The following is a 110,501-nucleotide window of genomic DNA, read 5'->3' as shown; positions in this document are numbered from 1 at the left end:
TAATTAATTAAAATGAAATGTAATTAAAAATACAGTGTCTTAATCACACTAGCCACATTTCAAGGGCTCAGTAGGCACATGTGACCAGCGGCTACCATATTGGACAATGAAGATACACACATTCCCATCATTGCAAAAAGTTCCATTGGACAGCACTGCTTAAGAGCAGTGGGTTAAACACAGCCCAGAAACCTCCCCTTAAATATACCTTCCATCTTCTTTTAAGGATTGTTTTTTTATAGAGTTATGTGTTGTTTCCTTTTAATTCTCTAGGTGCTGTTTTATTCATGGGGCAGATAAACAAACCCTGAAGAGTATACAAAAGAAACCATGCAAAGCAAAGACTTACTTTGCTATGAAGAAAAGACTCCTTTCCTACATCTTTCATAGTTCTGTTAAATATTTTTGTACATTACTTTCTTTTTCAAAACTAGTTCTTAGGAACAGAGACTCAATGATGCAGCATTTCTGTTCTGGGAGGCGTTAAGGGAAAAAAGGGCAAGATGGCTGGAACACTGTACTGAGAAATGAATAGAAGGCTTCAAAATGTCTAAAAGATTCTTTAAACTACTGAGTGGTTACCTAGGTCAACAACCCTCTTGAGTATTTACTGTCCGAACAGTTCAGGATCTTTGTTTTGTTTTGTTTATATGTGTGGCTTTTCAGAAAAAAAATTAATCAGTGTGATGGGAGGGGAAAAAAGGACATTTTATGGTAGCTCTTACTTTTATATGAAAAAAATATTATTGGCCTTTTAAATTTTTTTTTTGTCTCATCCAAAGTCTTGATAGTAAGAATTACTTTGGGGATAGAAATAGCAAAATCTCTAGGCTCTTTGTGTGTTTTTGTTGTTGTTGTTGTTTTATATAATGCATGTATTCACTAAAATAAAGTTTAAAAAACTAATGTCTTGCTAGACAAGGTTTGCTGTTGTGCAGTGTGCCTGTCACTACTGTTCTGTACTCTTTGGATTTGCATTTTTGTATTTTGTACAAAGTAAAAATAAAGTGTTATGAGTAGTAGAAAAAAAAAAGCCATTTCTCTGCTATTTGAAAATACAACAAAAGAAATAGCCTTTTAAAAATACCTCAGCCTCTTCTAGTAAACCTTTGCACTTAGGCAAACAGCAAGAAACCCCTGGCCTTCCCTTCCCTTCCCTCCAAACCTAGCAATCAGACACTCTTCCCTGCCCCAGCACTTGCCAGTTTACAGATCGCTCAGGGAAGCCACTGTCACAGTAAATCCATCTCTGATGTCAGCTGTGGTTCCTCAGGTGAGGGCTGAGGCTTCTCAGCAAAGGTAGGGATTTTGTAGCAAGAGCAGAAAGAAGTTACCTAGTGAACAGTGACCGTTTCATTTTTGATGATAGGCCGGAGCTTTTGTTTTTCGAAATGACAAGCTTTTGGTCTTTTGTGTTTTTGGAGAACTCGTCACAATTCTAATGTTACCATTTTTTATTTGCCTGTTTTGTTTGTTTGTTTGTTTGTTTACTAATTTCCTAAAGATTTGGGTAGTCTTATCTAAATCAGAATGCTTTTAAAAATATTTCTTATCAAAACTTTGAACTTTTTTTTTTTTAACCTTCGAGCTCTGTTCGTCTCTCTTTATACATTTAAGCCTCACGTTCAACTCTCCACCAGTTTGCCATTTGTAATTTTTATTTGTCAAGTGGACTGAGTTTTGCTGTTTGCAACTATTTAAGTGTGGATACCTTGGTTAACCAAGAGAGAATGGAGAAAGGGGGCAATTGTTTTCCTGATTTAAGAGTAAATGCCAAAAAATTATTTTGAAGGGTTACCTGAGGCCAGTTACATTCTAGCAAACATGTTAGTATAGTTATTAATGCCTCTAAAGTAGTTTTACTGGTTTTCCAGTTTTCTGATCCCATTCAGTTATATTATTTTGAATAGTTTAAAAAAGGAGTAGTGTTAGCAGTAACTCGAGAATTATACACTTCATTCATTCATTTGTTTATATACCTATGGGTTACCAAGTACCAGGCGGTACAAAGATAAATATGTCCTTTCCCTAAGTGACTTGATTTTGGAAGGGAAAGAGGGGATCCTAGCCCAGCAAAGTATCTAACTATTGCAAGTGTATTTACAAGGTGTGGAAGTAGGATCAAGTGGTCATTAGTCCAGGAGAGAGGATATAAAAGTGGCTGCGGGGTCAAGACTAGATCCCTGGGCTCTTGACTCCAGCACTGCTCATTCCAGAAAGGACCGGAAGAGTTTGCCTTTCAGTATAGTGGCCCTGTTACATGATACAGGTAGTCTGCTCCCCAGTAAAATAAATTAGTCAAATTTTACTGGGCACATTAAATTTTGAAGTATCTGGACCCATTTCTGAATGCCTCTTCAATAGATTATAGCATTTCAAATTTATGCTATACAAAACTTGGAAACATCTCATGGAAAATTCATAATATCAGGGTTCTCAAACTATATATATCCTATTTTTCATTTGATCCTCCCAACCTACTACTCATCTTTAGCCTTTCCTCATGACCTAAAACACGTAGAATGCCAGGTGTTTCTCCAGCAAAGATGGGTTTATTCGGGATCAGCAGAGAATTACAATTTGGGGTCTGCAACTTTGGGGAGCCTCGTACAGTCCACGCCCATGGCAAGAGAAGGAAATGCTTTTATAGAGGAGAAAAGAAAGTTGAGCGGCTGTGATAAACAAAGGGTTCATGGCTTCCCATTGGCTGAGTCCTTGCGGGGAAAGGAGTCTGTCTTTTCCCTGTTGGACTCAACTGTCTTCACAGGGCGTGAGAGCTCCCCCTTCTGGTCTCCAGACTCTAGTGCAGTTTCTGTTTATTAACTTTTTACACTTACCAGTCAACATCCAGATTCTGACCCTGGCTGACTCTTAGACCCTGTTTATAATCTCTGGACTTGGGGGAAAATTTCCTCTCAAATTATTATTTTTCTAAAATTTAACTTTTATCTTTTGATATACTTAGTGGGTCTGTCGGCCTTGTCTCCAAAATGATAAAGTTTATGAAAACTGCTTTACCTGAAGGAAACGAATAAATTTAAAATATGGAGACTGCCACAAAAATGACATACCTGGGGGGGGGGGTGCTTCCCTGGTGGCGCAGTGGTTGAGAATCTGCCTGCCAATGCAGGGGACACGGGTTCGAGCCCTGGTCTGGGAAGATCCCACATGCCGCGGAGCAACTGGGCCCGTGAGCCACAACTACTGAGCCTGCGCGTCTGGAGCCTGTGCTCCGCAACAAGAGGCCGCGATAGTGAGAGGCCCGCGCACCGCGATGAAGAGTGGCCCCCGCTTGCCACAACTAGAGAAAGCCCTCGCACAGAAACGAAGACCCAACACAGCCAAAATAAATAAATAAATAAATAAAATGAGGAATCAATTAAAAAAAAAAATGACATACCTGGGGTAAAAGATCATGTTTGCTGTGCTGCTGCGATTTATAGTAAGAAATATATATTTGGTCTTCATCCCCATTTCTGGCACAGAACTCCCAAAACCTTTGGAATTTCTTAAGCGAGGAACACAAAAAAGGGGTCTTTTGTTATGTTAATGAGGTAGCTTTTCCTGCTCCCAAGGATGGGGGTTGGTCACCAGGAGACCCAACCACGTGATTGGAGGGGGTTGGAACTTTTAGTCCCACCCCCCTGACGTCCTGGGACAGGGGGAGGGACTAGGGGTTCACACTGATGGCCAATGATCTAATCAGTCGTATTTATGAAATGAAGCCTCCGAGAAAATCCAAAACGACGGTTTGCAGAGCTTCTGGGTTGGTGAACTGAACACATGGAGATACAGGGAAAGCGGCATGCTCATTGAGAGCTCCTCGCCCTTGACCTTCCCCCAGACCCTGCCCTATTTGTCTCTTCCATTTGGCTGTTCCTGAGTTATATCCTTTTGTAAAACCAGTAATCTAGTAAATAAGATGTTCCTCTGCATTCTATGAGCTGCTCTAGCCAATTCATCGAACCCAAGGAGGGGGTCATGGAAACCTCTGATCTATAGCCAGTGGGTCAAAAGCACAGGTAACAACATGGGCTTGCAATTGGCATCCGAGGTGGGAGGCAGTCCTACCGGCCTGAGCCCTTAACCTATGGAATCTGATGATACTCTCTGGGTAGATAGTGTCGGAATTGAGTTGAATTGTAGGACACCCAGCTGGTGTAGGGAAAACCTACACACACTGGAATTGGGTGTCGGAATCTTTATTTGCTATGTAGATATTTGAGCAAACAATCTGCACATGGATTAGATGTCATACTGAGTTCAGAAAGGAGACAGGCTGCAATTTCCCTGAAGTAACAAAACGGTAGACTTCTGGAAAAGCTGGGTACAACAACCAGTAAACTCACTCCTCTGACACTTAGTGAGATGGGGACTTTCCACTCTTTTTTTTAGATTCATTTATATTTATTTACTTATTTTGGCTGCACCAGGTCTTAGTTGTGGCACACAGGCTTCTTAAGTTGCAGCATGCGAACTTTTAGTTGCGGCATGCATTCGGGATCTAGTTTCCCGACCAGGGATCGAACCCGGGCCCCCTGCATCGGGAGTGCAGAGTCTTACCCACTGGACCACCAGGGAAGTCCTGGGACTTTCAATTCTGCTTGAGACACAATGAAAAAAAAGAGTAGGCACTGACCCAAATAAGTTGAAAGCGCTATGTCTTGTTGGCCTTCGAGTCTTTGTTTTAAAAAGGAAATGATGACAGGTGACCTGAAAAAAAATACCAATCATAAGAGAACTTTACAGAAAGACACAAGGGAGTGGTTTTTGTACCCGCAGCTCTTTGTTTTCCTGAAAATAAAAAACTGAAGGACACATGCGCTCCACATTAAGGGACCTAAGAAACTGAAGGAGGAAGGGCAGGGATTTGCTCAGAGCCGGCAGAGTAAATGTGATCGGCGGTGACTGCCCGGGGAGAGGTGAGGTTTGGGTGAGCTGGTGGACGACCTCTATGTCCTTGACCTCCCGTGAATGCTGAAAGACACTGTGTCCTACCAAGAGTCCACTTCGGGCGGCCAAAGAGTGGACACCACCACTGGCTCCAAAGCCCTGTTTCTTTCAAGATTCCCCAAACTGCCCCTTTGACCCTCTTCCAAACCTTGAAGAAAAAAGGATGCAGATGTTGTGATTTAAAAGAGAAATTAGCTAAATGAGAAACCACTGCTCTACACGATATCAGGTATGTTGTTTGCAGATTAAATTGTTGTATATGAGGTAGTAAAATGGAAATGAGTTTTTTAATCCCTTAATGTTATACCTCCTTCATCTGCAGTTTATAATGCCAGCTACCAAAGGTAAAGAGAAGCGTGGCAGACTTTTGTGCTTGTCCTTTCTAGACAAAAAACAATCCCAGGACCAAAACCTGAGTCCTAGTGGCAGGTTGTTTGGAGCCTAACTAATGGTCACCATTGCCAAGTTCATCTGTGGATGGTCAGCTGATTTTTGACTGTATGTGTCTTGTTAACTGTAATGTCTGCTGGTATCTCCTGGCCCTTGCAGACATGTTTTCTTGCTGTGGAGGCGCTGATATCAATAATTTCTGTAGAGGAAGTGTTATCAGAAAGTCAGGTAAACCCTTCCTCCTCTGACTAGAAATGTCCTTCTCTAGCTGACAATGACCTCATTCCTCATCTCTCCTGCAAAACTCATTAAAAGAAACTCACTTGTTCATTGTGCAATTTTAATGTACAACAGATATGGTAAAACGGTGTTCTGTGAATAATCAAATTAATGGGGTTCTTCCTCAGTTGAAGGGGGAATAAGCTAATGTATTTAATTTTCTCAATCGTTTTTCTCTCGGAAAATTTTCTTAAAACCCTTAGTCTTCTGTTATTGGTGAGCACTAACAGGCAGCCGGATAATTGAACAGGAGCAAATGAGCGTCGAGTGGAAAGCACAGACACTACTGATGCCGAGACAGCTTTCTTTTTTCAGGAGCGTGTGTGCTTGTGATTATGATTTTTTTTTTTAATTTTTATTTATTTATTTATGGCTGTGTTGGGTCTTCGTTTCTGTGCGAGGGCTTTCTCCAGTTGCGGCAAGCGGGGGCCACTCTTCATCATGGTGCGCAGGCCTCTCACCATCACGGCCTCTCTCGTTGCGGAGCACAGGCTCCAGACGCGCAGGCTTAGCAACTGTGGCTCATGGGCCCAGCTGCTCCGCGGCATGCGGGATCCTCCCAGACCAGGGCTCGAACCCGTGTTCCCTGCTTTGGCAGGCAGACTCTCAACCACTGCGCCACCAGGGAAGCCCTATGATTTTTGACTGCATGAATTTTCTCCTGGAAAAATTGTTCTCTGTTTGCAAGATGCGACTCAATCTAGCCATCAGTCTTGGTATCCTACAGAGAGAACTGTGGCTTTCAAGTGCTCTGATAGTCAACCAAAGTTGCGAACCACAGCTCTAGGGCCTAGCAGCAAGGGTGGAGGGCCTTACCAACTGAGAGAAGACTCAGGGGTCTGCTGAGGGGAAGAGAAAAAGTGGGCTTAAGGATGCAGACGTGGGCAGCATGGGGCCACCCTCAGCTGGGGAAAGTTGTGAGCTGGACCACCCCCCCATGAGAAGGTCCACATCTGGTTTTATGAAGTGTCAAGAGGGACAGAGAGATTCCCTTGCCTCTGCAGTGCATTTTCTGCCATCATAAAAAGAGAAGAGGAAAAACAAGTCTTTTCAAAGTTTTATCCATGGCAGCCCTGCAATTCTCCCTCTTTCCAGTAAAGATAAAAGAGCTCAAACATCCATATCTTGGCATCAGAAATGAATTGTTCATACATGAAACTCTTAACCTTACGTCCTTAGGGGAGAGGTGAACTAGCTTCTGAAGATATAGTCATAAAATATTGTAGCTGTAAGGGGCCTAGGAAAGTCATGTTTCACTGTAATCAAATGTAATCAATCTTTCCTGTATAGGGAGAAAACGGTGTTCCCCATAATAGCACTTTATATATTACTTCACTGCAAATGGGGTTAGAGCACCACCTTGTGGCCAAAATCTAACACATGCCGAACACAAAAAGCCGCATTTGTTCCATTCTTACTTGGGATAATAGTCTACTAGTTTCTAGTAATACTTTCTCATGACCATATCAAACACTTTTGAGACTAATATGCCCTATTTTACATATGCATATAATAAAAACATAATATGAACTAAAAAGAATAAGCCTTGTGTAATTGAGTCTGTAAATATGAATCTCAACATTTTTGGCTAAGGAATCTTTTTGGAGCAATTGTATTTTGGGCTTAGGAAACTGCAGGGTGGGAAAGAGCGTCAGAATTTCAAAGCAAATGACTTTAAATGTCTTTCTCCGGTGCCAAGGTAAAGTATCAGTGCTTTTATATCCCACCAACTTCCTATGGTCATAACGACTGTCTTCTCAACGCGGATTAGACTTTAGTCAAACAGGAGTTCTCCGAATGGTCACTGAATGCTCTTGGGTACAAACCCCTTTTGGCAACACCCTCAGACCCACATGTTCCTCTTGCCCACACATCAAACTTATGCAGTATTTATTCTCATACAGCAAATTAAGTAGTTGTCCAGGTTGGTTCCAAGTTTCAAGCTATTTCACACAGAAGTGCAAAAGCATATTATTTGTTTTCTGCATTCTAGTCCATCATGTTTTAATGGGTGCTTTTTTTTAAATTTTATAGCTACTTTATTTATTTATTTATTTATTTTTGGCTGTGTTGGGTCTTCGGTTCGTGCGAGGGCTTTCTCTAGTTACGGCAAGTGGGGGCCGCTCTTCATCGCGATGCGCGGGCCTTTCACTATCGCAGCCCCTCCCGTTGCGGGGCACAGGCTCCAGACGCGCAGGCTCAGTAGTTGTGGCTCACGGGCCCAGCTGCTCCGTGGCATGTGGGATCTTCCCAGACCAGGGCTCGAACCTGTGTCCCCTGCATTAGCAGGCAGATTCTCAACCACTGCGCCACCAGGGAAGCCCTTAATGGGTGCTTTTAAAAGGTATAACTTAATTTGGGTTCTAAGAAGACTTTAGAATTGTGTTGAAATCATTCTTCTTCAAGGGATTTGGATCTCTTGCAAAGCAGTTTTCATGAACTAGAGCTAGATTTGTTCCACATGTTAATCTAAAAGCATTCAAGTTTAGAAGCTTGAAAACCTGAGGATAGCTCCCCTCCAACCTTGTAGATTAAGGTCCTACAAGCTGCCCTGAACAGGAGAAAGATCAGCACAAGTTTATGGGGGAAAAGAAAGGATTACTGAGTTTGCAACTGAGTTCTCCAAAGACTTTTCAAAAAAATATTCAACAAATAAAATTAGAACACTGCTCTAGCTAGAATCTGACATTTTGCACACGCTGGATGAGTAAGTGGTCGGAGGACACGTACCATCTTTTGCGTCCCAGAAACTTTCTATAATCTCTTTCCTCCTATGGTGTCAATGAGATGCTTATCAAGTCAGGTTTGCTTGTCATGGATGATATGCATAAGAGTAGCATTTTACTACTGGATTTGGTCCTCTATCCCTGTGTTGAATTATTAGGAGTTGGAGTTACTCTCAAAAGAAAGGTGAAATAGTTTACATTTAGCCTACTAATTCTGCCAACTAGGTCATTCTCAAACTTCCCTCCAAAAGCAGTCTCTGTGTTAGCTGTCATAGCTGTGAGCCCTCTTACATATAACATTAAGTCCACTTTCCTAACCAGTCTCAGGAAAGGAGTTTCAAAGATCCTTCATCTTCCCTTATAAAAAAGATTTCATGGCAAAAGTGCTGTCAGTTTAAACATTTTACCACTTTTCTATTCTCAACTCCCAAGTCCCACTTTTCTTGTTAACCTCTGGGAGTGACTACTGGCAGACTGAAACTAAAAATTATTACTGTTGCCAAAAAGTTGAAAAGAAATAAATCAAAGGGAATTTGCAGAAGGATTACTGAATTGAACACAAAGGATTAAAGAACCAGAAGGACACACTCTTTTAAGATTTGTCCTCTACTGAATTAAACGTGTTATAATAAAATACTTAGAAGAGTGCCTGGTACATGGTAGTTATGATGATGATTATGGAATACTAACTGATAAATACATACTTTATTTTTCCATTAGCTTCAACATTTTAAGCTGCTTTTGATTTCTGTTTTATTTTAAAAGCATAAAACGTATGTTCCCTGCCATTCATTTGTTTTATAGATATTGAATAACTATGAAATTAATTAGTATACAGAATTTTAAACCTAGACAGAATAGAGTTCATGTAAATGCCTAATTATTATAAACAGCCCCTTACATTCCTAAAGGTTAAGTTATAACATTACTTTTTAGCTAAAGCCATACTAGAGAGGCAAAGTTCACTAACCTGGGTATAGCAAATTAAGCTACAATGAAACACTTAAAGAGTAACTTTTTTATTGGCATTACAGCAAACTTCACATAAAACGTATATTCAAATTATGATACCTCAAAGCTAGAAGGGAATAAAATACACCTAACTGTACAAGTTAAATATTTACAATAATAAAATCAAGAACTTTAGTTAAAATTTATCAGAAAAATAACAAAAAAGACTTTTGACAAAACAAAAATGATTAAAAAGAAAAAAAAAGTGACCTGATAAATATCAATACTTGTTTAATTTTAGGAACTCAGTATGAGGAATAAGATATATTTCTTTAGAATTTAAAAAATGTCCAGCTTTGAACGTCTTTTGACGCTTGTCTCGCTGTTTTGCTTACAAATTTCAGGCTGCCACATCTCTGGCTGGCTAGCTGGCAGTGATGGTCTTTTCTGCTCTCACATGTTCTTTAGGCTTGGAATAGTCCCAGGGCCGGCGATTCTCGGTGAATCCGTAGAGTTTCCTAAGTGCCACTCGAGCAGCTTCTTCTTCTGCAACCATCACTGTCTCCCCAGGTCCTTCCGCAATCAACTTTTTATCACTAGGAAAAAACCCAACAGTAGCCTAAAATTACATGGTGCATCATAAAACAAAGTGCACAAATCAGTTTTGCCTGATCTAATTTTGGCAACAATATTCACCAGAAGTAACAGAAATATTGCGCTTTTTTTTTTCTACCAGCAGTGTATGAACTGCTGATAAAGGATGTGTTTAAAGCTTGCCAATCTGATAAGCAAGAGTATCTCATTTTGCTTTGCACTTCAATTAAAACTAAAGAACTTCTTAAAACATTATCAATTTTCTCCTTTGTGATGTCTTCCATTGCTTTCATACCTATAAAGTCCTACATCACATAAAGATCAGAAAAATATTTACCTAAATTTTAGTTAGTTACCTTAGATATTCACAGTTTACACTTAACACTTCAATCCACCTGAAATCAATTTGAGGCAGGTCAACTGTTACTAAGAAACCAAAAATGTTCTCAGCATGGGCTGAATTACACATTTTTGGTGGACAACGTTTAGTTTCTTTTCTTTCCCAGTTCTAGGCTCAATTGAAGCTGTTACAAGTGTGGATTGGGGTTAAATCTGTAATACTTATGAGTCAAAATTTTTTTACAGAAATATTTAGATTAGCAGATACTCCATGAAATTCTACAGTGAATAGTTGGTTAACAAAAGCTACTATTAGCATACCACAGATTATTTACCTTCCCCTAAGGATGACCAGCAGGAAAGGAAGTAGCGACTAGATAACCATGGGAATGAGATTTTTAAAAAATCTTTTAATGCAATTAGAGGTTATACTAAGAAATTGTGAAAAGTCAGTTTTTAAGGCTTCCGATCAATATTATGAAGTTAAGATTAAAATTCTACTAACCAGTATAAGCCAACAAAATACACAGGCAAAGCTGTGGTGCTTCCAGACTGCCTAGTAAGTCTAGATTCGGGAGCTGAAATATTCCTTTTCTTCAATTCTTCTACCAGTAGCCCCATGGGATTTATTATCTTCCAAATTTCAAAGAGTTCTTTTCCGGTCATTTGAGTAATTAAGAAGTCCTGCATATAAAAAATACAGTTGATACATTTAAATTATTATAAAGAAAATAAGGGCCATAATTCAAAGTACATTTTTTATAGAAATTTAAAAATTTAACAGGATTAAGAGGTAAGAACTACTATGTATAAAATAAATAAACCACAAGGATATATTGTACAGCACAGGGAATACAGTCAATATTTTATAATAAGTTTAAGTGGAGTATAATCTATAAAAATGTTGAATCGCTATATTGCACACCTGAAATTAATACCGTAAATCAAAATCAACAAGTAAACGCACATCTGATCGTGAAGATCCCCTACCCAGAGGTTCTCCAGCTGTGTCTCCACATTAGCCTTTACCAGACCATCAAATAGAGACTCCTCAGCATGGCTAAAAATAGCGCTGTTCAAATTCTGGGTGCTGACGTATCAGCTGGAGACCTAGTTAAAACAGATTCCTAGGCCCTACTCCCAGGGATTCTCATTAGCAGTCTGAGGTGGTGCCCGAGAGTCTGCATTTCTAGCACGTTCTCAGTGATGGTAATACTGATGCACAGTTTCAAAAGATCTTCCCCACACTGGCTCTAAAAGGTCCAGACCCACCTCCCATCATTTCCCCAGATACAAAATGATCTGACCACACAAAATCACTTGTAGTTCCTAGAGCAGAAGCTCATCCTCAAGGTTTCTTCCTGGAATGACCTTCTTGGGGCAGGTGTCACTTCTGTAAAACTTCCCTAGCCCTGCTAGAGTTAGTTGTTGCCTCCTGAGCTCCCCCTACTCCTTACAATAACTGGGAGCACCGCCCACATTCCACTCTATCTGCCTAATGAGCTGTGAGCAGGACCCTGAAGGCAAGGATCGAATGCTGCTAAGCTCGGGCTTCAGCGCTCAGCACGGTGCCCGGCACACAGCAGACAATAAATATTAGGTGGACAAGTGAATGAAATAAGACAATTCAAACCTGTCAGTTCTACTATGGAAGGCAGCTACACTCACCACTGTACCACCAATGCAGTCAGTTCTACTATGGGAGATATCAAAGTTCTTGACTTAGAAATGGATATCTGAATTATCTGACTCTACTAGGATCTACAATTGGAACTGTCAACAGAGGCACTAAAATATGGTAAACAAGTATTTCCGAAATGGTCTCATGACTACCCTGTGAAAATTTCAAAAAGGTGACCAAAAATTAGGCAGTTCTAGCCTCTTCATAAGCTATAGTGATAGGGAGAGAATGGAAATCAAGGGAAGATTTTGTGAGAATTTCTTTAGAAAAAGCTATTTAATTGCAGGGGGAGGAAGGGGCAGGAGAGGCTTCCCTTTTCACCTTAAGCCTAGAGGGCTTCAAAGGGTCCACTGGCTTCTGAATCTGAGGCAAGCGATGTTCAGTCAACTGGCAGCCAACACACACTCGTACTTAACAGGCTGGCAGAAGCTGCCTGCAGTAATGGGGTGGAAGTCTGCACCTGATATCAGAGGTATACAAATCCTTAAGTCCTGATGTGGAACTCACAGAAGGGATGTCATTTTGAAAGGAATCCCACCCAGGAAACTAGAAGCTGACAGCCAACCCCCATGTAAAGGAACCTGGTTACAAGGTTCCAGCAGGGAACAAAATGCTCACTAGAGTCTGTTTTAAACACTGATCAGGCTCAGAAAGCACTACACCAGTTTACAGACATCAAGTAAATATCTTCCGCTTTCCTTTTTTCCCTCAGCTCCCACTCCAGAGGGGTCACTTAACATACCTGCTTCCCAAAGGCAAACAGGTAGTCTACCTATTATAAGCCCTGGTTGGGGAAGGAGGAAGACAGGTCTCATCTATGAACAAAGTCTGAATGTTGGTTAATACAGGTATCCTTCTTGATCAAAATGAGCAAACTCAGTGTCAAAACTAAATAAATAGATTCCAACAGTAAGGGATGCTGGTTTAAAACACCTGACGTTCAAAGGTCTGAATCAAGACTGTTTTTGTGACTTGAAGTGATTGCCTGGACTATCCACTATGTAAGAAAGACCAAAAACTCATGTTTTCATCCAAAAGCAAAGGATGAAGCTTCTCCCAGTTAACAATTCTAAAAGGACAGTGGAGTTAAGTCATACCAATTATTTATTAAGTATTTTAATTAGCCAAGCTACTGGCTAACACAAGGAGTTAGGTATACATCATAGGGACTCAGAAATCCAAGCTTTTATCACTTTAGAAGAACAGAACAGCAGCTATTACTTAAGCATGGAGCTCCCTAACCATACTAGGCCCTCCAATAGTGTCCTTTGGACTCATTCATTCACTAAACATCTACTGAGCGTCTACCATGTAGGCACTACCCTTGTACCTGAGGATGTAAAGTTAAAGACGTGGCTTGCGGTGCTTATGAACTCACAACCCAGAATTTAGTATTCACCTCTGATGCTGTCTTCAGTAAGAGACAACTGGAATAGTTAAGACACCACCATAGAAAAGCTTTAGGTCTTTCTCAGTTTGGGCAGGGAGAAAAACTCACACGTAACCTGCCGAGGTCATAGAGCAAGGACATTAAGTACAAAAAGAAATTTTTCTTTCTGTCTACCTCAAGCATGTCCCAGCGTGTGCAATTAACAATCACCTACCCTGATGAAAAGTGCAGTCCTCTCAGGTCCGCTGCTCTCTAACAGGACTCCAATCACTGCAAAGAAAGTCTGCCTTAACACAGCTGGGGGGACTGGGAATTCTGCACTCAACGTTAACTCCTCCACTGCCAAGTTTCTAGCCACATGACACACAACTTCCTCACTGGTGAGAAAGTCGACTAGACTTTTAACGCCTTCAGTGGGCAAGTCTGAGAATGCGTCCTCAAAAAACTGTGTGAGGCAAGTTTGTGAAAAAGATGTCCCTTGTTCAGATAGTTCTTGATTATCTTTAAGGTTCAGAAGAACAGCTTCTTTCTCTATTCCAAGTTTTTGGCGTTTGGCCTCCTCACTTTTAATATAGCAGCTATTAACAAATGCAGTTTTGAGAAGATCTAAGGAAAAGGTTTCCTGTAACCGATGGCCAAATGCTTGCATTTCAGCATGGTAATCCCAGTTGGGCTTCTCTGAACTGAAAATGTAAAACAGAAGATAGATGGTAAAGAGAACAACAAGATGTTACTATGATGCAAACATTTTTCATTGTGATGCAATTTTATTAATTATATAAAGGAGATTTTAAAATACTGAGTTTCATTTAAATTCCAGACTCTGATTTTCTGAAAATTAAAACTTATGTCACATGATTACTCGTGGTTCTTTGCCAGATTAATTCTCCCTTTGAGTCAAATGCCACATCAAAGTGGTTCTTCAACATCAGAGACTAAGCCATTATCCTAACTTTCAGGTTCTTTACTTCTGCTCTAAATGGGACTACGCTTCATACTTAGATATGAAATACAAATTATAATTTCATAGGGTCAACCCATAAACAGTAAGTATATTATATTTATCTTGTATTTTATTATTTTAAGTTTTGAAAACAACCATTTAAATTAGCAATTAAATAATCTAGTATCAATATTACAAATAGGTTAAAAGTTCATAATCATTCTCAAGAATGATTAATAGGTCTTTTTTAATATAAAGACAATAAATCGAAAATAAAACTCTTTTAAGTAAAAAAGTGCAGCAAAGTATAAAGATATGGGTTGTAAGTCATGCGATGTATATAATCTATACAATCCATAAAGTTTCTTCCAACTATAAAAGCCTAAAGTGACATCACAATAATCAAATGTGAATTAAGAAGAAACATTATTTTATTTTACTTTTTAGAAAGAACTTAATATTCTGTGTTGAAAGTATATAGGACTATGAACACGTATACACCTCCTAGTAGGTGTATAAACCGGATCAACCTTTTTTTTTGGAGGGCAACATTAAAGTACCTATCAAATTTTCATAATAAATTTCCAAAAGAGTAATAACTTCAAAGCTGTTACATCGGTGTAACTAACAGATGTACACTGTTTCATGGGTTGTAATAGCAACAGTATGGAACTCAAACACCCATAAATGGAGTCGTAAAAGAGTGAGGTGCATCTACCTGTATAGCCACAACTACATGTCAAAGACACATTATTAAAGAGAAAAAGGTGCAAAACCTCATGCATAGTAGGGTCTTTTTTGAAGCCATAAAGATCTGCGTCTATTCCTACCAGATTTTCTACTACTGGAACAAGATTAATTTCGGCAGAAACCTAAAGCCAAACCGTTTCCCTTTTTCTCTGGACAGTGGACTTGTGATTGTATAATTTTTTCTTGCCCTAAATCGCAATACTGTGGAGTGCTTTCTTCCCTCTTGTCCGTACCCAAAGAATTCGCAGACATCATCACAAAGCAGGGGCTACAACACCCAAGCCCAAATAAAGATTACCCTCCAGCCGGCCTCATTTCGCACAACTTTCGGATTCTAAATGGGAGTTCCGAAAGCGTCGGGGGCAGCCACGCGCCCAACCCCTTAGCAGAAACCCATCATTCCCTTTGCCTCAGCCACGCGTCCACGTCCCGCGCGGGTCCCTATCGCACAACTAGGGTCAAGGCGGGAGCGCACCAGCAGTGAGCAATCCTTCCCGCCGCCGGGCCGAAGCTGCGGGGAGGGGAGGCCAGGGTCCCCAACCGCCACCCCTACCCCTTCCCGAGGTGGCTCCTACCGGCGCACGGGCGGCGGCGGGCACCGAAGCAGGCGCCACCGCTCTAACTCCTTCTGGAAGCGGAAGGCGGCGCGGAATGCCTTCTTCACTCCCCGAATCGGCGGGGCGAGAGCGGGTACGCCCGGTGCCAGGAGGCAGCGGGGCCTCCGCAACAGCAGCCTCACCAACCCGGATGCCATCGCGCAGAAGAAACCAAGGGTCGGCGGAAGGAAGAAAGTCGGCCCAGCGTCGCGGTAACCCAGTTCCCCCGGAACTGGGGTAGGAGAGCGAGGCCGGGGCGGAGCCAGCGCGCGGCGGGTGGCGCGACTGGCATGTTTTAGTGCGCATGCGCAAACGTTGGTGTTTTTGCGCGCCTGGGAATTTCTCTTGAGGGAACAGGGCCTGCTGGGCGTTTGGGTGCAGGAATTTCTGGAAAAGTTTCCTCATCCTGTCAGTTGCTCTCGTTCCTTCCGTTCTAGTTGAAGTAAAACAAAAAAGTTGTTCCACGTTTAGTTTAAAGAAAACACTTAAATTCTCAAAAAAAGAAAACACTTCTTATCAACATGTCTTAGAGCACCAGACCATCAATCCAGCCGCTATTTATGAAAAAATATTTACCTGGCATGTCTCCAGAAGCCTTCGTTTTAGGAGCCCTATACTAAAACATATTGATTTAACCAAAATAAACATTTTTATTTAAAAACTAAGTGTGAACTTTTTTACAGCAAAAAAAAAAAAAAAGGGGGGGAAAGAATGGAAAAAAATACATCAAAATGGGAACAGTGGACTTATGTCTTTTTTTAATCTTTCACTCTTTAGCAATATCATTATATTGCTTTCTTACCAAACTGTAAATATATATTTTAAATTTAATATTAAATCACAAAGGAAGTCTTGTCTGAATTCTCAAATTTTGAGTTGGGTGCGGAACACCTAGGTGTTGAAAGCGGCACCTCTTTCTGTGGTCTCCTTGTTAATGGCGTTAAAATCCCTCCTCACCCAGATTGGGTTCCTATGTCTTCAGTTGTTCCTTTTTCCACAAACACCCTCTTTTGTCTAGTTGCCAAGCCTTTTTTCAGTTTAGACTGAAAGCAGATACCAGATGGCTTAGCCTACCTCTCTCCCAGGTTGTTGTAATCAGCCTTCATTGTAATCAATCTTATACCTTCCTCTCTTCCCTCGCACATCTCACCTACATTCATCTCCCTGAAACACAGACCCAAACATGTTACTACTTAGCTCAAGAATCTCTGATGTTAGGATCTGGCAAAGGTTCTCCCTTGACCAAAGTTCAGTCAGGCTGCTGTAAGCCCTCTCCTCAACAAGGCTTTGATCTTAGGTTCCAGTGTCCCCCCCTTGACAGGCCTGCATCACCCAGTTTCAGCAAGAATCCTGTTAAGTCAGTTTAGAGAGGCTCCCCCATCCTCGTTATCTCATCATCCTTGATATCTAATCAAATTTATAAGCCTCTCTATCCTGCAGTGATGTCTGATCACCCTGGCCTGCCTTCTGCAAGAGTTCTGTCAACTTGGTTTAGCCAGACTCCTCCTTTACCCCTGATGTTTCCTCTTAGTACTTTTCCACCCACTGACCACCCACCCTGCTCCTTGGCTTCAAATCCCCACTTGTCCATGCTATATTGGGAATTGATCCCAGTTGTATGCTGGGGTCCCTTTTCTCTTATTACAATAGTTCCTAAATAAAATCTGTTATTAACTACTGTCTAGCTGTTATTTGTCTTTGACAGGTCATACAACAGTTTAGGTCTCTTAGCTTAACTTTTCAAGAGGAAGAATCTGAACTGTTCATTCCAGCTTGTAAAAAGGTTCCCTATGGGGAGGGAGAGAAGAAAAGAGGGATTTGGTACATATCACAAAACAAGCTGATGAATTTCTGGATGAAGCAAGTTCTCTAAAAAAAGGTGAGAGGGGATTGTGATTGGTTTTTGTATTACACTGCAATATGAAGTATTGAAAATTCATGGAACATTAGTCAAATAAATGGAATGGAAGAAAGCACAGGGAACTGTATTTTTGCAATATCTTGAGAGAAATAATCTAATAAATGATCTAATAATCTAGTTGGAGCACAATAATGTTAAATGAAGTGTCTCTGTATTGAAAGTTTCTCATTGAGGAGTATTAAAGAAAAGGGGGGGATTGAAACCAAGCAGGACAAAAAAGCCCTTCCATGTCCCCAGTTTCTTGTTTGTAGAAAAAGGCTTTAGTCACTAGGTCTTCCCTGATTTCCAAAGAGCAGACTCAGTTACTAATTAGGGGAGTGAAGGAACACAGAAACAAAGGAAAAGCAGTCAAGCAAGGAAAGTAATGATAGCTTAAACAATCGTTTAGCCATAAAACAGAGTCCTTGTTCCTCCTCAAGGAAGAGACATAGCAGTCTGATGCATATCTTTGAGGTATTCTGCAGAAACTAAGATCCCCCCCATCCAGGTGGAGGATGGTGACTACAGGCTGACCAAAAGCACGTAGACTCCAGACCAGTTGGAACCAGAGGTTGATGTTTAAGATTCTGAAACATAACCTGTTACCTCACCACCAACCAACCAGAAGAAAGTCCACAAACTGCAACCCACACCCCAAATGTTGCCTTTAAAAACCCTTCCCTGAAAGCCATCAGGGAGTTGGGTCTTTTGAGCACGAGCTGCCCGTTCTTCTTGCTTTGTGCCCTGCAAATAAACGCTGTACTTTCCTTCACCACAACCTGGTGTCAGTAGGCTGGCTTTGCTGCACTGCGGCCTAATGGACCCAAGTTTGGTTCAGTGACGTTTATGTTTTCCACAGGAACCAGCTGTGAGCACCCAGCCAGCTCTTAGCAACACCCAAGTCTGGCTGACAGTACCAGGCCAGCTCCTAGAGGTCCAGGGCTGCTTTTCTCTTTCTCATAGCTTTGTGACCTTAAGCAAGTGATTTAACTTCTCCATGGTTCAGTTTTCTCATCTCCAAAATGAGATTAAAAGAGCACTTATCTCTCTACCTCTTATGGTTGTTATCAGTATTGAGATAACCCATGTAAAGATTTTGGGATAGTGCTTGGTATATAGTCACCCCTCAATGAGTGCCTTTCAAAGATTCTAAATTGCACTCATTTTTTCACACTTTATCATGTCTGAAATGGAGCTGTGGTCCAAACAAAGGCTTCTTAGAATGGATACAATGTAGTATTATTATTTTCCCAAGGCTCTGGTTTGGGGGACAATTCCTCTTCGCCGCCATCTGCTCAATCCACTCCTGGGTGAATGACTTTACTTTTCAACCTTTGTGAGTTTCACCACTGCTCTGGCAAATCCCTAAGAGCCTCTCTCTCCGCCAAGTAATTTTAGTTGCGTGTCTTCCCCAGCCAATACGATCGTTGGCGGCAGCACTCGGGAGCTTACGGCGGCGCGGCACCCTCACCGCCAAGGAGCCGAAGCGAAACCTGCAGGTCCCCGCCCGGCCATCAGCTGATGGGCCGCCCGCCGCGAAGACCGCCACCGCCGCCGCCGCCGCCGCCGCCGCCGCCGCCGCTGCTGTGCGAACATGGCGGCCGAGATCCACTCCAGGCCGCAGAGCAGCCGCCCGGTGCTGCTGAGCAAGATCGAGGGGCACCAGGACGCCGTCACGGCCGCGCTGCTCATTCCCAAGGAGGACGGCGTGATCACAGCCAGCGAGGACAGGTAGGGCCGGAGGGTCGAGCGCGGGGCCGAGGCGCGACGGGGGCCGCCCGGACTCCCGCCGGCGACCGGGTAGGGACCGTGGGGTCGGCGGCCTCGTCCCTTTTCTCGTGGGGACGTCCACGGCCCCCGGGTCCCGCGGCCTGTCGCCCCCGCCGCCCTTTCTGGCCTCTGGGCCCCACCCCCGTCCAGGGTTCCCGCTTTTGGGTTCTCTAGTCTCGACCCCCGCCGCGCCCCTCCCGCCCGGGACGCCGTACCTGCTTCGCACCTTCAGTCCGGGACACCTGTCCCACCCCCGTCCACTGCGCTCTGCCAGCCCGAGACCCGCATCCCCGCCACGTCCCTCCAGTCTGGGACTCTCGCCGCTCCCACCTCGCACTCTCCTCTGTGGGATTTCGCCCAGAGCTGGATGCGTCCCCTCCTCGGTCAGTTCCGAGCCGCTTTCTCTGGGAGCCGGGACTGGCGGCCGGTTACCGCGGGACCCGGTGCCAGTGATTCCCTTCTTGCAACAAACCTCCCGGGCCTTCAACGGTCTTCCTTCTGCTTTACGCTGGAGTTTACACTTCTGTTTGTGTCGCGCACACCAGGTCCCTAGATCAGTTATTTTATCACAGCAGCTCGGACCACCTGAATTGTTATTTACATAATAGTTTCTTTTTTTTTTTTTTTCTAAAAGTGACTCACTTAAGAAAAAACTTAAAATAAGAACAGTGAAAGATACTTTTATTTTTAAGATAATTTGATATTTCCACTATTAATGGAAAACCGGTTATCACTTGCCATAAAAAATTAAACTAATAGCTAAAACATGTTCATCTGTGTCACCTAAAGTCAGCTCTATCTTGTAACACGACGTCTTGCCCACCGTATTTTGGGAAACACTGATCTGATACGATTTTCTCATTCTATCCAAGAGGAAACTGAGGCCCATGGAGAGGCACAGAAATACTGGTGACGCCACAAATGCACCCCAGGATTCCCCAGTCCAGCTCTCTGGTCTTCCTGGGGCTGTGTGATTGGATCGGAGAGAAGTTGTTTGTTTTAAAACTTTGGTATTTTTTTAAACCCTAAAAGTTTAAAAGGTTAGTGGCTTTTCTGTGGGAATTTGGAGGAAATGACTGATGTTATTGAGAGAAACTGCGTTTCCTTGCTACAATGAGTGGTCTTAAATGGTGATATTGCAAAAGTGGAAAGGCTTTCTGGAAAAAGGAAGGTACTGCTGTTCTCTTAAAGCTGGAGGCCTTTTGTAATCTATCTTTTGAAATAAGTACCTTTGAGGGCCTGTCGCAAATGGAAAGAGGAAACCTGAAGCCCTCAGTGCCTATTTGACCTTTGTATTTTGCTTTTGAGTGAGTTTATTGTGAGCAGGCAATTCACACGTAGCTGACCTTGGTGGGACCTGGGTGTGGGTGTGTCACCAGGATGGGAATGGGAGAGAGAGGGATGCATGAGCCACAGGGAGAAGAGGGGAATGTAAAAAAAGGCAAAGGACAGAATAATGATATTTGCATGATATGAACATAGATGCAGATAACGCTTTATACAAGTTAGCTGTCTTTATTCGGTAAAATATTTTATTCATGACTCGTGTGTTGGGTCAGTCGCTGAATATTTGAGATTATTGGCCAGGAGCAGTGCTGATAAATGTTTTATGGAAAGTGATTACTTAGCTGCTCTGGGACTGAAGTGTTCTGGGGGAGCCTTAGATCAGCTCATTTTGTCACTGGGGCACAGCAGGGTCCTGGCAGATGACTGGACCAGGCGAGGGTTGGGGCCTCGGGTTTCTAATTTGTGTTTCAGGCCCATGGACCGTCCTGGAAGGTAGGACACTCTTTTCAGCAGGTGCTACACTTTATGAGATTTACGAAAGCACACGGCTATGGGGTTTTTGTTGTTGGATGTGGTGGTTTGTTTTTACATTGTCATAAATATGTGTCATATTCTTCAATCATTTATTTATTCACTCATTTCTATATTTAGCAATACTGTACTTACTGAGTGCCAGGCCCTAGAGATAGAACAAGGATCAAAAGTCATAGCACCCGCCCTTATATAACTTAGGAATCATTGATTTTATGGCCTCTGACCTGATAGAACCAGCTTGTTGAGGAAATAGAACACTGACCGCCCTAATTCATCAAACAAGCATTTATTGGACACTTACTGTATGCCGGGCCCATGCTAGACCAGTGGGTAGAAAAAACTGACGCTGAAATTGTTTTTTCCAAAGGGCTGGATGTTGTGGTGAAGAGATGGCCATGTGCTCTCAGCTTCCTGGGTGCTGGGGAGACACAGAGGAAGGAGTATCCTTGGGTGAGGGCTGGGTTTCAAGGAAAGCCTCCCAGAGGAGAAATCACTGGAGAGAGGAATGGTCTGTGTGACCCTGGTCCAGGCAGAGGGAAAGGACAGGAGAATTTGGACTTCAGTTTGCAAGCAGTGGGGGACCATCAAAGAGTTCAAAGCAAGCAAATGACATGATCAGAATTTGTACTTGAGAAATAACAATAGTTAACCTTTTAAAAGTCCCTTTCCTCTCTCAGTACAGAAGAGTGGACCAATGTACGTGACTGCATCCGATAATCACATCTCCCTGTGAGGTGGGTTCAGTCACCTAGTCTTATCAGCAGTTCCAAAATTCAAAGCATTTAAAAAGTCAAATGTGCTTTTGTTTGTTTTTTTGTGTGAGTTAGGCCTGAAAACTCATTGGTGCTAAAACTTGACCTATATAGTTGAGACTATTTGTAATCTTTATTTGTCCCATGTGGTGTGAATATTCATTTGTTTCACTGCAGAAATAGCAATGCATTTAATTGCAGGCGCTGCCCCAGGCCCCGCTGGGAGTTTTATGGAACATTTGGTGTAGGCATCTTATTGTAACGGGCATTTGACCATTTAGAAAACTGGGGCACAAAGGACACTGAGTAAGTACCCAAGGTCATGTAGCTGGTAAATGATAGGACTGCGATTTGAACCCAGGTCTGACTCTGAGGCCCCAGTTCTTTCTGCCGTGGCCCTAGTTCTACACATTTGGAAAACCTGAGTCCAGGCAGTGTCAGTGATTGTCTACTCTGGCAGCAAGTGTAAAATGCTAGGATTCTGCCTTCCACACCCTCCCCCCTCCCCCCTCCCCACCCCTCCCCCTCCCCTCCCCCTCCCCCTCCCCCTCCCCCCTCCCCTCCTCCCTCCCCCCTCTCCCCTCCCCCCGGGACATTTGGCAATATCTGGAGACATTTTGGTTGTCATAACTGGGGGAGGGTACTCCTGGCATCTAGTGAGTAGAGGATGCTCAACATCCTTTAATGCACAGGACAGACCCTCATGAAAAAGGATTAGGCAGCCCCAAATGTCAATAATGCCCAGGTTGAGAAACCCTGGTCTAGGCTTAATGTACTTGTTTATCTGGTCTCTCTAGACAGTGGTTCTCAAACTTGAGTGTGTATCAGAGTCGTATGGAGATAAATCTTGTTAAAACACAGAGATTCTGGTTCAGTAAGTCTGGGGCAGGGCCTGAGAGTTTGCATTTCTGCCAAGTTCCACATGCTGATGCTGCTGGTCTAGGAACCAAACTTTGAGGACCACTGCTCTACGCAAACGGAGAATTACCCGTCATGGTGCTTGCCTGTGGAAGCCCACTGGGAGAGAATACTGTTTATACGTTGTCCTCTTTTTTGTCAGCTTCTGGGATGTATTTGCCTGGAGTCATTTAGATATACCCACCTATTTCCCAGTAAAACCAAACTATATATGATAGAGCTAAATACAGAGACTCCCCCCCCGCCCAGGGAGTAATAAACCAATGTGGAGTATTCAGCTTAATTCCATCGGACCTGGTGTCACTGGTAATGGTTTGGGCAGTGAGCTTAGGGGTCTAATCAGAAACCTTCAGGGGTTACAGTGCCATGAAGGGTTAACAGAGAAGGGCGCTACTCTCACATGCATCCATTTCTATTTTGTTGAAGTAATAAGTACCCTAAGCTCTTTTGCTTAAACTTCATTCTTCATGAAACCTTAATTAGTATTTTTAAAGTTTAGTTTTCAGTTGCTTGCACTTTGGAACTAGAATATTTGAGCATGCAAAGTAGGGTGATACATTTGTAAAGTGAAAAAAAATATTCTTGAGTCAATGGAGTATGACTGTCTTTCTAGTCAGGAGACTGTGAAAATAAAAGTAATAACCTCAGTATTACGTTTCAGAATTTGAACCGCAGCAGTCATTTTCCTGGTAAAGGGAAACAGAAAATGAGACTCTGCTTTCAGGACAGAACTGAAATGTGGTGAGGCAGCAGGAATTGATTCCCTCGACACGTTTGCTTTTTGAACTTCTTTGCTGTGAACTGCACCAAAAAATTAGTCAGTTGGTTGAAAAGGATAGATAGCATTTTTTAAAGATAAAAACTTTATTAAAAGCCTTATCAATAAGTTAAGGCTGTGGGCCCGCTGTCTTCATTTTTTGAAAAATAGAGTTTGGAGAAAAGCGTGCTAATACTATTGCTTCAGGGGTCTGTAGGCCAAGATTGATTTCTGCAAGAAACTCAATTTTGTCTGGCCCAAGTCAAACAAAGAGATATCTCATATGTTTTAAGATATTTTAGGATGTTGCTCTTAGGCTGGTAAATAATAGAGATTATAGAAAATCAACTTTTAAAATATTTTTGGTGGCATCTTCCTTTTTTTTTTGTTACACCAGCTATTTAATTTTTTGTTTCCTTTTAGACATTTCTAAACATATTAAGATGGTTTGAAGGAAAAAATGTATATTTAGTAGCTGTTCACATGGAAACAATCTTAAATAAACAACTTGATTTTTAAGTGTTATGCTTAGGAGGAAACCTGGCGTAGCTGGAAGTTTTTAGTTTATACAGAAAACCAGAATGTTAACCACTGTATTTTTGTTGTCATGCAGTGCCTAAAAATAGACTCTTTCGTTTGTGTTATAAAATAAAGTGAAGAAGTGAGAAACGGGAAGCCTGGGTGGGAGAGCATTTATTCCTCTGTTGTTAGAGTAGTTTTTCATTGTTATGATCATTTTCTGTTTATAGCATAGTTTAGAACAGATTCTGGATCCAGAATGCCAGAGTTTGAATCCCAGCCATGTGACCCTGGGCAGGTTACTTATTCTCTCTGTATCATAGTTTTCTCATCTGCAAAATGGAGATAATAAAGGCACCTACCTCACAGGGTTTTGTGGGAATTAGATGAATTCATATGCAAAGCACTTTGAACTGTGCCTGGCACAGATAAAGTGCTTTTTGTGTGTTGGCTATTACTGTTTTCATTCCCATTTATTTTCCATTTAATTGCTTTAACCTCATCAGAAGCTAAAGATGTCTCTGCTTACTGTGTCTGTGGGTATGTATGTGTGTGTGTGTAAATAAAATGAAATTTCTTCTGTCTGAATAGGATAATACCGTTTTGGGGGTCACTTACAGACCTAAGTTCTTATAACTGTCTTCGAGTTATGCCTTTTCGTCATTTCCATATTTGGTCACTTACAAGTCACGTCAGTCATAAGTTTTCCCTTATAAAAATCTTTGCCCTGCTGTGTTAGGGGGCGCCAAGGCCACTGCCAATTTCCTTGATTCACTAGGACTGTCATTATACAGTCATGCTCACGGCCATGATTTATTACAGTGGGACAACCCAAAATAAAATCCATGAAGGGAAAGGCGTGGGGTGAAGTCTAGAGGAAACCAGGCATGAGCTTCCAAGAGTCCTGGCCCTGTGGAGGCACTCATGAGGTGCTCCGTTCCTCCAGCAGTGAGTTACATCACATGTGTGAAATACCATCTACTGGAGACCGATGATAGGTGGCTGGAGACTCACTACCCAAGGCTTTCACTAGGAGTTGGTCATGAAGACAGCCTCTGCCTCACACGTGCTGAAATTCCAGACTCCCAGAATGAAAGCATGTGGTCAGCGGTCTCTCAAATGTTAGTTTGAGTGAACCAATGAACAAATAAGCCTGGTGGGAATGAAGAAGCATGGACCAGAATTGAAAAACAGGCTTCTTCCTTACGGCCTCCAACGGTGCTTCTTTTAGGTTAGTTTAACCTTGCGTTTCAAGACTTCTAGGCTGTGAACAGAGTTTGAAACTTTTAATTTTTAATTCAAGAATCAGTGTTGCTTGGACCCTACATTGATTGACTCCATCCTATCCTCCTGCCCCTGCTCCTCAAAGGTTGTGATAGCTTTTACCCTCCTGGGTGGCACAGAGGTCACAAAAAAATAACTTTTATGCTAACAGTGAAAAGATAACAGCAGGAGTGGTTCCTCAAGTAAAAAAGAAAACAGGGCTTCCCTGGTGGCGCAGTGGTTGAGAATCTGCCTGCCAATGCAGGGGACACGGGTTCGAGCCCTGGTCTGGGAAGATCCCACATGCCACGGAGCGACTAGGCCCGTGAGCCACAATTACTGAGCCTGCGCATCTGGAGTCTGTGCTCCGCAACAAGAGAGGCTGCAATAATAAGAGGCCCGCGCACCGCAATGAAGAGTGGCCCCCACTTGCCGCAGCTAGAGAAAGCCCTCTCACAGAAACGAAGATCCAACACAGCCATAAATAAATAAATAAATAAATAAAAATTAAAAAAAAAAAAAAAAAAAAGAAAACATCTGCAGGTAGAAAACCCAGCCATCAGGCTTCTAGAGCAGCATTATTCATTTAGGGGTTGGTGCAAGTACCACACAAGTGCAAGTGGCCTTCCCTCCGGGATAAAAATCTGCCCGTGACATGATCTGCAGTTTGAGAGTCACCATTCTCATGGACCCTTGAAGCTGCCCCGGATTCCTTCCCTAGACTGTAGAAGGAGGTGGAAATTTTAATTTTTTTAAACCAGTCTGATTCTCCTCTGTAGAAAGAGGCTGGTTTCTCTGCCTTTCAGTTTAGATAATCAATTCAATAAAAATCTAGTGTTTCCCCCCTTTGTTATCAAAGGAGAAAGGCTGCTTTCTGCCGCAGTAATGAAGAGGGCAGAGTTCAGGGGACTTGGCTGGAAGGAAACTGCTGTTTATTTGATAAAAGCAGATTGCACCATATCCTTTCCTCTCCCTCTTAGGCTAACATTTTAATGTTATAGAAACCAGCCAGACTACCAGAATTACACATTTTTGTAGGTAGCCCTGGAGGTACTGTCAGACTAGGAAAAAATATCCTTTGTAGTAGGTAACACAAATGTTTAGTGATTTACCAAGATATAAAATAACATCAGCAATCCTAAGAGTGACTGGAAAATCAGATTTCCCCAAACTTACTATTTGTTCAGAGTTTAAAAGAAATCAGGCCTGGGGCTTAATTAATTTGTAGCATATGCTACACCCTGTATTCTTTTAAATCATTTTGTTGAATAACCCCTGTATATCAGTTTACAATTTAAAGATGGTTAAATTGCTTTAATTTAGCTATTTTGGGATGATTAGGGTGTTTTTTTCTTCTTTTTTTAAATTTTATTTATTTATGGCTGTGTTGGGTGTTCGTTTCTTTGCGAGGGCTTTCTCTAGTTGTGGCAAGCGGGGGCCACTCTTCATCGCGGTGCGTGGGCCTCTCTCTGTCGCGGCCTCTCTTGTTGCGGAGCACAGGCTCCAGATGCGCAGGCTCAGTAGTTGTGGCTCACGGGCCCAGTTGCTACGCGGCATGTGGGATCTTCCCAGACCAGGCCCCGAACCCGTGTCCCCTGCATTGGCAGGCAGATTCCCAACCACTGCGCCACCAGGGAAGCCCCATTAGGCTGTTTTTTTGAGAACTTTTTTTTTTTAATTTTTAAAAAATATTTATTTATTTATTTATTTAGACTGTGCCAGGTCTTAGTTGCAGCACATGGGATCTTTAGTTGTGGCATGCATGTGGGACCTAGTTCCCCGAACAGGGATTGAACCTGGGCCCCCTGCACTGGGAGTGTTGAGTCTTACCCACTGGACCACCAGGGAAGTCCCCTGAGAACTTTTTTAAAAGAGCTGGTTTTAATCATCAAAAAATCTACAAACAATAAATGCTGGAGAGGGTGTGGAGAAAAGGGAACCCTCTTGCACTGTTGGTGAGAATGTAAATTGATACAGCCACTATGGAGAACAGTATGGAGGTTCCTTAAAAAACTAAAAATAGAACTACCATACGACCCAGCAATCCCACTACGGGGCATATACCCTGAGAAAACCATAATTCAAAAAGAGTCATGTACCACAATGTTCATTGCAGCACTATTTACAATAGCCAGGACATGGAAGCAACCTAAGTGTCCATCAACAGATGAATGGATACAGAAGATGTGGCACATATATACAATGGAATATTACTCAGCCATAAAAAGAAACGAAATTGAGTTATTTGTAGTGAGGTGGATGGACCTAGAGTCTGTCATACAGAATGAAGTATGTCAGAAAGAGAAAAACAAATACTTTATGGTAACACATATATATGGAATCTAAAAAAAAAATGGTTCTGAAGAACCTAGGAGCAGGACAGGAATAAAGACACAGACATAGAGAATGGACTTGAGGACACGGGGAGGGGGAAGGGTAAGCTGGGATGAAGTGAGAGAGCGGCATGGACATATACACAGTACCAATGTAAAATAGATAGCTAGTGGGAAGCAGCCACATAGCACAGGGAGATCAGCTCGGTGCTTTGTGACCACCTATAGGGGTGGGATAAGGAGGGTGGGAGGGAGACGCAAGAGGGAAGAGATATGGGGATATATGTATATGTATAGCTGATTCACTATGTTATAAAGCAGAAACTAACACACCATTGTAAAGCAATTATACTCCAATAAAGATGTTAGAATAAAAAAAGTCATACTCACCAAAAAAAAAAAAAAAAAAAAAGAGCTGGTTGTAGAAATGCTGATGTGTCCGGCAAGGTGGAACTTGGCCTTGTGATTTTACAGAAACACTTGTGTGCTATTTGAATCTGTTTATCAAAGTGTGGGCATGATTTTCAAGGTAATCATACCAGAAAATAATATGTATTGAACCAAATGTATGTTCTCATGGAGTTACAGGTTTGAAAATGGTATTAATCATGACTTACACGAGGTGCCTCCTGTTTTGAGAGCCAGTGCTTTTTAGAAGAAAAATCATGCTTTGAATCTGTCTTTGCTCTAGTATGCTGTAGCTTAAGCAGATGAGGCTTTATAGACTTGGTGATTTCCTAAAGTATATCTTTAACTTGCTATCAGTCAGCTCTTTGAAAGAGTCAAACAAAGAGACTGGAAGAAATAAAAGGAGCCTCTCTGCTCCTCATCAAGAATGTCTTTGAGCAGATCACAGATTAATCTCCCTGGAATAAGTACTTCTTTCTTAATCAAACCTTTGGTTTTTAGTCTGCTTTTTATGTATCTACTGTAGTAAGGTAAAAGAACATACAGAATTATTATCCTTGACAGACAGGATGAAAATATTGAATAATATTTAATTAAGAGTAATGACTTCATTTATGCTTTTACAGTAATGTCTTCAGTTTCTTGGGAATCGAATTAGCATCTGAGCAAAGTGGGGATCCTAGAGCTCAGTTAAAAGTTAAAGTGGACTTGCATGTTTACTAAGTACTTTGAAATTCTTGACACTTGGTCAATGCCAAACGCTGTTTTTGTTTCCAGTTTTAAGGTCAAATTCCTAACTATTCTTTTTTTTTTTTTAAATTTTATTTATTTATTTATTTATTTATTCATTTATTTTTGGCTGTGTTGGGTCTTCGTTGCTGTGCACGGGCTTTCTCCAGCTGCGGCAAGCGGGGGCCCCTCTTCATCGCGGTGCGCGGGCCTCTCACTATCGCAGCCTCTCTTGTTGTGGCTCGCGGGCTCCAGACACACAGGCTCAGCAGTTGTGGCTCACGGGCCCAGTTGCTCTGTGGCATGTGGGATCCTCCCAGACCAGGGCTCGAACCCGTGTCCCCTGCAATGGCAGGCAGACTCTCAACCACTGCGCCACCAGGGAAGTCCCATAACTATTCTTTTTTTTTTTAATTATTAATTAATTTATTTATTTATGGCTATGTTGGGTCTTCGTTTCTGTGTGAGGGCTTTCTCTAGTTGCAGCAAGTGGGGGCCACTCTTCATCGCGGTGCGCGGGCCTCTCATTATCGTGGCCTCTCTTGTTGCGGAGCACAGGCTCCAGACGCGCAGGCTCAGCAATTGTGGCTCACGGGCCTAGTTGCTCCACGGCATGTGGGATCTTCCCAGACCAGGGCTCGAACCCGTGTCCCCTGCATTGGCAGGCAGACTCTCAACCACTGCGCCACCAGGGAAGCCCCCATAACTATTCTTAAAGATATACTGCTTGGAATAGATAACATTGTATTAGTTAGCTATTGCTATGTCGCAAACCAACCGAAAATTCAGTGGCTTAAAACAACAAGTGTTATCATTGATCATAGCCTATGGGTCACCTAGACAGTCCATCTGGTCACAGCCAGGCTCACTTATACACGTGTTGGCCCTGCTCTTCTTAGCCCGTCTCTTTCACGTGGCTTGCTAGCCGCAGCCCTGTGGAGGACGGCTTCACCTGGCACAGTGGGGCTCTCTTCTGTGCCATCTCTCATCCTCCAGCGGGCTAGGCCCTCTTGTTCATGTAACCATGGTAGGCTTCCAAGAGAGGGCCTCTTTACTCAGAGCTGGCACTGCATTGCTACAACCACGTTCTTCTGGCCAAAGCAAGTCACCAGGCAGCCCATTTTCAAGATCAGAGAAGTAGCTTCCACCTCTTGATGGGAAGAGCTACAGTGTCACGTTGTAAAGGGCATGGATGCAGGGAGGGGTAAAGAATTGGGCCCATTTTTGCAACTTGCTACCTCAAGCACTTACATATTGTATCGTATACTGCAGTTGATCTTGAGGTAGTGAGAGATTTTGTTAGAATCACTGTACATATTGAGCACAGAAGTCAGGATTTTTTTGAGCTAAGTGAGAATTTTGGAGTTAGACCTGGACTTTTCCACATTCTGCATTTATTTGGAGAAAAAAGGAATTTAATGCTTCATGTTTCCTTATTGTTTAGGAGTTACTGCTTTGGAGGATAAAATGTAGAGTGTTCTGAATGCCCTTTAAAAAATTGTTCTATATATTAATTAATTACCATATAAAGCTTCTTTGCTTTGAATTACTTACCTTAGTATTGTTTTGAAATGTGAATTTTCATCACCTTCTGGCAGAATAAGTAGACAGAGTTAGAAAATCTGATCCAGGGCTGCTGCTGGTTTCTTTGATGTTAGGACTTTCTCCCTCCTGACTTCTGCCTCCCTAAGTATAAAATGGAGGTCTTGGATGTCATCTTTGCCTTGAGGGTGTGGCATCACGTTCTCAACAGACCACAGCTTTTCTAGACTCCCAGTGCATACGCAGAAGGCAGGAGGCAGCGTCTGTGCCACTGGCGTTCTTCTCTGGGAACTTTGAGAAGTTAAGTGGGGACACGTTTGTGAAAGAGGCGCGGTTTATCGCCTTGTATCTTTCAGGCCATCGAGTCCTGTGCCTTTTGGTGTCTTCTCTTTCCTGCCTTTCCGCACGGGACTTCTTTGCCCCAGCTCTGCCCACTGTGCCCCTGCTCACTGCTCCCGGGGCGTAACTGATGCTCTCGAGGCCCCGTCCACCCAGCACCTCTAGCCCTTGTGTCCAGGCCCTCTTCACTCCTCTGCGCTGACCTCCATGGGTGCAGCAGATCCCCTGACAGACTCCATGGGGGCACAGGGCCTCTTAGACTCTGCTGCACTGAAAAAAGGAAAGTGGTCGAGCCCTATTTGAAACTGCCTCTGATTCTAGTGCCTGCAGCTGCTCCAGACCTTCAGTCTGACCCCCGTTTTTCTCCTCAGCCTCACTTGTTCTCAGTGGTAAGGATTTAACGGGCACGCTCCCAGGGAGGGGGCGGTTTTTACATTTAGAATTTGAGATAGGTACCCTTGAAAATCAGACAAGAGGGGCTTCCCTGGTGGCGCAGTGGTTAAGAATCTGCCTACCAATGCAGGGGACATGGGTTCGAGCCCTGGTCCAGGAGGATCCCACACAGCCCTGGTCTGGGAAGATCCCACATGCCGTGGAGCAACTAAGCCCGTGCGCCACAACTACTGAGCCTGCACTCTAGAGCCCGCGAGCCACAACTACTGATCCCACATGCCACAACTACTGAAGCCCGCACGCCTAGATCCAGCCAGTGCTCCGCAATGAGAAGCCACTGCAGCGAGAAGCCCATGCACCGCAATGAAGAGTAGCCCCCACTCACCGCATTTAGAGAAAGCCCGCACGCAGCAACGAAGACCCAACACAGCCAAAAATAATAAATAAATAAAATAAATTAAAAAAAAAAATCAGACAAGATAAGTCCTTATGTGCCTCGAGGCTTATGAGGAGGTGTTTAACTGTTGGTGGCCCTGCTGTTTTCCGCTTCTCAGCTGCTCCACATCTTTTCTCTGGGGACCACCCCCCCCCCGCCCCCCAGGAACCAGAGTCCTTGTCTGCCCCGCAGGCATGTTCCCTTCTCTCCGTCTTTCTGCCCTTCATCAGCCTCCTTGTCCTCCCTGCCCAGCCCGACTCAGCGCAGTTATGGAATTTAGTTCTATCATCTTATATTAAGCTTAAAAAAAAAAAAAACCTTAATATATTATAAACATTTTTTTCATGGTTTTATGGTCTTCATAACTAATTTTAATGACTATATAGGCAGTTGAATGAATGTGTCATTAATCCATTTCATTATTTAACATTTTCCCCTAACTTTACTCCTTTGAATAATGCTCATATGAACTTTTTAAAATATGTAGTTCTTTTTTTCATCTATTAAAAAATTTCTTCAGGGTCAATTGCCAAGCCTGGAATTCCTAAATCAGTTTATTGTGGTCGTTACCATCATCATCATTGTTATTAGTTACCATTATTATTAGGCAGGAAACGTGTTTCTCACTCTATGGAGCAAAATTCTTGCCAAAGAATTAGCTCTGATGTACAATGCCGACAGAAAATCATGAGAGCCCTAGAAATGGCATGTTATTACTGTTTTCAGTTGTTCCTTGGCTTAGCCCTGCCCCGCAATACATTTTAAACACATTTCAGTCTGAAATATTTAAAGTAAAGAAATACAATCCAACTTTGGCATTTCATTTATTTAGAAAATAAATGGGTGATGATCCACCGTGCTGAACAACGAGACAAATAAGATGATAGTTTGATGTGCATACAGTGGGGCTATAGTCTTACAGAGAGACTTCCTCTCGTGTCTCCATGGAAAACACTGCAGCCCTACATGAGTTCACGCTTCTCAAACGAGGAGGGCAGAGGAGACTGATGGTGCAGCCCTCCACAGCAGGAGCGTGGGGAAGATTGAAAAGCACTTGTAGTAGTGTAGGCTCTGAAAGAAATGACACATTTCCTTTCTAAGTACCTTTTGGAAAAATATCAGACTATTGTTTTTAAAACAACTTAAAAATAGATCTTGGCAAAGATGAACATGTTTCTAAGGTTCTGGTTTTAAGGAAAGACTTTTTTTCCAGATTGACGCAGTCGTGGAACATCAAACAAGATCCCTCTACTAGAAAAATGGGTAGAATAAGCAGCAAGCAAAACATAAAATGAGTTTAGGTGAGTGGGTGTAGGTTGTCAAAACAGTGAAGGAAAAGTTAAGGTGTTTTACTTCAGTCAGAGAGGGACTTAGACCTTCATCTAGGCAGAAAAATATTGTGGTTTTTGGAAAAATAAAGCCATCTGATCCTGACACTTTGGTGATTATATCGTTCATTAATATCATCCTAGAGTTTTTCATAGTTTGCTCCTGTAAAATGTTACTAAACTGTTTTATTGTGACTAGTAGATTTTGTTTCCAGTTTTCTGAATAGTAAATTTTTTTAGTCTGTGAAATTTATTGATTTTTTTTTAAATAAACAGCCCAACTTAAGCCTGTTTTTATAAACATTTTTTTAAACCAATGAGGCATATTCTGACTACAATACAAAACAAATTTCTATATTACTTAGTAGAAATTATACACCTTTGTTTAATATCATAGTTTCTTGAGAGTGCTGGAGTATTAGGAGTTAAATTTAATATCGTTTTGATTTTTATCTCAGAAGTGGGAGAGTTTAATGCATCCCCCAAGGAAGGGAAACAGTTGGGCTTGAAAAGAGAAGGAAGGGAATTCCAGATAGAAAGTGTGAGTACAGAGGTAGAGCCAACTATCAAGGTCAGCTGCCTGATTCGGAACCTGATTCCCAAAAAAGGATGGTCTTCTCTCAGCCTGGATGTGATAAATAATTTCCAAATGAAACACCCCAAGAGATCATTTAAGTCTTGCCAATTTCCTAGTGTGTCAGCTGGGTGCAGACCAAATGGTAGTAACTGATGTTTGTCCTCCAAAGGAAATAATACTGTGTTTCAAAGATGCTGGGGTCTAGGTAGGTCCCATTTTGACCTTGGACTAAGCTGCATGAAGTTAAAATTTGACTTTTCCAGGTTAGATGATTGGATGGAAGAGACAACCTTTAAGGTTTCCTGCTCACAGTGACTTCCGTGCTGTCTGAAATCACTCTTCTTTCAAGAGGACTCAGGGAAAAGCATGAGCCACTGAGGGCTCCATTGAGCTACCAATGCATTCATGACCCACAACTTTTGGGGTTGATTTGGGGGCTTTTAGACTACATCAGCATTCTGGTCTTTAGACCCTTAAAAAACCAGACAGATAGGTTTAATCCCTTTGAGTGAATGAAGGCGCTGTACGGTGCTCTCATCTTCAAGTGCCTTGGCCTTTGCTGACCTGTCTTTGCAAGTGGAGTAGGATCCTTGAACAGATTTAATGCTTAGAGGTGAGTTGGCCTTTAACTTCTTATAACTCCTGTTTCATCCCCTGTGCTGAACATAAGTAATGAAATGTATCCATAAACATTCTGTACTAAGTAACATAAAATGTAGTCAACAGAATGTAATATTGTGTTAGTAGTTCAGGTCTAAGGATCATCATTACAAGCTTCTATTGATTAATTTAGGTGAGGGAGGTCATGCTGAAATGGTACCCATCCTGCGGGTGCTGCCCAGATGGACTACTGCCTAGAGAGAAAAGTCCTTGGTGGAGTGGTGAGGGAGGAGGGATTAGGACATAACCTGAGCTCAGCGTATTTGTGGCATCTGAGGTTGACAGCTTGCTGGGATGTAGGGTCTGGGTCTGGGAATCATAAGGATGTCAGTTGAACCCCTGATTTGAGACAACAGCTGGTGGGCTCTGAACACAGGGGCAGTGGGATGCATGGTTCCTTGGGAGATGTAGCCAGTAGTCGACATGCCCGAGGTGGGCCAGAGGGATGAGCCCACCACATGACCTGAGAGGAGGCTGCACTGAGGCGTGAGTGGTGAGGGCTGGACGGCGGTGGGCATGCTGAGAACAGAGACAAGGGCTAGTGTCCCAGGTAGGCATTACTGCTTCCTTCTTAACAAAACAAGCAAAAACCTGCAATACCATTATCACACCTAAAGAAATAAGCAGTATATTTTTTTAAATAAATTTATTTATTTATTTATTTATGGCTGCATTGGGTCTTCGTTGTTGGGTCTTAGTTGCTGTGCGCGGGCTTTCTCTAGTTGCGGTGAGAGGGGGCTACTCTTTGTTGCAGTGCACGGGCTTCTCATCGCGGTGGCTCCTCTTGTTGCAGAGCTTGGGCTCTAGGCGCGCGGGCTTCAGTAGTTGTAGCACATGGGCTCAGTAGTTGTGGCTTGCGGGCTCTAGAACACAGGCTCAGTAGCTGTGGCGCACGGGCTTAGTTGCTCTGCGGCATGTGGGATCTTCCTGGACCAGGGCTCAAACCCATGTCCCCTGCGTTGGCAGGCAGATTCTCAGCCACTGTGCCACCAGGGAAGTCCCTAAACAGTTTTTTTTAATATCAATTATCTAGTCACTGTATGTATTTTCAATTGTTTCATAATAATATATGTATATTTAACAGTTTGATTGAATCAGGATTTAACCAAGTCTCCACGTTGAGAGTGTTTGACGTTCCTGTTAAGACCTCTTTAGTCACAGGCTGGTGCTCCATCTCTGTTTCTTCCCCCTTGCAAATTACATGTTGAAGAAACTGGGTCATTTGTCTATAGAGTTTCCTGCAGTCTTGATTTTTGCTGAATGCACCCCAGTGGTGATGTATACTGTGTTCCTCTGCATTTCCCATAGATTGGTAGTTGGATCTAGAGGTTTGACCAGATGTACTGTAAAATAAAGTTGGTATACTGCATTTACCAATTTTGTATAGGGCTTTTACTTAACATTATATCATGAACATTTTCCCATGCCATTAAGTTTCTTTTTTTAATTTATTTTTTTATTGATTTTTGGCTGCGTTGGGTCTTCGTTGCTGTGTGCGGGCCTTCTCTAGTTGTGGCGAGCAGGGGCTACTCTTTGTTGCGGTGCGCGGGCTTCTCATTGCGGTGGCTTCTCTTGTTGCGGAGCATGGGCTCTAGGCATGCAGTCTTCAGTACTTGTGGCGCATGGGCTCAGTAGTTGTGACGCACGGGCTTAGTTGCTCCGCAGCATGTGTGATCTTCCCGGACCAGGGCTCGAACCTGTGTCACCTGCATTAGTAGGCAGAGTCTTAACCAGTGCGCCACCAGGGAAGTCCCCATTAAGTATTTTTCATAACGTCATTTAAATGGTTTCAAACTAGAAAGATTTGTTCCATGAAAAAGTCTTAACCTCTGAGGTTTGTGGAAGAACAAAACTAAATAATCATGAACAGTAACCAAGAACCCACAAATAATAACAGTGGTTTAAAAATGTTACCTCAAAGAGTGTCAAATTTTGATTTAAGTTGTCGAACTACAAACAGTAAAAAGTATAGGTCTGTTCACAGATGCTTTAGTCTGATCTTTCTCTCTCTTTCCCTTTTAATTTTGGATGTGAACTTGAACTTTCTAAAACTTCCTATCACAATATAGGTACTCCTGAAGGAGTCTGCCTGATTGCCTTGCCTTGTGAACTTTGTCACGTAGGGCTTTGTTTAATGGTGCTTGAACGAAGAGAGGGTGTCCGAGAGTCTTCATGATGTCCCACGCAGACACAGTGTATGAGTACCTGTTTGATTGCAAATAGCAAAAATCACTCAGACTCGCTTAAGCCGCTGAGGGTGTTTATGGTGAGGATGCTGGGACATTTGCCTCACGGAACCCAAGTCTAGGGAAGTAGCGGCCTCAGGAGCAGCTGGCATGGGGAACTTTCCACCTGGCCTGTCTCCAGCTTGCTCCTGCCTCTCCTCTTCGGTCGGCTTCATTCTTTCCCTTTTATTAACGTACAAAATTCTCCAGTCCAAATTGCCAAATGTGTGACCAGAAACAGTCGTGTCAACTACTGGAGACATACTGATCTATGTCTGTCTCTCCTGGTTTCTGATTTCCCAGGGAAGGAACTGACGGATCCCATTTCTGGTCTGGCCAGTTGTGATCAGAGGGGGGATGTAGAGAAAAATTCTGAGTGATTCAACTTGGCCGAAGGTTCCATCGTGACCAGTTAGCAGTGGCTGGAAGATGGGTCGTGTTGTACAAATGGCTGTTCCTACACTAAGGCCTGTACGGCCAGTTCACATTTAAGATAGCATGATTCCCGCTGTGCTGCTAGGTCATCTTATTTATTTGGATGAATGGAAGTCAACATCTGGTCTTTATTTTCTTTTATTTAGCTCTAATCATTTACAGTAATCTGTAAGATCTTAAGTGCAGCTGGGCAGGTTCTGAAAAATGCATACACCTGCGTCACCTACTCCCCAGAGCCTTACCGTGGCCCTAGAAGTTTCCCTCATATCCCTTCACTGCATTCTGTCCTCACGCCCAGAAGCAACCACTATTCTGATTTTTATCCTCATAGACCTGTCTTACTTGTCTTGAACTTCAAGCAGAATGGAAACATAGTGTCAACATTTAGCCTTACTGTATTTTAGTTCAAGGTTGCAACCATTAATTCAGTGCTGGCTGTGGGCCAGAATCTGCGTTGCTGTTAGAAATACAAGAGTGTGACAGAGCTGACAATAAGGGACACTGAGACAGTTAGGAGTCATTGCGAAGGCAGAGCACGGCTGTGCCGGAAAAGGCAGTGAGTGTCCTACTCTGAAGAGGAAGAGGCCCAGAGCTTCCTGGAGGTTCCATGAGTGCTGGAGAAATATTCCATATTGTTCTTCTGAGGTGATAAGCCAAAATATTAAACCTTGGCTGTTTTGGTCGTGTGTCATTTTCCTGCCTGTGTCCAGGATTTCCTCATCTCTCTGTGTGCGTTCTGGTGAAAGGAGAGGCTCAGAGACGGGTGTGGAAGGATTTCCTCCCGGGGCCGAGACGACTGGGAATGATCTGTGAACGAGCAGTGGTGTGGGCTCTGCTTTGTACGCACGTCTCTCCCAGTTCTCCAGAAACATTTTCTTTCCATTTACGTCCACGACTCTCATTTGGCTGAGACAGCCAAGCGACCAAGTTTGCAGTTTGTTGCCAAGAAAAGTAGTTAATAGTTCTCAGCTTTCTTTGTATATCATTATATAATGAACATTTTCCATATTATTAAAGTTATTTAGAATCCTGACTCCTAGTTACTGCAAAACTTACCATGTATGGACATACTGTAGGTAACTATGTAATATGTGTGTGTGTATATACACATATATACTAGTATAAAGTATACCATAATACTCTGTGTGTGTATTTGTCTAATTTGTCCAGTTGATTAATGTTATAAGGTCAATGGGAAACAGTATTGAAAATAAAATAAAAAGTTTGCCTGGAGTGGAAAAGAAGGTAAAATTACTAAAAACTACTCGTTTTTTTCTTTTCTTTTCTCCACAGAACTATCCGAGTATGGCTGAAAAGAGACAGCGGTCAGTACTGGCCCAGCATTTACCACACAATGGCCTGTGAGTAGCTGTCTTTGAGGATTTAAATTTCAAAATTCCTGATTAAAAAAATGCCGATAGATTTCAAAATGAGCTTCTTAGTTGCCTAATACCTCTGATAGGCTGTGTTAAACCACGGGAAATCTCCCTTTCTCTTGCGAATGAAGCTGGGTCTACCGGCTTAACTGAAGCGGACTTGAACAGAACTGGAAAAAATAAAAGGAAGAGGAAAGCCTCCCACCTCCTCCATTTTCCTTTGTCTTCATTTTGCCAACTTCTATTAGTAGTAACTTTCTTCTTAGTAATAGCTGATATTGACACTAAAACAGAGCTCTGAACACTCCTCTGCCTTCTTAACTGGCCTTTTGCCCAACTTTTTCATAAACTCTGGGTACTGTTGAGAGATCTGGTACAAGGCACAATGCATTCTAAATGGAGATTTTTCTCAGTAGTCAAATATGTTCTGAAAATAAACCCTGATGATAAAGCTTTTGCATTGAGATTTTAGAACAGCCCTGAGATGTAGTGATATAAAATTACATTTAAATCCAGCCCTTCCTGCAGATCTAAGCAGCTTTGCATCCTTCTCTCCCACTTCTCCATCCTTTCTTGAAAAAAGTGCCTGGATACCACCCGGGTCCAAGCTGGGGTTGAGTCCTGCCACCCGCAGTGGCCACACGGAAGGCATCCGTAGCTGCTTATTTCCTGGTGGTTTTGGTCCTTAATGAGGGGTTTTCCTCAGTTAAGGTTTCAATAATCAGAGGATCCCCTAGGAAAAGACAAAAGGCTCTGGAGCAGGCTTGATGGTTTGCTAGTGACGACTGTTACGAAGTTCTCCAAAGAAGAGTGTTTGCTAGTTCCAGACGCTGTGGACACGGTTCATAGCTCCGTAAGAGTTATTCCGGGGGCTGTGGAGTTTCTTACAAACACAGAGCTGCCAGTTATTCAGCAAATTCCTTATATCAGCTTGAATTATCCTTCCAAGCACCTCCTTTCTTGGCTAGCACTTTCTCATCTGCATATTTATCGCAGGGTACGTGCAGGGTTTAGATCCTATAAGCAATTCCACAAATAATTAATAGTTTATCAGGATTTTCATTTGTTCTGCCTTCTACTGACAGCTTGGGCAGGCTGGTTATCTTCTCTATCTTGATAACCATTCAATGAAAATGAAGTGGACTCTTTGGAATACTGGTATAAAGCTAACTATTTTAAAAGGAACCATAAAACTTTACCATATGCAGTGTGTCAAGACTACCTGAAACCCTAATCATGATTTACTGTGCCAGGCAGTAGTACCTCCCATCCTGTGTCCGTGTGTGTCTGTGGATTTGTCACCTTGGTTACTCAGTGTGAAGTAGGAAGCGGCTGATGTCTTGTGAATGTGCTTATGGAGCCCGTTTGATAAATTTACTTTGGGATTTTGAGGGAGCAGGGCAGAGGTAGGTGGGATACCCTGGGCCTCTGAGCCTATCCTTTACACAACTGAAAAATAAGAGGCTTCTCTTAGACAGATAAGTCCTTACTTCCAGTGACCCAGTGGTAGATCTGATAGCCGGGAACAGCAACAGCCTGGGGACCTGCTACCTGTGCTGGGGGATGTTTTGCCATCTTTGTGGCCAGTCCTGCTAATGCTCTTGCTGTTATCCCTCCCTCCTCTCCATTACCCCGCACTTCATAATCTGGCCACAGCTCAGTCTCTTGAGACCTCAACCTTGGAGTTCATGCTCTTAAGAACAGAGAGAGACTGAGATAGATGTTTGTCCAGTGTTTAGTTCAGTGACTCCTTGACTTGTATTTCCCCCAGATATTTAGTTCACTTTGTAATTGATTTCTCTCCCAGGGCACCAGAACCTAGCAGTAGCAGTGCACACTCTTCCTTGGCTTTTGGGTCTTGGGCACATGGCTTTGCTTTCTCTGTTGCCATCCCTTGCTATCTTGGCCTAACTGTACCCTCCAGAAGTAGCGTCCAGCGCTGTGCCTGGAAAGATGAGTAAAAACACATCTCTGCTGTGGGTGATTGACACCTTCATGTTTGTATCTACACGTATGCAGCCTGTTGCTTCCAGATGCCTCTTTATCACCTCCATCTGGAACGGTGTCTACTGATGAAATTGCAAGAACACTGCCAGAAGAAAACAGAAAGAATGAATTTTGAGAAATAACTGCTTGTCTGTTTTATTTTAAAATTAAATTTGAAGTATGAGAAGAAAAGTGCCATGTTGGTTTTAAAAACTGTCTGCAGATTACCCAGTTGAGGACATTTTAGTGGCCATCCACCGATTTGTTTCCTGTGACCTGACAGAGGTGATCAGTAAGCAAACCTTAGAATGTTGCTGTACGTGGACCAATTATGATTCAGAACATTACCTCACATAACAAAAATAACTTTCAGAATCTGCTTTAGCTGAAGAAAAATGTAACTCTTAGTTTCTGTATCTACTATGTGCCTCATGCATTTTTGTTTTTTGGTACTATTTTATGAAATCATCACAACAGCTATATAAGGTAGATGATATTTTCACCATTTAGTAGACAAGGAAACTGAGGCCAGAGGTTGGAATTCCAGTTCATGCCCATCTGACTCCAAAACTGTGCTGCTCACTGCAATATGGGGTGGGTCCACAAACTTTTTCTGCAAAGGACCAGACATAAATATTAGGCTTTATGGGCCAAACAATCTCTGTGACAACTTCTCAACTCTGCCATCGTAATGTGAAAGCAGCCATAAGGAATACATAAATGAAAGAGCCTGACTATATTCCAGAAAACCCTTTGTTTACAAAACTAAAGTTTTAAGCATATGATTTTGGACTGCAATGGTGCCTTTTTAAAAGGTCACTGATTTGAAAGATGATTTGTGTTTTGCTTGTTTATAAAACTATGTGAACGTTCACATTAAAAAAAAAAATTATAGTTTATCTCAGTAGAAGCTTCCCTTCTAGGAAAAAAAGCCAGGACATTTTTAGATACAAAGCAAACTAGCCAGGCTTTTTTAAAAAATATGTGAGAATTCTCTAGTCTTATAAAATTACTCAGCACATTGTAATTTTTACACAAAAGATTTTAACATGTTTATGTACAGTTAGTTATAGCATTGGGCATAAAAAGAATTGAAAAGAAGCTTAAAACTAAAGCATTAAGATTTAGTACCAACTGAAAAGCAAGCAAAAATAATGACAGTGAATCTTTAAAATCATCAAAAAGATTTGATTTCTCAAAGATAATTTTATGCGTGGTTATTAAAAAGCACTTTGTATGAAGACATATATCTTTGTGGTTATAATTCTTAAACATGATCGTTCTTTGTAGTTTCAAACGTCAATATGGTGGATAAGGGTGTACAAACTTGTAGTCAGTTCTAATTGTTTTGTGTGTAGACAGTTTTGGTCTCTGCATTTCAACGAGATAGTTTTTTGAATGCAACTGAAGTAGTCTGATCATACAGCTAACTATGTTTCTGCCTTTGAGTACAATTCAGTATTGTAGTTTATTTTCTTCCTTTGGTGGAGAATATCAGCCATTGTAGTTAGAGAACTTTAAGCTGTTTTCAAATGGTAACTTCATTTATAAGATTTTTCTCTTTTTACTTTTTTTAAGAAGTTTTATTTCAAAATAAACTCGTTTGTTTGTTTATTTCCTAGCATACATTTCTTTCCACAGTCAATTAAAATTCTTAAGGCTGAAGTGAACCCAAACATTTCTTTTTCCAAATGTTCCATTTTCTAAATCACTTTAATTCTGATTTTTAGCAGAGGAGACGATTTAGAGTTTCTCCTTTGTGAAACTCATTCTCTGGCCCATGCTTTCTGGAAGAAGACTATGTATAAGCTGGAAGAGGGGTGCATACATGGGAAGAGTCGGGGCTGTCCTAGTCACATGACATGCTATGGACAAAGAAACATGTCTGCCCCTCACAACTCGTTACCACAAACTGGAGTTGTATGAGTCATCGCAAAATGGAACATTTTTGTCATCATTGGGAAAAAAAAACAAGTAATCCCAAAGTGGCTTTCCGAGCTTGCTCACATGCCACGGAAAGGGAATTGTGGTGCTGGGAACCCTTCTTTCCACAGATGCCAGGTGCTGTTTTACCTGTGATGGGGAAGCGGGAGGGGCAGGATGACCTGTGGAATTTGGGTAACAGATCACCTGCTCTAAGCACTGGACCCCAGACCTTTCCAGAAACAGGTAGGAGTTTCAATCAGATGAAACTTCATGGAGCTCGCTTCACCCAAAGTTATAAAAGTAACTTGGAAGATTGTTAATGTTAAAATTTTACACTAAAACAACAGAATTTTAGTAATTTTTTTTTTATAAAGTGTTTTTGCCCTCTTTCTTTTAACCTAAGTTTTATAGCTCTTTTTAATAATGTACCTTGAACAATGACTTAACATGCTTAGCTTTGCGCGTAACGTGGTCTTTGTCTTTCTGGCAGCTCCTTGCTCTGCTATGGCTTACCATCATGATAGCAGACGGATATTTGTGGGCCAGGATAACGGAGCCGTGATGGTAGGTAGCTTCCAGAATGTATTCATTATATTGACCTCCCGTGTTCACTCCTGTTGGACAGTGTAAATAAAGCTAACAATGAATGCCTGCTTGTTTGGCATTAGAAAATGTTTCATTCAGTACAGATGTTAGGCCTAAAAATGGATTAATTTTAGTTAGTGCTTAATTATAAACTACAGATCTTCCTCAACTTATGATGGGGTTATGTCCTGATAAACCCATCATAAGTTGAAAATATCGTAAGTTGAAAATACATTTGTGACTTCCCTTGTGGAGCCGTGGTTAGGAATCCTCCTGCCAATTCAGGGGACACGGGTTCGATCCCTGGTCCGGGAAGATCCCACATGCCGCAGAGGAGCTAAGCCCGTGTGCCACAACTACTGAGCCTGTGCTCTAGAACCCGCAAGCCACAACTACTGAGCCCGCGAGCCACAACTACTGAAGCCCACGCGCCTAGAGCCCGTGCTTCGCAACAAGAGAACCCACAGTAATGAGAAGCCCGTGCACCGCAACAAAGAGTAGCCCCCGCTCGCCAGAACTAGAGAAAGCCCGCGTGCAGCAATGAAGACCTAATGCAGCCAAAACTTTAAAAAAAAAAAAATTAATTAATTAATTTAAAAAAGAAAATATATTTAATACACTTAATCTACTGAATATCATAGCTTAGCCTAGCCTACCTTAAACGTGCTCAGGACACTTACATTAGCCTACAGTTGGGCAAAATCACCTAACACAAAGCCTATTTCATAATAAAGCATTGAATATCTCATGCAATTATTGAATACCGTACTGAAAGTGAAAAACAGAATGATTGTGTGAGTCCAGAATGATGGTAAGTGTGTTGGTTGTTAACCTTCACAGTCGCATGGCTGAGCGGGGCTGCGGTTGCCCCTGCCCAGCGTCATGAGAGAGGATCGTACGGTATATCAGTCACCTGGGAAAAGATCAACATTAATCGAAGCGTGGTTCCTACTGAAGGCGTATTGCTTTAGCACCATCGTAAAATTGAAAAATCATAAGTTGAACCATCGTAAGTCAGGGACCATCTGTAGTTCCACGGAGCTCTGAATGCTGTCATGATTGATGGTTTGGTGCTCAGTCTAGCCCACAAAGCACAGCTTTCGTGCAGGGAATGTGAATCCTGTAGCTGCCCTGATCCCTGAACCCATGAAGGAGGAGGCTGGGGCAAGGACAGTGTGGGAGAGAGCGCGTGTGTGTGTGCGCGTGTGTGTGTGTGTGTGTGTAAGATGAGGAGGAAGGAAAACGAGACTAGGGACTAGTCATTCAGCCAACAGCTCATATAACCCTTTGAGGCTATACGTCTCGGACCGGATATTTAAATTTTCAGCTTATTATAAATTGGTATTTTTGTGGGTCTAACTGTGTGTGTGTGTGCATATATTTAACTGAGATGTAATTCATATACCATAAAATTCACCAGTTTAAAGTGTGCAATTCATTGGTCTTATAGTATAGTTACAAGATCATGCAACCATTAATACTCTAATTCTACAACATTTTTATCAGCTCCTCCACCCCCCCAAAAAAAGAAATCCCGCACCCATTAGCAGTCACACTACAATCCCCTTTCCTTCAGCTCCTGGCAGTCACTAATCTACTTTCTGAATTCAGAGATTTGCTTATTCTAAACATTTTATGTAAACAGAATCATATAAGATGTATATCCTTTTATGTCTGGCTTCTTTCACTTAGCATAGTATTTTCAAGGTTCATCTATGTTGTAGCTTGAATTAATACTTAATTCCTTTTTGTGGTGGAATAATATTCCGTTACATAGATATACCACACTTTGTTTATCCATTCATTAGTTGATGGATAGTTGGGTTGTTTCTACTTTTTGGCTATTATGAATAATATTGCTGTGAATAGTCGCATAACAGTTTGTGTGTGAACCTAAGTTTTCAATTTTACTGGGTATATACACCTAGGAATGGAATTGCTGGGTCATATGGTAACTCTGTACTTAACTTTTTACAGAACTGCCAAACTGTTTTCCAAAGTTGCTATACCATTTTACATTCCCAACAGCAATATATAAAGGTTCTAAGTTTTTACATATTTACCAACACTTGTTATTTTCTGGGTTTGTTTTTGTTTTATTATGGACATCCTAGTCGGTGTGAAGCGGTATCTCATTATGGTTTTGATTTGCATTTCCCTAATAACTAGTGATCTTGAGCATCTTCTCATGTGCTTGTTAGTGATTTGTGTATCTTCTTTGGAGAAATATCTATTCAAGTCCTTTGCCTTTTTTTTTTTTTTTTTTAATTGTTGAGTTGTAAAAGACTTGGACCTTCAGCTTGGAAGATTTTCACCAGTGAAACCGTCTGGTCCTGGGCTTTTCGTCCTGGGAAGTTTTTTGAGTGCTAATTTAATCTGTTTACTTGTTATGGGTTTTCTATTTCTTCTTCAGCCAGTGTTTGTTGTTTATGTCTTTTTAGGAGTTTGTCCATTTTATCTAGCTTATCTAATTTGTTGGCATGTAATTGTTCATAGCAGCCTTTTACAGTCCTTTTTCTTTCTGTAAGGTTTATAGTAACGCTCCCCCTTTCATTCCTGAATTTAGTAGTTTGAGTCGTCTCTCTTTTTTTCTTCACCACTCTGGCTAAATGTGTGTCAATTTTGTTGATTTTTTCAAAGAACCAGTTTTGATTTCATTGATTTTCTATTGTTTTTTTCTATTCTCTGATAATGTATTTCAACTCTATTATTTTTCCTTCGGTTTGCTTTGAGTTTAGTTTGCTGGATTGATATTTTGGGTATTACATTCTTTTTTTTTTTTTTTTATTGATTGATTGATTGATTGATTGATTGCTGTGTTGGGTCTTCGTTTCTGTGCGAGGGCTCTCTCCAGCCGTGGCAAGTGGGGGCCACTCTTCATCGCGGTGCGCGGGCCTCTCACTATCGCGGCCTCTCCCGTTGCGGAGCACAGGCTCCAGACGCGCAGGCTCAGTAACTGTGGCTCACGGGCCCAGTCGCTCCGCGGCATGTGGGATCCTCCCAGACCAGGGAGCGAACCCGTGTCCCCTGCATTGGCAGGCAGACTCTCAACCACTGCGCCACCAGGGAAGCCCTGGGTATTACATTCTTGATTGAGGAAATTTGCTGGTTTTGTCTGCTTGGATGTCATAATAATATTAAGTTGCTGTAAAGGTTTCTGAACACACATTCCCTGTTTCTCTGCTTCTTTCATCAGGACCAGTGGTCCACAGACCGCACTTTGAGTATCACTGCTTTACAGAACTGCACACAGAGCAGTGAGAGCACAGACCGGTGCCTGCACCTGGCCGGAGAGCGGCAAGGCCAGCCTGTTGCTGTGCTGAGTCATAGAGGATGGCTAGGAGTTAACCAGGAAAGAGGGAGGAGGAGGACTTCCAGATGCAAAGGACAGTATGAGCAAAGACAGAGGGGTTTTTTAAGTCAGAGTGTGCGCAGGGAACAAGAATGAAGCAGCTTGGCAGCATGAAGCACGTAAGACTGAAGAGATGGCTGGAGCGGGTCATAGAGAGCCTTGAGTTCAGCACTAGGTGTCATGCATGCAGAGTGCTAATTAGGAAGAAGGTGGACGTGGTCCCTGCTCTCAGGAGTCTTATGGCCTCGTGGGAGGGACAGGTAATACACAAGTAAACATCAAGTTGCAGGTTGTGGTAGATGCTGTGAAGAAGTGAACAGGCTCAGTGAAAGAGGGAATCCAGAGAGATGTGCGGCCCCGCTCCTAGCAGACAGGATCGTCAGGAAGGAAGACCGCTCCAGGGATGTGACATTCAGCTGAGGCCTGAAGGGCAGGTAGGAGACAGCCAGGCAGAGCCAGAGTAAGTTTTCCAGACGTGAAGGTCCAAGTAAAGACTCGAGGCAGGAAGATCTCTGTGTCTGAGGACTTGAAGGGGGTCATCTTGGCTGGATGGTGCTGAGCGACGGGGCAGGACGAGGGGCGAGGGGACAAGTGGGCTGAGGCCAGGTCATGCAGGGCCTTGGAGGTCTGGGTGAAGTTTTAAGTTTTGTAAATCTGGGGGAAGCCCTTACAGGGTTTTCAGCAGAAGAATGGCGTGATTTAATTTACATTTTTAAAAGATCACTCTGGCTGCTCAGTGGAGAGTGGATTGAGGGACCACAAGAGTGGAGGCGGGACCGTCAGGTGTTGTCGCCTTGTGGGTGAGAGGGCAGTGGCAGTGATGATGGCCAGAAGCAGGTGACTGACATACATCTGTGGCAGGTTGGGTGTGGGGAGGGGAGGAAGAGGAGCAACTCAGGTGACAGCCAGGTTTCTGGCTTGAGTCACTGGTAGACAGAGGTATCATTTATTGAGAAGGGAAAGGCTTAGGGGTATGTGGGGAGAGGGGGCATTTAGAGGGAAAGAAGACAGTGAGGAACCAGCTGTACAGTTGAGGTACCAGTGACACACCCAATGGCGATGCGGAGTTGGCATTGGATTTGCAGGCCTGGAGCCCAGTGGGAGCCCGGGTTGCGGAGTCATCTGCACATAGGGCATCTCTCAAGCCATAAGAATAGCTGTGATCACCTGGGGAGAGAATGAGAAGAGACAGGCCCCGGGCCTGAGTCCTGAATGACTCTGATTTAGGAGTGGGGCTGACGAGGAAGCCAGCCAGGAAGGAAGGGGAAATGGCGATCCTGAGTGTGCCTTAAGGAGCCTGGACTACATCGTGTAAGCCGAGCATCCCAAGCCTGCATAGTCAGTCATGTTTATCATTCAGGGAACTTACTGAAACTCACGTTGCCTGGCTCCATGCCAGACCCACAGCTTCAGAAGCACTAGGGAGGGGCCTGGGCATCTATACTTTAGCAAGGCCTTTCGGTGACCCCTAGGATCGAGTGCATTAGGGAATCACTGCATGATGGGGAGCCATTGGAAAGCATCCGGTGGGGGAGGATGGAATGGTCAGGTGTCTGTTTGTTTGCTCAGTGTGCCGATATGTGGAAGATGTTTGATTAGATGTAGGTGTTTAATAGCAGTGCTGATAAGGTAGCGTCCGGTTTCTAGCCAAGATGATGGTGAACGGTTAGCTGCTCCCTGAGACAGGAGACATGCTGATATTGAGGGGAAAGGTGACAGGTTCAGTTTTGACAGTTGGGTTTATGTGCCCAAGGGGTTGGTCTGGGCTGGGGTTGGGAGTCCTCCCACTTTAGGTCTCAGTGGAGACCACACCTGTGGCTGGCGTCAGTTAGGGATAGCGGGTAGGATGGGAAAAGCAGAGGGCCAAGGTCATGTTCCCTGGGGAATATCAACATTTAAGAGAAAGTCAGGGGGTTGGGAACCCACAGGGGAGACAGAGACGGAATGGGCCATGTGGGAGGAGAGCCTAAGATCAGGGCAGTGACACGACCTTGGGGATGGCAGTTAGACAGCAGCTGGTGGTTGCAGGGAGAGCCCTTCCCATGCAGCGGGGGTGGTGCCCTGCGGTGCGGTGGATTCAACAGTGACCGGGGTGAGGAGCTAGAGACCCTGAACGTGGTGAGTGTGGGTTCATCTGTAGAGAAGGCTTTGGCTGAGGAGGGGATGAAGAAAGTTTTAGTATCGTTAAGAGAATTTTGTTGTTTTTTGTTTGCTTGTTTTGCTTTTTAAAGTAAAGGAGAGGAAGCCTTGAGTGTGTTTAAGGGCCAAGAAAGAAAGCCAGGAGAAAGGACAGGCTCTCTGTTTAAGCAGTTCACGCAACAGTGGGCAGCTGGTGAGGGCTGAGGAGCTGCAGGCTTGGGGGTCAGCGCCCACCTGCTTGGGGCTGCTGTGTATACGTTGTGTAGTAATAAATGCCGGTGGTCTTGTTTTACTCCTTCTGAAGATTTTATAGGAATATCGTGGCGATGTGTGCACACATATGTAACGAGAAGCCACGAGTGCAAGCCTCAAATACCTTCTCCAGTGGTGGTAGTGGTCATGCATTTATTTCTCTAGGAACCATTCTTGTGGCTCGTGGTTCAAGGGTACTCTCTGCGGTTATAGGATGGCATATAAAAATTCTTATAGCTCCTCAGTTGAAAGGGGCAATGTAAATCCAATTTATTATTAGTTAGTATTAATCTATTGATTTCCCCCGAATAGAAATTAGTATATATAAAATGCTGGTACATTTTTGTACTTTGCAAAAAACCAAGATGGAGGACAAGGAATCAGTATTCCTTTGTGGGTTGTTTTTTTTTTTTTTTCATCCTGACCAATCAGCAATTCATAATGTCCACGTTATCGAGACTCTTAAGAACTTATCAATTTAGCACTGATCAATAGAATTTTTAATTAGTGCTTTTTCTTTAGAGTTTTATCTTCTCAGTTTTATGCTGAGGCTCATTTTCTCATTAAGAAATATGTACTTTTAATTTTTTCCTAGTTATAAAGTATTACGTAGTCTATATAAATTTTGGAAGATACAGGAGTATTAAAAAAAAAAAAAAACACCCACAGTGTCTAAATTTCCTTTTTAGTGTGTGTTTATATGTTAAATATACGTAATTTTCCTCTTCTATTGCCTCAGATACCCAATGCCTTATTTTCACTGGTGCTGAGAATTCTGTTAGTAATGGGTCTTTGTAGTTTTACTTTGTATGTATCATCTTGAGGAAATTCTAGTGAAGCCAAGAGAGCAAAATTAACAAGATGCCTCCTTTGCAATTAGAGGGAGAGGAAATACAGAGCACTCATTTGTAGAGGAAGAATTGGACAAAAATGCTGTACTGGTCAGCAGCACTTTCTTTACTTGTCTGCTTCCAAAAGAAATGGTAACCCGAGGACAGGACCAAGAAGCAATTCCCTATTGTTCTTATGTAGCGAATCTTGAGTCCCGAGGCTGGTGATGGCCATTTTTGGATTTTACTTCCTTTTGAAAGTTAAGGTCCTGTTGTTTTTAAAACCATAACTGTTTTCTTATTGCATGTGTTTACTTTTAGGAATTTCATGTTTCTGAAGATTTTAATAAAATGAACTTTATCAAGACCTACCCAGGTAATTATAATACACACACACACAACTAGAATACCATGTCTTAGGATCAAAATTAGGTTTTCACATTAACTTTTTAAAAGTTTTGTTACCCCAGTTATGTGGGAGGCTATTAGCTCTTCAGAGTTATGTACCATCCTTTTCCTGCTTATTAACATTTGAAATTTTGTATACTATTCCATTGGGTGCACGTGTCAGATTTAATTTAACCATTCCTCTGTTTTTGAAAATGTATACTGCTTCCATTTTTTGACAACACATACTAACATATATGATGGTGTGTATATGTGTGTATACATATCTGTGTGTGTATTTCATATATATGTATATACACATAAGTGTGTGTGTGTGTCCTTGATGGTTACTCTGACTCTAATTCTGTAACTCTGATTACTTCTATTTAAGACAGATTACTAAAAGTAGAATAACTGGGTCAAACTTTAAAACTTTTTTTAATACTCTGGATTTATTTTGCAAAACTCTTTCCAGCAATAGTGTAAATTTTTAATGAGTGGTGATTGAGAGTGCCTGTTCATTAAGTCTTCATTGATCTTTATAAATGTTTATTGCCAGTTTGATAGTCAAAAATAGTTCTCAGTTTTAAAATTATTTAAGCTTTATTTAATGTTGGCCATTTGTCATGTTTTATGAATATCTGTCCATGATTTTGCCCATATTTCCTGGGAGTTGTAGTGTTTTCTGATTTTGCTAATTAATTTATAAGAGAGCCCCTCCGTTTTTCTGAAGCAGCCTACACAGCTGAGAGCAAGGTCAGAGGTGTCTCTTTCTAGCCTCTGACTTCATTCATCAAACTGGGCATTTATTAAACACCAGCTGCATGCAAGATCCTGTTCCAGATAAAGTAGACAGGTCACTGCCCTGGTGTGGCTTGCAGTTGACCTGGAAATACAAATATTCTAGAAGTTAGGTAATTGAACACCTTCTCATTCTCAGCTATTGCTTTGGAATGCAGAACTTTACAAATGCTTCATCTTAAAAATAATAAAAGGTTAATTTCAGAAAATTTCAGTTGCCCTTTTTGACAATGCCAGTGTTTTCTAAAGAGTCAAAACACTAAAGGTATAGACAATAAAAAAACAAACAAACCTATTCTGTTGAGATAAGACTGCTGTTTTCCATAGGGAACTCATTGAGAGTTGTATGTGTGTTTTTTAATCAGTTCTCTAATATATTATTTGAATCCCTCTTGAGCATTACTCTGTAATGATCTGTAGCTTCTGATGGTCTTCCCTGTAGGGAGGCAGAGGGCAGGGCCACGGAGAGCCTGCAATAGATCTGGGGTTGGGGCGGGCACATGCTCTGCAGCCTGTTTGGAGTGCGGGCATCTCCGGGATAGGACTGCTGAGCCCGTGAGTCTGCAGGCCGACCAAGTGGAGAAGGGGAGCCTCAGTTCACACCCACGGAGACTGGATTCCAAAGGTTACATTTCTTCCTGAAGGGCGCAGACTTTCCCTCTCTGTCCCCACAGCTCATCAGAACCGGGTGACCGCGATTATCTTCAGCCTGGCCACAGAGTGGGTGATCAGCACCGGCCACGACAAGTGTGTCAGCTGGATGTGCACCCGCAGCGGGAGCATGCTCGGGAGGCACTTCTCCACTTCCTGGGCTTCGTGTCTGCAGTATCCTTCCCCGCCCAGCGCCTCCGGGTCTCAGGAGTTAGTTTTGAATCTGCTTGGAAATTGCTGATTGACATCCAAAGACTGAACGATGCCTACATATTTTCACATAGAATCTAAGAATTTCTGTCTCTGCTTTTTTGCTATAAAGTTGGTTTATTAAAGATAATAATTAAATGAATTGCTGTTCCCTGCTGGGATGTGCTCTAGGTGTTTTAATACAGAATCTGGGAAAACCTAAACCTCATTAACGCAGACCCCTCCCTTCACTCCTTTGCTTTTCAAAGTGAAAGAAAAGACTTTCTGTTGTATAAGGAAAGGAAGGAACGATTCTTCTGGTGATGGTTTATTTGCAGACCCCACAGGAGAATATAAGAAGGGTCTGTGACCCTGGAGTTCATAAATGGGCTACAAGGAGTTTTTTAGGTTTTTTGTGTGTGTTTGGAGAGGGTTCATAATCCTTATAATACTCTCAGAGGTGCCTCAGGATACCCCAAATGTTACAAAATTGCCGCTCTCAAATTTTTCTACTACTCTATGGGATTTGTTTCACGTAGAGCTCGCTCTTGCTTAAGGCTGCCTGTGGTAGCTGTGTATCTTAGTGATGGCAAGGTCAAGGCTGTCAGCAACAGGCAAATGCCCCGCAGTAGTTTCTCTTTGAGAGTTGGACGTCTGGTGTAGTAAAATTCTTTTCTTCCATAGAAAGCCTTTATAAAAAAATGTGTGCTACAAATGAATGCACAGCATGAGATATTTAAAATAGTACCATATGCTTTAGAATCAAACGAGGGAAGACTACTCAGATGTATCATGTGCTAAATAAGTTCTTCTGTTATGCGTTTGGCTTTCGTATGGATTGATAGAAAATGGCACAGAATCACATAATCATGGCCCAGCCTGTGGTCCTCCTTTTGATCTGTTTTGGAATTAAAATAATAGTTATCTTACTGTGTGTAAACTACTGATTTGCCACAAATGTCTATGGCCATAAAGCGACCAAGAAAGTAATGAGTTGTTGCCAATAGTCAATATATTTTTAAATTTAAAGTTTCCTACTGCCCCAAATGACTGCCTTTTGTATGATTAGAATTAAACTCTTCACAGCAATTTAAACCATCCTCTTCACTTAACGCTAAATCATCTAGGCCCCCCAAAAAGGTGGGTTCATGTCCATATTTGCTGTCATTTTTACACTATTTCCAGAGATATTTCATGAAAAGCAGTTTTCTTCCAGTTGTTTTTGGCTGTTTTCATTATTGAGTGTTTTACTTTTTAACACTCTGTTATAACTTGCTTATAATCACTTGTTTTTATGTCTGTCTTCTCTATCAGCTCTTAACATTTTTGTTGCCAATTCCTAGGATATTGGTTGGAATAGTAGCAGCTACTCAGTGTATTCTTGTTGAATGAATGAATATTAATTTTCCTGATAATTCTAGCTTAAAACATTCTTTTTCTTCCATATTTACATGTTGTATGATTTTCAGTTGGGTATTTCTTTTCTCTTCTCATAGTTTTAGGTTTGTGCTTCTTCTCTTTAGAATGTACATTTTCTTCTTTATAACTTTGAGATGGATTGTATTATACGTCCTTGACTGCTTCTCCACAGATATGACTTTGATACTCAGTATGCTTTTGTCGGCGACTGTTCTGGACAGATCACCCTGCTCAAGCTTGAACAGAGCTCCTGCTCAGTTATTACCACCCTTAAAGGACATGAAGGTAGGCTGTATAATCACCGCCGTTTTTCACCTAATTTGGGCATCCAAATTTAGTTCTCGGCTCTGTGGTTTCACGAATGATCAGCTCCTTATGATCTGTCAGATTTCAGTTTGATTGGCCAGATAGGGGAATTAAATCTCAAAAGATCTCAAAGAGTGAAAGCTAAGTGAAGGCAGGGTGTTGGGCAGGGTTTTGTGTTGTCCAAATCCCTTCTAGATTGCTTGTGTGGATAATACTTTCTATTTTGTTTACCTTTTAAATTAAATGATTTTTGAAGACCTTTTAAAATGTCTTATAAATGGTGAGACCTTTGGAAGAATGTTGTTATTACTGTTTTAAATTTGTCACCTTCTAGGACACCAAGCAAGATGTAGATGGTGAGTACAATTAGAAGAAATGTATGAGCTGGTTCTGCCTCTCCCGGGGAGGGACCGAGGGAAAAGAATGACTGGGTGGACTTTTATCATTTCTGTAGGGTGGTGAGTTGGCCAGGCTTCGTGGAAGGGCTTTGAAACTCAATTGGCTATATTGAGTAACAAATGAGAAGCTCTGAGGCCATCTGGTTCACGTCGAAGAATTGGGGGTTTGTTGAAGGAATTAATGATGGACTTATTTATGAAAATAGTGTTTTTAAGCGTAACAAGTTAAATGTCCTCCATAGCTAATCTATGTATGTAAAACCGAGTCTATCAGATCAGGGACCTTGAAGGGGAAAAGGGAGAGAGAAGGACAGTTAAGTTTGAATAGATTTAGGCAGGAAAGCACAGGCCCTGCAGAAACCACTTTCTGTTTATGACTAATGGTCTCATGATCCCCATATTGTTAAGTATTCTCTGGGTTGCTAAGCACAGAGTGGGTTCTGATAACTACTTAGCAGTGTTCATGTAGAAAGACCTTGCTTGTCTGCTATTAGGCCTCTAGCTGAAGTGCATGGGGCATAGGATCAAACAGGGTCAGGATTTCTGCAGAGTTGATCCCTGAAGCCAGTTTTGCACAATACTTCTTTTTTCACTTTCGTTAAGCTTCTGTGAGAAACTAGTCTCTGTTGGTTGCTTTTGAATGTGGCTTTATCAGTTTTCTGTATACCCACCAAAAATATTATTAGCTTGTGTGACTGGTTCAATTTTATTAAGTTTATTAATAGTTTTTTTCTAGGCAAGCAGCAGTCAATGGAACAAGGAAGAGATCTGTTGAAAGAGAAATCTGTAGAAAGAAAGATTTTCCCAAGGATATCAAATTTAATAAGTTTAGCCAATATAGAGTGTGAAATGTAGGGTTTGGATTTTTTTACCTAAGTTCTCTGGCATAATTGTATGGTACACCTGCATCTCTTTTTTTTTTCCCCTGAGATACTTAATTCAGTTTTCTTAAACGTAGGCATCTTGCGGTAAGACACCTGCAAGGTCCCAGAGCCCTAGAATAATCTAGATTTTAATCTTACATAAGATAACCACAGAAAACTTCACTGCCTTTTCTCATCAGATATTGGTAGCTATTTTTTTTCTTCAAAAGCTTTTTCTGAACTAACCCTCATATACAGCTGTTTTATAATTTTTTTGATATAGACGAGGAAAATCTTCTTTAAACACATTTGTGTTCAAAGCAGTTTGATATACAACTGAAAATCCTAATCTTGTAGCTCGGGACAGCGGACGTGCTGTGCCTTCTCTGTGGCTCGCGATAAAGTGTTGAACGCCCTTTTGTACAACGAAAATGCATTTTTACTTAAAGGCTCAGCTGGGCCTCGTTCGGTCTTCTGCCTCAGATGTGTATGTCCTGACGTAGAGTTACATTTAGCCTCCCTCTCTCACGCCTAGGTAGTGTCGCCTGCCTCTGGTGGGACCCTATTCAACGGTTACTCTTCTCAGGAGCCTCCGACAACAGCATCATCATGTGGGACATCGGAGGAAGGAAAGGCCGCGCGCTCTTGCTCCAGGGCCACCAGTGCGTGACTGTTTGTGAGGATGGGGAAAGAATCTGAGTTGGGGCAGGTCGGGGGAGGCGTTAGCGTTCTGAGACTACTTTCTCCTAAACCCCGTCTTTTAGCAGACAGTGAGGCCTGTTTGATAGGGCTCACTCAGTCTGCTCCTAACTGCTTTTCCGTGAGTCCTCAGTGTCTGGTGTTCTGTAGCAAAAATAGAGGCCAGGGTTTTCTTCTTCCTTAGTCCATTGGTAGTAACTACCATGCCATTGGTAGTTTGATAGGGAATTGCATGGAATCTGTAGATTGCTTTGGGTAATAGAGTCATTTTCACAATGTTGATTCTTCCAATCCAAGAACATGGTATATTTCTCCATCTGTTTATGTCATCTTTGATTTCTTTCATCAGTGTTTTATAGTTTTCTGAGTACAAGTCTTTTGCCTCCTTAGGCAGGTTTATTCCTGGGTATTTTATTTGTTTTGTTGCAATGGTAAATCGGAATGTTTCCTTAATTTCTCTTTCTGATTTTTCGTTGTTGGTGTATAGGAATGCAAGAGATTTCTGTGCATTAATTTTGTATCCTGCAACCTTACCAAATTCACTGATTAGTTCTAGTAGTTTTCTGGTGGTATCTTTAGGGTTTTCTATGTATAGTATCATGTCATCTGCAAACAGTGACAGTTTTACTTCTTCTTTCCAATTTGTACTTCTTTTATTTCTTTTTCTTCTCTGATTGCCATGGCTAGGACTTCCAAAACTATGTTGAATAAGAGCGGTGAGGGTGGACATCCTTGTCTTGTTCCTGATCTTGGTGGAAATGCTTTCAGTTTTTCACCATTGAGAATGATGTTTGCTGGTTTGTCATATATGGCCTTTATTATGTTGAGGTAGGTTCCCTCTATGCCCACTTTCTGGGGAGTTTTTATCATAAATGGGGTGTTGAATTTTGTCAAAAGCTTTTTCTGCATCTATTGAGATGATCATATGGTTTTTCTCCTTCAATTTGTTAATATGGTGTATCACATTGATTGATTTGTGTATATTGAAGAATCCTTGCATCCCTAGGATAAATCCCACTTGATCATGGTGTATGATCCTTTTAATGTGCTGTTGGATTCTATTTGCTAGTATTTTGTTGAGGATTTTTGTATCTATGTTCATCAGTGGTATTGGTCTGTAATTTTCTTTTTTTGTGATATCTTTTTCTGGTTTTGGTATCAGGGTGATGGTGGCTTCGTAGAATGAGTTTGGGAATGTTTCTCCCTCTGCAATTTTTTGGAAGAGTTTGAGAAGGATCAGTATTAGCTCTTTTCTAAATGTTTGGTAGAATTCGCCTGTGAATCTATCTGGTCCTGGACTTTTGTTTGTTGGAAGATTTTTAATTTTGGTTTCAATTTCATTACTTGTGATAGGTCTGTTTATATTTTCTAATTCTTCCTGGTTCAGTCTTGGAAAATTGTACCTTTCCAAGAATTTGACCATTTCTTCATGGTTGTCCATTTTATTGGCATATAGTTGTTTATAGTAGTCCCTTATAATCCTTTTGTATTTCTGCAGTGTCAATTGTGATTTCTCCTTTTTCATTTCTAATTTTATTGCTTTCGTCCTCTCCCTTTTTTTCTTGATGAGTGTGGCTAAGGGTTTATCAGTTTTGCTTATCTTCTCAAAGAACCAGCTTTTAGTTTTATTGATCTTTGCTATTGCTTTCTTCCTTTCTATTTCATTTATTTCTGCTCTGATTTTTATGATTTCTTTCCTTCTATTGACTTTGGGTTTTCTTTGTTCTTCTTTCTCTAGTTGTTTTAAGTGTAGGGTTGGATTGTTTATTTGAGATTTTTCTTGTTTCTTGAGGTGAGATTGTATTGCTGTAAACAAGATGGCGGTGTGGGAAGATGTGGAGTTAGCGTCTCCCCACAAATAGGGCGCCTGCCAGCCGCTGGTGGGGGACTCTGACCTGCAGTTCTTAATGACTGCTGAGTAGTGTTTATTTCATAGAAGCTATTATTCTGTATAATAAGTTATAGAATGCCAATTAAAGTTTATACTGGGATCCAGATCACCAATGATAAAATGTCAGTTGCTGATTCCAGCGAGGGGAGAGATTTGAGCCTGCATGAAGGTGATGTCTGTGTTTTCCACATTGAGACACGTAACTGTTGTGTGCGCTGTTTGCAGTGACAGGGTGCAGTCGCTGTGTTACCTTCAGCTCACGAGGCAGCTGGTCTCCTGTTCCTCAGATGGCGGAATTGCAGTGTGGAACATGGACGTTAGCAGAGAGGAGGTAAGAGAGGGCAAGGCAGGGCTGACCAGGAGAGCTCCCACAGCCTGCCTCTTGGTTTTCTACCCAGTGACCGGAGATGCCAGCCAAGGTGCAGACAGCCCCAGCTCTTACTGGCTATCATCTGACAGGGTCCTGCATGTCACTTTGCACTGCATTCACTACTCATTGGAGAGTTTCCACAGGGACAAGCGATACACACAGCCAGGCATTTAGGCTGATTTTCACAGAGAAGGGCAAGGAGAGGACACGGGAGATGGTCCGGCACACCCAGGGAAGTGACTGTGGGGAGGAGCTCCGAGGTTGCACACCTGTCCTGGGGTCCCCGAGACGCGCACCAGGGGCATAGCTCCTCTGGGAAAGTACACCTCTGTTCTCTGCTTTTATTTTACACTGACTTCTGTTCCACTGAGCCCATGTCAACATAGTGTTCTTTTCAGGAGACCTGAGTTCTAAGTGCCTTAATTTCCCTGAGTCTCCGTTCCTTCTTCCATAAAGTGAAATAGCTGAATGAGATGACTTCTAAGGTCTCTTCCAATTCTTTAGACAGACACTCTATCTAAGCAATCTCTCTGTCTTCTTTTTCTATTTTAGATAATGCTTCAGTGAACATTTTTGACCTTGTCATTGTGTGATTGTTCAATTATTTATTTCAGACAAATTTCTGAAAATAGACCCTTTGGGTCAAGGATATGTACATTCTGAATGCTTTTTATAGATGTTGTCAGATGATTTCCAGGCAGGATTTCCATTCTCATCTCTGCCAGCACAGGTATTTATCTGTCTTTTCCAAGTGGCGTTTAAAACCTGTGACGTAGATAGCGGAGTTGATTCCAGAGAAGATTTTAGTGTGAGGGGTGTTAAAGACTTATGGTTTAACTTCAGAAACATTTATTGAGCATCTAAAGGGTGGCCCTAAAGTCTGGAAACTTAGGTGCATATGCATCATAAATGATACTGCATTGCAGTACATACTGTATTGCATGATGTCACATGATGTGTTCCGGGTGCTGTCCTTCACACAGCGTGTAGGTCAGTATGCTGCACACCTCTGTGGTGGATCCCAGGCATGAATGCAGCATTCCCACCCACCCCTGCATGCGTCTGCTTTGTGTTGCTTCTAATTACTTGTGAGTCTGATTCTCACTGAATAAACTTGCATCTTTAGCATACCCTAGGGACGTAATCAAAGGGGTTCAGTCTATTTAAAAGAAATAGCAATATTACTCACTTCCAGACTTTATGATTACCATGCTTTATACGCAAAGATTCATAACTGCAAGAAGCTTGTAATCTGGTGAAGGAAATAGACTACCGTATAAATGATAAAATGCAGTCCGTCATCTGGAGAAGTACCTATTGCTAGTTTTTTAGTGACCTTGTAAGACAAGTCACATAGAGGAAATCTTGATTGCATGTCTGCTGGTTAATTTCCCTTTTTGAATTTTCTAAAGATCTTTTGGTAAGGCTTTGAGTAACTTGTTATTAAACATATGTAACATTGGCTCGATATTACAGAATGTGTAATACTTTCTTTGCAAAGATTTATTTGAACTGTGTTTTATATTTATCATCTGCTAGTTACATGCAACAGTGGCAGCTAGTATACTGTTCTATTTCCTAGACTCGGCCTGTTGTTTTTCAGTCTTATTCTGTGTTCCCTGGATCGTGAGGGAGGAGACCATTGGGGCCTGATGCTACTAGTGGCTCTTGTAAGGGTTTAACCACTTGGATTTCAATCCACTATTCTCATCCTTGGTAAGTTCTTTTAGATGTAGAAAGTAGAAGCAGAGTTCTTACCTTCAAGGTTATGTGAGTGTGGAGTTTATTTGTGCCTCCAGGGAAAGAAAAGACAGTCCTGTCATTCCTGTGGGGGTCACTCATTTCCTTGTAGTCACTTATGGAAGAGTACCCCAAATCATGAGCACACAGCTGGTAACACGTTTTGCTCTACGAGCTTTTCTGTCTCAATGGTTGGCAGTATTGGTAGGAAAGAAAATTATGTCAAAAACATGCAGCAATTTTAGTAGGTTTTTTTGTTTTTTTGTTGTTGTTTTGTTTTGTTTCTACCAGCTGAGTAAATATTAGTGTAAAAGTAAGCAGCCTCCGATCTATTAGATTCTGAACTTGAGTTAGGGTTTTGGACAATTTGTAGGACATCTTTAGGCACAGGCCTAGAGGATTAATCCCAGATTCTCTAGCCCCACGGCGTTTGCTGGAATTTCTTTCTGAGTCACCTGGAAACACTGACTGGAGTGTCCCCAGCCTACAGCGGCTGTCGGCCACCACACTGGCTGGCTGGAAGCAGATCTACCTCCCTGCCAGATTGTAATCAAAGGGACTCCTTTCTGGAAGTAGGCATGAAACATAAATGAGCAAGTAACAATAATTAGAATGAATCCTCTTGAAATGAGAAGTTTATTTGGAGCTGGTCCATCACAGAATGGATACTGTTTTATACATTAGTGCAAAGTAGATGAGCGCAGCAATTAGCAGCAGCAGTGCATTGGGGTTATTCTTGTTACATCATCTTCGTCCAGATTAGGCAGATGGAACAAGATGTAGAAAAGAGAGTGAAACAGAAAACTTGATTAATGTTCTCTTCAGCTCTTCTCAGCATAAAAGAAAACTTTGTCTCCTTAGAGAATAAGCATTTAATAGGATGGTTCATGATAGCTTACACTTACATAACACTTAATTCTATTAAAAGAAACAAAGTTATGGGTATTTCTTATATCAAAATATGTTCCAAAAAGTCTGTTTATTTCTGAGTTTATTTTTTCATTTGTTATCTCAAATTATTTTAAGCATATTTTTTCTTCCCTCATGCCCCCCTGCCTTCCAGATCAGCAAACTAATATTCTTTCCTAACCCTTAGGCAGAAGCATGCTTCCTGAGGGCAGAAACTCAGTCCCCATTGGTTGTCATACTCCAGAAACATGTTTGGAGACCCTGACATGTTGAAGCGAAGAGGACCATGTCCAGAGGCTGTGTAGAGCGCAGTGGACGAGTGCAGGGCTGTGGGCTGGACTCTTGGGTCTACTGGGAGCTCCACCCACTAACCAACCATGGACAGTCGCTTCAATCTCTGAGCCACAGTTTCTTTGCCTGAAAAATGGGTAGAATGTTGCTCTGTATCTCCTAGGGTTGTGTCGAAAATTAAGCAAAATAAGGCATATAAAACCCTTGGCACAGTGCTGAACTTATAAGGCCCTCTGTATATACCAGGCGTTATGCAAAACATTTCGCAAATGTTGCCCCATTTAATCCTCACAGCCTTATGCGGTGTACACTCATACTTGAATATCACTGCCGTGAATACGTTTTTGCGTTCATCTTGTTCCACGTGACTGTTCCTCACGTGGGTGGTATTGCAGGAGTTACACTGGCGTGTGTCACAAACATAAGACTAGACAGTGGCCCCTGCTTTCCTTCCCCCTGCCACTTAATGTCCCCACGTTGTTGGCAGCAGGGCCCGTCGTGTCGTCGTAATCACCGTTTCTCCTTCAGGAACATTGTTCACAGGCAGTGTTTTCAAACCACCTTCTCTCTTCCCTGGTCACAGAAACAAGTAATTCTACATCGAGTAGTAATCTTCCTCACGGAGGTGCGCATCTCTTTATCACTCTTTCTGTCCTCCCTTCCCATTTCCAACGTTAGCACAGTTATTTAAAGAAACCTCTCCTCTGTCTCAGCCCACTTCATTCTGTTTGTGAGTGCCTTACCCCCCAACCCCCGAAAGAAAGACCTTCGTAATGGCTGTCCTATACAGAAATATTTCTAGTCTAAATATGTCTAAAATAAGGAATAGGAAAGCCAAAAGTTTTGATGAAATAGGAAACAAAAAAAGAAGTTGGGACACTCATTCTTTAAACCACCAGAAGTCCCCTTTCGAATCTCTGTAAAGCTGACCATCTTCACTGCATATTTTATAAGGATCAGTGTAGGTCAGTTCCTGTGGTTCTCCCATCGTCTCCTCTTATCAGATACATTTTTCTTGAGTGCTAACTTTCAAGATCAAGAAAAGGTTATTTCTTACTTCATGACCTTTGGTTTAATTTTATGGAAATAGTATTTTCTATTTTTACTGCACGTATATGATGATGCATGATTGAGGTTAAAGAGGCTTTTAGCAGGTTCATCCTGTAATCGAATACAACTTGTAATGTTTTGTTTAGAGAAATATTTTCTAAGTTCTCAGTGAAGTAATTTTGAGGCCTAATTGCCCTGTTTTAACAAAAATTCACTGAGCGCCTACCCTGTGACAGGCTGAACGTATTTAAAGATGAAAAGACCAGTGAATAATCCATAGGTTAGTCGAAGGGGCTGGGGGGAGGAAACGTGCATAAAGAATTGCAGTGCAGAGAGATCACTGCTCGAATGGGGGTCTGCAGGCTGGCTGTGCAGGCACAGGGAGGGAAGGACACCCACGCACGGGAGCTGGGAATGGGGGCGGGGCAACTAATCTGTCTGACATAATGCCCACCCCGAAGAACTCCTGTTGGTCACCTTGTGACCCCACAAGCCTTCCCAAGTGGTAGTTCGTCAGGTTCTGCAAGAAAGGATTTTGCTCAACTGGATATAGTTATCAAACAACTTTAAAAACTTTGGGCATAAAAAAGAAATACATGAAGACAACTCGTAGGAGTTCATAATGCAAATTGAACTCCTCCCTCCTATCGATAGATTACGAATGAACAATCCTGAGAACATGGCAAAAATGATAAAGATTATTCAAAACACAAACATAATATTGAATATGGCAACAGCTATAATATATTGAAGAGTTCAAAAAAAGGATAACCCCACCAAAGTCTGGAACTGTCGTATTAACTTCTGACCACTTAGTGTAAACCTGCAGCTGCTTAGATGCTGGGTTTCACTTTCTCCTCCCCCAGGCTCCTCAGTGGTTAGAAAGTGATTCTTGTCAGAAATGTGAGCAGCCCTTTTTCTGGAATATAAAGCAGATGTGGGACACGAAGACACTGGGGTTGAGACAGGTGAGTAGCCAGCGTCGAGTCCTCACTGGGTTAATTATGTATTTTGCTATTTACCTGATTAATCTGTCATTTTGTTTGGAATCACACTTTTCCCTGTAAATGCTGTTAAATCCCACCTTTGTGGTATCGCCATCATTGTGTGACTGACAATGAGCAGGGCCTTTCCCGGGGTAATTGTGAGACTGTTACCGAACTGTGCCCTTGCTTGTCCTGCACTGGAAAAGCCGGGACGCGCAGAAAACCCTGAGAGCCTATTCGTAAATAGATGAAAGAGTTTTGAGTTTAGAACTATTACTTGTTAAACTCAGTGTTTGTACTAGCCCAGCACAAAATCAGAATGAACTAGGGCGTCTAGGCCTAATGCTTGCACGAACAGATAAAAAGTAACAGATTAGCCCTCACTGGAATACTCTGACACCAAGAATTTTAGATTATTCATAAATTGTTCCACGTAAGTGTACCTGGAGCATTTCTATTAAGCATGTTTCAAGTATGTACTGTTTTTTATTTTTTTTAATTAGTTGAAGAAACATGTCCCAAATAGCCTACAGATTTCAAGGAAGCGCTTATCACTGGGTAGTCACGTAACACTAAAGTTCTGCAAAAAACATAGTTCTGCAGTAGCCTTGAAGGTAGCCACTCATTCAGATTGAATATGAATTTGTGCAGGTAAGTGAAAAAGAATGCCAATTTTATTCCTTTTATTAGTGGTTGCACCTCTCTAAGGGGTTGACGGAAAGTTTGTGTGTGTTAATAAACTTTCTTTGACTTTACTTATGAAGCTACTCTACAGCAAGGTCAGATATGAGACTGGCAGGCAGTGCAGGAATTGTTTCCGCATTCATAACATTCTAATGCTCGGAAACAGCACCCACATTGCATCCTTCGCCTAGCTTTCGCAACGCATGTCTGGTGGTAACTGGTGTGTGAAGTAGTCTCTACTTCAAAGGAAACATGAAGAATTAATTTTAATCTTATGAGTTAACACCTAGTGGTAGAGAGAGGAAAGGTGTGGGTCACAAAGCTTTTAGTGGTTTAAAAATATATATATGTTAAAATTAGTAGTAATAACTGGGCTATTTTGGAATGTTCTTGGTGCTTATTTCCAGAATCACAATTTGAAAGATGAAAAGAAATAGCACGACATGATTATGGGTATCTGTTTCTTAATGAGGGCAAATTACATTTAAAACTTTATATCAAAACTTTTCTCTGTAATAGGAATACATTTTTCCCTCCTGAAGTCTCTAGCCATTTGGGTTCCTGAATGAGCTTGAACTTGGTCTTAACAATGTTGTTTATGGTCGCCTAGGCAGGTAATATGAATGAATAAAAACTAGTATTTGACCAATAACAAAGCAAAGATATTTGGAAATCCTCAACGGGTGTTGATATTGTCTGCCTTTGGCGTGTTTATTGATACATTGAATGGGGGGTGATTATAATTCGAGGCACATTGTTCCAATCCCATTTCCCCTACTCTGAAGTGAGGCCACGGGCATTAAAGCAAAAGGTAATTTCCTCCCTTTCCTCCTTTTGGTCCCCGAAGCATCACTGCATTAAAGCAAAAGGTAATTTCCTCCTTTTCCTCCTTCTGGTCCCCGAAGCATCACTGCAGGAAGTGTGGGCAGGCTGTCTGTGGGAAGTGCAGCAGCAAGCGCTCCAGCTACCCTGTCATGGGCTTTGAGTTCCAGGTCCGCGTCTGCGATTCCTGCTATGACTCCATCAAGGACGAGGAGTGAGTGTTTGCTTATCTTTATCTTTTTGTGTGTCCATCTGCAGTGGGAGAGCCTGAGAAATGATACAGGTACATGGTTGACCCTTGAACAACGCGAGGGTCAGAGGTGCAGCCCTCCGTGTAGTGGATAATTTGGGTATAAAAAGAGTTGGCCCTTCCTATCCACGGTTTTGTGGATCATGTAGTGTTGTGGTATTTACCGTTGAAAAAACTCTGGGTATAAGCGGACCCATGCCGTTGGAAGCGTGTTGTTCAGGATCAGCTGTATTTCTGCCCACTCGTTTATCCCTTTCATAAACAGTTTCTAAAGAGAGGATTCTGCCCTAGCTTTATGACTTAAGACGAGTTTCTCCCAAACACTGTGAGAAATGATGCAGCTAAGACCAGTCCGGCCGCGAGCCCCTGCGCCACTCGGGATGCTGTGAGGGTCAAGGCCGCGTGCACGCTGATGGGTGGCTGAGCTGGCGCCCTGCAAAAGCGCCCCGGCTTCCACCTGTGCGCACACGCATGGAAATTTTATTTGTGGGAAAACTCCGGAGACCCATGTTCTCTCTTCCACAACAATCTGACATAACAATCTGTTCTTAAATAACTATTTGTGTGTAAGACAAGTCTGTCTGTCCTCCATTCTGTCCTGACTCAGGCAAATCCATTTGGACAGAACCAGCATTTCCTTTTGCTCCTTTCTTTTATTTTTATTTTTTTAAGTTTTTGGCTGCGTTGGGTTTTCGTTGCTGCGCGCGGGCTTTCGCTAGTTGCCGCGAGCGGGGGCTACTCTTCGTTGCGGTGCGCACGCTTCTCATTGCGGTGCTCTTGTTGCGGAGCACAGGCTCTAGGCGCGCGGGCTTCAGTAGTTGCAGCACGCAGCTGAGTAGTTGTGGCGCACGGGCCTAGTTGCTCCGCGGCATGTGGGATCTTCCCGGACCAGGGCTTGAACCCGTGCCCCCTGCATTGGCAGGCAGATTCTTAACCACTGCGCCACCAGGCAAGCCTTCTTTTGCTACTTTCTGAATCGTCTTTGAAAGTAGCAGACGGACACACCTTGGTGGAGGCCCAAGTAGGAGAGCTAGTGCGGCACCACTGGTGTCGGTCCGTGAGCTGGTGATGGGGCCTGGGCTGCTGCGGGCTTTGGAGCAGAGTGAGGGTCAGCGTGCGCAGGAGCGCTGCTTCTCACACCAGGGTTCCGGGGGAGCCTGCAGCCTGGGATCTCATGCAGTGTAGGCTTGTCCTGATGTCTAGGAAGGTACCAGCCTTTCCACTAAAAAACAAAAAAAGAAAAAAAAATTTGGTTATTTTGGGAGTTTTAGAAAATCTTTTATAAAACAGTCTTGCAACTTATCATGCTTTCCATCATCCTTTAATTATAGTTTTCAAAACTGTAGCCACATTTTTAGGAGCGAATTTTGACACTGTTATCGTATTTCCTCTCTGTTGCTAAGAAAATTCATCCCTTACCTCTAGAAACAGTGGGGTGAATTTAAATGGTCTCTTTTCTCTCTGTTAGTCGGACTTCTCTAGCAACCTTTCACGAAGGAAAACATAACATCTCCCACATGTCCATGGATGTTGCTAGGGGCCTGATGGTGACCTGCGGGACCGATCGCGTGGTGAAGGTAACCTGCCAATTAGCACCTCAGTGTAGATTGCTCCACCGTCATGCTATGAATGTGCATAAGGCATTTCTGATGGGCAAGCTCGCCTTGCCTTTTGATGAACAACCTATAGCCACGTGGAAACCTGGAAACAAACTGCATGTTTGTGAGTTTCCACGCCCTTGGTGGTGTCTCCCTCGGCCACGTCGGTCTCTCCAGGTGAGCCAGTGAGGGCCTGGCACACCTCTGTCACTGTCTGCACTGAGCCAGCCCCAGGGTCCTCCCTCCCACTGCCTGGCATTAGCTGTCCCCTTTCTCTGATCACTCCTTCCCTGGCTATTGATCCTTTCATCCTGGGCAGAAGGCTTCCCACGTATAAGAAATAACCACACGTTTTTTTATTAAATCCCTGGGTGGCTAACGCAGGAACTGAAAGTAAGTGTTTTATCCTTAGTACCACTCTTGAGTTGTAAAACTATGACATAGTTTATTTCATAATAAAAAAAAATGGGCTTTTCCCCAGTGGGCTTTTTATTAAAAATAAAAGTAAATTTATAGTAAAACATCATTATGATGTAATTTGCAGGTATCGAGAGAGATACTGCTTATAAGCTTTTTTCATATTTTAGCCGACCACGTTGTTTCGTCGCTATGTAAATCTCGAGAAGGTTTTGTAGGGAAAGCAGAGAATGAGTTATGCTGGCCGTTTTGAGAGTGTAACAGCTGTCTGCTCTCAGCGCCAGCAGCGCCTCCTGGGGGGCCACGTGACTGTGACCGGTGCTGCATCTCCAGGCCTCCCCCTTCTCTTGCAGATTTGGGACATGACGCCCGTGGTGGGCTGCAGCCTGGCGACTGGGTTTTCTCCACATTGATCCAGGAGCCGGGCGGGGTCTGCGCCTTCCCAGCAGCAGCCTTCACCAAACACGATGCTTCCCTGTAGCTCCACGGTCACTGTCGCGTGGACGGACAGCAGCCACTAAAAAACAAGTCAACGTTTTTAAAAAGAAAAAAATGTAGAGGTGTGTTTTGGGGCATTTGTGGAACTACCCGTGGGATGTAGCGGGTCCCCGAGGAGTGGAGTTATTTACTCCAGCGAGACGTCCTCGGGAGTGGTGAGCTGACGTGTGCCGAGGCAGTCATTTAGCACGCGAGAGTTTCGGGGGGAAAATACCGAACGGAAGAGTTAAAGCCTAGAACTTTCTTCAAGCAGTTCCAACTACAAACACACTTCCCCCCAGGCTTGCTGGGCCCGCAGGGGCTCCCACGCTTCTCTGCAGGCAGAGCAGGGGTCAGGGGAGGAGGACTTGTTCTCTCCCTTGGGGGGTGCAGTGGGACTTAGGAGCCCAGAGACCCTCCTCATCTGCTGGCAGTCTGTGAATATTCTCCACCCCTAGCCACTGAGAAAACTCTTAACGATATCTGTCCTCTCCAGGCGGTACCACGTCTGCTCTTAGTGTGTGGCCCGCTTCAGTTGTTTCTCGTCCCAGCCAGCATGCCGTGGGCGAACTCTCAGATTGTCACTCAGTGAGCTGTACAGTTTCTGTACTAACCAAGGCAGTCCACACTCTTCCCTTTCCCCCAAATGTGCTCTGAGGACAAGACGTTTCTATGGTGCTGCTAACGCGGGACTCGCACAAGCCGCCTGACGCTTTCTGACTGCAGTCAGTGATGACTAATGGAAAACCCGGCTACCAGCATGCCTGGGATGGGGAACGGTCAGTCCATTCCATGGGACGGTCCAGTCCTCCTAAAAGACGCAGTCTGTTTGCAGGTCCAAGATGAGCCCCCGTGATACTGTGGCAATTTAATAGACACCTCAGAAAAGAACTCCAAAGCTTTTTAAACTAGGTTGACTTTTAGTTATAACTTATTTCATAGAAGGAAATCGGTAATCCAGAGCAGTAACTGTTAGCCAGGTCCTGCACAGTAATTCCTCACTTGTAAATTACTTTCATAACAATTAGCAAAATCTGTTGTATCAAACGGCATTTTAAAAGTTTTCGGCGGCTTAGTACCAGGATGGGGAAGAGGTAGGGAATGGGGAGCCTGTCTTTTAATATTCAAATATCTATTTGTTTTTAACAGCAAAACGTGTATCTGTTATTTTAGGGCTATGGAAGTGAGTGGAGAGAAGTCGACTTTTTGTAAGGACAGATTTTAAAACAGATAGCAAAAGTATTTTTGTTAGTCTTACTAATGGATATTGAAAAAAACTACTGCATCGCTTTTGGGGGATCATATCAAGACAACATTGTTCTGTATGATATAACTAAGGGACTAAATATTTTAAAATACAGCTGTTAATTAAAATTTTTTTTAACATCTTTACTGGAGTATAATTGCTTTACAATGGTGTGTTAGTTTCTGCTTTATAACATAGTGAATCAGCTATACATATACATATGTCCCCATATCTCCTCCCTCTTACGTCTCCCTCCCACCCTCCCTATCCCACCCCTCTAGGTGGTCACAGAGCACTGAGCTGATCTCACTGTGCTATGCAGCTGCTTCCCACTAGCTATCTGTTTTACATTTGGTAGTGTATATATGTCAGAGCGACTCTCTCACTTTGTCCCAGTTTACCCTTCCCCCTCCCTGTGTCCTCAAGTCCATTCTCTACGTCTGCGTCTTTATTCCTGTCCTGCCCCTAGGTTCATCAGAACCATTTTTGTTTTAGATTCCTCCATATATATGTGTTAGCATATCGTACTTGTTTTTCTGACTTACTTCACTCTGTATGAGTTTTTTAAATAACAGTTTAAGACAGGCAGTTAAACTAAGATGTCTTAATGGCCAAGTGGCACAAATAAGGAAAGGAAGTCAGGCACATCATGTTCTAGAATGATCTGCAGTAGAAGTCGACTTTGTTGCTCCTTGTAATTTTTGTGTCATATCACCTGAAAAAGATGTTTTCTTTAAAAATTTTTACTAGGCCCTTTGCATAATGTCTGTTACTAACATAATCCAGAAGAAAATTTGAGTGATGGTAACTTGAATGGCAGTGTTGAATGTTAGCTTAGTTTAGTCAATGGTTCAGCTCATACAAAGGTGCTATCCTGGGGATTTTATGAAGTCCTGCAAGGAAAATAGAATATGATCTATCCCTTTCCATGTTGAAGAGGGCCGAACTGTGGTTTTGCTTTGCTTTAACCTCTGTAAAATGTGATTTTATGATGTCTGTGGTAGACTGAGCAGAGTTTCGCAGCTGCTGAGAATATGCCATTGCTTTGAGACTTCTTTTCTTTTAAAAAATCCTTAATGAAAAACTCAGTGTTTCATAGAGAATATAAGGCTGATATAGCGCTTCCTAAGGGGTTAACCTAAGTCAAGGAGGAAAGGTCTGTGTGAGGAAGAATTGGAGCAGGGTATCCAGAAAAGGAAAGGAGAATGTTTCAATGTATTTTTTCTCCACGAGAGCTTATTACCAGTTTTTTTTTTGAAACGCACATGGCAGGCTTGCCTTGTCTCTATCCCACACTAGGTAGCAAATGGGGTAATATTTTTTATAAAGGTGGATAAAAATTATTTTCACAATTTTAGTGACTGGGCACATAGAGTACAGCTAGACTTCTAGTTATTGCCTTATTTTGACTGCGTTACTCTTAAACGGGTCACTTAAAATAGTTCTTCGAGTAAGGGTTTACTGGTTTTTCCATTCCTGAATACTCACGCTGAGTTGCAATTAGGGATCACAAAGTACAGAATGTTAGAGAATATCCTTCTGTTTAGATCTAGTATGTTTGTGATCAGGACTTGCCAATTCTTCATTCTAAACACGTTCTAAAATTGCTCTTTATTAGTGCAAGTGATAGGAATATACCCTTATAGCATGAGATGGAAACAGATTACTCATTACATTGTAAATCTCTGTTTACTATGTCCTAGTTCTATCCTGCTGCCTAGAGGATATAAACAAAACATATTGCTCTAGAAGATGGTGTCACTTTGTTCTCCCCCTGAAACATTCAGTTTGTTAATACCCACATTTGTAAACTGTTGAAACTGGCCTAAGTATGGAATAAATACCATAGTGGCTCAGACCCAAGGAGATATTTTCTAAAATCAGTTTTCATTAAATTACGTCCTACTTCCGTTACTGGACCTGGTATCTCCTAAAATGTAAGGAACCCGTTACTATTAATGATAAACCATCTCCTCATTATAAATGGGAAGTTTAACAAGTAAGTAATACATGCTATATTTATTCAAGTGTCTATTGCTTAATTGTTAATTGTGAGCAGACTATTGAATGCCTACTCTATTTTCTGCTATTTACTATACAGTAGCTCTTTGAGTAAGTTGAAGTTGAATTGTGCAACAAATTTATATTAGAATACAATTTAGAGTGTTTTTCTCTATAGACTTTTTTGACTGGGGAAGCAAAGGGCAATGTTGATTAGTACATTTTGTCTTGTACTAGCTATGTTTCTATAAGATAGGGTGCCCTGCGTGTCCCAGACAGCTAGAAAACTTTGTTCTTTGCTTCTATTTGCGGGTTCTGTTTTTGTGGTTTTTTTGAGAACGTGCGTGCTTACAATAAACTGTTCCTTGCTTGTTACTCTGTTGCTTAATTTGGCTTTTGTTATGTTTGATCTGGACATAGGGCAGCAGTAGTAGCTACCGTGGTTTAACAGTGTCTGTGTGCTGGGTGCTCTGCGGACTTTGCCTTATTCAGTCCCGGCAACACTTCTGCAAGGCATTGTTTTCCCCGTCTTACAAATGAGAAAACCAAGTAGACACTGTCTGTCTGACTTGAAAGCATATGCCTTCTTCATACCGCCTGCCTTCATGTGCTAGCGTGTAATGAGAGTTTTATATAAAGGAAGTAGGTATGATCTGTTTTGAAGTTTGTGAAGCCCTGGAGTCGGATCACTCAGGATATACAGGCCCCCTGAGTGCCCTGAGCCACGTGGAAACACCATGATCCCTCCCTAGGTCCCCTCGCCAACAGCTCAGTCTTATGAAGAAACACATGGTGGTTCAGACTCAGGAGAACTGAGTCCTCAGCTTAACTGATAAGCGGTTGGTTTAGAGATCAGAATGGCAGTTTATTGATTTTTTTTTTTAAACACTAAAGCTTTATTTTCTCTCATCATCAAAATAATATGTTTATTGGGAATTCCCTAGCGGTCCAGTGGTTAAGACTCGGTGCTCTCACTGCCAGGGGCCCAGGTCCGATTCCTAGTCGGGGAACTAAGATCCCAAAAAGGTGTGTAGCGCGGCCAGTGAAAAAAATATAATAATAATATGTTTATTATAATAAAAAGAAAAGGAAAATAAAAAGATAATACCAAAAATATTTGGTATTTTAAATATCAAATATTTAAAAGATTTTTTTAAAAACCCCTTAGTCCAACCACCCAGAGAAACCACTGTTAAACTTATGCTGTGCCTCTTTCCAGGGTTTTTATTAAATGCACATGTACATATAGAACACACATTTATAGATATGGTGTTCATGGGTGACTACCTTTTTTCCCCACCTGATGTAGTACGGATAGTTGGCCCATGTCAAAAAATTGTGCACGCTGTTAGCATTATTAGCTGCTGCAAAGTTGCAGTGGACGCTAGCTCTGTGCTGTCCGAAAGTGTACTGGGACTGCCCGTCTCCAACTCTGTGAGGTTAGGTAAGGCCACGTGACTGACTTCAGCCAATGAAGTACAGGCAGAAGCATTTAATTGCAGGCGAGAGGCTCGACCACCAGTTTCTTCCCGAGCGGTCACGGAAGTGCATGTTGATAGAGGAGTATAATGCCGAGCCATCCCGTGGAACCCAGCTTGCCCTGGACTTGCAGTGGGTGTTACGTGAGGGGAGAATAAATCTTTGTTGTTTTAGTGCACTGAGGCAGGGTATGTGTGTGTGGGTTTTAGCTGCAGCATAATTTAGGCTGGACAGCGGTATTCCATTGTTCCATTATGTGGCTGAACCATCATTTATGTCACCAATCCCATGTTGAAATTAGACTATACATCTTTTGAATATTTGGATTTTTAATTAAAACACTAAATATCTTAAAATACTAAACTCAGCATGCTTGTATATTCATCTTTTCCCATTTTTCCAATTATTAAGATAAATAATATGTTATTATCTTATATTAATAAGGTAATATAATAATATCTTATATTAATATCTTCTAAGATAAATTCTTAGAAGTAGGAATTGCTAGGTCAAAGAATATGCATATTGTGTTTATTCTTATTGCTAATATCCTCATACTATTGCCAACACTTGAATTTGTTCCTTTGAATAGGCAATAAACAGGCGTAGCTTAGTGTCTTAATCTATGGAATTCCAGTTTGTTGATGTACGGCTTTCTGTAAGACAGTCTAGATAGAACCCAGGTCACCTCTGGCAGGCTGTGCAGTGGACAAGGATGCGGGGGATAAAAGGTTGGCTGGATGACCTCGATGCTGTTACAACAGCCTGATGTGCTTGTTGCCAAGGGTGCTGGAGAGTCAGCTGGTCGCTTTTCCCTTGGAAAGTGGAAACAGACCAGCAAGTTGTTTCCTGCCTTCCCTTTGTAGGTTTCACCTGGCTCAGTTATAAAAACATTCTCGGCAGGGTAATGCTGATACTTGAGTTATAGCTTCCTTTCCCATCCATCACTCTTTAGTCCCTAAGTTTCCTTGACTATAGTTAGATCTCTTTCTAAATCTTTTCACTGCACACACAAACCATCCCTTAGGGAGTTTATTACATATTGATACCTATAGTTTCCCACAAAAGTTGAGTAACACACTATGAATAACACACCTTCTTGACTTTAGTCTTGTCACCTGTGGTATAGAAATGGAGCCTGTGAGATAGCTTCCCAGGTCAAACCCAAGTGGAAAACTGAAGATTCAAGCTCTGGTCTGTCTGACCTCAAAACTCATGCTTCTTTTTCTAGTACCCCATCTGGGTCTGTCATATATGAAGAAATTTTAGATCCTGGAGAAACATAAAGTAATAGAAATTTCGTTACACCATTAGCAAGGGATGTGTGGTATGTTTTCCCTCACCCTAGAGTTTAAGGTCAAGAGGGGCATTAGAATTCTATTTGTCACCCCCTCACCCGCACCCCGGACTCGTGAATCAGTGGTGTCACTGATAGGTGGCTTCTGTGGTGACATTTATAACTCCAGGTTTCTTACAAACCAATCATTTCCCGTATACTCCAAAGAGCAGTGATTCTTAATCTGTGTTTTATGATATTTATGATCCTCTACTATTTATACATCATTTTGAAACTGTTAAAAAATTCCTTCCAGAAAGTAAATTGTATTTTTATCTGAAATAGATTCACATTAATGCACAGCAAAGAATGTAACAGTGTCCCCAGATCAAGCTAATAAATTTGAAAGAACTTGGGAATCACTCTTCTAAAGTATGGCTGTTAAGCCTGTGACACTGGTAAGGGACTTTTACTTAAATCTGCTCTCGTAACGGGGATTTTCCTCTATTCCTGCAACATTTAAGAATAGCCAACAGCCCGTGACTCCACCAAAATCAAACCCAACTAATAAAGCCACAAAACAGTTACATGATTTTACTATTTCAGAATTCAAAGTATCATTCCCTTATTAAATAAATATGATATTCTTTTGACAAGATATTGGTAACCAGATATTTCAATAGCTGTAGATTGTTCCAGTTAATGCTGTGATAGCAAAATTTGCATGATTGCACAATTTATTGAATTCAAAATACCTTAAGTCACAGAAAGGAAAATTATCTTCAAACAATTGCAGTCTTATCTAAACTCTTCTTCTGGACCCACCACATGCTTTAACTCATGACAGGAGACTTGATACATACATGGTGATGGCCTGCTAACATGTGCTCTGGTTCTTGCCTGAGAGCCTCTGAAAGGCAGGGACCAGCCTTTCTGTCTGTATCCTCATTGCCCCTCATACATTTGTTTCTTCCCATCCTTTGAAAATGCCACATTAGGCTGAATACGTTGAACGTTTTGTGTGCTCTTCCTTGAGCTGTTACCTGGAGTTAGAGGAACTAATTGGAGAGCAACTTCTAAAATTAAGTAGGAACATCTGGTTGAATTAACCCAGTGTAGTGTCAAAAAGAGGAAGGGAGAGGAAAAAGCATACGGTCAAACATTTGTTTTATTTCTGGATTTACTTGTGTAAAAATAATTCTTTGCTCAAGTGACTTGGGACTTTATTTCTGCGTTATTATTGTACTTTCCTATTTCTTGTATTTTATTGACATGGCATCAAATGTCTTTTGCTGCAAGAGTCATGTCAGCTGTAATCTATCAGATGAATCCCAAGTTGCAAATGTGTGCTGAAAATACAGGCAAGCTTGCAGACACAAACCTCAGTACAAGCCTATTGGCTCTACCTTCAAAATGTATCCCAGTACGGCCACTTTTCACCATTCAGCTGCTATTACCGTGATCCAGTTCCCTGTCTTCTGGGTTGTTCCAGTGGCGTCCTAACCAGTCTCCCACCTCCTGCCCCTAACAGCCTGTTACTCAACACACCTGTTAAAACACGGCTCAGATCATGCCATTCCCGTACACAAAACCCTCACGACTCCACCCCACTCACAGTAGAAGCCCAAGTTCTAAACTGTCCCGTCATTATCTCCCTGACTTCTGTGTTCTCCTTGCTTGCTCCTGTCTAATCATGCAGTTCTTGTTTTCCTCTCTCTAACTTCTATGGGACAGAGAACTTGTGCAAACACAGCATGGAGCTCAGGCTCAGGCACATCATAGACACTTAAATAATGATGCCTGTTTGTGTACAGTTTGGGTGCTGTGTGCGTAAATGCCAAGGAACTTAGGTGAATTTTCTTAGGGAGTGAGTGTAGTGTGAAATTCCTGTTCCTCCACCACCATCATTCCTACCCACCCTATCTCACCTTCCAAGCTACTATTACAGTTTCCAGAGGCTGGAAAGAACAGTTAGAGAAAAGTGTAGAGAGGTTATAGAAGATGAGTACACGGGGGACATGAGATGTTTCTAAAACATCAAGCACTAGTTCTGGGAGTCTGGTCATCATTAAGACCTAATCAGAAGACAACACTCTGCAGCTTCATGTTTGATGGGTATGATGGTTTAAAAATATTTCTGTAAATGCTTAGACCCTCCTTCTGTTGAGTGGTGGGATTTAGGTACCCTCCCCTTGAATCTGGGCCAAACCTTAGTGACTCACCAATAGAATATGGCAGAAGTGACAGCGTGCAGTGTCTGAGGCTAGGTAAGAAAATGCCACGCAGCTTCCACCTGGTTCTCTGCGGGAACCCAGCCACCTGAGACCACCAGGTGTTGTGGTCGGCGGCAGAGCCGAGCTCCGTCTGACAGCCAGCATTACCTGCCAGCCACATGGGTGCGCCATCTTGGAGGCAGCCTGTCTGAGCTTTCAGATGTCTGCAGGTCCAGCTGACAACTGCCACAGCGGGAGAGGAGCCAAGCGAGGGCTGCCGAGGTAAGCCCTTCCCCAATTCGTGACCCACAAAACTGTGAACAAGATACAATGCTTGTTTTAAGCTGTTAAGTTGTGGAGCGATTTGTTACACAGCAGTAGTAACCTGAACAACAAGCCATTAATTCCTCATCTGGGAGCCACAGGGCAGAGCACCATCCCTACCCACCCGCCAACCCAAGCAAGAGAAGTGGACCCAAGGCAACACAGTACCGACGAGCTTCTTCAGAAACAACTGGGTTTCTTTTTCGTAAGAGTACTCCAGGGACCTATAGCTAATAGGTCATGATCCTCATTATCTTTCTTCAGATTGCCTCCACATTCCTACCCACCAAGCCCATCGCCCTACCTCCACTCCAAATTTTTCTTTGAGATTTCCCTTTTGGCCACATTAAACTTGTTTTTTGAAAAAAACTTTTTATTTAATGTTGGAGTATAGCCAATTAACAATGTTGTGATAGGGCTTCCCTGGTGGTGCAGTGGTTAAGAGTCCGCCTGCCAATGCAGGGGACACGGGTTTGAGCCCTGGTCCGGGAAGATCCCACACGCCACGGAGCAACTAAGCCCGTGCGCCACAACTACTGAGCCTGCATGCCGCAACTACTGAAGCCCGTGCACCTAGAGCCCGTGCTCCACAACAAGAGAAACCACTGCAATGAGAAGCCTGCACACCACGACGAAGAGAAGCCCCTGCTCCCTGCAACTAGAGAAAGCCCGTGCGCAGCAACAAAGACCCAACGCAGCCAAAAATAAATAAATTAAAATGAACAAACAAAAAACAATGTTGTGATAATTTCAGGTGCACAGCATGTATCCATTCTCCCCCAAACTCCCCTCCCATCCAGGCTGCCACATGAATTTGGTTTTGAATTAACCCAGTCTGTACTAAGCATATTCAGATTTTATATTGGCCATATTTAAGGGTGCTCTAATTTTCTCAATGTTTTTTGCCCATTATGTAAATGCAAGTTATGTACCATGATTAGGACATGGAAAGTTCTGAATTATGGAATTCCCAGTTTTCCAAGCACTGAAACGTTACTCTATGTGATGTGTATTACATCATATATATTGTGTTTTTATTGACACAACACCATTCATTGAAAAATACTGAGTTTCTACCATGTATAGGTACTATTCTAGATCCTTGAGAAAAAAAAAAATGATGAACAAAACAAAGATCCTGCCCTTGTGGAGTTTACATTCCTACAGAGGGAGACAGACAATACAGTCAGCCTAATAGATAGATAACTTATACAGTATACTAAAAGGTAATAGTGCTATGGAGAAAAGGCAAAGAACAGGTTGCCGCATGCAGGTGGTGGGTAGGGGTAGTTTGCCAAATAGAGTGATCAGGGTGATACATGTTCAAAGGATTTGAAGGAGGTGAGGAAGACAGCTAAGTGGAAATCAAGGAAGGAGTTCCCAGGGAAGATAGCTGGATCAGAGGTTCCAAGACAGGGGTGAGCTTGATGTGTCGGGGGAAGAGCAAGGAGACCAGTGGCTGCAGTGGAATGAGTGAAGGGGAGAGTTTTAGCAGAGAAAGTGAGAGCTCAGTGGGGGCTGGATCACGGAGGCCACTGCAAGGATGCTGGCTTTTACGGAGTGAGGTAGGAGCCACCTGAAGGCTTTGAGTACAGGAGTGACGTGATCTGACTCGCATATGAGGAGGGTCACTGGCTGCTCTAGTGCCCATACGCTGTAGTGATGCGGGCAGGCAGGTAGCTGAAGAGGCTGGGAAGAAATCCAGGAGAGAAATGATGGCGGCTCAGTCAGAAAACGCTCCAAGTTTTCCCCTGAGCATTGGGAAGGGTGGGGCTGCCATATAGCTCAGAATTACGATCAGTTGTTGAGCTGAAAAGTAGATGCTGGAGAACCCTGATCTGAACTCGTACCACAAAAAGAACCCAGCATATTCAGAACTGACCAGATGCCAAGCCAATATTCCGTGTGCATTTTTTCTTTATTTCACACAACATCCATGAATGAGAACGAATCCCCATTTTACAGAGAAGGAAACTAAAGTTCTGAAAGGTTCAGAGACATTAAAGTTCAGTGACCTTGCCCAGCCTACTAAGTGGAGGAGCCGGGATTCAATTCCATTTTGACTCTACTGCCTGTAGATTCTGCTGCAGCCCTCGGGGACACTCTTCCTCCACTGGACCTTAGCAGCTGACATTTTCACTATTTGTTTTTCATAATATGTTACTCAACTGTCCAGTTGTGTAAGACAAAATTAATTATTGATTAAAAAGTGTCACTGCCTTCTAAATCTCCCCTCTCCTGAATCAATAAATCCTCCAGTATCTTTATACCTACAAATCCACTGCATTTACCCATTTATTCAACTTGAATGGCTTCTGTCCTTACTGTTCATTGTCTCATATCGCTTGAACACATTGCTGCCAAAGGCTGTTGAAGCCAGGTTGCTTTGGGTCCTACCTATAGTTTTCTCATAATAAATATATAATTCCTAATCATAGGTATCTAAGTATGTAAGGTTTCTAAGAGAAGGTATATGAGTTACCTACAGTTTCTGTATCTTTGCTATGCTGACTTTGGCACCATTTTATTTTTGACATCTGGATTCACTATGGTACCAGATGATCTGTGAATTAGGAATGCCTGATAAACTACATTTTTACGTCTTTCTAGACCTCTGTTATTTGGAGATTGTTTTTTGTTTGGTTTGGGTTTTTTGGGGCCATGCCAGGCGGCATGTGGGATCTTAGCTCCCAGAGCAGGGATGGAACCCGTGCGCCCTGCAGTGGAAGTGCAGAGTCCTAACCACTGGACGACCGGGGAATTATTTGGAGATGGTTTTTTTGTTTGGTTTGGGTTTTTTTGGGCCGTGCCAGGCGGCATGTGGGATCTTGGTTCCCGGAGCAGGGATGGAACTCGTGCGCCCTGCAGTGGAAGTGCAGAGTCCTAACCACTGGACAGCCGGGGAATTCCTTGGAGATGTTTAATAGGAGGGAATTGATGAACGGTGGCAGCGCTTGCAGGGGAATTACTGCTGCATAAATGCCATGCCTGCCAGACTGTTCAGCTCCTCGGGAGGTGTGGGTGTGGGGAACTAGTCCAGGATACTTTGTTAGATGCCTAGCTTGTCCATTTGAGAAGAGGGGTCTGCAGACATTTTATTATCCCAGCGTGGAATAGTCATTGCAGTTATACCATTTTATTTGTTTTCTTGTCCATTGTAGTTAATAATTTTATATATACCATTTTAAAAGGGTGAAGTGTCCACTGATACCTTTATCATTGATAGGCGGTGGCACGCGATCTGGAATGCAGGGTGCATGCAAAACTACAACCGCTCCAGATTGCCTCAGTGCTTTTAAATCTTGGTTTCTTACTTTTAATTATAAGTGAAATTAAATAGAAGCTTGTTCACCTTCATTCGCTTTCTGGTTCCATTAAATGGTGCAGAATCACCCTCACCCTCAGGGTCCTACAAGCTCAGGATTAATAGCTTGTGTGGCTTTGACTCCTTAAATGTTGTGCCCCGGGAGCCTCACATGCTGCACCCTAGTCCTGACCTGAGTCACGTTACCCTCATCTTCTTAGGAATTACCATAATCTGAAGCTGTCCTCTTCGTTCATTTACTAATGTGAATAATGTGACTAATATTTCTATCTCGCCTTAGACTATAAGCTCAATGAAAATATAAGCTCTTTGTCACAAACAGCCTGCTTGTCCAGTAGGTTTAGGAAGCATCATGCCTACAGGCTCACAAAAGCATTTTTATTTTAATTCCTTCTCAAATCAGAAGAAAAAATGAAGATAAGAAGAATGAATATATAATAACGAGTCTAGCCTGGATTATATTTGACTTTATACCAACGTAGTCATAAAATATACTATTTAAGATATTTTTATGGGGACAGGGGGCCATGATGGCAAGAGTGGCCTGGGGCCCACAGAAGTCATAACGCAGCCCTGGTCACAGCACCTGGGACTGTGCCTGGCACATGGCAGGGGCTCAGGAAATCTCTGTCATGAGAATGAGTTAGTGAAGGGAACACTCAGCCAAAATAGAGATTTGGAGTCGAGTCAGGAGATATTGAACAAAGAGTTTTGTCCCTGAAGTCTTCCATTTCTAAGAACTATTGCTTCTCATTTCAAGTTTTTTGTTTGTTTGTTTGTTTGTTTTTATAAATTTATTTATTTATTTTTGGCTGTGTTGGGTCTTCGTTTCTGTGCGAGGGCTTTCTCTAGTTGTGGCAAGCAGGGGCCACTCTTCATCGCGGTGCCCGGGCCTCTCATTATCGCGGCCTCTCTTGTTGCGGAGCACAGGCTCCAGACGCGCAGTCTCAGTAGTTGTGGCTCACGGGCCTAGCCGCTCCGCGGCATGTGGGATCTTCCCAGACCAGGGCTCGAACCCGTGTCCTCTGCATTGGCAGGCGGATTCCCAACTGCTGCGCCACCAGGGAAGCCCCTCATTTCACGTTTTAATCTAGATTGAAACAAATACCCAGGGACTCTCTAATCCATACACGTTCCCATATGGACTCTGCAAAACCACCTGTCTGTGTGATTTACAAGGAATGTGAGGACATTCTTAACAGCCCAGCCCAGCATTCTTCAACATTCTTGCTGGAACGGAAGTTTTTTTGTTTTTTTGCTTTTGGTGAAAATAAATGGTTATTGTTCTCCCTTCGCTGGCCTTTCATTTATCTAAAAAGTTGCCTAGTGTCTTCTCTTCATTAGTTCAAGTTCCGCAAGTTTTAATTTAAACACTTTATACATGTCAGGAAACACTGGTCAATCTCAGTGAACTCTGGGGCACCAGGCCCAAGGGTTAAGCGGATCACAGTGTTTCATATTTCAAGTCCCAGGAGTAGGAAATTCACAGTTTATTTCAAAGAATGTACAGAATAACCTCTTTGGGACTGATGATAAATACAGTTGATAAATTCAAAAAATTTAGTTTTTGTTGTTAATGGTGATAGCCCTTTCTTTTACAAGCAACTAACTTTGTTTGGGAAGGGGAGGCAGTGTGGGATAATGGGTAGGAGTGCATCCCCTGATGACTTCATGCCTGGGCTTGAATCCCAGCTATCACTTACTGGCTGTGTGATCTTGGGTAAGTTAATTAACCTCTCTGCGCCTTAGTTTCCTTATCTCTAAAGAGAAGGTTGTGGTGGTGCCTTCATCATTGGGAGGTTGTTATGGCCACATCAATTAATCCATGTAGAAGTGTTTAGAATGGTTCCTGGCACATAGGACGTGTGCTCAGGATATGTTATGCAGATTCAAAATTCAGCTTATTAAGCCTTAGTAAATTAAAATAAACACCTCTCTGTCTATAAACAGACAGGCTTTATATTACTCAGGGAGGCAAATTTTAGATTAATACCAACACTCTTGCAAGTTCTCATAAACTATAAACGTTGTCATACTCAAATTCCTTCTGTTTCTTTGTTATATTCCCCCAAATTAGTCAAGGTTAAAGTTTCTGTCAGACTCTACAAGAGACCCAGTTAAAACAGGATCAATTTTCATTAGAATTAAATTTTGAATTATTATTTCTACAGAGTATGTTTGATGCATTTTTCCATTTTTAATTTCTATTTTGATTTTGAAATTAATTCACATTGTTTAATAGTCATAATTATGAGTGATATATATGTTGATTTTAATTAGGTTTCCAGTTTAGCTCCAAGACTTAAAACTATTATGACATCATTTTACTCATAATGTAATTTTAATCTAAAATGTTTAAAGCTTCCATTTTAATTTCATGAATTAAAAGCTAAAGCATAACCACCACCTCGCTCAAGATATGAAAGCTTCCTTCCTTCCTTCCCACTGACCACCGCCACCCCCACAAAACACCCAGCTTTCTTTACTTTGACACAGTATTGCTAATTGATTACTAGAGAAAAGAGCAACTAAATTCTAGTTTTCAATGATTTCACAGTGACTTTCACCCCAGGTAAAAAAGATTTCAATGGCCTTTTGTCTTTACAATAATCATCTTTTTAAAAAATAGAAAATATATTACAGAAATAAGTCCTTCAAAACAAATGGCCAACAACGACCTACTGTATAACACAGGGAACTATACAGTAGCTCCTAGTTCCAAGTTCAATATCTTGTAATAACCTATAATGGAAAAGAGTCTAAAAAAGATTCACTTTGCCGTACTCCTGAAACTAACACAACATTGCAAATCAACTATATTTCAATAAAAAATTTTTTTAAAAGACAAATGGTCTTGGTGTATTTGTCAGCGTTTAAACATTATTTTAAAAAACTCCAATCATCTGGGACATGCATAAGACTGTTGAATTTATCTTGGTCCTCAATGATCAATAATTGAGAATGCTGTCAACTGCTTTTTTCTTAACTTTTTATTTTGACACAACTTCAGACTTACAAAAAGTTGCAAGAATTCCCACGCACCCTCCCAAATTCTCCAAATGTTAATATTTTACTACATGTGAAACTGAAGGCAGTCATCGGTTAGATCCCTTAAACTATAATTCTCTTAATAAATAATGTCCTGTAAACTGCCTTCACTGACTAAGCTCGCTTTAATTATTTTTGCAAGTTGTATACCCTCCAAGTTTCACACAGTCTTGGTAATATATCGCAAGACTCCCTAACTCCACCCCCCGCCTTGGATAATACCTCTGACCTATGGGTTGCTATTGTAACAGTTGGAGCTGGCTAAGACTGGTTGGGACCACCAACCCTCAAACTGGGCCTGTGCAGCTGTCCAGTCTGACCTTTTGACATCAGAGGGTCAAAATCTCCAGCCTCAGATCAAGCTAATGCCACCATTTTCTGAACATGCATCCCATGAAGAGCACGTAACTCAGATATGTCTGTGCAGAGCAGCAATTACCTCACCTTTTTCCTGCCTCAAATCACCTTCCCCTGCACCTCTGACCACCCTATACTCTACCCATAAATATCCCAAGCCCCTCACCCTCAGGGAGGCCGATTTGAGAATTGTTCTCCCATCTCCTCACTTGGCTGCCTTGTGAAGAAACCCCTTCTCTGCTACAACCCTTGGCATCTCAGTGTTTGGCTTGGGGCGCTTTGGGCAAACCAACCTGGTTCAGTAACACATGTAATGAATACTTTGAGACTCTATGAACACCCTATTACTCTTCAAATTTTCACCCACTAGTTTCAGCGTCCATTGGTGATTCTTGCTTGATGATTTTCTTGGTACTCACCAAGACTGCTTGATGATTTTTTTAATTCCAGCATTTATTCTACATTTATTAGTTGCTTTCTAGTAAGAAAAGCTTTGCCTTGACCCAGCAATCCCACTACTGGGCATCTACCCAGAGAAAACCATAATTCAAAAAGACACATGCACCCCAATGTTCATTGCAGCACTATTTACAATAGCCAGGTCATGGAAGCAACCTAAATGCCCATCGACAGACTAATGGATGAAGAAGATGTGGTACATCTATACAATGGAGTATTACTCAGCCATAAGAAGGAATGAAATTGGGTCATTTGTAGAGATGTGGATGGACCTAGAGGCTGTCATACGGAGTGAAGTATGTCAGAAAGAGAAAAACAAATGTATATTAACGCATATATGTGGAATCTAGAAAAATGGTACAGATGAACCTGTTTGCAAGGCAGAAATAGACACAGATGTAGAGAACAAACATATGGACAACAAGGGGGGAAGTGGCAGTGGGTGGTGGGGGTGGTGGTGGGATGAATTGGGAGATTGGGATTGACATGTATACACTGATGTGTATAAAATGGATGACTACTAAGAACCTGCTGTATAAAAAATAAATAAATAAAATAAAATTTTTAAAAAAAGCTTTGCCTTTCCCTTCATCTGTTTTCTTGTTTGTTTGTTTATAAATCAATCAATCCATGTAGACTAGTGAATTCTTATTTTATCCAATAGGTTATAATCCTTTTTTATTATTATTTTATTGCTTGAATTAGTTTAGATTTTTCCCATGGGAGTCCTTGCAAACTGGCTCTTGTGTCCTCTTAACATGTTACTATCATTCTTTGCTTACTTTCTGGCACAACAAGACATTCCAGGCTTTTCTTATACTTTCCCTTGTCAGCCCTGGTACCTGTCATTTCTTCAAAGTTTGTTTTATTTCATGGTATATAGAAGCAAGATCTGGGCTTTAGGTGGGCTCATTGCTTCTGGGGTATTACCGATTTTAGGCCTTTTCAAAGGAGAGAGTTTAGGAAATAGATATATGTCTACACACACACACACACACACACATATATACATATACATATATACCTACACACACCTATATCTATTCTATACCTCTATCGTGCATTCTTTTTCTTTTCTTTTCTTTTTGGCCGTGCCACACAGCATGTGGGATCTTAGGTCCCCAATCAGGGATCGAACCTGTGCTCCCTGCAGTAGAAGGATGGAGTCCTAATCACTGGTCTGCCGGGGAATTCCCTATCATACATTCTTAATGATAATTCCAACTTCAAGCCAACACTACAGGGTTCATTCTACCACCCACTCTTTCTGCATTATGACTCCCTTCTACAACAGTGAGAAACCTGTCTCCCATGACCCATAATATATTTACTTACTTGTTGAATCCTAGAACATACAGGAAATAGTTTTAGAATTCCTAATCTATATCTCCAATGAAGAAGGGAAAGGAGGAGGAGGAGTTGGGGGGAGGAGAGAGAAGAGGAAGAATTTGTTTCCTGAATTCTGGTCCAGTATTTAACAGTTCTTTATCTTTAACCAGAGGGGATATGGTCCAAAAACTGTACCCTGCAGGTTTTGGACTTGTCAGCCTCCATAATTGCATGTGCCAATTTATTAAAATAAATGTCTCTGTCTGTATAGATCTGCCTCAACTCTTAATGGTGTTACAACCCAATAAACCCATCTTAAGTTAAGAATATCTTAAGTCAAAAATGTATTTGATACACCTAACCTACCAAACATCATAGCTTAGCCTAGCCTACCTTAAAGGTGCTCAGATCACTTACATTAGCCTACAGTTGGGCAAAATCGTCTAACACAAAGCCTATTTTATAATAAAGTGTTGAATATCTCCTGTAATTTATTGAATACTGTACTGACAATGAAAAACAGAATGGTTGTTGGATTCAGAATATTTTTAAATGTATGAGTTGTTCACGCTCATGATCGCATGACTGGGAGTTGCATCTCACTGCCTCCGTCCAGCATCACAAGAGAATATGGAACTGAGTATCGCTAGCCCTGGAAAAGAGTGAAATTCAAATTTCGAAGTATGGTTTCTACTGAATGCGTATCACTTTCACAACATGGTAAGGTTGAAAAATCATAAGTTGAACCATCATAGGTTGGGGGCCATCTATATATAAACATCCTATTGGTTCTGTTTCTCTAGGAAACCCTGACTAATACAGATGTGAAACATTAACCTGGATCCAAATGTTAGAACTGTGCCCAGAGCTATACGTAGAGAAGTGACATTCCCCTAGCCCCTTCCTAGCTTCTCCACTCCCATCCCACCCACTATCTCTGGGTAAATAATCGGACAGTGCCTGGTTTAGGCTCCCTTTGCACAAGAGGCAGATGCACGTGTGTTTTGTTTGCTCTTTTTTGTTGTATGAAGGTAGCGTACTATACATACTCTTGTACTTTGCTTTCTTCATTTAACAATATATCCTGGGAACCACCCACATCAGTTCACGGAAGTTCTCATTCATTTGTGCTGCGGCAGAGTATAGCTGTACCAGAGTTTATTTAGATGCCTCCTATGCAAGGATTACATGTGGTTTCCAATATTTTGCAATTACCAATAATGTCACAGAGATTTATTTTGTGCACTGTATTTTTGTATTGTTGGAGGTGTATCTTCATGTGTGTTCTTAGAAGTGGAATTTCTGGATCAAAAGGTAAACACATATATAGTTTTGTTAGATGTTGCCAAGTTACCCTGCATAAGGGTTGAACCGGTTTGCATTCCCACAGCAATGGATGAGAGAGCCTGTTCCCCACAGCCTGCCAACAGAGTTTTTTGTCATACTGTTTAATGATCGATCCTTAACCAAAAAGTTGAGGAATCTCCGGTTTTAATTTGCATTTCTCAAGTTGAACATCTTTACATATATTTAATGGTCATTTAAACATTGTGTGATGTCAATTATACCACAATAAAAAACAAAAAGCAAACAAAAACAACTTGTGCATGTGTGTGTGTGTGTGTGTATGTGTGAGTGTGTGTGTGTGTGTGTGTGTGTGTATGTGAGAGAGAGAGAGAAACAGAGAGACAGAGAGACAGAGAGAGAGAGAGAGATTTTTCAGTCAGCTATTTTGATCATTTTGTTCTCAATTCTGAGAAGTTCTTTCTATGTTAGGGAAGTAGCCCTTTATCTGTGGCTATGTTGCAAGAAATGTTTCCCCAGTTTTTCTTTTTTTGTCTTGTTTGATCCTGCATGTGGCATGCTGGATCTTAGTTCCCCAACTAGGGATTGAACCTGTGGCCCCTGCAGTGGAAGTGTGGAGTCTTAACCCAGTTACTGGACCCCCAGGGAAGTCCCTCCACAGTTTTTCATGTGTATTTTGACTTATGGTGTTTTTTTCCTGCCATAAAATTAAAAAGAAATTTTTATGTAGCCAAAGTCATCAATCTTTTATTGATTTTGTCTCTTGTTAGAAAAACTCTTCCACATACACAGGTTAAAGAGGAATTTATATGTTTTTTTTAGTCCTGTGTGATTTCTTTTCTCTTTCATTCTTCCTTTATCTCTTGCTCTCTCTCTTACCCTTCCTTCCTCCCTCCCTCCTCCCTCTTTCTCTCTCTCTTTCTATCTCTTCCTCCCTTTCTTTCTTTTTTACAGTTAGATTCCTGATTCCTGTGGAGTTTACTCTCATGTGGCGTGACATACAGACCTGACTTTATTTTTTTCCAAATGGTAAATCAGTGTACCAGTACCATTTATTAAAAAATCCAACTTTGTGTCAGTGGTTCGAGATAAGCTTTGTCATAAAGTTCCAAATAGACTTGGGTCTGTCTCTCGACTTTATAAGCCATTCCACTGGTCTATTTGCTCCTGTCACAAAGTGCTGTACTGCTTTAGTTCTAAAGGCTTCGTAGTATGTGTTAGTGTCTAGTAGGGCTAGTCTATTTTGTAGCTCTTTTAAAATGTTTCCTGATTGTTCTTGAATGTTTATTTTTCCATATAAACTTTATTTCTACTTGTCTAGCTCTGTAAACAATGCCTTGGTACTTTTATTGGGATAAGTTATTTATGAATTAAGTTAGGGAGAACTGACATCTTTATAATGTTGAGTCATCTTGTGCGAAAGAGAATGTGTTCCTTTTGTTCAAATCTACTTTGTGTCTTTCAGGAAAATTTTGGTCTCCTCTAAGGTTTTGCACATTTTGTGTTAAATTTATTCCCAAGTGGTTTTTTTTTTCTTTCATTTTTGTTGTTAGGGTAAATGCAGGTTTCTCAGCTATTATATCCTCTAACTGGTAATTGTGTATATGAAGGTTATTGATTTGCTTTTGTCTTTTGAAATTATATCCTGCTTCTTTCTTTTTTAAATATCTTTATTGGAGTAAAATTGCTTTACAATGTTGTGTTAGTTTCTGCTGTACAACAAAATGAATCAGCTATATGTATACATATATCCCCATATCCCCTCCCTCTTGCGTCTCCGTCCCACCCTCCCTATCCCACCCCCCTAGGTGGACACAAAGCACCGAGCTGATCTCCCTGTGCTATGTGGCTGCTTCCCACTAGCTATTTTACATTTGGGCGTGTATATATGTCCATGCCACTCTCTCCCTTTATCCCAGCTTACCCTTCCCCTCCCCGTATCCTCAAGTCCATTCTCTACATCTGCGTCTTTATTCCTGTCCTGCCCCTAGGTTCTTCAGAACCATTTTTTTTTTTTTAATATCCTGCTTCTTGAATGAATTATTTTATTGGTTGAGTGCTGAGGGTTTTTAAACAATTTTGTGTTTCCCTCTCCCCGCACCAAAAAAAACCCTGTTAGTCTTCATAAAACCTGGACATCAGTGATATAGTTATAATGAATTACTTGAAGATTTTTTTCTGCCACATTTCAACTACAACTAGGGATCAAACCTGTGGCCCAGGTTGTAAAAGTAGAAAAATGAAAATTAAGAAATGTACATTTTAATATAGTGTTTTCTCAAACCTTCATATTTAATTATGGTAACAAATGTCAAAGTCCTAATTATACAACAAAGTTAAATTTGTAGCTGGTGTCTGGGAATGTGATATATATTTCTTTCACATGGCTCCTTAGAAATTCGTTTTGTTTTTATTTATTTATTTTTGAATATTATATGAAGTTTATTTTTCAAAACAGATGACTTTTTATTAAAATATAGTTGATTTACAATGCTGTGTTAGTTTCTGGTGTACAGCAAAGTGATTTGGTTTTATCTATCCATCTATATATATGTATATGTATATATATATATGTATATATACATATATATTTACATATTCTTTTTCAGATTCTTTTCCATTATAGGTTATTACAAGATATTGAATATGGCTTCCTGTGCCATACAGTAGGTCCTTGTTGTTGTTTATCTATTTTATTCCTAACAAATTCTTTAGAAAAACTTTAAGCATTGTTTACAAATATTAAGCAGGTTATACTTATGTGAATTTGAACCATTCAAAACTTACTGGGTAAAGGGTAGGGAGGAACCTCCAAATAGTTTTCAGATTTCAGATTTCCAGAAGGCAGTAGACAAGGGTAGCTTTTGCTTTTCAATCTAATGGCTTATGTGTTAAAATGTATTAATTAAGTATAGTACACAATTAAGTACCTAATTGTGTTGAAAATGCAATTGCACATTTAGGAAAATTCTCCCTAGTAGCAAAGTTGTTTCTGTATTCAAAACTTATTGGGTAAAGGGTAGGGAGAAACCTCCAAATAGTTTTCAGATTTCAGATTTCCAGAAGGCAGTAGACAAGGGTAGTTTTTGCTTTTCAATCTAATGGCTTATGTGTTAAAATGTATTAATTAAGGATAGTACACAATTAAGTACATAATGGTGTTGAAAATGCAATTGCACATTTAGGAAAATTCTCCCTAGTAGCAAAGTTATTTCTGTACTCCTATAATCATTTCAAATGCTCTTTAATCTCCCTATTTAAACTATTTATCCACATTCTAATGAATGCAGTGAAAGCTTCTAATTAAATGCAGAGTGCTGGATTTATTTCCACCTATTGCCTAAGTCTCAAAACCAAGTCACAGCAGGATCCAGAGGGGCATTTACAGCTCAGAAAATAAAATACCATTACAGAATTTGCCTCAGTGTTTGCGCTTAATGTCTAGAAAGCAAATATTCAAAGGAACATAAAAGGAAGTGTGTGTGCTTTAAGTCTTGAAACCTAGTTGCCTTTTTTTTTTCTGACATCACAGGGCTCAGAGTTAATTCAACGACAACAAAAATGTCCAATATATTCTTCTAGATATCTCTGGTGAAATGAAAGAATATTGGGTTATTACGTACAGCCAACTGGTGATTTCAACAAAGTCAAATTAAAAAGTAGAGCATTGAAGAACCAATGTTTCAAAGAGGGTAAATATTGATTCATGTATTTATTTATTTATTTATTCATTCAGTCAAATATCCTCTTCACATATTTAGTTTCTGGCACGGGTTGAAGCAAAACACTAGGGATATAGCAATAAATAAAACACATGAATCTCTGAGTGCTGGATTTAATATTACACGATGATGGAATAAAACAGAAAGGGTTAGCTGACATTTTGGTGTCCAGGGACTATTTATAATCTATCTGGACCTTAATTAAAATTCCAGGGTCTTTTGGGCGATACACAGAGTTTAATAAGAAGGAAAAGTCCATCTTCCTGGGAAGCTTCAATTAATTGGAGATGACTCCTTAGTTGTGTTGAGAGGGGAGCACTGAGTAGGACGTGAAGATGGTTAGTGAAGGACTAGTTAGATTGGTTGGTGAAGAATCCCTAGGGGATAGAGATATAGATACAGATCTAGATATACAACTTTATTAAAGTGTTTCCCTGGGGAAAAGAGAGAAAACTGTGAGTAGGAAGTTATGCAGAAGCTACTGCATACTAAAGATTTTTTAAAACATGCATAGGTCCATGTAGTTTCACCTCTTTAGCTTTAATTTACAGCTTTTCCCACATTGGTTCCCTCTAACTGTAATCTTATAAATTTATTTATTTATTTATTATTTATTTATTTTTGGCTCCGTTTGGTCTTCGTTGCTGTGCATGGGCTTTCTCTAGTCTCTAGCCCCAGCCCGGCGAGCTGGGGCTACTCTTCGTTGCGATGCGCGGGTTTCTAATTGTGATGGCTTCTGTTGTTGCGGAGCACGGGCTCTAGGCGTGCGGGCTTCAGCAGTTGTGGCTCACGGGTTCTAGAGAGCAGGCTCAGTAGTTGTGGTGCATGGGCTCGGTAGTTGTGGCACATGGACCGGGGATAGAGCCCGTGTCCCCTGCATTGGCAGGTGGATTCTTAACCACTGCACCACCAGGGAAGTCCCTAACTGTAATCTTAAATTTTAATAAGCCTGTTTCTTTCCATTTACCATACTTTTATAAAAATAAAATTGAAAATGTCCACCTTCAAAGAATGGCCTCTTGCATGCTGAAAAAAAAGGCACAGAGGGCTTCCCTGGTGGCGCAGTGGTTGAGAATCCGCCTGCCAATGCAGGGGACACGGGTTCGAGCCCTGGTCTGGGAAGATCCCACATGCCGCGGAGCAACTGGGCCCGTGAGCCACAGCTACTGAGCCTGCGCGTCTGGAGCCTGTGCTCCGCAACAAGAGAGGCCGCGATAGTGAGAGGCCTGCGCACCGCAATGAAGAGTGGCCCCCGCTCGCCACAACTGGAGAAAGCCCTCGCACAGAAACGAAGACCCAGCACAGCCAAAATGAATACATAAATAAATTTTAAAAAAATTTAAAAAGGCACAGAATATGTATTGTATTGCATTTTGTTCTTGAATCCAATGCTTACATTTTAGCACGGGGGTCAGGCCCAATTCCTACAGCACATAACATCTTCAGTATGCTGTGTTCTTGTTATTTGTTGCTTTCTCTTTGCATTTGTACATTTTCTCTGTTGGATTTTCGGCAGTTCATTTAAAAATCTGAATTAGAGCTTAGCTAATTTCTCTATTCAAAACATATTTGCTGCCAGCATATGATTTTTTTTTTTTTTCAGCATATGATTTTAAATTGTGTTCATTTGAGGCCAAGCCTGTCTGGATGTAAAGTTACATCTTTACTCCCCACCGCCCCCCTTTTATTTTTTACCACCATGCTGCTGCTTCATCTTCCAAATGGCCTGGCATTACTGCTTCTCCTGTGTGAGGCCCAGTGTGGGTTCCCTGCGGCCCAGAGGAGGTGGAGGAGGAGGAGGAGTGGTGGTGCTTATTCTTTTTTAAATGAGGTGCTAAATTCTTCATCTGGGTTATTTGATTTAATCCTTTTAAAAACCCTCTGTGGTAGGGACTATTTTTATTCCTATTTTACAGATGAAGAAATGCTCCTCAAATTCTGGTTTTTCTGCCCAAGCGTTGATTCTGACTTCCTAGAGGAAGCCTACAGGAAGCGCCAATAAACACTATCAAGACAGCGTGGGGTAGAAAGTGCGTGGACTTTGCTCCCAGGTTTATCTGGGATTGAATTCCAGGGCTGCTGCTCATTGGATACGTTAACACTGGCAAGTTATGCAAACATCCGGGCCACTCATTGCTTTCATTACCTGTAGAATGCGTACAATAATACTGCGTATGTAAAGCACAAGGTGTTTAAAGCAGCTAGCTTAGTATCCATAATAGATATTAGTTTCTTTCCTCTCCCTCCCTTTCATTAGAAATGATGGCGATGAAGTGGAGATTGAACATGTTTTGGGGAAGTCGATGGAGAAGAGGAGAGCGGTGCATGGGATATGCCCCTTGAGGCAAAACCTACTTTGGGGTGGAGAGTTGAGGTGTGTGGTCTGATTGCATCCTGAGTTCCTGGTTCATGGCTTAAACAGAACAAAATGCCAATACTGGGCAGTGCACGCAAGTGTTCCCTGACCCAGCCCCAGGGGTGCTTATTACCAATCAAAGAAAAAAACCCATAAAATCTGATTGAGCAGGATTGAGCGATATTGAGTGAGGCCACCTCTACAAGGGTAACCAAGAGTGCTCTGTACTCATGGAGGGGAAACAGCCTCCATGGGCCCGGAATAGACCTGCTGGCCAAGAGTCCCTTAGGGGCCAGAAAGGAAGGGAAGGGGCTAGGAGAATCTGGAGTCCAGGAACACTCCTCAGTGGGATCTTGAATCTTTTTTTTTTTTAATTAATTAATTAATTAATTTATGGCTGTATTGGGTCCTCGTTTCTGTGCGAGGGCTTTCTCTAGTTGTGGCAAGCGGGGGCCACTCGTCATCGCGGTGCGCGGGCCTCTCACTATTGCGGCCTCTCTTGTTGCAGAGCACAGGCTCCAGACGCACAGGCTCAGTAATTGTGGCTCACGGGCCCAGTTGCTCCGCGGCATGTGGGATCTTCACAGACCAGAGCTCGAACCCGTGTCCCCTGCATTGGCAGGCAGATTCTCAACCACTGCGCCACCAGGGAAGCCCGGGATCTTGACTCTTGAAGTGAGTTCCATTTTGATTCATTCAAACGTTCATTCAGCATTGATTCATTCAACTAATGAGCCCGCCTGCCCCCAGCGCAACCAAATAAATAAATATTTAAATAAATAAATATAGAGCATTTGGAGTTACAAATTAAAAAATTGATTCATTCAACATGTATTCATTGAGCACCCACTCTGCAAAGCTGTTAGGGTTCGGTTGGGGGGGGGCGGTGGCCATGACCATGGGCTGTGGAGTCGAATGCCTGGACTGCAAGTTCCCTTAAGAGCTGTGTGGTCTCAGACCAGTTATTTAACCTCTGGCTTAAGATTTCTTTATCTATGAGGTGGGGAGAGTAATTACCTGCAGACAGTCTTGTAGTGAAGATTAAATTAGTTAATACATACAAGGTGTTTTGCACACTGCCTGCCGCATATTCAATGCTCAGTAAACTTGAACTTTTTTTGTTTTTTTATTATATTTTTCAGTAGCTTTTAAATTATATAATAAATGCATATATATTTTTTTACAACTTAACTGATGTACGACTGGCATACAATAAATTGCCCATCTTTGAAGTGTACACTTTGGTGAGTTTTGACATGTGTACACACCCATGAAACTATCACCACAAGCGAGGTAATGGATCTTGCCCTCACCCTCAAATCTTCCTCATGTCCCTTTGTTATCCATCCCCCTTGCATCTCCGTCTCCAAACACTGATCTGCTTTCTGTCATCACTATACATTAGTTTTCATTTTCTAGAATTTTATATGAATGGAATTGTACCATGTGTACTGTTTTCTGTATGTCTTCCTTTACTCAGCATAATGACTTGGAGATTCACCTATGCTGCTGAGTGAACCTTTCGTTTACTTATTTTATTGCTGAGTAGTATTCCATTCTATAGATATAAATTTGAACTTTTCTGATGCACCAGAGTGGGCCAGAAGATTAGAAATTCAAAGAATAATAATGCATCTCAGAGGCCTGCTAGGCACTTAGAGGGCCCTCATGCCCGGCAGGTGGAGGCTGGGTATTGTCATCAAGGCGAAGACAGTGTTGGGCAGATCCCAGACCCAGTTCCCAGCCCTGCTTGATGAGGGGGTGTTTGAAAAGCCCAAGTTGCATCCCAGGGTTTCATGTCTGAGTCTTTCTTCTCTGGTTCCTGACTGGCCTTTTGTAATCATGTCCTCTCATTTGGGGACAGAGACCACAGTGTAATGGGAGCCGCCCAGTCTGAGAGCCAAGCCTGGGGAATGCCATAGATTTGGACAAGTTGCAATGGTGACTCTTTTAAGCCTGGGAAGTTGCGTGGAACTTTTGAAGGTTACAAGTTTAAAGTAGCTGAGAAGTGCCTAGGAGAACACTGATGCAATCCCCCAGCTCCTCTGTGACCCTGAGACCTGGTGAGGCTCAGTGACTTGACCATCCCAAGGCAAAGGCAAGACTAGAATCCACATCTCCAGTCCTCATCACATACAATATATATGTGTGGGAGTTTAGAGTTGAAACGGCCGCTGCACAGTACATGGACCAAACTTATATTTTCACAGATGGCAACACTTAAGGCTCAGTATGGCTGAAAGACAGTTCATTACTGGCCCTACTTCTTAGTACCACTGAATCTGAGCTGACTTGTTTATTTGGAAAGGTGGCAACTAATTATAGAAAAAATAAAGTTCCTAAGAATGGCCCTGGTGCATAAAGGACATTTTCCCACTTAACTCCTCTAATTTTCTCTTTTTTTATGTGAAATGTCACTTATTTTTATTAATACAATTTAGGGAGAAATCTCTTTGTTTTTTTTTTGTGTGTGTGTTTTTTTATTATCCAAGTATTCAAATCAATTCATTTCAATTTAGCAAACATTGATTACATTCTTACTGTCTGTAAGGCATGTAATTGGAATCCATTCACTTTTTTTTTTAATTTAATTTAATTTAATTTATGTTGTGTTAGTTTCAGGTGTATAGCAAAGTGATTCAGTTATACATATACATATATTCATTCTTTTTTAGATTCTTTTCTCATATAGTTTATCACGGAATATTGGGTATAGTTCCCTGTGCTATACAGTAGGTCCCCGTCGGTCATCTACCTTATACAGAGTAGTGTGCGTGTGTTCATCCCAAGTCCCTGATTTATCCCTCCCTCCTCTAATTTTCTTAAGTCAGGAGAAAAACAGGTTCATGCTATCAGCTATTACTCAAAGTGAACACAGGGGGTCTCTACTGCCATGTCTTGGTTTGAAATTAGCTCAGTCTTCTGGTTTTCCTTGAAAGCTGTACTAACACCTAACTCTCATAAGACTGTTAGAATCTAGTCTTTAAATCCAGCAGGAACAGAAAAGTTATTTATTGCTCTGGGAACTTCATTTTACCAGAAGTCAAACTCTGAGCTAATATTCACACTCTCCTTTTGCCTGGAAGTGTAGGTTTAATGCAAGAGAACTATCTAGGCAAATGCTCAATGATTACTAATTGGGAACAGTGAAAAATGTGGATCACTCCCAATCACCACATTCCAAGAAAAATGATTTCCTGTGCTGTCTACGGGAGTTCAGGTAAGCAAATACCCCCATAGCCAAGGGTTGAGATAGGTGACACCATTTAAAGAAGGATTCAGAGAGAGGAGAGAGGAGTGGGGAATGAGCATTCTGTTCATGAATTTATTAATCATGGGAACTCATGAGATTAGGGTGCCATTTTGTTTAGAAAGCTAAAAGAAAGAGATTTTTTTACAAATAAAATTCTAGCTCTATCAGAGCCCTCGAGGCCTGCTTCACCTGAGACCAAGATCTTCAACTGCTCTGCTCTCCATTGTGCTCCAGCCCCATGGAAGCAACCTAAATGTCCATTGACAGATGAATGGATGAAGAAGATGTGGTACATATATACAATGGAATACTACTCAGCCATAAAAAAGAATGAAATAACGCCATTTGCAGCAACATGGATGGACCTAGAGATTATCATACTAAGTGAAGTAAGTCAGACAAAGACAAATATCACACGATATCACTTATATGTGGAATCTAAAATATGATACAAATGAACTTATTTATAAAACAGAAATAGACTCACAGACATAGAAAACGAACTTACAGTTACCAAAGAGGAAAGGGGGGGAAAGATAAATTAGGAGTTTGGAATTAACAGGTACACACTACTATATATAAAATAGATAAACAAAAAGGTCCTACTGTAGAGCACAGGGAACTATATTCATTATCCTGTAACAAACCATAATGGAAAAGAATATGAAAAAGAATATATCTATGTAGATATATATACAACTGAATCACTTTTCTATACACCAGAAACTAACACAACATTGTAAATCAACTATACTTCAATTTTAAAAAATGCAAATAGTACATACAACCTATATCAATGGATAATTGTATTAAATAAGGCAATACATTTAAAACCCTCTACTGGAATTGCAGTAAGCAGTTAATAAATGTTCGCTATTATTATTAAAAAAAAAAGAAAAAGAAAAAAGCCGACATGTAATCAGGTATTTATGATGGCATAATATTATAAGGATGGAAATTAGAAGGCAGAGAACCTGATCTCTTTCAACAGAGGGAGGAAAAATACTCTCTCACAAATTCCTGAATGTAGGAGGCAGTGAGCTGACATTTTCTTAGGTGATCATCTCCCCTAGGCATTCACATCACTTACCCTAAAGATCCTTGAGACCATGTGATCACCCAAGTCCTGCTTGTGTGTGCAGATTATTATTCTGCTTATTACTTGAGTTTCATGTGAAAGTCAAGTGTGGTTTGCACTGCTTCGGACAAGCTGGCTGGACCCACGGAGCTACCATGCATCCCACTTAGCTCTCTCCATTGCTTTGAAACATGCTTTTAAGAAGGTACATCATGCTTTGGAAAAGGTGTTTTGGTCAGTGAGTATACAAGGCAGCTTTTAAATAAAGTTAATACTTATCAAATTTACTACTAGTTGTAGTAACAGCTATAATTATTGAGTGTGGACTTTTTAATACTGCTAACATCTTTAGGAGGCATAAGAATAAGATAAGGAAATTGAGGCACAGTGAGGTTAAACATGGTGCCCAAATTCATATGGCGGGTAAGAAGAGAGACCAGACTTGCACTCAGGGCATCTGATTGCAGAAACTCCTCTCCTCCCATAAGACAATCCCAGCACATTACCTTGGGGAGATGTTAGCTCTCCACTCTTTCCCTGTCCCAACTCACTTGAGGACCAGGTGATTCTAATTGTTCTCCATCGCCCTCCCCACTCCCCGCCCTGGATTTTGAAATCACCAGCTTTGACGTTCAGTCTCTTGCCCAACATATACATTTATCTAGTGACTCTGTACACATGCTTAGCCTACACATGACCACAGGATTACATGGGGAGTTCGACTAAATGCTACAAAACCAGAAGTTGTTGCTTATCAGGAACACCAAGGCAAAGGATTCTCTGGTTGATGTGAAATTTAAATATCAACCATGGAGTTCAGTATATTTCACAGGAGACTGCCAATGTATGATACCAATGTGGCATTAAGCTTCAGAACAAACTGAAGCCCCCTCCTACCCAGCTATAAATCTGGCCCCAAACATCACATCTATGTCTTGGGCAACTCATCAGCATCACCACTGGGTATTGTGAGTGGCCACAAGAACTTCCTGGACCATGGTGATTGAGCACTCAGAATTCAAAGTCGGGTGGATATAAGTAGTGAAAAAATGGTGGCAGAAGTCAGACAAAAGCGCAATGCAGCAGTCAGGACTGATGTCAATCCTTTGAAACCAAGACCCAGAATGGGGAAGGCAAATCTCTGAACATGACTGGAGGATCAAATCGAAGGCCAGCTCTCACACAATAAATTGTTTCTAAGGCTCTCCAGTTTCCATGGCATCCATTACACTGACATATTCTGCATTGTTAATGGTAATTGTAGCTGCCAGCCAATATCAAGGTGTATCTGCATTCCATTTTCTTTTCTCCTTCGGTGTGGCAGTGATAACCATCTGCCTGCTTTGTTGAAGTATCTTGTATTTGACCAGATTCACAAAATGAGAAACCCAGGGACTACTCCTCCCATTCCATTTATTTTTATTTTAGTTAGCCTTTAACCAGATTACCATTATGATTAGGAAAAAAGAATGACCTTGTACATTTCCTGACAAATCTTGTTTGATGACATCAGTAAGTCTCATTTATCTGCAGATTCCAAAGATTACTGTTAAGAATTCAATCAGGAAGGGTTTTGCGTAATCACTCCCCGACCCCCCCCCCACACACAAAGGCACACTTTGTACCTTTTTTCTTTTCTAAAGACAATCTGGCATTTACAGTGTGATAAATTTGAATAGTATTAATCAGTACATACCTCTGGTTAGATACCATTAAACCTCTAAGGCAGAAATGCAGGTAACTGCAGGGATATTTGTCTCATGCTTTAATAATTTCACATTCTCAGGGATTTGCAATGTCTGCACGAATCCTTCAGTATGTCAGGAAGAGATGTTAGACCAGCCCACTCTTGGTGATACGCATGTAGCTATGTTTTTAAAGCCAATTTGCGGTCTAGAGATAATGCGCATACTTAACTTAGGGAGGCACCAATGGGGCCTGGCAGTCTAGGACTTTCCCCTAAGAGGGAGGAGCCTCAAAGTACCCACCACTGAGAACTTGTAGGGGTGACAGTGTTACCAAAAGCTTGGCCTCTCTTTTGGTAACACCGGGGCCGAATCAAGTCTCAGAGACAGAGTTTTGGGTGAAGTAGAAAAGGACAGCTTTATTACTTTGCCGGGCAAAGGGGGACACACTGGGCTTCTGCCTAGAAAAACTGCATAGCAACCCGGGAGGATTTGATGAGGGCTTTTATAACAATGGTTCAAAGGTGGGGTCTCCAGCCAGATGAGGGCGTGAGCAGGGCTTGCACTCCCTTCATCTCGTCTCAGGTGGTTGGTCTTCCTAATCTTGATGAGCTTCTCTGGTCCCTTTAATCTTGCCTCAGGTGGTTTCTCGGCTACTCCTCCCTTGATTAGCAAATGTTCAACTCTGGAACTCAGGGAAGGTCATGGAGGCTGGAGTCTTGCCTACAAGGAACAGGGAACAAAAGGGCCTCCGTGCCTGGGAGCCCCACAGGGCCCCGCTTGGTTTCAACAGTAAACCTGCAGCATCTGGCTTTCCCACCTTCCTCAAGGATATTTCCCAACTCCACCACAACTCTGGCTCTAGGGCTTGCACCCCTCTTTCCATAAATCCCTACTGCATGAAAATCATGTTGGAAACAAGCTTATATAGAAATGGAAACAGCTTGAGAGTTTGTGGACTGCCTTCCCTGGTGATTGGTTTCAATAATCAATAAAAGCCATAACACAAAGGAACTGAATTCTTGTGGAAATTTTGCCTTTATTGGGGATGTGTGTGTGTGTGTGTGTGTGTGTGTGTGTGTATGCACATGTGTGCGTGTGCCTACATGCATGTCAGTGAATTAAGTCATATACACACACTGAATTTCTTGGCCAGGTTACTAGTTTCTTCTCAAATCTCAAAAAGTACACTTAAAGTCCCACTTGATTGGGCATCTAGTTGTTTGAACAGTCCCTCCAGGCATCATGTCCTTATGCCCTGCAGACAAATACCTTCTCAAGTTAATCTCTTTCAAGCACAGCTTTGTTTCAGCCACATGCTAACCTTTTCCACTTGAAGCCCCTCCTGACATGCTCACCCCCACTATAAAAACTTCAATAGATCTTCATTGTCTAAAAGTAAAACAGGAATTATTTGACTGACATTAGGGCCCTTCAAAAATTGGTCCAGGGGACTTCCCTGGTGGCACAGTGGTTAAGAATCCACCTGCCAATGCAGGGGACACAGGTTTGATCCCTGGTCTGGGAAGAGCCCACATACCACGGAGCAACTAAGTCCGTGCACCACAACTACTGAGCCTATGCTCTAGAGCCCGCGAGCTACAACTACTGAGCCCGCGTGCTGCAACTACTGAAGCCCATGTGCCTGGAGCCCAGGTTCCGCAACAAGAGAAGCCACCACAATGAGAAACCCGCACACCGCAATGAAGAACAGCCCCTGCTCGCCGCAACTAGAGAAAGCCTGAGTGCAGGAAGGAAGACCCAACGCAGCCAAAAAAAAAAAAAAAATTGGTTCAGATACACACTAGTGGCTTTGAAACACTATCTTCACTCATGCCACATCTCAGCTAAACTAGGGAGTGAGTGTGAAGATGAGAGAGGTCCAAACACTGAGCCTGGGTAGGCCAACGCTTAGAGGATTGGAAGATGAGCGGAATTTAGCAAAGGCAAAAGGACGGGGCCAGTGAAGCAGAAGGAGAGCCGAGCGAGTGGTGTCCTGGAGGCCAAGGAGACAGTGTTTCCTGGAGGAGGTTGCGTGCAGTTTGGTCAAACCTGGCTGATGGGTGGACTGAGATGAAGATTGAGGGCTACCCACGGGGCTGGGCAACGTGAACTCATTGGCGATCTGGATAAAAGCAGTGTGGTGGAGGCAAAAGCCTAATGGCAGTGGGTTCAAAAGAATGTGGGATCAGAGGAGGCAAAGACAGGGAGTAACAGCTAACTGAGTCTTTATTGTTGCAGGAAGGGGACCCCCTCCAGGCCCGAGAGCGGGCTCTTGTTTAACACTCTGAAACGAATTGTCCGAGGAGACACGCGTGCTGACAAAGCAACAGACTTTATTGGGAAGCGACTCCTGGGTGGAGAGCAGGAGGGTGAGGGAACCCAGGAGACCTGCTCTGCTATGTGGCTCGCAGTCTCGGGTTTTATGGTGATGGGGTTCGTTTCCGGGTTGTCCCTGGCCAATCACTTTGACTCAGGGTCCTTCCTGGTGGCGTGCGCATCACTCAGCCAAGATGGATTCCAGCGAGAAGGATTCTGGGAAGTTGGTAGGACATTTGGACTGGGGTCTCCTCTCTCCTTTTGACCTTTCCCGAATTCTTCTGGTTGGTGGTGGCTTGTTACCTCTGCGTTCCTTACCAGAACCTCCTGTCGCAAGATAACTCATGCAAATGGTTACTGTGGTGCCTGGCCCGGGTGGGCGGTTTCAGTCAGTGGTTCCCCTAACATTATTATAAAGGAGAGAGGAGATATAGGGTAGCAGCTAGAAGGGAACACGAGGCCAAAGGAAGTTTTGTCTTGTTTTTAAAGGATGGAGGATATTACTGCATGTTTAAATGTTGTATGGGGATGGGCTTGTAGAATGGGAGGAAGTGATGATGAAAAAAAGTGTGGCAATTCCAGAACAGGCTCCTTGCCTCTGTGAGGGGCAGGGGGTACTTCGTGCCCAAGCGGACAGGTCCAGACAGGCCATCCGTGGTAGTAATGGAGGGACGAGCAAGGGGAGACATGAGAGAATTCGGGAAGGCTGGAACACTGGTGTTTTAAGGCTGGGGAAGTTATCTTTTTTTTTTTTTAATTTTTATTTTATATGGGAATATAGTTGATTAACAATTTTGTGTTAATTGCAGGTGTACAGCAAACTGATTCAGTTATAGATATACATATATCTCTTCTTTTTTCAAATTCTTTTCCCATTTAGGTTATTATAGAATATTGAGCAGAGTTCCCTGTGTTATACAGTAAGTCCTTGTTGGTTATCTATTTTAAATATAGCACTGTGTCTTTTGATTGCTTCTATTTTCTCAGTGGAATAAAAAGCTGTTGGGAGGAAAGGGGAGGAGGTGCTGAAGTATGAGGAGAGAAGGTCCTCAACAGTCCTTCAGCAGAGGGGAGCAAGTTGGCTGGGGGATGTGGTGAGACTGCCAGTTGGCCCTAAAGGATATTTAAATGTGTGGGCAGGAATTTAAACTGAGACAGGCCAGCAGAGTTGTGAGTTTTCTCCAACTGAATTCAGCTGGAACGCTGTTTATACTGAAATTTATTCTTAATTCAAGAGTTACGTGGGTTGTTTATTACTGGTGTGAATATAGACCAGTGTAAGCTGGATATATATAGAGAGAGATGCTTCAAAAGGTTTATTCTTTCAACTAGTAATTTGAATTTTATGAATTTATCCTGATGTAACCAGAAGCTTGGAGAAAAATTTTATGTACAAGATTTCCATTGTATTGAATAATATTCATAAAATAACAAGTGGAAACAATCTCAGTATTTAGTCATAAGGACTTAGATTCCTGGAATTTCATTATGTGTCAGTTATAAGGAAATAGAATATGCATAGCCCAAGAATAGGCTATTTATATGTCCTTTAAGTATTGTGTTGTTTTTGTTGTTGGTTTTTTTGGCTGCGTTGGGTCTTCGTTGCTGTCTGCAGGCTTTCTCTAGTTGTGGCGAGCAGTGGCTTCTCTTGTTGCGGAGCACGGGCTCTAGGCGCACGGGCTTCAGTAGTTGTGGCGCACAGGCTTCAGTAGTTGTGGCACACAGACCAGGGATCAAACCCGTGTCCCCTGTATAGGCAGGCGGATCCTTAAGCACTGCGCCACCAGGGAAGTCCAAACAGGTTTCTTATTGATTCGCCCATCTCTAGAGAGCAGGCTCAGTAGTTGTGGTGCATGGGCTTAGTTGCTCCGCAGCATGTGGGATCTTCCCAGACCAGGGCTCAAACCCGTGTCCCCTGCCTTGGCAGGCGGATTCTTAACCACTGCGCGACCAGGGAAGTCCCTGTGTTTTGTTTTGTTTTTTTTTAACTAGAAATTGATATTGAGAGATTCTCACAAAATAGCATTAAGTAAAAAAATCCAGGGACTTCCCTGGTGAACCAGTGGTTAAGAATCCGCCTTCCAATGCAGGGGACACAGGTTCGATCCTGGTCAGGGGAACTAAGATCCCACATGCCACAGGGGCAAGTAAGCCTGTGCACTCTAGAGCCTGTGCACCACAACTAGAGAGGAGTCCGTGTGCCGCAACGAAAGATCCCGCAACTAAAACACGATGCAGCCAAATAAATAAATAAATATATTTAAAAAAAATCCATTACAAGCATCCTGGTCAAAGTCACTGTATCATCTTTCACTTGAAATATTGCAAAGACCACTTAGACGCCCTGTATCCTCTCTTGTCTGCCACCAGTTCTATTCTCCGCACCACAGCAAATTGTTAATAAACATCTTTAAAATACAAATTTGATACTTCTTTACTTGTAAGCCTTAAATGGTTTCCCACTTCTTGATCTCATATTCTGAATGCTTAATCCAACCTCCAGGGCCCTGCGTGATTTGCCCCGTCCCTGCACTCAAGCTTTTTTGGACTCGTGTTCTGCAGCTTCACCTGCTCCAGGCTCCTGAGCACGAGCATGCTGTTTCTTGCCTTCAACTGGTCTCCTCACCTCCCTCCTGCTCCAGGCCTGCTTAACTCCTACTCATTCCTCAGATCTCACCTTATACCTCCCTTTCTCAGAGAAACCTTACCTGACTCATTTATGCCTCAAATCATCTTAATCACCCAACCTGTGACAACCAAATTAGTTCAGGTAACTGCAAAATCCAGGATTAGTTTCTGGCTTGATCCAGGACTCAAAAAGTGTCTCTTGGCCGCATTTCTTTGGTGCTGGTTCCAAAGAGAAGCTCACCTTTCATGCTAAGATGGCTGCAGTGGCTCCGGCTTCCTTCTTCACCTCCAAACCTAGGAGGAAGAGTGGATATACTTCTCCAAGGAGATTCCAATAAGTGTCCCAGAATTTAGTCTTGTTGGCTTAGGTTACTTGACTCCAAGCATATGCCTATTTTAGAACCAATCATCGTCACCATAGGAAAGCAATGCTTTGATCCACTAGGACACTGTCAGGCCATGTGCTACTCCTAAGGCTAAGCGTTATGTGTGTGTTGGGTCCCCAAACCTAAACTGGGATTTCAGGAGGCAGGGAGACTGGATCCTGGAGAGGCAAACAACAAATGTCTGCTAGGAACTTTTTTACATGTTTGCACAGCACTTTCTCCTTTGTGATAATCACACATTTATGTATGTTAGTTACAGAAAAAAGTGTCTTCCCTATAGCAGTGCATACTCATCTTGAGAGGGACCATGCCTTTTTTTTTCTTCTCATTGTTCTATGCCCAGTAGCCAACACAGTTCTTGGCACAAAGCAGATGCTCAATTAATATTTGTTCAGTTACCAAAAAAAAAAAAGCCCCAAACAAACAAACAAAAAAATCAGTAGGATATAAAACAGTACATATGGTAGGATTCCAATTTTTGTTTTAAAAACTAAATTTCCCTCCTCGCCTCTGTCTGAAAGGAAATATACCAAATGTAACAGTGGTTATTTCTTCATGGTAAGATTAAGAGTGGGGCTTTAAAACAACACTTTCCTGTGTTTTCCAAATCTACAGTGAACCTATAATATTTTTTAACTGAAAATTTTCTAAAAATATTCTTTAGAAACATATTGGATAGGGTTCTTTAATTTGGAATAAAAAATGTCCAGTTTTGAAAAGAAGTTTTCTAAAAACATAAGTCCTCAAACCACAAGTTTCCCCATGACGAGGTGAATTCCTGAACTCTGCAGAGGGGATTACTGGAGATGTTGATTGCTTAAGACGCTAATGGGAAGGCACTGAAGAACAGCAGGGCCAGGCTTCAATCAAACGTGTGCTGCCATGCAGGAATTGCACAGGCTGGCTTTGAACTTGGCTTCTCCTTTGCTTCTTTTTTTTTTTTTAATAAATTTATTTATTTATTTTTGGCTGCGTTGGGTCTTCATTGCTGCACGCGGGCTTTCTCTAGTCGTGGCAAGCAGGGGCTACTCTTCATTGCTGTGCGCGGGCTTCTCATTGCGGTGGCTTCTCTTGTGCGGAGCCCAGGGTCTAGGCGCGCAGGCTTTAGTAGTTGCGGCACGTGGGCTCAGTAGTTGAGGCTCGCGGGCTGTAGAGCGCAGGCTCAGTATTTGTGGCACACGGACTTAGTTGCTCCGCAGCATGTGGGATCTTCCCGGACCAGGGCTCAAACCTGTGTCCCCTGCGTTGGCAGGCAGATTCTTAATCACTGCGCCACCAGGGAAGTCCGCTTCTTTTATTTTATTAAACTTGTAGCTTTACTTTCCTCAATTTCTAGAATATCAGTTCCTAGATATTCTGGTTTATAGACTGTCATCATTTTGCTTTATTCCCATGTCCCTGATTTGTAACCTCACCCACCCCACTTCCCCTCTATGGACTCCACGGTGGCTTTTACTGAATTCTCTGTACTTTCTGTTACTATGTAGTTATAGAGTGATCTGAGAAGTGAAACTCATAAACTGAGTTGACCTAATACCAGGGCTCTGTGCACAGAATCACACCAATCTGCTCAGAGATGGCCTGAATGAACCACATCACCCACCGTGCTCCCTGGCTTCTGCTTATGGCAGTAGATTTGGAATCAAAGGCACCTTCAGGATTGGACCATCTTCCCGGTGGAGCATCGTGATATACAGGGCCTCTGGGTCCTCCCCGGGGTTGGCCTCATTATTGGTGGACCTGCTGTGGAGTTCAAAAGGGAGCAAAGATGGGATAGGGAAGTCAAGACTCAAAAATGCAAGTAATTCCACTAAGATCCATGGGTATTCTGAATAAACACGGCTTATTCTCCACTGAGTGTCCTGAGTGGCTCTGCCATGTGTGAGCCTTCAGCGAGAATCAACTCGAGCCTTTGAAACCGTGCACCTGAGATTGGGACTTGAACCCAGCCCAAAACTCTGATTGGGGCTTGAACCCGACCAAAACCCACAGTCTTCCAACTGAGATCACACACCTGGTTTCAGGACTTAATGAAGCTCAGGTTCTTGATGTCTCATTGCAGAAAGAATTCAGTGAGAGACAAAGTGATAGGTAAGAAGCGGATTTATTTAGAGAGAAACACACTCCACAGACAGAGTGTGGGCCATCTCAGAAGGTGAGAAAGGCACCAGGGTATGGAGTTGTCAGTATTTATAGGGGTGGGTAATTTCATAGGCTAATGAGTGGGAGGAGTATTCCAGCTATTCCGGGAAGGGGCGGGGATTTCCAGGAATTGGGCCACCCCGCACTCTTTGATCCTTATGGCTGGTCTTGGAACTGTCATGGCGCCTGTGGGCATGTCATTTAGCTTGGTGATGTGTTACAGTGAGCGTACACTGAGGCTCAAGGTCTAGTGGAAGTCGACTTGTCTGTCATCTTGGACCCATTTGCTTCTAATCAGTTTATTTCATGTCCTCGGGCTATGTCATTCTTTCAAAGGTTGTGCCCTGCCTCCTTCCCTCCTGTTTCATTCCCCCCTCAGAGATTTTACTCCCATATTCTTATGAGAAGCAGAAGGGCGATGGTCCGTCTTATGTAACTGCTTCAGGGCTGAGTGCGGGTGTGGACCCTGCCTGTCAGGGAGTAAACATCTCTGGATGCCTGATCTAGGGGCCCCAGGGGCAGAGCAGCTCCTTGTTTTAAGTCAGTATGGGCTGTAATCCTCGCATAGCCATCATCTTGGTGTGGAACAGTTGTAACTGCTTCCATAGCTTTTCTATGAATCTCCTTGATGATGAAGCACTTTTTGTAACAGCATCAGAGTACAAAAATATCTATAAATGACAAAAGACTTAAAAGTCATGGTTAAACATCTGATTGTAGTGTAATCAATAAAGAAACTTGGTTATAATTACCAGAATTCTGACTGATTACATTTAACTTAACATACCAAATAATCCTAGTTAAATATTTCTCTTTAAGATACCTCAGGGGACCTCTAAAGTACCCCAAAGTTAGCTGGAAATCAAAAGAAACAATTAAAATTTGATACTTGGGAAGTTTGTCAAAAAGTTTTAAAACACTTGGTCAAATCAGGTCATAGGTCACTGTGAGACAATACTTATTCCTTAACCAAAGTGACAAAAGATCTCAAAAGCAAATACAAGTCACTTAAAGGCAAAGAAACTCACACAATCTGTTGTCAAAAGCAGAATTTCAAGAATACTTTGGAGGGAGAAACCAAATCTGGTCTTGTTCCAGCCCATTCCTAACAAAATCCATTTACTCAACTAAATTCAATCCAGTCTTAGAAAATCCTGATCATGCATAACTCTTTTCTGTATTTTTCATTCTTCACACCTTCTTTTACTAAAAACGCATATCTTACTTTTCTTAGAAGTTTTTTTCACATTGAGTTACTTTTCTTGTTGACAAATTTGTAACAGAATAAGGTCTTATTTGACCTCTAATAAACCTAGGTACAACACAAGTATTATACTCAACATTGATGACTCTAACTTGCCTGTATTAACCAAACCAACAAGCTTAAGCCACCTTCAATACCAGATATCAGTTTAGTACTGAATATTTTCCAGATAACATGAACCTGAAATTCATTCTGGCCAGATTATTTTCTATTTCTGAGTATTTATGTAATTGCTTATTTTTTTTTAAAGCCAGTTAAGTAGAGCTCTTTTACGAATTCATTTTTGGCAATACCACACACCTACAACACACATATAGATACATATGAACACACAAACACAGAGGCCTCATAGTTCACATTCCAAAATTTCAGCCCCGAGTCAGGTACAGCATAAAACCGTCAGTTACAAGGGGTTGGATTCAAATTGGGCTTCTAGCAGATGGAAAATCAAGGTCACCTACCTAGATGGCTAAACCCTTTTTACTAGTGTTTACAGAAAAGACACAAGATTTCTATTTATCCTTGACAAGTCAAGTTCTAAATTACTTTACCCTCTTTTTAAAAATTTGCATTTAAAAAGATGGCGGAGATAAGGCTTCCTGAGAAGACCAGATAGGACATATTCATCTCAAAGGTACAGGCAAATTCCTCCTAGGATGACTTTGTTTCCCCTTTGTTTAATACTTACAAGCCTCTTAAAATAAATAGGGGAGGTTTGGGGAGCGGTAAAAGGACTGGTGGGTTTTGGATTATTTTTGGAGCCACACCTCTGGTCCTGTAAAGACTACATTTGTCAAACAAGGACAGTTTTGTTTTCTTTTTTTAAATTTAGTTATTTTATTTATTTATTTTTGGCTGCATTGGGTCTTCGTTGCTGTGCGTGGGCTTTCTCTAGTTGCGGTGAGCGGGGGCTACTCTTTGTTGCGGTGCGTGGGCTTCTCATTGCGGTGGCTTCTCTTGTTGTGGAGCACGGGCTCTAGGTGAGCGGGCTTCAGTAGTTGTAGCACGTGGGCTCAGTAGTTGTGGCTCACGGGCTCTAGAGCACAGGCTCAGTAGGTGTTGCGCATGGGCTTAGTTGCTCCACGGCATGTGGGATCTTCCCGGACCAGGGTTCGAACCCATGTCGCCTGCATTGGCAGGCGGATTCTTAACCACTGCGCCACCAGGGAAGTCCCCAGTTTTGTTTTCTTTTTCAAAGAATTGGGTGGTTACCTCAATGATACTGAAGGACTGACATACCCATTCACCTAAGTTTTACTTTTCCTCATTTAGCTTAGGGGAGAAGGCCTCTTCCAAAATTCCCATCAGGCTCTGAAGATCAGCTATGGTCAGCTTAGTCAGACCAGTGGCCTCTTATTTTGGTAATCTACTCACAAACATCTTTGAGGATCTTCCCTTGGTTTAAGAAATTTGTACCTTATATTCAGACACTATATAACACTTTTTACTTAATAATCACTGGCTGGATATCTTTGGCCAAGCCCGGAACCTCGATATTCCACATTCCAGGGTCTACTAAGGCTTCTATTTTAGCTTCAGATTTTCTCTCTTCCTTTTTGCTTTTTGTTAGAACCATTTGGTGATGAGGGTGGTTCCCTTGCCCCTCGAGAAACAGAGTGGCCCCTAACTTAGTTAATAAATCTCTTGCCATTAAAGGGATGGGACAGTCAGGCATGAACAGAAAGGAATGTAAAAACAGCTGGCCATTGACCTTGCACAAAAGGGGTTCCAGGAACGTGTGTCCCTGTCTCTTCCCTGACAACCCCATTATGTATTCTTTATGATTGCTAAGGTTTCCAATCCTTTGGGTTAAGACCAAGAAGCTTGCACCAGTGTCTATAAGAAATTCTATCAAGCGGCCTGCCACATCAATGACCACCCAGCTCGACATTAGCTATGTAGATGGTATCTCTAGGCAGAGCCACTTTCGGCCTTGGGCCCCTTCAGTCTTCTGATTGCAAAACCATCAATGGAGGAGGGGGCCCCGTCACTCTCTGGCATCTGGGGCATTCTCTCTTCCAATGCCCTGGCTGTTTGCAAAGGGCATATCAATCACAATCCTCCCTCCAGTGCCCCTTTTGTCCACACAGGGTAACACTGGCCTTATATGGGTACCCGTGGGCCTTGGGGTCTGTCAGGGCCAGATTGGCCCAGAAAAGCCAGCTTCCCCTTTGGTGGTCTCTGAGCGGACAAAACCACTGCCATCATTTGGGTCTTTTGCATATTTCTCTGGGTGTGTTCAGCCTTTTTGGCCGTATCCCTATTACTGAAAACCAAATAAACCAATTGGAACAAACCATTCATTGGGGTCTGAGGACCAGCAGTTGCTTTCTGAATTTTGCACCTGATGTCTGGGGCAGACTGGGCTATGAAATGCATAGCCCAAAGGGCCTGTACCTCGGGGGAAGGGGGATCCACATTCGTTTGGGATCCATGGCCCTGTAGGGTAGGTCAGTTAAAAAGTCCTCTGTGTCCTTCCTAGAGTTATCCGTCTGAACTACACACGTCTTAGATTTCTTTTGGGTTTCATTGCTTAGATACAAGGCCATGAAAATTTGAACATAGGGTACTTCATTTTAAATTTCCTAACTCATATTGTGGTCAAACCTGATTACATAACCTACTAAGTTTTTCCTTTTAATTACTGTTGTTCAAATCTTTCCCAGTCCCTGAGTATATGGTCCAGGGGGTATTGGTTGGGATTGATGCAGTCTGGCCCATTTCAGACAAGCCTGAGGTGACGTCTCTAACTCCTGAGCTATCCAAATTCCACTCTTAAGTCAAAATCCACTGCACAATTTGGTCAAGATTTGCACTTATGATTTTAGATGCTATCCTTTCCAAGGTAGTCTCCCAACCAGGTTAGGGCCCCAAAAGTTGCAAAGAAATGGCACAGAAGACGTCCCCAACGGTGTTGACAATGAGCGGGAGTTGGTCTAGCTATAAATTGGGAATGAAGGGTCAGCACTTGTAAGGGTCAGAGGGAGGGGAGTAAAAGTAATAAAAAGTACACCTTGGTGGTCTCACAGGTCTTCTGGGGTTAATAGAAGAAAGAAAGAAATAGAGCAGGAATGAACAAGAATGCAAGAATGTAGGAGAAAAACCTCAGAGTCAAGGAGAAGAGTATAGGAATTGACAGTTCTGTCGTGGATCTGCTGTTGGACGTGCATAAGTATATGGGGTTGACTTGCCGGTCAAAAACGAGCAACCGACAGAGCGTCCTCCGCAGTGTGCCTGGCTCGTGGCGTCCCATGGGCCTCTTTAGAACCAAGACCAAACTCTCAACATTTTCTTACCTAATCACTATCCCTTCGTGGTCGCCAGCTGAAACCGTGCACCTCAGATTGGGACTTGAACCCGTGTGCCGGGACTCAAACCCAGCCTAAACCCAGATTGGGACTTGAACCCACGCGGTGGGGACTCAAACCCAGCTAAAACCCACGGTCTTCCAACTGAGATCACGCACCTGGTTTCAGGACTTATTGAAGCTCAGGTTCTTGAAGTCTCATTGCAGAAAGAATTCAGTGAGAGACAAAGTGACAGGTAAGAAGTGGATTTATTTAGACAGAAACACACTCCACAGAGTGTGGGCCATCTGAGAAGGTGAGAAAGGCACCAGGGTATGGGGTTGTCAGTTTTTATAGTGGTGGGTAATTTCATAGGCTAATGAGTGGGAGGAGTATTCCAGCTATTTCAGGAAGGGGCGGGGATTTCCAGGAATTGGGCCGCTGCCCACTTTTTGATCCTTATGGTCGGTCTTGGAACTGTCATGGAGCCTGTGGGTGTGTCATTTAGCTTGCTGATGTGAGTGTATACTGAGGTTCGAGGTCTAGTAGAAGTCGACTTGTCCACCATCTTGGACCCATTTGGTTCTAATCAGTTTATGTCATGTCCTCGGGCTATGTCATTCTTTCAAATGTTGTGCCCTGCCTCCTTTCCTCCTGTTTCACCTTGGTGCCTTGATTGTAGGCTCAGCTCGGCCTCATTAGCTGTCTATGCTTGCCTTGGTCTCACCACCTCTGAGACTCAGGCTCTCATCTGTACAGTGGGCACAGCACCCCCTCTTTTACAGGTTGTTTGAAGGCCAGGTAAGACCACCTATGTGAAGTGTCCTGCCCTGAGGGTGATTTTGGCTGTGATGTGGGAATTTGGAGGAAGAACATTAGGGGGCAGAAGCTCAGGGGAGTGTCCTCTGCCCATCTCAGCAAGGTCGTGAGGGAAGGCAAAGATGCTCCTATTCTTGACCCAAGCTTTTCCTAACCTGGGCCATACAGTAAGGGAACTTTCTTCTGCTTTTATCTTTTATCTTTTACTTAACTGTCATGACAAGAGCATTGAGACTTCTATAGCTTTAAGCCTCACCTTTAGCATTCCCATCTCTTTCCACTAGCAACAAAATCCTTAAAGCAGAAGCTTCACAGAATGGGCAAGGTGGGTGGGACAGGGCTGGGCCCTGCCCTGAAGTCAGATAGAAAGGAGGAGGCACAAAGTTCAGACCTAAGCCAAAATGCCCAAGAAAGGAAGAAAATGTACCCTGGGGGTAGAATTAGTTTAGAAAGCAGCTCTCCTAAATTTACAGTAAATTGCAGATCATCCCATAGCCTGGGGTTTAATTATTGCTTAAATAATCCTCTTCTAGTTGAGAATTTCCAGGTTGGAGACTGGGGTTGTCTTGGTGGCTTTTTAGTGCATCGGTTGCCTTAAGGTAGGGAAGACCCATTCCCTCTTGCCCACCCTCTGACCTCCTCTCACTTAACTCCAGACACAGAGGCTCTCTTTGGGGTCTTTTGAGAAGGACAACTCTTTCTTTTTTTTTTTTTCCTTCAGTGCACTGGTATCTCACCTCCACATCTCATGTCACCTCCTCAGGGGGAGGCTCTCCCTGACACCCCAGCTAAATAAACGTAGCTTCCCTTGTGCCTGTCCCAGCAACCTGTACTCATCTTCTTGGTAATCTTCTCACCT

General features: G+C 42.2%; 2 protein-coding genes across 2 annotated transcripts; one reads left to right on the top strand and one right to left on the bottom strand.

Annotated features, from left to right (window-relative positions):
- Nucleotides 1–9,351: 9,351 nt before the first annotated feature.
- On the bottom strand, nucleotides 9,352–15,810 carry MRPL44 (mitochondrial ribosomal protein L44). The gene is made up of 4 exons (XM_007166739.3): nucleotides 15,572–15,810; nucleotides 13,518–13,986; nucleotides 10,738–10,916; nucleotides 9,352–9,895 (listed from the first exon to the last, which is right to left on the bottom strand). Exons 1-4 carry the CDS (start codon nucleotides 15,748–15,750, stop codon nucleotides 9,724–9,726), a joined length of 999 nt encoding a protein of 332 aa, XP_007166801.2. The 5' UTR covers nucleotides 15,751–15,810; the 3' UTR covers nucleotides 9,352–9,723.
- Nucleotides 15,811–18,921: 3,111 nt separating this feature from the next.
- Nucleotides 18,922–67,729, top strand: WDFY1 (WD repeat and FYVE domain containing 1). The gene is made up of 12 exons (XM_007166740.2): nucleotides 18,922–19,223; nucleotides 37,991–38,058; nucleotides 42,476–42,549; nucleotides 49,465–49,519; nucleotides 51,006–51,156; nucleotides 52,763–52,875; nucleotides 54,693–54,819; nucleotides 56,973–57,078; nucleotides 61,974–62,075; nucleotides 63,683–63,813; nucleotides 65,318–65,426; nucleotides 66,218–67,729. Exons 1-12 carry the CDS (start codon nucleotides 19,087–19,089, stop codon nucleotides 66,275–66,277), a joined length of 1,233 nt encoding a protein of 410 aa, XP_007166802.2. The 5' UTR covers nucleotides 18,922–19,086; the 3' UTR covers nucleotides 66,278–67,729.
- Nucleotides 67,730–110,501: the final 42,772 nt, after the last annotated feature.

The sequence above is a fragment of the Balaenoptera acutorostrata genome, chromosome 8 (assembly GCF_949987535.1).
Source record: "Balaenoptera acutorostrata chromosome 8, mBalAcu1.1, whole genome shotgun sequence".
Lineage (NCBI taxonomy): Eukaryota > Metazoa > Chordata > Mammalia > Artiodactyla > Balaenopteridae > Balaenoptera > Balaenoptera acutorostrata.
Note: the sequence above shows the minus strand (reverse complement) of the source record. Positions and strands in the feature narration are given on the sequence as shown.

Bases quoted from the DNA above. Each gene is read 5' to 3' on its own strand.
- MRPL44 (XM_007166739.3), bottom strand. From the start codon at position 15,750: ATGGCATCCGGGTTGGTGAGGCTGCTGTTGCGGAGGCCCCGCTGCCTC. The intron at 13,987-15,571 runs GTAGGAGCCACC...TTACATTTTCAG, and splicing joins CCGCCGCCGCCCGTGCGCCG to TTCAGAGAAGCCCAACTGGG. The intron at 10,917-13,517 runs GTAGGTGATTGT...TTTTATATGCAG, and splicing joins GGACTGCACTTTTCATCAGG to GACTTCTTAATTACTCAAAT.
- WDFY1 (XM_007166740.2), top strand. From the start codon at position 19,087: ATGGCGGCCGAGATCCACTCCAGGCCGCAGAGCAGCCGCCCGGTGCTG. The intron at 42,550-49,464 runs GTAGGTAGCTTC...GTTTACTTTTAG, and splicing joins AGGATAACGGAGCCGTGATG to GAATTTCATGTTTCTGAAGA. The intron at 57,079-61,973 runs GTAAGAGAGGGC...CTCCTCCCCCAG, and splicing joins TGGACGTTAGCAGAGAGGAG to GCTCCTCAGTGGTTAGAAAG.